General features: G+C 35.8%; 6 protein-coding genes, 1 long non-coding RNA gene and 1 pseudogene across 13 annotated transcripts; 3 read left to right on the top strand and 5 right to left on the bottom strand.

The window, feature by feature from the left end:
• The first annotated feature begins 18,909 nt into the window (after positions 1-18,909).
• On the top strand, positions 18,910-21,512 carry LOC132602057 (uncharacterized). Of its 2 annotated transcripts, none has more exons than XM_060315079.1 (4): positions 18,910-19,471; positions 20,170-20,295; positions 20,857-20,958; positions 21,173-21,512. In XM_060315079.1, the coding sequence occupies exons 1-4, from the start codon at positions 19,190-19,192 to the stop codon at positions 21,185-21,187; spliced, it is 525 nt and encodes a 174-aa protein (XP_060171062.1). In that variant the 5' UTR covers positions 18,910-19,189; the 3' UTR covers positions 21,188-21,512. The 2 variants fall into 2 exon arrangements, with proteins under 2 accessions (XP_060171062.1, XP_060171061.1); XM_060315078.1 differs by having other exon boundaries at positions 18,973-19,471; positions 21,178-21,512.
• A 21,634-nt stretch (positions 21,513-43,146) lies between these two features.
• LOC132602924 (serine carboxypeptidase II-2) lies at positions 43,147-51,467 on the bottom strand. The gene is made up of 10 exons (XM_060315740.1): positions 51,161-51,467; positions 48,781-48,888; positions 48,091-48,186; positions 47,904-47,996; positions 46,518-46,603; positions 45,757-46,020; positions 45,258-45,391; positions 44,457-44,552; positions 43,756-43,861; positions 43,147-43,598 (listed from the first exon to the last, which is right to left on the bottom strand). The coding sequence occupies exons 1-10, from the start codon at positions 51,411-51,413 to the stop codon at positions 43,437-43,439; spliced, it is 1,398 nt and encodes a 465-aa protein (XP_060171723.1). The 5' UTR covers positions 51,414-51,467; the 3' UTR covers positions 43,147-43,436.
• Positions 51,468-56,693: 5,226 nt separating this feature from the next.
• Positions 56,694-62,376, bottom strand: LOC132602923 (uncharacterized). Its single transcript, XM_060315739.1, has 2 exons — positions 62,091-62,376; positions 56,694-59,701 (listed from the first exon to the last, which is right to left on the bottom strand). The coding sequence occupies exons 1-2, from the start codon at positions 62,306-62,308 to the stop codon at positions 58,009-58,011; spliced, it is 1,911 nt and encodes a 636-aa protein (XP_060171722.1). The 5' UTR covers positions 62,309-62,376; the 3' UTR covers positions 56,694-58,008.
• Positions 62,377-86,448: 24,072 nt separating this feature from the next.
• On the bottom strand, positions 86,449-88,509 carry LOC132602056 (uncharacterized). Its single transcript, XR_009567583.1, has 3 exons — positions 88,289-88,509; positions 87,904-87,954; positions 86,449-86,819 (listed from the first exon to the last, which is right to left on the bottom strand). It is a non-coding gene; the product is annotated as an uncharacterized LOC132602056 (long non-coding RNA).
• Positions 88,510-90,541: 2,032 nt separating this feature from the next.
• LOC132602921 (eukaryotic translation initiation factor-like) lies at positions 90,542-95,689 on the top strand. 6 transcript variants are annotated; one of them, XM_060315735.1, is made up of 6 exons: positions 90,543-90,855; positions 91,170-91,221; positions 91,830-93,466; positions 93,566-93,913; positions 94,004-94,246; positions 95,166-95,689. In XM_060315735.1, exons 3-6 carry the CDS (start codon positions 93,398-93,400, stop codon positions 95,172-95,174), a joined length of 669 nt encoding a protein of 222 aa, XP_060171718.1. In that variant the 5' UTR covers positions 90,543-90,855; positions 91,170-91,221; positions 91,830-93,397; the 3' UTR covers positions 95,175-95,689. The 6 variants fall into 6 exon arrangements, with proteins under 6 accessions (XP_060171719.1, XP_060171718.1, XP_060171720.1 ...); XM_060315736.1 differs by having other exon boundaries at positions 90,542-93,119; positions 93,379-93,466; XM_060315737.1 differs by lacking the exon at positions 91,170-91,221.
• A 3,100-nt stretch (positions 95,690-98,789) lies between these two features.
• LOC132602769 (uncharacterized) lies at positions 98,790-100,483 on the bottom strand. The gene is made up of 4 exons (XM_060315540.1): positions 100,400-100,483; positions 99,510-99,857; positions 99,344-99,390; positions 98,790-99,252 (listed from the first exon to the last, which is right to left on the bottom strand). The coding sequence occupies exons 1-4, from the start codon at positions 100,481-100,483 to the stop codon at positions 98,790-98,792; spliced, it is 942 nt and encodes a 313-aa protein (XP_060171523.1).
• A 35-nt stretch (positions 100,484-100,518) lies between these two features.
• Positions 100,519-109,435, top strand: LOC132602768 (protein MULTIPOLAR SPINDLE 1-like; annotated as a pseudogene).
• Positions 109,436-115,309: 5,874 nt separating this feature from the next.
• On the bottom strand, positions 115,310-119,637 carry LOC132602055 (uncharacterized). Its single transcript, XM_060315077.1, has 2 exons — positions 119,397-119,637; positions 115,310-117,387 (listed from the first exon to the last, which is right to left on the bottom strand). Exons 1-2 carry the CDS (start codon positions 119,597-119,599, stop codon positions 115,662-115,664), a joined length of 1,929 nt encoding a protein of 642 aa, XP_060171060.1. The 5' UTR covers positions 119,600-119,637; the 3' UTR covers positions 115,310-115,661.
• Between the last annotated feature and the right edge of the window lie 5,377 nt (positions 119,638-125,014).

The raw sequence follows: 125,014 nt of genomic DNA, 5'->3' as shown, positions 1-125,014 counted from the left end.
TCACGACAGGAGAAAATATTTCATCAAAGTCAATACCTTTTCTTTGACCAAATCCCTTAACAACCAATCTAGCTTTGTATCTGGGCTTCAAGCTGTGTTCTTCGGCTTTAACTTTGAACACCCACTTGTTCTTCAAAGCTCTCATGCCCTTAGGCAATTTCACCAACTCAAAAGTATGAATCTCATGCATAGATTTCATCTCATCTTGCATGGCTTCAATCCATTGATCCTTGTGCTAATCTTCCATGGCCTCCTCACAACATTCAGGTTCTCTCCCATCAGTGAGTATGTAACACCCCGTACTTTTAATGAAAGTTTTGACCACGATCCTAGACTTAGAACATCAGATAAAGAATGTGGGAATTGAAATTTTTCCGTTAAGTTGTGATATGGTGGTTTACGCCCATGAACAGTGGTCGTATTTCAATTTACGACCATGAACAGTGCCCGTAAACTGAAACCAAGAATTTCTGAACATTCTGGAATTTGACATTTTGAGGTCATATGGTTAAATACGGACCGTATTTCACTTTACGGCCCGTATTTCAAAACGTGTTTGGAATTTGGGAAAACTTCCTTGATGAAAGTTGTAGAGCATTGAAATACCTTTCCAACGGATCTTACGGGGGTCAAACGGACATCTGTGCAAAGAGTTATGGCCATTTTACTGAAGAGAGACAGTGCAGTCCATATGGCAGAATACGGACCGTATTGCAGTTTACGGCCCGTAAACTTGAAATACGGCCAGCACAGTGCTGGACGTAAACTGCATTTTCCAAAACATTATATGTTCGTTTATATCAGTTCAAGTCATTATTTTTCATTCCCTCAAACCCTAGAACGACCTCCTACTCTCCTCCAACATCAAGAACACCAAGGTAAGTCCATTCCAATTATTCCAACTCAATTCTAACATATATCCTTGTAATCTAAACAAGAAATAATCATTCCTAATCTAGGGTTTTCAAGAAAACCCATCTCAAGATTCAAGAATCAAGATTTAGGAAATCTTCTTCAAAATTCAAGTCTTTAATTCAAGTTTTGGAACAACTAAGGTATGTAGAACTTCCATCCACATGAGGGAATCTCTATGTTCTTCCCCATGCTTCGTTTCCTTGATATCCATGAAGTTCAAATCTTAGGGCACTAAATCCAACATATTGGTAGCCCGTATTTAAGTATTTATGTACATGAATTTTGTATCTATATTCGTTGTTGTATTCCTAATCTTCCATTACGGTTATTAGGAACCCTAGCTTAATCCATGAATCATGAATTCTTCCTCATGGGTTCTCAATATGTTTACATGAAACTTCATGATTTTATCTAGCAAGTTACAAGCATGTTTTCAAGTCAATTATATATATGATTTCGAAATATTCTTATTACTCATGAATCAAGAACATGTTTGCAAGACTATGACAAGTTATCTTATGAAACTATTTTATAAGTTATTTCATGAAACCATGTTTACAAGATTATTGCATGAAACCATGTTTACAAGTTATTTCGTGAAATCATGATTTCAAGACAAGTACAAGTTAATTCACGAAAGTCATGGGCTTCTTAGCCAACTACGTTATTCTCATGTTCGGGAGTTGTATTAATACCGAGAAGGCTCAAGATAGCCTGAAACTACGTATGCCAACGTAGGATAAGGATCGCTCCGCCCAGATAGGACGATTCCTTCATATTTTCCCCATTGAGGGATTTGGATCCATTTATGTCAGATTCATGTCTCGTGCCCCGACAAGGTACGAGATAGCTTAGCTGATCGGGCAGAGATCAGACTCCACGTTTCTCCCCGTGGTGGTTCATGTCGGTATTACAGTTCATGTCATGTTCATGTCTCGTGCCCTGACAAGGTACGAGATGGCTTAGCTGATCGGGCGGAGATCAGACTCCACGTTTCTCCCCGTGGTGGTTCATGTCATTACTACAGATCATTACAGATTATCTCATGTTTACAGTACTCATGTTTATGTTCAGTTCCAGTACTCAGTTTCAGTTTCAATTTCATGCTTATGTACTCATGCTCATGTTCATGTCCAGGTTTTCAGTTTCAGTTCTTATCATGTTATTCATGTCCTATGTTATTTCTTTCAGTTGCTTTATATACCAGTACATTCAATGTGCTGACGTCCCCTTTTTATTTTCTCGGGGGCCTGTATTTCACGATGCAGGTACGGATTTACAGGACGACGCCTCTGATCATTAGGATTTGCTCGTACCAGCTTATTGGTGAGCCCCATCTCATTCGGGGTTTAATCATTGTACTTCCCTATTTAGTTTTGCATATAAAGCTATGCTGGGGGCCTTGTCCCAGTAATTATGATTTCCAGTCAGACTCATAATAGAGGTTTCATAGACTAGACAAGTCAGTTATACCATGTCAGACATTTGGAGTCGTATAGCCATTTTGGCTCACTCATGTTTAAACAAGTACTTATTTAAGTATTATGACTCATTATGTTTTATAGAGGCTCATCATGCATTCATGTTATATTCCACTTATGTTATGCATCATGATGATTCAGTAAGTCATGTGGTTCGCTCGGTCACATGTAGTCAGGCACCGAGTGCCGTGTTACGTCCAGGCCATGGTTCGGGGCGTGACAAATCTTGGTATCAGAGCCTAGGTTCAAGTGTCTTTAGGGAGTCTATGAAACCGTGTCCAGTGGGGTCACTTTTATATGTGTGAGGGCCCCATACATATAAACAGTTGACCACCAAGACATTCAGGATTGTCTCATTTCTTTCTACTCTAGATCGTGCCATGAAGCTTAGAGCGATAAGTAACTTCTCTTCTTCTCGAATTACGTACGTTTCGAATGCGCAGGCGACAAACAGATAATTCAAGGTCTAAGTAAGGATGTTTACCCATATGGGGTACAATTGTGCAATACTTACTGGTAACGAATGAGACTTCAAGTGCTAATGAAAGTGAATACAATGTAAGTTGCCCGAGAAGGGGTATAGTGGAATGAATAGTATGTTAAATGATAATGATGTTCTTGAGAAAGGAGAATGGGATACCACAGGGAGAGGATATTAGAGAAATTAGAAAAAAAGAGTTAAGTCTTCAAGAAACGTAAATCATGAAGGATCTCAAGGAAGTGGTGGAAGACAGTTTTCTACCTTAGGTCATCAGGACCCACTCGATCTACAGTTAAAGATTGAAAGGGAAAATAAACAGGAAAGTGTAACAGGTACAGTTTGATTTGGACATATGAGATAAGTTCATCATTTTTATATTGTTGTTGAAATTGGGAGCCCTGTGTGGCTACGATATGATATGATATATATGTATATATGTTGGCCTTGTGAGGCATTGTTGGTATTTCCTGCGTGCAGGTTTTTGGGATAGTAAGAAATATAGAGGAAACTCTGCCAAAAATTTTCTAGAAACAGAAGGAGAATGAGATATAAGTTCGTAATATGTCTGGAAAAGCCATGTCAACAGTAATAATAAGATTTGACTAAGTTACGAGTACGACTGACTTTGAGAAATAAGATTTGATTTCCTATTCAGATGAACACCTTGAGTGGGTGACAGTTCGGATACATCCGAATGTGTGTGAGAAAACAAGGGCTTAAGTTAAGTTCAGAGTAGAGTGATTAGTGGAAGAATAAATCATCTAAAGCCGTAAGAGAGCAAACTATAGAAGAATAGCCTTTAAGAGTTGTCAAAAGGGGTTGACCTAAGATTTACAATGTGAGCAGAGTAAAGTCATTAAGATGGAGTATGCCAGTTATGAATACAGTAGCAACCGTTCATGTAAGTAAATTTAGTTTTTCCCCATGAGAAATTGCTCAAATGGGAGTCGAAAGATTCATCAATGTTGTAGAGTACAAAGGAATTAAGAAGATAAGGAATGTTAATTGGATCCCATCAAAAGAGAAGAATTTGTAAGTATAAGATGTTAGCCTTGGTCTAAGGGGGAGATGCATAAATCTCCAGTAAGTTCAGCGAGATAATTGAAGACCCGAATGGTTAGTATGAAGAACCTTAGTTCAGTTAAGTTGGCATAATGAGATAGTCTTCATAAGGAATATGCCTCATCTTAGAGGAAACCCGAATTGAGTAGAATGATCGTCGAACGAATATTGTCAAGTTCAATTACTATCGATTAGGCGATCACAGAAAAGATATAAGATCATGCCCAGTTATGTGTCATAAGGGTAGTGCCATTGCACAAGACTCTAATATTTAAGATGCTAGTCATAGACTTAGCGCACAACGGTACTATGAGTATTTTAGGAAGTATCAAAAAAATCAAGTATGGGAAGTACAGCTCATGATTTAGGCAGACAAGAGAACTAAGGTGAAAGAACTTCACTGCTTATCCAAGCTAGGAATTTGACTTTCAGACTCCGAAATGGGTGGAGTTATTGCCCAGAACATGGCATTCCGGCTTAGTCATTGAAGTTAGAGAGAAGCAGTTTGGTGATTCCTACTTGTTGCAGATGAAAGAGAGGATTCACAAATAGAAAGCCTTAGCTTTTGAGTAGGAGGGAGATAGTGGTACCTTGAGATATCAAGGCAGATTATGCGTTCCAAATGTTGATGGGCTCAGAGAGCGAATCATGTTAGAAGCTCATAACTCTAGGTATTCCATTCACCCAGGTTCCACTAAAATGTATCATGATCTCAAGGAGATTTACTGGTGGAACAATATGAAGAAGAATGTGGCAGATTTTGTAGCTAAGTGCCCGAATTGTCAGCAGGTGAAAGCCGAACACCAGAAGCCTGGTGGCTTGGCTCAGAATATTGATATTCCTGTCTGGAAATGGCAAATGATCAATATGGACTTTGTATCAGGTCTATCTCGTTCAGTTAGGAGGAATGATTTAAATTGGGTGATTGTGGACAGACTTACGAAGTCAGCGCACTTCTTGCCAGTTAAGACCACAGATTGAACAGAAGATTATGCCAAGTCATATGCTAATGAAATTGCCAGATTGTATGGGACCCTTGTCTATTATTTCAGATTATGGTGCTCAGTTCACAGCGAACTTCTGAAAATCCTTTCAGAAACGATTGGGTACCAAGGTGAACCTTAGCACAGCTTGTCATCCTCAGACAAATTGTGAGGCATCCCCTCTGGGTCCTACACATACTCAGGTATTGTCTATGCCAGGGTACAGCCCGTCCGCCTAAGGCCTTCGCCCCAACCCTCATCACGCTGCAGCGCTACGGGGGGTCGAACGCGGAACCTCTGGCTCCTTTACATTCCCCAAAGGGAATCGTCTCTTACCAATTGAGCTGCAGCGTGATGAGGGTTGGGGCGAAGGCCTTGGGCGGACGGGCTGTACCCTGGCATAGACAATACCTGAGTATGTGTAGGACCCAGAGGGGATGCCTCACACAAATGGTCAGACAGATACGCTATTCAGATCTCATGTTATAATATTCATGTTAGTTCAATACTCAGATATTTATGTCAGCTTAGTACTCAGATATCAGTCCAGTACTCACGTATTCATGCTAGTTCAGTATTCAGTTAATCCAGTATTCAGTCAGCTCAGTATTCAGCTAATCCAGTATTTAATTAGCTCAGTATTCAGTCAGCCCAGTCTTCAGTCAGTTCAATAGACATTCAGTTTAGTATCTCAGCAGTTTAGTAATCTTGTATTCATTCAGTTCAGTAACCATGTGTCCTTTATTTCAATGGTAATTGGGATGACCACCTGTCTCTTATGGAGTTTGCAAAAAAAAAAAAAAAAAAAAAAAAAAGGAGAAGAAGATTATCATGCTAGTATTGGTATGGCACCATTTGAAACCCTTTTTGAGCAAAGGTGTAGATCACCAATTGGTTGGTTCGAAGTTGGTAAAGCAGAGTTGCTAGGACCAGATTTTAGTTTATCAGGATATGGAGAAAGTCAAGTTAATACAGGAGCGTTGAAACGGCTCAGAGTCACCAGAAGTCATATACAGATGTAAGGCGAAGGGAACTTAGAATTTTCAGTTGATGATTAGGTGTTCCTTAAAGTCTCACCTATGAAGGGTGTTATGAGATTTGTCAAGAAAGGGAAGCTCAGTCCCAGATATATTGGACCTTACAGAATTCTACGAAAGGTCGGACTAGTAGCTTATGAACTTGAGTTGCCACAAGATTTGGCTGTTGTACAGTGTTTTATGTATCCATGTTGAGGAAGTGTATAGGAGACCCATCGTTGGTTGTTCTTGCTAATGCTATAACAGTTAAGTATGACCTCACCTATGAGGAGATCCCCATAGCCATTCTTGATCGTCAAGTTCGCAAGTTGAGAACTAAGGAAGTAGCCTCAGTAAAAGTCCTGTGGAGGAGTCAGAAAGTTGAGGAAGCTACATAGGAAACCGAGAAGGATGTGAAATCCATGTACCCGTACTTGTTTCAGCCCGCAGAAGATATTTATGATGAAACACCAAGATTTTGAGGTATGCAAGCTTTACTTTCACGCTTTTGGTCGTGTGTGGCCAATTTATAGTGCTATTGTGATGTAGCCCTGTGAGGCAATGATGTTATGGGTTGTTGTGACAGGTTGGTAGTGCCATATTACAGGGGAAACTCTGGCAAAATTTTTGTAGAATCCCGAATGTTTAACATTCGAGGACGAATTCTCCAAAAAAAAAAATGGGGGGGGGGGGGGGGGGGGAAGAATGTTACACCTTGGAAATTTCCCCGTTAGCATACTGCGAATAGACCCACGAAGGGTATGACGTATACGACATGTTGACGAGTAAGAAGTAATGACTCTAAATGAGATTTCAAAGACATTTGTGGTAGGAGACGAAAGTTGTTAAGGAAAGCAAGGTATATGTTGTATGTCGGGCAAGAATTACGAGTATCGAATTAATGATGGCTTAATGACATTTTGGAGAAGGGTTATAATGTCTCTTATGTATTCATACCTCACGTTTCACGTTCAAGTTCATATATTCTCTATTCATGCCTCATGTTTAGGCACTAACGTTTTCATGAAACTATGTCATGTCAATTTCCATGCCCCATGTCATGTTATGTCTCATGTTTCATGCTCATGTCATGTATCCAGCGCTCATGTTTCATGTCTCAAGCTCCAGTATCCATGTTTCCATGTAATCATCCATTCAGTTCTTATGTTCCATGATCATGCCCCCACGTAACCATGTCAAGCTCTTATGTTTTATGTCGTCTTTCATTCATGTTCATGTATTCAAGCCATGTCCAGCCATATCCTTAACCAAGACCCATCATTCGAGGACGAATGATCCCAAGGGGGAGATATTGTAACACCCCGTACTTTTAATGAAAGTTTTGACCACGATCCTAGACTTAGAACATCAGATAAAGAATGTGGGAATTGAAATTTTTCCGTTAAGTTGTGATATGGTGGTTTACGCCCATGAACAGTGGTCGTATTTCAATTTACGACCATGAACAGTGCCCGTAAACTGAAACCAAGAATTTCTGAACATTCCGGAATTTGACATTTTGAGGTCATATGGTTAAATACGGACCGTATTTCACTTTACGGCCCGTATTTCAAAACGTGTTTGGAATTTGGGAAAACTTCCTTGATGAAAGTTGTAGAGCATTGAAATACCTTTCCAACGGATCTTACGGGGGTCAAACGGACATCTGTGCAAAGAGTTATGGCCATTTTACTGAAGAGAGACAGTGCAGTCCATATGGCAGAATACGGACCGTATTGTAGTTTACGGCCCGTAAACTTGAAATACGGCCAGCACAGTGCTGGACGTAAACTGCATTTTCCAAAACATTATATGTTCGTTTATATCAGTTCAAGTCATTATTTTTCATTCCCTCAAACCCTAGAACGACCTCCTACTCTCCTCCAACATCAAGAACACCAAGGTAAGTCCATTCCAATTATTCCAACTCAATTCTAACATATATCCTTGTAATCTAAACAAGAAATAATCATTCCTAATCTAGGGTTTTCAAGAAAACCCATCTCAAGATTCAAGAATCAAGATTTAGGAAATCTTCTTCAAAATTCAAGTCTTTAATTCAAGTTTTGGAACAACTAAGGTATGTAGAACTTCCATCCACATGAGGGAATCTCTATGTTCTTCCCCATGCTTCGTTTCCTTGATATCCATGAAGTTCAAATCTTAGGGCACTAAATCCAACATATTGGTAGCCCGTATTTAAGTATTTATGTACATGAATTTTGTATCTATATTCGTTGTTGTATTCCTAATCTTCCATTACGGTTATTAGGAACCCTAGCTTAATCCATGAATCATGAATTCTTCCTCATGGGTTCTCAATATGTTTACATGAAACTTCATGATTTTATCTAGCAAGTTACAAGCATGTTTTCAAGTCAATTATATATATGATTTCGAAATATTCTTATTACTCATGAATCAAGAACATGTTTGCAAGACTATGACAAGTTATCTTATGAAACTATTTTATAAGTTATTTCATGAAACCATGTTTACAAGATTATTGCATGAAACCATGTTTACAAGTTATTTCGTGAAATCATGATTTCAAGACAAGTACAAGTTAATTCACGAAAGTCATGGGCTTCTTAGCCAACTACGTTATTCTCATGTTCGGGAGTTGTATTAATACCGAGAAGGCTCAAGATAGCCTGAAACTACGTATGCCAACGTAGGATAAGGATCGCTCCGCCCAGATAGGACGATTCCTTCATATTTTCCCCATTGAGGGATTTGGATCCATTTATGTCAGATTCATGTCTCGTGCCCCGACAAGGTACGAGATAGCTTAGCTGATCGGGCAGAGATCAGACTCCACGTTTCTCCCCGTGGTGGTTCATGTCGGTATTACAGTTCATGTCATGTTCATGTCTCGTGCCCTGACAAGGTACGAGATGGCTTAGCTGATCGGGCGGAGATCAGACTCCACGTTTCTCCCCGTGGTGGTTCATGTCATTACTACAGATCATTACAGATTATCTCATGTTTACAGTACTCATGTTTATGTTCAGTTCCAGTACTCAGTTTCAGTTTCAATTTCATGCTTATGTACTCATGCTCATGTTCATGTCCAGGTTTTCAGTTTCAGTTCTTATCATGTTATTCATGTCCTATGTTATTTCTTTCAGTTGCTTTATATACCAGTACATTCAATGTGCTGACGTCCCCTTTTTATTTTCTCGGGGGCCTGTATTTCACGATGCAGGTACGGATTTACAGGACGACGCCTCTGATCATTAGGATTTGCTCGTACCAGCTTATTGGTGAGCCCCATCTCATTCGGGGTTTAATCATTGTACTTCCCTATTTAGTTTTGCATATAAAGCTATGCTGGGGGCCTTGTCCCAGTAATTATGATTTCCAGTCAGACTCATAATAGAGGTTTCATAGACTAGACAAGTCAGTTATGCCATGTCAGACATTTGGAGTCGTATAGCCATTTTGGCTCACTCATGTTTAAACAAGTACTTATTTAAGTATTATGACTCATTATGTTTTATAGAGGCTCATCATGCATTCATGTTATATTCCGCTTATGTTATGCATCATGATGATTCAGTAAGTCATGTGGTTCGCTCGGTCACATGTAGTCAGGCATCGAGTGCCGTGTTACGTCCAGGCCATGGTTCGGGGCGTGACAGAGTAATACATACTCATTAGGTGAATAACGGGAAGAAGGAGCATGCTGTCTAATAGACCTTGTAAGTGGAATATATGACTCATCCACGACTTCATGAGTAGGAGCATCTACCTCATCAATAGTAGCATCGTTATCGTCATTAACATGTTGATCTGGAACATGATTCTGGGCATCACCATTATCATCGAGCCCACCAACGTCATCAACATTTGTATGAGGGACAAACCTTCAGAACTTGAAGATTATATCTTCTCCGCTTTGTTAATATCTTCAATGGTTTGATCCTCCATGAAGATAACATCATGGCTTCTCACGACCTTCTTCTCAATTGGATCATATAGCCTGTAACCAAATTCATCAAGGCCATAACCAATGAAGATGCATTGCCTTGTCTTGGCAGTTAATTTTGACCTCTCATCTTTAGGCAGATGTACAAAAGCTTTGCAACCAAACACTTTCAAGTGGTCATAGGAAACGTCCTTGCAATACCAAACTCTATTTGGAACATCACTTTACAAAGCAATCGCAGGGGATAGATTAATAACATGTGTGGCGGTCAACAAAGCCTCACCCCAAAAGGAATTCAGCAACTTTGCTTCAGAAAGCAAACATCTGACTCTTTCCATCAAGGTCCTGTTCATCCTCTCTGCTAAACCATTAAGTTGAGGAGTCTTAGGAGGAGTCTTCTAGTGTCTGATACCCTGTTGCTTGCAGTATTCATCAAACGGTCCACAATATTCACCACCGTTATCAGTACGAATACACTTCAGCTTCTTTCCAGTTTCTCTTTCAACTGAAGCCTGAAACTGCTTAAAGACACCCAACACTTGGTCTTTAATCTTCAAGACGTAGACCCAAAGTTTCCTTGAGCAATCATCAATAAAAGTAGAAAAGTAAAGTGCACCACCCAAAGTCCTTGTCTTCATTGGACCACATAAATCTGAATGCACCAACTCAAGCAACTCTGTCTTTCTTGAAGGAGGATGAGACTTGAAAGAAACTCTATTTTGTTTGTCAGCCAAGCAGTGCTCACACTTTTCTAATTTAGCACTTTCGAAATTTGACAATAATTTCTTTTTGGCCAGAACATTTAGTCCTTTCTCGCTAATGTGGCTAAGCCTCTTATGCCATAACATTGGAGAGTTATTGCTCTCAACTGCATTCACCACATCAACACAGGTAGAGGCCGTAGTCCAGTAAAGACCATGATGCTTTTTGCCACGAGCCACAATCATGGAACTTTTAGTAAGCTTCCAATTTCCAGCACCATTGGTACTGACATATCCCTCATCATCCAAAACAGCAACAGAGATCAAGTGCAAACGAACATCGAGTGCATGCTTTACATTGTTTAAAACTAGTTTAGTTCCAATACTAGTTTCCAGACAAATCGTTCCAACACCAGCCACCCTAGATACAGTCTCATTACCCATACTCAAAGTTCCAAAGTCACCCGGAGTATAGGATGAGAAAAATTCCTTCCTTGATGTCACATGAGATGCGACACCACTGTCCACAACCCAGCTTGACTCATTACAAGCAATATTTATCAGATCCGCATCAAGGACAGTAACAAGATCTTCTGTAGTGACGGTTCCTACACGATTGGCATCTTCTTTCTTTTCCTCGTTATCTCTATTATCCTTTTTCAAAATCCGGCAGAACTTCTTTGTGTGCCCTTTTTTCCCGCAATGATAGCACTCAATATCTTTAAGTTTGCTTCTGGAATTGCTTCTATTATGTTCTCTATTTTGAGAACCACGATTCTTGCCTCTCCCCCTATTGTCAGTCACCAAGACATCTGATGAGGAGGAACCTTGAGATTTTCTTCTCATCTCTTCATTTAAAAGACTGCTCTTGGCAAGATCCATAGAGATCACACCATCCGGAGCATAATTTGATAATGAAGTTTTAATAATTTCCCAAGAATCAGGTAGGGAGCCAAGTAGAAACAATCCTTGAATTTCTTCATCAAAATTAATGCCCATAGCAGATAACTGGTTCATAATCCCCTGAAAAATATTCAGATGATCTGTCATTGCGGAACCATCGTGGTATTTTAAACCCAACATCTGCTTTATCAAAAACATCTTGTTGTTACCAGTTTTCCGAGCATACAAACTTTCAAGATGCTCCCATAGGGTCCGGGCATATGTCTCCCCAGAAATATGGTTCAACACATTATCGTCAACCAACTATCTAATAAAGCCGCAAACCTGCTGATGCAACAAATTTCACTCTTCATCTGATTTATTATCAGGCTTTTTAGTGGCAAAGACAAGTTGATGAAAATTCTTGACATAGAGCAAATCTTCCATTTTGCCCTTCCAAATGACATAATTTACGCCACTCAAAGTAACCATTCTACTAGTGTTGACTTCTATCGTTTATCACAAATACAAATACTATTAATTAGGAGACCAAAGTAATTCTTTTCTGACGTGAAAGTTCAGACTGTGCTACAACCACAGAGCATACTCAGACAGAATCTTGGCTCTGATACCACTTGTTGGGAATAAAATAGACCCGCAAAAATAATATTCACGGTATTAGTGATAAACACAGAACACTAAGTTATGGTTAAATTAGCAAGAATAAAAATGCAGCAATAATGACACCGAGATTTTTCGTGGAATCCTTCTGAATAAGAAAAAAATCACGGTCAAGAGGAGCAACTGATATCACTATAGTAAGGAATTTTACGCTATGGAGCCACGAGTATAAATACTCCAAAGATCACTACACACTCAAAAGAAATAACACTCTTTTGGTTTTTCCACCTCACTATAATATCTCTCACACTCTATTTTTCTTTACAAACTATTTTCTTACAGTCTATGGAATACCTTGCTCTCTATATATTTTCCTCTCTTTTCTGGTGTGTTTAAAGATGATGGAGAGCTTCCTATTTATAGGGATGAAATGTGCCATTTTTCATCCTTGCATTTAATTTGGCCGGTGCCAAATTCAACCCTTTGCAACTATTTTTGACAAAAGTTGCAATTTGGCTGATGCAACTATCTACTGTTGCTTTGACTCCAAGCACAAAAAAAATACAAAAAGGGATTAATTTCCAGATTCTGCTGATGGATTTACCAACTTTTCAGTTTTTCCAGCTCACATAGGCTTTCTTTATACTCCCAGGCATTACATAGCTCACTACCAGAAATAGAGATTTTTCCCATCAACATTTAGTGGGAAATTTGTGCTACAAAACATGATTTTCCTGCCTCATTCCCACCGAACTAGCTCACTGGAAAAATGCATGGTGGGAAACAGATTCCCATCAAAACGTTGGGGAATTTTCTAATTTTTCTGTGTGAAAACACTACTTTTTAGATTTTTTTCCACCGATATTCAGTGAGAAATAGCCACTGGTCATTTTTCAGTGGGAATTCAATGGGAAAATAGAAATTTTCTAGTAGTGGCTCAGTCCAAAAAGAGACAAAAACATATTTCATAAATCTGCCGTTATTGGGCATTGTAGTAGATGTCTGGTAGTTTCTGCCTTCTACTTGTACATGTAGCATCTCTTGGGTAAGTGAAAAGATTTTCTCATCAAGTTATCCTAGGTTAGGCATGCTTCATAAAATGTTATCCAAACAATAGAAAAGAACTTCCAGCTACAAAAGATAAGCTTTTCTCTGTCAAATATTATTCTATTGCTGTAATTTCATCAAATCTGTTTTAAAAAAAAATAATTCTAAAACCTATTTTAAAGAGATTTTCTAGAACTTAGTTGTAATCTGACTGTTCCGCCGTAGCTGTTACCAAAGGTTAAACCAAAGGTTAACAAGTAGCAAAGGTTAACAAGTAGTTTTTAATTAGTTTTGGAACTTAGCCGTAATCTGACTTAACGAGTAGCTACTTAAGATGAAATGTTCCTAGATTCATTCTCTAAGTGATATTTTTTTGTGTTGTATATCTGGTGTGTTCGAGTTATTGCAACTGCTGATTAGCCAAGATATAAAGTTATCTGCTTGGGGTAAAAAAGGCCAGACTTACTTTGTTTACCTATGCTGTATATGCTGAGCATCGTGGGGCCATTCTTGATTGTTTGGGAAGATTGTAAAAAACAAAAAAAAGAAAGGATGACTGCGCCTTTGTAAAATGCCTAAATCCGTATGAACGATGCTTTGTTTGTGTCTATCCATGGTTATCACATATTTGTACATAAGTTTTTTGATGTAGCTCACTGTTAAGTTTTTTGATGTAGCTCACTGTTTTCATTTGAATTGGCAGGGTATCTTCATTGGTACACAATCTAAAGTGAAATTAAAACTTGTTATTGTATTACCAACTCAAAAGCTAAAACACCTGTGGAAAAACAAACATAACTTGTCTCTTCTTTGGGTTGCTTGGGGAAAAAGAGATATTTTTCTACCTCACTAGGAGCTAAATTTTACTCGGCGCTATCATTCGTGCTTATTGACTCTTTCTTGATAGAGATATCAACTGATACTTTTAAATCTGATGCTTAATTGGCATTACTTTATTTTAATTTCTATAATTGGACATCTGTATGATTTCCTTCTACTCACTGGGGAGAAAAAGGGTGATCTCTTCCACTCAAAAGAGATTTCAACAAAAAAGTGCTACGCAGGTTGACGTAAGTTGCTTTTCGCTATTCCGCATTACAAAAAATGAGTACATTTTTATGCAATCTGCGCTTATGATTTGTCCTATATTCTCAATTGCTAAGACTATCTATGAGTGAATTTTCATATTAATGATAAGGTGCTAGACTACTAAATAGTAGAATTTGATTATTCAAATTGAAGAAATCAGACATCAGAACACATGATTTAGAAAAAAAAGGATGCAATACTCATTTTCAGTATTAAAGGGAATTGAAAGGAACAAAGGGAAGCCTAGACAAGCAAGTTCGAAAAGATTGAGAAAATCAGGTGTTACCATCAATGTGAACTATGATCCTTGAATTCCAGAGAACTAAGTAAATATCTTAGGAATAGGAACTAAAAGCTGAGCTTTTTGCACTCCACTAAACACTAGACAAGGAGTAAGGGAGTTGTATTATAGGATCATTCCAGTTTACTGGCAGCCTTCCTTTATTGGCGTTCTGTCATCCTAATCTTGCATGTAGGACTGTTGATTCCGAATGGAACTCATTTATTTTTTGATTTTTAGGTAATCAAATTAGAAAAGAAAGATACAGTATTGGAAAGACATTGTTTCAAGCATCTACATTCAGTAACAATACTCATTGAATAGTTGAGCAACTTGTTCGTAGTATTCATCCGCGTCATATGAAAATCACCGACACCTGCTAGAGAACATAGCACTTTGTGATGGCACTGCTATTATAACCGGTCGGTCTTCATCTCTTTGTTTAGACGAATGCCACTAACGAGCGTTCATATTTTCTGTATTTCCGTGATTTTGTTTTGTTACTAAAACTTTTTAGTCATTCCTTGTTTTGTTGGTTTTATCTCAAGTAGTTCCATTTTATTGGATGTATTTGAAATGCTGTTTGTACGAAAGTTGGTCCTTTTCTCGCTCTAATCAATGCGACTGAGAAGTGTAATAGTTCTTTTTATGTTCTCTTATTGGTATTTTGTTTTACAAGCTTTCAATATTTACGACGGTCGTGCTCGCCTTGGCCCCGTCCGCGCTCTCCGGGGCCGGTCGGGCTCATGCGACGCCGACGTCTATGAGGAATGCCATTATCGCAATATAATTTCTTCTGCTCAGATTTCTGCTATTATCTGTTATTTCCTGTGCTTTGATTATCTTGTGTTATCTGTGTCGCTTGCATTATTTTATTATTTCATTTCATATCGCTTTGATTCTCTTAACCTTATCTGACTTCTTTTTATGCTTTTATTGAGCCGAGGGTCTTTCGGAAACAGCCGTCCTACCTTGGTAGGAGTAAGGTCTGCGTACACTCTACCCTCCCCAGACCCCACGATGTGGGATTTCACTGGGTTGTTGTTGTTGTTGTTGATACATTTGAGATTGACTGCACTAGATGTAGTTGCATGCCTTGCTTTTCTTTTCCTCACTAAACCCTTGGCTAATCAGAATGTAAGAATAGTCATCCTCAAATTCTTTGATGACCTAGCCTTCTTTTGTGTAGACTTTCCCGATATCATTTCTTCTTATGCTTGTTTTGGTTTTGTGGGGGGAGGGGATCGGGGGCGGATTTAGAGGGTGGCGAAGGTGTTCAACCGAACATTCTTGACAAAAAATTACAGTGTATATATAGGGCAGATTTTTTGTGTTTATGTACATATCCTAACTTTTGAATACCCTGAACAAATGCAAAATGTTAGCTCAAGCGATCCAGAGTGTTCAAAATTGGCTCTAGTGTCCTAGGTTGATTCCCAGGGATAACATTATGCCATCGAACTATTGGAGGTCACGTGTCATATCTGGTATTATAAAAACCAGTGTTAATGAAAAATGGCATGGATGAGTGATTTTGGTAACGGCGATGGCATAAATGAGCAAAACTATTGATGAGTGGCATAAATGAGTCATTTCCGATAGTTCGATGGCATAAATGAGCCAAACTATTGGTGAGTAGCATAAATGAGCCATTTTCGATAGTTCGATGGCATATTTGAGCCTTTTCCCTTTCTTATATTTAACTCTTGTAGTTTTTTTGGAACCCCCTGAGTGAAAATCTTGGATCCGCCGCTGGAGGGGATGGACATTATTTTCCCACCAACTGCCTAAGCACCTAGCTATGACAATCTTGCAATTTTACTATAGAGATATATTGGCCCAATCCAAGCCTTTGGACATATGCTTGATGGCTACAACGTCTGTTTGACAACCACAGATGAAACATAAAGGCAACCTCGATGTCTCCCTTTCTTTTCTCGTTCTAAATATTAGGAAGCTTTTTTCAGGGAACAATCTGTCATGAATGTTCTGTCTACTGCAAGTATAAAAAATTTCATAATATAAGAGGTTATTCCTGAACTCCATAGTTTTAGTTTTCTCTACAACTCATTTACTAACTTATATTCGTGGAACTCTATCTCATTTAGAAAGCCTGATCTCTATCTTTCAGCAACTGAACAGGAAGTGGATTAAGAATAAGAAAGGACTGATGAATAGGATGCGCTCGCCCAATGAGAAAGGCCTTGACCTGCCCACTTTGTGGAGCAGGAAACACATGAAAAATGTGTCTCTGAATGTCATTGTCCAGCACAACACTGCTGCTGAAGAACAAGTTTTCATCACTGATGACAACGAATATTACTTGTATCATCAATCTGGGATTTATTAGTAGTATTTACGACATCTTATTATAAGTTTTTATTATCCAGACACTTTCGTCTTCAAAAAGCAGAGAGTTTAACAAGACTTTTCAATGATTTCATGAAGTTTTGTTTCCACTGCTTCCTATGGTAATGCACCTTGGAAAACATGAAATATGAAAAGGATCTCAGTTCAAGTACGATATGCGTGGTTGGGCGCATGCTTAGCACGGGCGCTTCCCACTAGTAATCATATATGGCTAAATGTATTATGATCATAAAATCATTTCCTTTGGTCGTTTTAAAAAAAACAAAATTCAGGGTAGCAACAGTTTAAAAAACTTTTCATATCCTTTGAGAAACAAATAAAACCTACAACCTCAATTTAGTGTAAAATGAACAATCACTTTAAATATACATCCAGCTTATATTTTTTCATAAAGAGCATTTTACTATCCACCTTCGCCTGTTATAGCTCTGCCCAATATTATTAGACCGTACGAAATGAAAATAAAATGAGGAGGAAACAACAACAACAACAACAATAATTATAATTTCGCCTCAATCCCAAACAAATTGAAAATTTGATTGTACATAAATTTATCTTTATAGAAAATTAAAAAAGAATCACCAAAAAGAATTACTCATACATCACAACTTTGTCTACATATAGGGCAAGTGTTGTTCTCTGATAGCCATTGAAATATGCAACTCCTATGAAATATATGTGAACAAGGTGTAACCACCACAACTGATTTTTCTTCAAAAATCTCAAAGCAAACAGGGCATATATCTCCTAACTCAAAACTCATAACATTCTCCTTTTCCAAATTCACAATCTTCAATCCACTTTTCACTTCCTTAAATTCTTGAATTTTCCCATAAAAAATCTCAACATTATTATTAAATCCTCTTTTGTTGGTCAAGAATTCCAACAGAGTATCCAAGATTTCTTGAATATCGGAATCATCAAAATTATACGCTACTTCAAGTACGGTAATTGTTTGTATATCGATTCTCCTTTTTTTATTAACCTCACCATCAACTTTTAAATAAAATTCGCCGTTTGTGTCCTTGCTATCACCATCATTAACCAACGTCTCCATATTCACATCAACTCTTCTCTTTTTATTAACATCAACAAAAGATTCTTGAACCCCATCAACTTTTAAATAAAATTTTTCTTCTTTGTCCTCGTTCTCACCATCATTCACCAGCGTTTCGTACATATCGGTTAATTGAAAGCTACAAACATCATTAGATCCTTGTGGCCCAATTTCAATTCTTCTACTCTGCATATCCACATCTATAACCACAACAATTTTGTTGAACTCATCATCCATACTCAACAAGTTCAAATTTTTACCAAAACACTCAAAACTACTTGACAAGTAATCATAAATTGTGTTGGCTAAATGAGGAGTTGTGTCTTTAAAGAACAAATTTGATAACGCCAAAGCTAATTCAATGCTTTCAACTAACTCGTCTGGAGATTCAAAAATCTTGAAAGGCTGAACACGTTTCTTGAAAGTTGTCTTTTTTATTTGTCCTCCACGACTCTTGGAACAACAATTTCTTGGTTTTACAATCCTCATTTGGTTTTTTACTCTTAAAACCAAAAACCCAAATTTTGTTAATGACCCTAATTGGTGATGATGATCAAGAACACGATTTTTAATCATGTTTTGAAACCACTTGAACACCCTTATTTTTATACCCTTTATGCTTTCACTTTGCTGTACCATTTTTTTTTTTTTTGAGAACTTTTTGCTGAGATTTTTACGTTCAAGTAAAAGGGCAGAGACAAATTATAAACAAAATAAAGCTTTCAAGGCAAATATATAGAAGTGAGAGATGCGTTATAAGGAAACAAATATTCTGGCCGTGTTTTTGTGGGAATTGGAGATGTGCTATCTGAATCCTATTTAACGTAGGATTCATTATGGGGCTGTTTTTACGTATAACAAAAATGGGAAATATTTAATACTTCACAAAAATTGTAAAAGAGACCCACATAAACTAGAGTAATTTGCGGTTTGCACCCCTAACACATGTGCTCTTTTGTGACTTACACCTTATTCTATCCTTTTTAAATAATTTACACACTGATCTCCTTGGTTCATGAAAAACCAATTATTCATGTAAGTCACAAAGTGAAAAATAGGAAACTACATATTACAAAAACAAAATAATCGTTTAAATTAGAAAAAAAACATAGCTTATCACTACTAAAAAAAAGGGCGTTTTCGACCAAAAAATTTCGACCACATTTTTGGTCAAAAAAAAAAAAAAATTGACCACGCGCGGTCGAAAAATCAAGAATTTAATTTTTATTTTATTTTCAGTAGGATTTCGACCACACTGGGTCGATTTTTTAAAATGAAAATAAAATTTCAACCACGTGTGGTCGAAATTAATTTTTGTATAAATAATAAATGGGAAACGTTTAAATTAAAAAAAAAACCCATGTGGTCGAAAATTGGATCACATTTGTATATACACACTTCTTTGCAGATCTGGTCAGCACCACACTTGATCACATTTTTATTTTTTCTTTCTCTCTCTTTCCTCTCTCCCTCTCCTCTCTCTACCCACACCACCAACCCACCGCCCCACCAGCCCAGACCTCAACCCACCGCCAGTCCACCGTCGGCGGCGCAGGTACGTTTTTGGTTTTTTTTTTCCAATGTCATGAACACTTACCAATGCATAATAATCTCATGTTATTAGCTACATTACCTTCTATATTTAGTAGATTTGATAACTTTATTTAGTGTTCAATATTTGTTTTAGGGTTTATTTTATGTAATTACTTTTTTTGGATTTTGAGTTGAAATTGAATGTTATTTTTTGGGCTGTTTTGATCCCTTTTTTTGGGGCTATTTTGATTCTTTATTTATGTGCTATTTATTTATTTATTTATTTATTTATTTTGGGACTGATTTTGTTAATTTTTTTGGACTGTTTTTTTAGACTGTTTTTGTGGACTGAAATCATCATGTTTTGGTTTTTGTTCTGTCAATAAAAGAAACAGAGATAGACTCCCTTTCTCTGTTCTTGAAGGATATAATTTTCCTATAGGCAGGTAATGGTGTTTCAAGATTTAATCATTAGAAGCTTAACATGTTACTACAAAATATATTTGTGGTCCTATTTTGTTTATCATTGGCATGTTTGCTCTAAACTGTTTTGTAATGTACATAAGCTACACATATATGTTTGGACTTTGGAGCTATATTGCTTGCTATTCATCAAAGTAATATTCCAGCATTTAGAAGTTAGATAACATTATGTAAAACGGCTGTGTCAGTTCATGTCAAGTGTGCCTACTATAAAGCTGCTTATTTGGTTTTTGACAGGGTTTTGCACCATCAGAGGCTTCACCTTCCCGTCCCAGGTATCAAACCTGCACGTCTTTGAGGGCAGCCCTTGGTCGGTGTAAGTCTATTACTGTGACACCAAGGTCTCCAGTTCGACATGTTAAGGTACGCTATTGAAACTTTTTCAAACTCCCTTGATAAGTAAGATTGAATTTTCATTCGTATATTGTAGCACCAAGAAGGCGCTAAATATGCAATGGCATATGGATGGGCAGATTCATCTCCTATCGTTATGTACAACCAATTTTTAAAGAATACTCTTCAAGTAGGAGAGTCTATCATCTGAAAGCTTTGTCACATGTGTTCAATTTTCTTAACTTCATTGTGGGAGAAACTCTGTCTACAAGACGTATAAAAAATGTCGAAAGCTTACACCCATATGATTCCCTACAAAAGACACCCAGTCAATATATACTGATAGGATTGTCATCAATGTTCATCTCATAATTTACTCAAATTTTCTGTAGACTGTTCTGAAATTAATTCACTCAAGAGAAAACTTCTAGTATATTTTGGCATAATTTGTTCGTAAAATCTTGATGACTTCTTTTACCACGCTTAATGTTGATGGTCTGATGGACCCTTTGCCGGTTTTGGAGAGTTTGATTTAAGTATATTGATGTTGAATATTGAAAAATAAGAATCTTATAACATAGTTACATGCAGCTTTTTGGCTTTGCCTATCTTGGACCATTCGGGCATTTTTTTCACTTATTGCTGGACAAACTTTTCAAGGGGAAGAAAGACACAACAACTGTTGCAAAAAAGGTAAACATAAATCCTTCTTCTTTGGATAATTTATAATAAGTATCTGGAAAAGAAGTTCCATATTCATCTTGTAGTCACTTATCACATCCTTTCCTTTTTCCTGTTAATAGATTATTTTCATTCTTGATCAATGATAAAACTCTGCTATATTATTTTCATTCTTGATCAAAATTAAATTGGTCTGGATGCCACCTTACCCGTCGGCCCTTGAAAGCATAGATGTTGCTGATGATGGCGCAGTTGATCCTAAGGAGTATGAAGCATCAAGATGCTCAGCTAACAAGAACACTTAATTCCTCGGAGGCTAGGATGTTGGGTATGCAAGCCCAAATTAATAGTTTATGATGGATATGTTTAAATGGATATGTATATTATCTTTAAGGGTTTGAATGTAGTTTTAGTTCGAATTAGAAGTACTTTTAAGTTTATAATGTTTAAGTGTTTGAATAATGTTTCTGATGTTTAAGTGTTTGAACGTAGTTTATGATGTTTAAGTGTTTGAATGTAGTTTTAATTTTTAGTACTTTGAGGTTGAATTTGATTGTTTATAAGTGTTTGAATGGACAATGTTTAAGTGTTCAAGTGTTTGAACATTGTTTATGGTTGTTGTGTTGCATTGTTGATGAATTGAATGCTGTTTTGGTTGATGAATTTGACTATTTGGAAATTGGCAGGTGGGCTGCCAAAAGTAGGCAAATGCTGGAAAAAATATTCCAGCCAGATATTTCACATATTCGACCACATGAGGTCGAAATTGTACCCAGAAAAATTCAATTTCGACCACATGTGGTCGAAATTTAGCAAGATTCTTGCCAGATTTCGACCACATGTGGTCGAAATTGAATTTTTATTTTCTTTTTATATTTAAATATAAATAATGTTTTCGACCACACGTAGTCGAAAAAGTTAAATATAATTTAATATAAAAATAATTTTTTCGACCACATGTGGTCGAAAATAATTTTTCCCTTAACTTCGGTAGAATGTGATTTCAACCAAGTTGTTATCGACCTACGTGTGTGGTCGAAATATTGGTCGAAATAAAGGCTTTTTCGACCTCGTGTGGTCGAAATTTTTGGTCGAAAATCCCTGTTTTTTTAGTCGAAAATATATTTAGATGGTTGTTACATATCGTTTCATAATGTATTGTATTATACTGTAGCGTGTTGTATTGCATTGTACTCTATTGTTTTGATAAACGAACACATTTCGATAGATTGTTCATTTCCCGTCATTATATAATGCCACATATCAACAATTTGAAGGATAAACCTACAAGAAAAGTAGGGTACGACCGTACGGGATAGAGTTATCATATAAAGATAGGGTAAAGAATAAAAAATGATTATTGGATAATAAGCAAAGACAAAGAGGAAAAAAATAAGGCAACGACATGATCTCACCAAATCAGTCGTTACATAAAATGCTTTTCATGGTTACATAAAGATGAATTTAACGATATGATACGATAAAATTAAATAGTAATCAAAACAAACATTATAACAACGCAATACAATACAACTGGTAACCATCCAAACAAGTTAGGCCACTGAGAGCCTTTCCGTCGTTAATGCCCTAAACGATTTCACAATTTTGGTGAGGGGCTAATTGTGACAATAAAACCAATGAAAAAATCAGTAAGAACTTAGGAATTAATTGATGCAAGTAAGTCCTCTTTCATGCTGAATTATGCAAGTATTTCATTTTGTACAAGAATAAAAAAAAATAACTAAGAACTTGGTGTCCACGTTGCATTATGTCTTTTGTTTTCTGTGTATTCAACAGAAAAGAAAAATTATTCGGCTTTAGAATGTTATTTTATTTAAAACTTCAGAAAAGAGTTCTTTTAATTGCCTTGAGTTATGTGAGATGCATTGTATAATAGAACTAGAACAGGATGGAAAAACCAAGAAGGTTCGGTTGGCCAGGTTAAGGTATCAAGTGGCGATCACAGCTTGATTAGAAATCGTGTCGTAATATGTACTCAGTCAGATTTCACAGGACAATAATTGAGGGCCAAAAATATAATTAATTCTAATAATAATAATAATAATAATAATACAAGGTGAAAAGTTGAACCCAAATCAACTTGGCTACTATGACTACCGTACAATATATATGGTAAAACTTACCCCAAATCAGTGAATGCGTTGAAATATACAGGCTGCCTATCATTTAACCATGGTTACTTAATGTATATTTTCGTTTTATTATATCACTTAACTACACTAAATTGCATTGACTTGATGTAAGTACCTTGTGCGATACTTATACTTACCCAATTATACTCTCCTAACACTCTATAACTACTAGAATTTAGCTCTCATTCTCATCTTCTTATTTAACCCTAGAAATACCATCATAAATTTGTGATCTATCATTTTTTTTTTCTCATTCAATGAAGATTGTCCCAATAGATAGCCAAGTTATGGCTTTAAAGGAAGAAGAAACCACTTATAATACCTCCAATGGACTAAACTATGGTGATGAAAATTCTCAAGGTACATATTTATATCGCCTACGGAATAGAATTCCTGATTTATTAGGACATTTATTCTTTCTTGTTTTCATTTTGGGGATTAATTTATTAGTTTATTGGGCGGTTTCTTTAGCAGAAGCATCTTATGAGGAATCTCAGCCCAGATTCTGTATTGAAGCAATCAAAGCTTCTAATATTAATATTTCTTCATCATTAATGCCTGATTCATCGTCCCTAATTTCTGCTCAAAACTTGACTATCAATTTCGTCATTGAAAACCCTTCTCGTCGTCAAGTTAAGTACAAAAATATAATGGTCTCGATTTTCTATCGGGAAAATGTTATTTGGGTGAATACGTTAGACCTTTATCGTATGCAGAAAGGAGAGCGTACGTTGATTTAAGTGACTTTTGGTAATTCGCCCGTCAAGATAAGGGGCGATGAGGTTATTGATGCCATCACTAAGGAAAATACAACAAGTGGATTTGGACATTTTAAAGTGCAAGTAAAGGGAATTATTTATGGATTTGAATGTGTGCTAGTTTCTTGTGGATATGTGAAGCTCAAGTTTTCGTCATTTACACAAGAGGCAAAATTGCTAAAAAAATGCTACACCGCGATATACGATGCAAAATCTATGTGTGATAATTCATAGAATTTAAGGAGTTGATGAATTTTTAGAGATTTATAATACTCTATTGATTATTTTTAGCTTTATTTTCACCATTCATGCACGTTGTTTCTATTTGAATCTTGTAACATCAAAAGACATATTATCTTTTGAGAATAATGTGAACTGAGATTGCAGTTTGAAATTTAAAAAAAAAAAATCGTGATTTTAAATTAGAGTGCTTATTATCCCCCAGCACTTGCTCTTGTAAAGTCGTTCTTTAATTTCGCTGGCTATTAACTTGAATATATTTTTTGGCATGTGAATAGAATTATAAAGCTAAATAATGTTTCCAACCCGATGGTTGATTAGGATTAATCCGTTTTTTATAAGATGCATCTCGATTATTCTACTGAGTATATGCCTACATCCTCCTATGTGTATTCTTGATGGAACAAGAGATAGGATAAGTTAGGAACTAGCAGATACCCGAGGAAATAATCGAGGCATGTACAAGTGTCCGGGCACCACTAGAATCCTCTTTAATTCCCAAGTGCCTTCATCGATCCCCTATTCTAGTGGTAAAATTTTATTGGTATCCAGTGTTTTACACTAAAACCAGATTATTTTAGCATGATCAAGTTAAAAATTAAGATTAGAATGTGTAACCTATTCTAACTAATTCTCCGAATTAAGGTCAATAATAGCTAATTCGTCAGGATCTTGTTCCAATATTCACTCTATTCAATAAGACTCCTTCTCTACTTTTTTTTTTTTTTTTTTTGTTCAAACGCTAATTATAATTTGTACTTTTTTCTTTTTTTGTTCAAACGCTAATTAATATGCATCGTAATAAAATATAAATTTGTTTCGGACCAAATAATTGTGAAAGGTAGAGTTTTTCCCTAAAACCCTAATACTATCAGAATTCCTCCTAACAAAAATTGTTCCTAATTATCTCCTTCTAAGTCATCCAACGGTATATCTCAACCCTCACTTGGTAACCAGAGTTAACATTATTTTTTCTTAATAAAATAAATCATGTTCTTTACATAAATTAATATAGAGACACGTGTAATGGTGTGAGCTATATATGACGGGACTGGATGAATTGAAGAGGAACCAAGTCCGCTGTTTCTTACTAAAAAGTATACAACATTTCACAAAATAGTAAAATCAGTCCGACAAAGAATCCTACCTTAAATAGGATTCGAATTGAATCTGTCCAATTCCCACCAAAACACGGCCAGAACACTTTCCTTTTAGGTAAATTCCAAATCCCAAGTTTCCTTATAACACATCTTTCACTTCTATATATTTGCCTTTAAATCTTTGTTTTGCATATTTGTTTTTTAACTGAAAATCTCTCTGCAAAAAGAAAAAAAATGGTGTATCTACGTGAAAGTGTAAAGGGAATCAAAATAAGGGTGTTCAAGTGGACGCAAAATATGATAAAAAATCATATTCTTGATCATAATCATCAATTAGAGTCATCATCAAGATTTGGTTTTTTGGTTTTAAGGGGGGAAAACCAAATCAAGATTGTAAAACCCACAAATTGTTGCTCCAAGAATAGTGGAGAACAGACAAAATCGAATTTCAAGAAAAGTGTTCAACCTTTCAAGATTTGTGAATCTTCGGAGGAGTTAATTGAAAGTATTGAGTTAGCTTTTGGGTTATCAGAATTGTTCTTTTGGGACTCAATTCCTCATTTAACCAACACAATTTATGATTATTTGTCAAGTAGCTTTGGTAAAAATTTGAACTTTTTGAGTAATATGGATGATGAGTTCAACAAGATTGTTGTAGCTATAGATGTGAATATGCAGAGGGAAGAATTTGACCCATTATCTAATGATATATATCTTTATAAATTTCAATTAACCAATTTGTACGAAACGTTGGTGAATGATGGTGATACCAAGAACAAAGATGATGGATTTTATTTGCAAGTGCATGGGGTTCATGAATCTTATGCATGTGGGGTAAATGAAAAGAGGAGATTTGATGTTCCAAAAATTCTTGAACTTAAAGTGGAGTATACTTTTAATGATTCTGATATTCAAGAAATATTGTACACTCTTTTAGATTTCTTGACCAAAAAAGGAGGGTTTCTTAATAAAGTTGAGGTTTTTGATGGAGTAATTCAGGAATTTAGGAATGTGAAAAGTGGATTAAAGATTGTGAAATTGGAAAAAGAGAGTGTTGTGAGTTTTGAATTGGGAGATATATGCCCCGTTTGTTTTGAAATTTTAGAAGAAAAATCAGTTGCGGTGGTTACACCTTGTTCACATATGTTCCATAGGAGTTGCATATTCACATGGCTATCACAAAACACCACTTGCCCTATATGTAGAGAAAGTTGTGCTATATGAGTAGTTCTTGAAATTCAGATTTTCGTATTTTTTTTTTCATTTGTAAAGATAAATTTATGTACAATCAAATCCCATTAATTTTTTAGTTTTATGACTTAAGTTACTATATTTTTATTATTATCAAAGGTAACGGTGGAGTGAAATACCCTTAAACTATTGAAGGAGGGTATTTATGAGCCTTTTTCAATAGATTAAGGGTATTTTTGGACCTTTTCCGATAAAAAAAACAAAAAAACATATTCTGTTAGTTTAAAGGGTATATTTGAGCCAAAAACAAACCTTAAGGGTATTTTTAGACCTAAAAGGTGGATGGAAGGGTATTTTTAGACCAAAAGATGGAAGGAGGGTATTTATGAGCCTTTTTCAATAGTTTAAGGGTATTTTTGGACCTTTTCCGTTAATTTTTTCATTTGTAGCTGGAAGTTTCGAGTCCAAGCTTTTGAGTATGAAGTTGTCTTTCCCTCAATCCTTCTCAACAAGTAATTCTCCTCAATCATTTCCCTGTAAGTGCCATAGAACGTTATATCTCAACCCTCGGCACTTGAGATTATAATGTTGTGTTTTGTAACTTGTATCTGTATATTTAGTCTAGTAAAAATTTATTTGTACTTAATGTTTACACCAGACCAAATAGTATAATCTAACAAATGTCTTGTATTAATTTGTTTGGCGTAAATTTTGTATGAATAAGTTTTTATCAATCTCCCTATAGTAGTAGAAGTCTTTTGTTTCTTAAACCTCGTTCTAGTTTATTCTTCAATCTCATAAAACACTCCCGCAAAGTAAATTAAGAAAATCCGCAAAACTATGTTACGTTCTAACATCTCCAAAGAACTAATATGTCGACCATCGTTAATGCCCTAAACGATTTTAATCACAATTTTGGGCAGGAAGATCAGTCATCCAAAGTTAAAAGTTATTTTCTCGGCTAATTGTGACAATAAGACCAATGAAAAAACTAAGAACTTAGGAATTAATTAATGAAAGTAAGTCCTCTTTCATGCTGAATTATGCAAATATTTCATTTTGTCCAAGAATGAAAAAATCACCAAGAACTTGGTGTCCTCATTTCATTATGTTTGTTTTTTCTGTGTATTCAACAGAAAAGAAAGATTATTCGGCTTTAGAATGTTCTTTTAATTGCCTTGAGTTATGTGACCTAGAAGGTTAGTCCAGCCGTGTTAAGGTATCGAGTGACGATCACAGCTCGATCAGAAATTGGGTTGTAAATATGTACTTAGTCAGATTTACAGGACAATAATTGAGGGCCGAAATTTCGATTAATTCCATTAGTAGTAATAATAATAATACAAGGTGAAAAATAGAACCCAAATCAACTTGGCTACTATGACTCCCCGTACAATATATATGGTATAAAAACTACCCCAAACCAATAAATGCATAACATGTGTTGAAATATACATGCCTATCGTTTAACCATGGTTACTTGATTTATATTTTCATTTTTTTATATCGCTTAACCACAGTAAATTGCATTGACTTGGTGTAAGTGCTGTTGGGTTTAATTGATAGGTTGAATGGGAAATGGAGGGAAAAAAAGGTGGAGGGAAAAAAAGGTGGAGGGAAAAATGAGTTGTTCCCTCTTGCTTTATGAAATAAGCATTTGTCCCTAGGAGGTAGTGGAAAAAAAGTTCTCCTACTTAAAAGTAGAAGCACTCTTTCGTGTTGCTAAAAGGTCAAGAAGAGGGTCTCCCCTCGCGCCGTCGTCGTCGCTCGGCTTCGGCTTCGGCTTCGGCTTCGGATTTGATTGATAATCTTTTTGGACCAAATTTCCTTTAATTTTAATTATTTAATTATTTAATTAATTATTATTAATTAATTAATTAATTAAAGATCCTGACCCGCGACCCGACCCGTTTTCTTTCTTTCCCGGATTAATTTAAAACATTTCCCTCCATTTTTCCAACGGAAATTTTCTGAAAGGTTGCAAACTTTTCTGAAAAGTTGCAAACCTTTTCCTAAACAGGCTATATATTTCTGTTGATCCTCAGAATTTTTACTTACGAAATTTTCTGATATTCATCTTTTTCTTTCTCTGCACTTCTTAAAAACTCTCGTATGATATACTACCTTCAAGTGGTTCGTAGTCACATGAATTTGCGGTACCGCTATTTTGGTGAGTAAATCGTTCTATCCTGAGAGGAAAGATTCCAAAACCTCGGGTACATTGAGGGGAATAATTTCCTTAAGGACACACTGTGAATTCAGTGGGCTCGATTTGGTTTTCCATATAATGTTCATATTAGTTTTCAGTTTCTGTTAATTTCGTTTCTACAGTTTTGCACAAACTGGACAGATTCTGTTTTCTGTTTCAGGAATTAGTCTAACTTACTGGTTCAAAGTATTCTTTGCAATACAGATTTAATAACAAGTGCCTGGTGCATACTTACCCAATATATACTCTCCTAAGACTCTATAACTACTATAATTTAGCTCTTATTCTTATCTTCTTATTTAACCCTAGAAATACCATCATAAATTTGTGATCTATCAACTTCTTTAACTTTCTCCTTCAATGAAGATTGTCCCAATTATAGATAGCCAAGTTATGGTATTAAACATTCAACAACGGAGGTTCTTGCAGCAAGGCAATAGTCGCTGCTAAACACATTTTGTAGCGACCTTTGGGGATTTTTTAGCAATATTTGTCGCCACAAAAAGCCAGATTTCTTGTAGTGCAAGGTACATATTTATATCGCTTATGGAATAGAACTCCTGATTTATTAGGACATTTATTCTTTCTTGGTTTCATTTTGGGGAGTATTTTATTAGTTTATTGGTTGGTTTCTTCAGCTGAAGCATCTTATGAGGAATCTAAGCCCAGATCTTCTATTGAAGCAATCACAACTTCTAATATTAATATTTCCTCATCATTTCCTGATTCATTATCCCTAATTTCTGCTCAAAACTTGATTATCAATTTGGTGGTCGAAAATTCTTCTCGTCGTCAAGTTAAGTACAAAAATGTAATGGTCTTGATTTTTATCGGGTTTATCTGGATGAATATGTTAGACCTTTATCGTCTAACAGAAAGGAGAGCGTGCCTCGATACAAGTGATTTTTGGTAATTCGCATGTCAAGATAAGGGGTGATGAGTTGTTAATGGCATTGCTAAGGAAAATACAACAAGTGGATTTGGATATTTTGAAGCCCAAGTAATGGGAATTATCTATGGATTTGAATGTGTGCTAATTTCTTGTGGATATGTGAAACTTAAGTTTTCGTCATTTACACAAGAGACAAAATTGCTACAAAAATGCTAAACCTCGATATACTACGCAAATTAAGGAGTTAATGAATTTTTAGAGATTTATAATTCTATTGATTATTTTTAGCTTTTTGTTCACCATACATTGCACGTTATTTCTATTCAAATCTTGTAAAATCAAAATACATATCATTTGAGAATAATGTGAACTGAGATTGAAGTTTGAAATTAAATATTTTTTTCTCATGATTTTAAATTAGAGTGCACATTATTTTCACAACACTTGCTCTTGTAAAGTCGTTCTTTTAATTTGCTGGCTATTAACTTGCCTATAATTTTTGGCATGTGAATAGAAATATTAAGCTAAATTATGTTTCCCAACCCTATGGTTAATTAGGATTAATCCATTTTTTTATAAGATGCATATCGATTATTCCACTGAGTATATGCCTACATCCTCCTATGTGTATTCTTGATGGAGCAAGAGATGAGATATATATTTTACCTTGATCAAGTTAAAGATTAATATTAGAATGTGTAACCTATTCTAACTAATTCTCCACAATTAAGATCAATAATAGCAAATTAGTAATTAGTTAAGATCTTGTTCCAATATTCACGCTAGTCAATGAGACTCCTCCTCCACTTTTTTTTTTTTTTTTTTGGCTCAAACGCTAATTATAATAACATAGTAATGCATCATAAGGAAATACAGATTTGTGACGGACCAAATAATTGTGAAAAGTAGAGGTTTCCCTAAAACGCTAATTCTATGAGAAATCTGCCTAACAAAAATAGTTCCTTATTATCTCCTTGTAAGAGCCTGTTTGGCCTAGCGGCTAAAAACTGCTTATTTTGAGAAGTACTTTTCAAAAAAGTATTTTTTGTCAGAACCAGTTCGTGTTTGACTAATTTATTTGAAAAGTGTTTTTGACTGCTTTTAATAAGCAAATTGTGTTTAGCTAATCTTCTTAAAAAAGTGCTTTTGAGTGTCAAATTACGAAAAAAGACAATTATCAATGGATGTTTATTATTAAGATTATTTTACAGAGAGATATTATTTTAAATATCTACTATGAAAGATTTGATTAAGTTTTTACTTTTAATTAATTTAAAAGTACATATTAATTTTTTTTAATTAATATAATACATATATGAATCAAAAAAGTAAATTAAATATTGATATAATATCAACATGATGATTTAAATATACTAAAAATCTACCTCCAAAATAAAATTTAAAATTATTCCACAAATTATAAAGTCTATTATATATGTGAAAGCTAACTTTATACTACATAAAATAAAAAATAATTATTAATTAAAAATTAATGGACTAATGCGGACTTGGTAATATGTATTTATGGTAGGGATATTTTTGTCTTGAAAAAAATTACATTCTGCTTTTTTCAAGCTCCCCAACCGCAGAAAAACTGCTTCTGCTTCTACTTAATAGCAGTTTTACTAATTGACCAAACACCTCTAATATTCCAAAAAAGTGTTTTTTCTCCAAAAAAAAAAAAACACTTTTGGCCTTAAAACTGCTACGCCAAACAGGTTCTAAGTGTCATCCAACGGTATGTCTCAACTCTCACTTGGAAACCAGAGTTAATATTATTTAGTTATTTAGTTAACAAAATAAATCATGTTCATTATATACGGTCAATGCAAATAAGTTTTTACATCATCTAATCATCCAAAAGGATATCTACAAATAAACTCTCTTAAAATCTTAAAAATGAGATAAGTTACTTGCTACAACATGTATGTAAATGTGACCCGATAGTGTAAATTATTATACTGATGAGATATATTATATTAACTCACATATAAACAAATGACCAATTATTTGCAGTTGCCGCCAATTTTTCTTTTCCTTTTGTACATATTTTACCTAGAATGTTCTCAGTTAATTCAAATTCATACCACTTATTTTATATTCCACGTTACTAGTAGTTTAACTAACCTAAGCTATAACTTTCCTTTGACCTTCTCCAATACCTTTTAGGACTTTGTTTATTTTTGGACCAAAAGTGTCCTGTTCCTTAACCAAAAACGTTTTAACTTCCTCCAACTGTTCTCTTATTTTTTAGGGTTTTGTTACTTTCCTTGACCTAGTGTAATCTTTCTGTAATTAAGGGAGTCATTAATTATTTTTTGACCACAGGTGACCTATTCCTTTATCAACTTGGACAAGAAACACAGCTCCCCCACGTTATATATTTAATTATGCTCTCTTTAACTCTTCCTAGGAATTATTTTGTGACATAGCCCTACGTTATGGTTTTCAAGGAAGAAAAAACCAATGCCTCTACTGTTATTGGTGTTTCATCCAATGAACAAAACCATGATGCATTATGCAATAGGTGTCCTATACTAGGAGGAGTTGTAATTCTTCTCTTGCTTTTGTTTTTAGTTATTTTTATTGTTATATCAGATGAGAAATCCTTTCCCAAATTTTCCATTGAAGCAGTCACAGCTTCTAATATTAGTTTTTCACCATGGCCTGATTCAACCCTTTCTGCTCAAAAACTTGACTATCAATTTCGTTGTCGAAAATCACGCTAATTATAAGTTGAGTATCAAGACATGCGGGCTTCAATTTCCTACCACGGACATGTTGTTTGGTTGAATAAATTAGACCTTTACCATCAACAGAAAAGAGAGCCTTCATCGATTCAAGTGACTTTTGGTGATTTTCCAGTCAAGATAATGGATGATTATGATGTTTATACCATCACTAAGGAAAATAGGACAAGTGGATTTGGAGTTTTCACGGTGGAAGTAAAGGGCCATTATTATCAATATGGAATTATGAATGTTTCTTGTGGGGATGTGAGGCTCAAGTTTTCGTCAATTACACAAGAGACAGAATTGCTACGAAAATGTTCCACTAAGATTAAAAATTATTGATCTCTTTTGATATTGTTAGCCTTATTTTCACTAGACACTATATGTGATTGTGTTCTATTTAAGTTTATAATAGCAAGAATACATCTTCTTAGAATATCAATTGAGATTGCAGTTGGAAAGTAAATACTTCTTCCCTGGCTTTTGGATGAGAATGCTTATTAGTAGTATTAATTTTCATAGCACTTGCTCTTGTGGAAGTTGTACTTTTGCTCTATGTTGCTCGGGTGCGGCAAGATTTTTCCAGAGTCCGAGAAAACATAGTTTTTGCTTAGTGGCCTACATTGTTTAAAAAAAATTTAAAAAAGAATCGCAAGGTAGAGTTTGGATTCGCAAGGCATAGTTGAATTTTGGCCTTGCATAGGCAAAATTCTATCTTAATCCAAACTCTGCCTTGCGAATCCAAACATCTGTCTTGCAAAAATTTCTTTTTTTTTTACTGAGCTGGGTTCGAACCCAGAACCTCGGGGTATTAGGTGAAGGGCAAAAATTAAAGACCACTAATTTGAAGGGCAAAAATTAAAGACCACCCCAAATGAAGGGCAATCCGCGCAAAAAAAAAAAAATATATGGTTGTGTTTAGTAAATCAAATCGGAGTCAAGTCATTCAATAATGCCCTTTCTATATATATATATATATATATATATATATATATATATATATATATATATATATATATATATATTTCTTTTTCTTTGTTTGCATGGATTGCCCTTCATTAGGGGTGGTCTTTAATTTTTGCCCTTCAAATTGGTGGTCTATAAGTTTTGCCCTTCGCCTAATACCTCAAGGTTGTGGGTTCGAACCCCAGCTCCGTAAAAAAAATGCAAGGCAAAAGTTGCAAAATTTGGCAAATCCGTCCATGTAAATTCTGCCTGTAAGACCCAAATTGGCAAATTCTGCCTTAATACAGAATTTCTACCTGAAGGGCAAAAATTAAAGATCACCGTTTTGAGGGGCAAAAGTCAAAGACCGCCATTTTGAGGGGCAAAAATTAATGATCACCCCCAGCGAAGGGAAATCCTACAAATTGCCCTATATATTTTGTATATATATAGTAGAATTTTCTTGAATTTTCGTGTGTTTACTTTTTCATTTTTGAACCCCTTATTGAAATGAAAAGCTTTCAACACAATAATTAAAGTGATTTTTTCATAAATGTAGCATATAAATCAACTAGCGAAAAAACTTTTGTAGTTGCTGCCCAATATTTCTTTTCCTTTTGTACATATTTTACCTAGAATTTTTCGAAATTTACTGGTCCAATTAATTTCATTCATACCATGTATTTGATATTCCACGTTACTTGCAGTTTAAGTAACCTAAGCTATAACTTTCCTTTGACCTTCTTCAATACGTTTTGTTAATTTTTGCACCAAAACTGACCTATTCCTTTACCTAAAACGTTTTAACTTCCTTCAACTTTTCTCTTATTATGATTTAGGGTTTTGTTATTTTTCTTGACCTACTAAGTGTCCTATTTTTGCAATCTTTCCCTAATTAAAGGAGTAATTAATTAGAATCATTTTCTCACTATAAAAGTATAATTCCGCCCTCCTTAACTCTTAATTATACCCTAGAAATTATTTTGTTACAATAACCCTAGACGTTATGGTTTTGAAGGAAGAAAAAACCAATATCCCCTCTAATGTTTTTGATGTTTCATCCAATGAACAAGACCATGCTGTATGTTGTGCAAACAAAAAGTGCGTTCTCCTATTCAATAGGCATCCTGTACTAGGAATTCTTGTAATCTTACTCCCTATTTTGTCGCTATTTATTTTAATGATCTTTAGTGCTGCTAATTCTTCTAACAAATCTTTTCCCAATTTTTCTATTGAAGCAATCACAGCTTCTAGTATTAATATTTTACCATGGCCTAATTCATCTCTATATGCTCAAAACTTGACTATCGATTTCATCATCGAAAATCGTGCCCCTCGTGAAGTCGAGTACAAAAACGTGGAGGCTTCGATTTCCTACAAGGGAAATATTGTCTGGCTGAATACTTTAGGCCTTCATCGTCAACAAATTGGAGAGCGTTCATCGATACAAGTGACTTTTGGTAATTTTCCAGTCAAGATAATGGATGATTATGCCATCACTAAGGAAAATAGGACAAGTGGATTTGGAATTTTTACTGTGGAGGTAAAGGGCAATTATCAATCTGGATATATGAAAGTTTCTTGTGGAGAAGTGAAGCTTAAATTTTTTTCATTTACAGAAGAGATAGAATTGTTACAAAATTGCTCTACTGCTATGTATCGGTTTGATCCGATCCAATTTCCTTGAGGGGAAAAATTTAAGATTTTTAAAGCTTGTTTAGATGGTTGTTACCTATTGTATTATTTTATGTTGTTAGTTTAAATATATGTTTGTTTTTATTTATATTTTATTGTATTGTATTGTTAAATCTATCATTATGTTACGATGAAAAGTCTGACTTTATGTGACGACTGACTTGGTGAGATGTTCTTTGCTATTATCCAATATAGTCACACCTCTGTATAATTGTCATTCGTTATAACGGCCTGATTTTCTTCGAACCGATTTTTCATGTTATATTTTACTTCTCTACAACAACATTCTACCTATAACAGCAGTGACATTCATTATAGCAATACACTCTTTGTAAAATTATCTCTCTATAACAGTCAAGCTCAAATAAATATATTTTGTAAGAAATATATTGAGTATAAAATAAATATCAAAGTATTCATTAATGTCATGCACATAGTAAATGACAAGGTTCAACTTACGACAAGCAATTAACACTCTTGTAGAACCATGAAATGATGATAAAATCTCTACCATTCTCTATTGTTGGAGAAATACCGTAATTCTACCTACAGATGACAACCCCAATGTTAATAGTGAAAATTTAGAACTTGTTAAGGATGTTGGTAGTGTGTCAACACTTATAGTCCAAATTTCATCCCATATCAACAATCAAGCAATGGATGCTACCAATTATAAGGAGTCTGACACCACACTTTCAATCCTTGAAACTTACACTGATGAAGAGATTATTGCACCAGTGATTGGAGTAGATGAACAAGAGACAGCTGATGCAGAAGGTGATGATGAAAGTGTTGATGAAGAGCCTGGGGTGAGATAAAAGAGACAACTATTAAGCTGTTAGACAATGTTTAAGAGAAAGCTATTGAATTCCCTTTTGTTAAAATTTGGACAAAACTTTTCATGAATTCAAGCGTTATATTATCACTAAGAAACTAGAATTTACGAAACAACCTACAATTGTATAATTCTTACGTAAAACTTGAAATATTTAAATTCTCCATTAATTTTAAATTCATACGTTCCTTAGATTTTAATTCTTTATCGGTATGGTACAACTAGTTATGAATTTATTAATAATTTATTGGTCTTATAAATTTTCAATTAAAAAGATATGAAAATCAATTGAGGTTTTTAAAATTTAACAAGTATATTGTTTTCTCTTTTAACATAAAAAGTACAGAAAAATAATTGTTTGCATACTTTTGTTTATAACAGTTAAATGATATCTACATATCAAATGTCAATATACATATATAACAGCACTTCACTATAGTAGCCATAAAATTTTCGGACAAATGTGGCCATTATAGATATGTTTGACTGTAATCTTATTTTATCCTTTACCCTATCTTCTTATAATGGCTCTACCTTTTCTTATAATGGCTCTACCTTGTACCATACTTTTCTTGTAGGTTTATTTTTCAAATTATTGATGTGTGGTGTTATGTAATGACAGGAAAGGATACAATCTATTCAATTTTTGTCTTCATCAAAATAATACTACAATATAATATGATACATTATGAATTGATAAAACGATAAGCAACAACCATCCAAACAAGGTATAGTGATCTCTTGATATTGTTAGCCTTGTTTTCGGCTGACACTATTTGTGTTCTGTTTAAGTTTATAAAAGCAAGATTACACCTTTTGAGAATATGAATCGCGATTGCACTTGGTAAAAAGATTACATCTCTTGTAAAAGTTGTACTTTCACTTAGTGGCCCATATTGTTTGGTGTTAAGACTCAAACAGAGACAGAGGAAAATCCCAATTAAGGTACCAAGTGCAAGAATGATTCTTGAACATATTATCCAATAGATTGGCCGCGTCATTGGCGAAGCCAATAACCAAAACGTAATAGAGAAGGGGAAAATCTATTTCAATATTCAATTTTCAATATCCCAATTGCAAGCCATAATTCCCCATGTATACCAGAATGTAGCTAATTAAAAAATAGACCTTTGCCCATGTGCAAATTACTTGCTACTTAATTTTGGCTCATAACATTTGGTTTAGGATTAATCTGGCTTTTTTTTAATAGCGCACACACCTTTACTAGACATCTATTTTTCCAATATGCTTGTGTTTTAGGAAATCAAACCGAAGTCAATTCATTCAACAATGCCCCCCTGACCATTCTGTATTGGATTTTGTCAAAACTGTTTGATCTTCCCGTCTTCAATTCATCAATAATGCTCCTTCTGGACATTTTGTATGGAATTTTGTCAAAATTGCTTCACCTTCCTTATTTTCTATTTTGTCTTGCATTTCACCATGGCACAATCATCCTTTCAAACCAGTAAAAAGAAAACCCTTCCTAAGGCATCCACCAGTACTATAGGTATTCCTGATCAATTTTCTGATTATATAGATTATGAGATGTTTTTTTTATACTTTCTGCATTGAGATGGATATATAACTAGTAGTTGAGTGTGATGTGACCTGTTCTATTCTGCTGCTTTAGAGGGTTGTACTTTTGCTTGGGTGGTTGTACATGCTCAAGTGGTTAAGTTAGTTAGCAAGTTATTATGTTTACATTTAGTTCTTCAGTTCACGAAATGCTTTCTCATTCATGGATTCCAACTGATTCTGCTGCTGATTGAAGTTAGCAACTTCAATTACCATACGATCCAACCGATTGAGAACTTCTTTAATTTCACCCGCCATGATTTTACCTACTGAGCAGGAAATTGCTCTGATACCACTGATGTAATTAGTATTGAATTGCAGAAAATAAAGGAATTAAAGTAAGAACAAGAGAAAACTAATTGGTATTTCTTAATTGATAACCTGCTCAATGAGCATGTGAGCTACATATATTCCCCTTCCAGATGGAGCTAGGGACTGACTTTGCAAATAAGAAATAAAGGACTAAAGTGTAATCATAATAACTTGCTAAATAACTTAACCACTTGAGCATGTACAACCACTCAAGCAAACATAACCATCTACTTCGGTTGGGAAAATTCCATGTTCCTTACCCAATTCATCACCAATTCCCAATTTCCAAAACCCCAATTCACAAATTCCTTTTCAGACCCCAAATTTCCAGAATCAGCCTCACACTTCTCAATACTCTACAATGCCTAGTAGAATTTTAACACCCAATGCCCTTCCTGCTTATTCACCATATTCTGGCCAGTATCCAACTCAGAACAACATCCACTTTCCATTTCCATCATCCACTCTCAATTCTAAGACAATACAGAGTTGATTTTCCTAGGTTCAGTGGTATTAACTTTTAGGATTGGTGGTATCAAGCTGAACAGTTCTTTTCCATGGATGAGGTGCCTCATCATCAGAAGGTGAAAGTAGCATCTATGCATTTAGATGACTTAGCTTTACAATGGCACAGTGCCTATATGAGGAGCAGGTCCCATGCTCAACTGCCTCCTCCCAGCTGGGAAGAGTATATATGGGCTTTAACTGCCAGGTTTGGTGCAAAGTTTGATGATCCTATGAGTGAATTGGTGAAGTTGAAACAAACTGCAAGTGTTGCAGAGTTTTAGGAGTCATTTGATAGAGCAATGACTAGACTCAATTTAGACCCTAGTTATGCTATTAGTATTTTCTTGGAAAACTTAAAGCCAGAACTAGGAGACGCTGTAAAACTCCTCAAACCTTAATCCCTCCCTCAAGCATACTACTTAGCTAAACTCCAAGAATCTAACTTCCTAAAACAAGCTAATGACATAAAAAACTCCCTGTCCTTGCCTACTCAGAATGCTAATAAACCTCTAGCTTCTAATTCTTCTTCTAGTAAACCACTGACTAGACCCTTGAACCACTTTCCCAAGGGTATTACCCAACCATCTAATGATAGGCTCAAAAGAAGAAGACTCACTCCTGCTGAACTGAGTGAAAAAAAGACCAAAGGTTTGTGCTACTTATGTGATGAAAAATACTTGCCTGGGCATGTATGCGAAGCTAAAGCTCAGCTGTACCTGTTGGAGTTGGAAGAAGACGAAATTATAGAAGAGGTGGAGGAAGTATTCAATTTGGAGGAAGTAGCTGAATCTTGTGAGATCTCTATTCTTGCTCTCTAAGGTACTAGAGGATACAGAACTTTGAGGTTAATAGGGTATTGTCAGAAAAGACCTTCTAATGTCTTGCTAGATATTGGATCAACCCATAACTTCGTTGATAGGGGGCTAAGTTGGGATGGAGAGTTGACTCATGTGGAGTTCAGGATGCTAGTTTAGCTGATGGAAACTCAATTCCTGTTTCTGGGATGTGTAGAGGAGTTGAATTGCTCTTGCATAGCTCAGTTTTCAGAGCTGATTTTTTGTTGTTACCTTTGGGAACTTGTGATATGGTCCTAGGTGTGCAATGACTAAGTAACTTGGGGGATATTGTTTTTAACTTCAGTCAGCTGACTATGATGTTTTTTTATGAGGGAAGATTATTGTCACTTAAAAGAATTAACCCCAAGATGGCCATGGTAGAATCTTCAGCTTTACAGAAATCTAATGATCAGGTTCAGTTGTTCATGATTAAGGTAACTTTAAGGGATGAAAAGCATACAGGAACACGGGCAGTACATGATGGAACTCCTGAACCAATTGTTGTTCAGAAAGATTTGCAGGAATTTAAGAAGGTGTCTCAGGAGCTTAATGAATTGTTACCTTTTAGAGAGCAGTTTGATCATCATATTCCAATTAAAGAGGGGTCGAATCTAGTCAATGCTAGACCTTACAGATATTCTCCAGTTCAGAAAGATGTAATTGAGAATATAGTGCAAGAACTACATGAGCAAGGACTCATTAAACATAGTTGCAGTCCCTATGCTTCCCCTGTGGTGTTGGTTGGTAAGAAAGATGGAAGTCGGAGATTATGTGTTGATTACAGGGCTTTGAACAAGATCACTATTAAAGATAAGTACCCTATTCCTATCATTGAAGAACTGTTCGATGAGTTGGGAGGGTCAAAGATCTTTTCTAAAATTGATCTTAGGTCAGGCTACCATCAAATTAGAATGGCTTCTAAAGATGTTCATAAGACTGCATTCCGGACTCATTTGGACATTATGAGTATGTAGTGATGCCTTTTGGCCTTACTAATGCTCCTTCCAGTTTTCAAAGCCTTATGAACCATGTATTTAGGGATTATTTAAGGAAATTCATTCTAGTCTTCTTTGATGACATTTTGATATTTAGTAGAAGTCTGGAAGAACATGTTGATCATTACTTTTCAACTGTTGAATAAGCACCAACTGTATGCTAGAAGATCCAAGCGTCAATTTGTTGTTTTATGTGTAGAATATCTGGGGCATTTTATATCTGCTAGGGGTGTCTCTACTGACCCCAAGAAGATTCAATCAGTTCATCAATGGCTAATCCCTTCCACACTCAAACAATTGAGGGGTTTTTTGGGTCTGGCTAGACGATATTATAGGAGGTTCATCAAGGGTTATGGTCAGATAAGTAAGCCTCTTACTGATTTATTGAAGAAAGATAGCTTTAAATGGTATGCAAAGGAAGATGTGGCCTTTCAGAAACTGAAGAATGCTTTGACTAGTGCACCTGTGTTGGCTTTGCTTGACTTTAGCCTCACTTTCACAGTTGAAACTGATGCTTGTGATGTACGTATTGGGGCTGTAATTATGCAACAAGGAAAACCTATTTCTTATCTCAGTAAAGGACTATCAAAACAACACCAAGCTATGTCAGTCTATGATAAGGAACTGTTAGCACTGGTAATGGCAATAATTAGATGGGGACAATATTTGGTGGGCAGACATTTCATTGTTAAAATTGATCAAAAGGCACTTAAGTTTTTGCTGGAACAAAAGTTGCATACTGTTTCCCAACTCAAATGGATAACCAAGCTGATGCAATTTGATTTTGAAATTGAAAACAAGAAAGGCAAGGAGAACAAAACTGCAGATGCTCTTTCTAGAATGCCAGCTGTGGAATTAGCTGCACTTTCTCTATCCTGAGTTAGAACGGATTTATTGTAGGCTATTATGGATAGTTGAAAGGCAGATCCTGCACTTACTAAACTGATTCATAAGATAACTGAACTAAAAGAGGAGGTTAAGGGCTATTCTTTCATTAATCAACAACTTAGAAAGAATGGAAAGTTGCTTATAGGTGCTGATCCATATTTAAGGAAGGAAATATTTTAGATATGGCATTGTTCTGTGATAGGTAGACATTCGGGTATTGACCATTCTTACAGGAAAATCTCTGGCCAATTCTACTGGAAGGGAATAAAAGGTGATGTGGAAGCTTTTGTTAAAAGATGTGATGTGTGCCAGAAAAGCAAGTATGATCATTCTGCTTATCCTGGTCTTATTCAGCCTCTTTAAGTCCCTACTGTGGCTTGGAGCAACATTAGTATGGAATTTATAAAAGGTCTGCTTAAATCAAAGGGAAAAGAGGTTATATAGGTGGTTATGGATAGGCTTACCAAGTATGCCTATTTTATTGCCTTACATCACCCATACTCAGCCATGGATATTGCAAAATTATTCATGGAACATATTTTTAAGTTACATGGAATGACTGTAGACATTGTCAGTGATAAAGATCCAGTTTTCATGAGTAAAGTATGGCAAGAGATGTTTACTATCCAAGGGGTGACATTAAGCACCTCAACTGCATACCATTCTCAATCTGATGGTCAGACTGAGGTAATTAACAAATGTTTAGAGACTTACTTAAGGTGTTATTGTTCAGATTCTGTGACTGATTGGGTTGAATAGTTATCCTTAGCAGTATGGTGGTATAATACCACATTTCACACTTCCATTCAGTCTACCCCGTATGAGGCTTTATATGGTCAGCCCCCGCCATTACATATGCCCTACATTCAAGGGGACTCAAAGAACCTAGAGTTGGACAGAAGTTTGTTAGCTAGAGAATTGAAGGTGCAGTTATTCAAATTTCATTTACTTAGGTCCCAGCAAAGGATGGTTGATCAGGCTAATAAGAAAAGGACAAGCAGACAGTTCCAGGTTGGTGATTGGGTTTATTTGAAAATCCAACCTTACTGACAATTAACTTTGTCCAATAAACATTTCTCAAAGTTGTCCTTCACATACTATGGTCCTTATCAAATACTGCAAAAGATTGGGCAAGTTGCTTATAAATTGTCCCTTCCACCCCACTTACTTCTTCATTCTACATTTCGTGTGTCGCTCTTAAAGTATTGCTATGAGGTTCCTATCAACATCCTCCAGTACTTGATTTGGCTAGTCCCTATTGCCCCTCTCCTGTTAAGGTATTGGATAGAAGGATGATTCAGAAGGGGAACAAAGTTGTGGTTCAATTCCTTGTGCACTGGGATAAACTGAGTGAAGCTCATACTACTTGGGAAGATCCCAATGCTCTCAAAGTGAGGTTTCCTGCATTTATTCCTTGAGGTCAAGGAATATTTTGAGAGGGGAGTACTGATATGACCTGTTCTATTCTGCTGCTTTAGAGGGTTGTACGTTTGCTTGAGTGGTTTTACGTTTGCTTGAGTGGTTAAGTTAGCAAGTTATTATGTTTACACTTTAGTCTTTTATTACTTATTTGCAAAGTCAGTCTCCAGTTCCATCTGGAAGGGGAATATATGTAGCTCACATGCTCATTGAGCCGGTTATCAATTAAGAAATACCAATTAATTTTCTCTTGTTCTTACTTTAATTCCTTTATTTTCTGCAATTCAATACTAATTACATCAGAGTGTCATCTTGATTAGTGGAGACATTAAAATGTTATTGGAATCTAAACTTGTGACCTAACATAACTTTTAAGCTCCCTTTACCACAAAATTAAAGTTTTTTCCTTAAGAGGATTCAATAGTTTGTGCATAATAAGAAAAAAAAATGTGTTGCTCTATTTGCAGCCATATAATTCTTCCACGGAAGGAATTTCAATTGAACCCGTTCCCTCTTACTAGTTTCGCCCCAGACCATGACCCACAACCTCCTAAATTTTAGTGGCGCAACCACATTAATCCAAATATAAAGTTGTGGATTATACCGGTATACTGTTGGGTTCAAAATATAAAGAAATAAATACACGAAGAAGCTAAGGGGATTCAACATTTCTATTTAAGTGGGAAATGACTTTAACCGTTTATATATAGTGTAATTTTTACCGAAAGCGGTTCAATTGAACCCCCTTCCACCTACTTGGCTCCGCCACCGCTAATTCCTTATTTCCCTTTAATACAAAATTTGTTTTTTGGAGTAGAGATCTGAAGTTGAAATCTTTCACTTAAAACTTTTCACTCTTAGCCATCCAGAAATTCTAACTGATTTACAAGTACTGAAACTCATGAAGCACAAACATAGGGATGGCAAGAGAAGTAGAATATAATTCATTCACAAATCATATAAATCCAACATAGATTTGGTTCTATTTCAGCTGCCTTACGGAGTAAAAGGAAGGTATGCTCATGCTTGTTTTAGATAAAAGTTAGTAATAAAATCTTACAACTCAGAAGCGTGGCATCGAGTTTTTATAAAATGTCAAGGCAGGTAGCTGCAGTCGATGTAACAATTGTTTTTGCTCATCTCGGTATAGCTTCCTCCCGCTAAAGATAAACAAGCATAAGCTTGGAAAAGGAAAAAAGGCGGAACTAAGAGTCACTAATTTGTTCCAATTTAGGCATGGATGTTCCTGCTAAAAATGACTTGATGAGAGTGAGAGCTTGCTTCGGTTTATGCAGAGCAACTTCATGGCCAGCACCTCTTACTGTGACAAATGTCAGCCCTTTGTACTCCTGTGTCCATCCTCCAACCTGTTTTACACATTCATACATCATCATAGTATGATAGTAGTTGGACCGGATCAGCATTGGCACTAAATCAAGAAGTACGAGATTGCAAAACTAGAGAGAGATGTACTTCTAGAGGACTAAAAATGGAAAAGGCAACAAGATTGAGCAACGAAAATACCTGTCCATCATCGTACCAAGCGCGCCAGGGACCAACGGTTGGCAGTTTTAGAGCATCTATGCTGTAACGGGTTGATGTAACTGGAATCACAGCATCTGTGTCACCACTGGCATAGAAAAGAAAAAAAGATACTAACGTAAGCAGCATTTTGTCAGAGCTCCCGTTAGTGGGAGAATTTGTCTCTTCCAAAAAAAATGACACATCTTTATTTGGAAACAATTTAACTTTAAACTTCCCATTTTATCCTTAATACTTAATAGCATGCTTTTATAGCCACAAAAATCTAATGTCACGTTTTCACAAATTCCAAAAGTCTAACGTCTTTCTCACTCCCAATCAAATTATATCACATAAATTGAAGGGGAGGGAGTACTTGCTAGAGCAAAGTATCATCAAATATTTGCAACAGAGGCACTCTCACCTCACTCCTACTATTCCCCACAATCATTTTGGTTACTTGTGATTGGGAATCCAATTGCTCTAATTGAAACCCTTCCTTTTCTTACATGTATGGCTCAGAGAGACTGGATTAAGACTCATATTCCCTTTGGCCAATCCAACTATCCAAATTGTGGACCTAGATTTTAACCCATTCAACGCAATCATTGGTTCTTTTTTGCATCCTAAAGTCTCAATGCTTGCAACTTAACAAGTAAACCTGAGAAGAGAAAGAAAAGCTAAGTATTAGGATTAAAGCACACCTGAAAACCCAAATACGAAGGCCTGACTCTATCAGTTCACGATAGACGTCCAGAACTGTTTTGGGACAGTCCTTCCAACCAGTGGATACTTCTTCACTGCAAGTAGGGCAAATGAGTAAATACGTGGCACCACCTAGTATAAGACATTCAGAATTAAAAGACAAAGGAGCTCACTGAGAAGATTAACGTACAGAAAAATGCATTTTGGCTCTTGTTAAACAGTAAAGAAATTGCATTAGATCCCCTTCTACATCTCTTTTGCCCCATGGACTTTAGGGTGTGTTTGGTACGAAGGAATTTGTTTTCCCTATTTCCACTACGGAAGTCATTTTCCTTATTTTTAAAGAACTTGTTTTCCTAGAGAAAATGTTTTCCAACCAAACATTGAAAAATTGGAATACATTTTCTGGAAAATACTTTCCTCCGTACCAAACGCACCCTTAGTTTTTTCTTTCTTTTGGAAGACAAGCGACCCTCAACTTTTGAAACCATTGCAAACCACTTTCCGTGTACACTTCTTATCCTCGTCTAGTTTTTATTTGAAAGAAAGAGGAAAGAAATGAGAGAAAAGTAACAACAAAGTAACTTGCTGCTAAAGAACAGAAGAAATGGCAAGGCTGCTCTCTGATTGCCTTTTCTTAATTCTTTTTCATTGAAATCAAATTGAGAAATCTTTTGTTGTCGTAGCCTGCTAAAATATCGTTCGCTCCAGATACCAACTTTCGGTTAGCTACAAGGTTGCAACTTTGAATTCCCCTAGATCTGGAAGAGATATCCACTAAATGAACAAAACGAAAATACCTGCAAGTTACCCATTTGAACGATGAGTTTCTCTTATGAACATGAAGAGCCTCCTGAACTTCAGGAAGATTGAAGTAGATCTGGGAGTGCTGCTCTGTGCATGGATCATAGCTTCTTCTCAGATGGCCCACCCTCTATTTAAAGGCACAAAATTTGATCGGTTAAGCTTTTTCAACATTTTAATCTCCTGTTCTTTTTTTCTTTTTCTTTTGTGTTTTTTTTTTTTTGATTGGTAACAACATTTTAATATTCTGTTCTTTCACAAGCCTCAAACTGATCTATATAAAGCATTTTGAAGCAGCATGTGTTCTAGAATTACATTTTCAATCAAATCTAAGAGGTCTATACTAAAAAGGTAGCATATTGATAACATCCCAATCATCCTACAGGAAAATGGAAATAAATAGAAGAAAGTATGATGTTAACCATTACCACTACAAAATAACCATGCACACTAAGTGAATAGAGTTAACGCGAGAGTAAAGTTCCGGTCACTTACATTGCTCCTTTTGAGCAAGTGATTTAGTATACTAAACTTGGCTGTGCATGCCGGGGTGAAGATGCTGTAGCTATCAATATGTCCAAGTTCTTCATTAGCCTGATCAAGAATCTTATCACACTGCTCTGAGGGTCTTATAAATGATTGGTAGTCGCACAAAGCATTCGCCTGCTTGAATGTTTGGTCAGAAATCATTCCAGCTGACCACATGAACTGAAATAGTCCTAAGTGATCATTATAGTCATCAGTCAAAGCATTTCCAACCTGCAATGCTCATTACTTAGTACTAAACCACACAAATGCAAATTGTTTTGTCTTTGATAATCTTGTATGTAGAAAATGACAAAAATAGTCCCTTATGTTTGAGGGTAGGTTCAAAATATTCCCTTAAGTATGCACTTACAGTTTTGGTCCTTTAAGTTTTGTCACAAGTTAACACTTTTAGTCTTCATAAACTATTTACCGAACTCTGTGCCCTCAAAAAGTTGCACCAAACTCTAGGAATAAACTAAAAATAGTAGAAACTACAAAATTTGTACCTCTAAATGTGAGTTCCCGCTATTTTCCTTTTTTTTTTTTTTTATAGTTACCAATAAATCTAACAGAATGAATTCAGTAAATATTATGAAGACTGAAAGTGCTAATTTTTGACAAACTTGAAGGACCAAAACTGTTAAGTGCATACTTTAAGGGACTATTTTGAACATACCCTCAAACACAAGGGACCGTTTTGCATTGGGTTGAGAAAGAGGTATGCATACCATGAAACCTTTTAGGTTGATCACTTGCTTCTTTACACCATGATTGTACCTCACAATAGCTTGACTTAGCTGAGGAACATAATGCCCTGGTTCACAATCAGGGATAAGTAAACCACAGTTGTTTCAGTAATTGAATTGAGCTACCCAAGATAACAAACAGAAATGAACTAAAAAATTTCAAGTAAACATTGTCAAACAGAAATGAACTAAAAAATTTCGAGTAAACATAAAGCTTGCATAAAATCCTATCAAATGTTGAGAAGCTAGATATTTTACAAAATAAGTCGAATGTTGAGAGGCTAGATTATCGCTGTCGTCCCAACATCTTTGAATATTGAAAATATCGGCAGAAATAAATCACAGGGAGAAAGATATTTATCAAAAAACAGACAACAATAATAACAATGCCTATATAAAGAAGGAAATTCAATTTCCAAGAAACATACAGTAGAATTCTGCCGAAGAAACACGCACAAAGTAGTACAGCGAAACTGTAGAAATTTTAGTTGTTATCTTCTGTGAAGATTACAACAACAACAATAAATACGCAATCGATCCAAATAGTTAGTATCAACCATATAAATCCTCTATCCATTCCGCTCCATTGGGCATGTTCAACTTGTTAGCATCGCCTATATGGATATTTTGCTTTTATTAAATCTTATTCTTAGTTAAGTCCGCCTAGATTCAAAGGGATTATAGGTCCCAAGTTGTCTCGATTTGTTTTCTAAGTTTATCTCGCCCTTTTTTGAACACTTATTTTGATCAAGAAAAAAGTCTGAATACCAAAAAATAAGTGTCTAGATGTCTACGTAGGATATGACCAAACCATCTCTGGTGCCATATTCTCATTTTGTACATTATATATGCTACTTGCACCTTCTGTCAGATATAACCATTTATAATCTTATCTAATCTTGTATGATTACACATCCATCTTAGCTAAGGCTAAGGCTAAGGCTAAATATCATACTTGTGTGCATTTGAGCACCATAATCCTGTCTAATCTCACCTTTATTTCCTGTTACTATTCTGTTTCACTTCTGCATGTCCTAAAGCCTTACAGTTGAAGGCGCGACGCTTTTGTAACCTCCCTGATAGTTCCGTTAATAGCATAATATTGTTAGCAAATAACATAATGTCAGTTGAAGATTAAATGACTTCCGATTAAGCCTATACTATCTCCTTATTTAAGTTCCGGATCCATTTGGTAGAAATGTAAGATATTTCTAGTGAACACGTTTTCTTGTTCTCTCGCGATTCGGTGTCATAAATTTGGTCACAATCAATTGACCAGGGTATCTAATCATATTGCACTGGATACAGCTAACCAGAAAATGATTGGAAACAGAAATTTCGCATGTAGCTAAAGAAAAATAATTTTACCAGCGTAGCTCTCTCCTGTAATATAAAACTCTCTTCCTTTATATTCTGGAAATCGTTCAAGCCACTCCAGTATAAATGCAAGAGAGTCCGCAGCTGTAATGCAACAATTGAAGGAAATTCAATACATGTTTACAGAAATATATGAACAATAACCAAAGGAAAAACACTCAAAAGGTCAAACTACTACCTGTCCGAGCGTCACCATTGTTGTGATGATCAGATGAAGTGTTTGAGTAGGAATAACCAACTCCAACAGGAGAGTCGAGAAATAACAGGTTTGCAGCTGCAGAAATAGATACTAAGTCAGACTCCATACTTATAAGTTCGTAAAACAGATACAATAAGAGTAAAATCCATGTATCGTTCTTTGTTCACCAACAACAAGACAACTTTATAGACAGCAGTACTAGCTAAAATAAGTTGGAACCTGGTCGCTCCTTTCCCCCAAAAAAATGTTAGTCCTTTCCCTTAAAATTTACAAATATAACCATTGCAAGAATCTCTTTGCTATCACAATCAATCGAGAAGATACCATCAGAAATTTTTTTATGTCTCACTTCATGTAAACGGGCCATCAGTAAGAGGAAGAACAAAACAAACCTTGATTCTCCAACAACGTAATTTAAGCTTCCTCTAATCCGAAAATGAAATTCATACTGAACCATTTAAAACAAGTGAAATCGAAGAACAATCTACAAAGTTTAAGTTTTGAAATTGCTAAAGTTTTCGTATTAATGTTGAAAATGCTGAAGTGAATGGAATGAAGGGGCCTCATGTTACACATCTCATAAAAATGACATTTTTGACGAGCATATAAAATCCCACAACAGTAGCATAAACTTTTTGTAGCAAAAAGGACGGAGTATGTGAAACATACCTAAGTTCCAAGAGTAAGGATTCCAATAAAGGTTCTTCCCATCTTCCTCAATATGAAAAGGCCCAAGTTCCTCAGCTAACCCATAGGCAATCGATGAACATCCGGGCCCTGTAAGAACCCAAAATCATTAACAAACAAATAATTGGCATAACACAATCAACCACATTGAGCAACCAAGAAATATTCTTTCAATAAATCTTTGTCAAGAGTAAGATGATCATTCAACTTCAAGCATATGGGAATTGATGACTCTTCAAAACTGGCGGAGCCAGGAATTTATACAAGGGGATTCAAAAGTAACAACCTTTTAACCCCTTTGCCACTTCACTAGAGTTTTCTCTTACATCAAAGGATTCAACATCTTATATTTAACCGAAACATGAATTCTTTGAGAAAATGACAACAGATGGTCCCTTATGTTTGAGGGTAGGTTCAAAATAGTCCCTTAAATATGCACTGAACAGTTTTTGGTCCTTTAAGTTTGTCAAAAATTAAAACAAAAATTAACAAGTTTAGTCTCCGTCAAATATTTAGCTATTTATGTTCATTAGATTTGACGGAAATAATGGACAAAAAATTTAACCATAAACATCAAGAAAGTACCGTCAAATTCTAAAATATGCAACATAAAAAGCTGCACTAGACACCAAAAAGATATAAAAGAAATAATAGCAGAAATTACACCTCAAAAAGCTACAACCAGACTCTAGAAATAAATTAAAAATAACAAAAACCACAAGAATTGCACCTCTAAATGTGAGTTCCCGCTAATTTCATTTTTCTCAGGGTTTCTGTTAAATTTAACAAATCTCTTCGGTAAATATTTGACGGAGACTAAAAGTGTTAACTTTAGCAAGCTTAAAGGACCAAAACTGTTCAGTGCATATTTAAGAGACTATTTTACACCTACCCTTAAACATAATGAACCACTTTTGTCATTTTTCCCATTCTTTATTGTCCTAGCTCTGCCACTCTTCTTCAATACAACAAAAGAATCAAAACAAAATAACCAAACAAAGTAAAATATAATCAAACAAAAGAAAGGGCAAAACATGGGCAAAATAGTTGGCAAAACATGGGCAAAATAGTTAATGGAGACTAAAGTGTTAACTTTTTGACAAACTTAAAAGATCAAAAATGTTCAATGCATACCTAAGCAACTGTTCTGAAACTACCCTTAAGCATAAAGGACCATTTTTGTCATTTTCTCTCCTATTAGCACAGTATAATTTTTCAAGGAATCCCTCTTTCTTCAACCTACGTTCTTATTTTTTTTTTTGTTATATACAACAAGAGAATCAAATAAAACAACCAAAACAAACCAAAGACAAGCTAAAAGAGAACAAGAAAATGTAATCAAGCAAAGGAAAGGGCAAAGCTTGGTGCTGAGTTATTTGATGGAGAATAAAAGTGTTAACTTTTACAAACTTAAAGGATCAAAAATGTTCAATGCATACTTAAGGGACTATTTTGAAACTACTCTTAAACAACAAACTTAAAGGATCAAAAATGTTCAATGCATACTTAAGGGACTATTTTGAAACTACTCTTAAACATAAAGGACCATTTTTGTCATTTTCTCTCCTATTTGTAAAGTATAATTTTTCAACTAATCCCCTCTTTCTTCAACTTAGCTCCACCACTGCTCTTAAACTTTGTTATGTTATATACAAGAAAAGAATCAAACAAAAAAAACTAAAACTAACCCAAGACAAGCTAAAAGAGAATAAAGAAAATGCAATCAAATTTTAAAGGTTAAATGTGCTTAGTCATATATCACAATGACCAAGTCAGAATATACCAATAATTGAGGGACCAAAAATGCTATTAACCCTTTTTGTTATATACAACAAAAGACAACAACAACATATCCAGTGTCGTCCCACAAGCGGAGTCTGACAAGGATAGAGACTACACATACCTTACCCCTACCTTATAAATAGTGACGGATCCAGAATTTTCACTCAAAGATTAGGAAAAAAACAATAAGAGCTAAATATAAAAAATAACGTTGCTCCTGAAAATCAAGCCTAGGACGTTAGATTTAAGTTTGAACGCCCTGGACCGCTTGAGCTGATCTTTTACGTATGTTCAGGATATTTAAAAGTTAATAGATATATATAAATACAGAAAATCTACCTTATATATACAATGTTATTTTTTATCGCGGGTGAACACCCTCACCACCCTCTCAATCCATCCCTGCTCGTACAGGTAGAGAGACTGTTTCAAGAGATTCTCGGCTCAGAATAAAGCAATAATAAAACAGGATATACAACAAAAGAGTCAAAAAAAAAAAACCAACATAACACAAGCTAAAAGAGAACAAGAAAATATAATCAAACAAAAGAAAGGGCAAAATGGGAATGAGTTATAATACCTCCATTAAGCCAAAGAACAAGGGGCTTTGAAGAAGGATCATCAACAGCTTCAAAGAACCAATAAAAAAGTGCTCTTTCAGATTCTTGATTTACAGTTACATACCCTGAATAATGTTCAAAGTTCACATTAAACCCTTGACCAGGTAGTTTAAAAACTTTGTCTAATCTCTTTTGTGCATTTGGGTCTATAGAAAAACCACCATTAATGAAAAATAATGCAAGAAGAAGAAAACCCCACATGAAATTTGACATTTCTTGGTAGGACTTTAATGAACTAGAAGATATAATGAAAGATAAGGGGCTATATAAAGGTAATTGTTTTTAAAGAAAATGACTAAAGAGGTCCACTTATTGTTGGGTCTGGGTTTAAAATAGTCCCTAAATATTGCTCTGAACAGTGTTGTCCTTTCAATATATCAGAAATGAGTACTTTTTAGGGCCTGTTTGGTCATAATTGTTGTTTTTATTTTTTAAATTAAAAAATGGTACTTATTTGAAAATTGGCGTAGTGTTTGGCCATGAATATAAATTGGAGTTGTTTAATAATTTTTGTGAGTGATTTGGAGTGAAAATAACTTTTTTGTGTTTTTTAAATTTAGGAATTCAAAAGTTGAATTCCGAAATTTTTCTGGCCAAACATGATTTTCAAAATTTAACTCCGTAAAAAAGTAAAATATACTCGTGCCAAATAGCCACTTAGTCTCTGTCAACTATTTTAACAAATTTTATCTTTAGATTTGAGGAGAACTGCGAAAAAAAAAGATTAAATCATAAATATCATGAAATTTGACATTTCTTGGTAGGACTTTAATGAACTAGAAGATACAATGAAAGTAGGCGGCTATAGAAAGGTAATTTTTTAAAGAAAATGCAAAAGAGGTCCACTTATTGTTGGGTCTGGGTTTAAAATAGTCCCTAAAGTATTGCTCTGAACAATGTTGTCCTTTCAATATATCAGAAATGAGTACTTTTTAGGGCCTGTTTGGTCATAATTGTTGTTTTTATTTTTTAAATTAAAAAATGGTACTTATTTGAAAATTGGAGTAGTGTTTGGCCATGAATATAAATTGAAGTTGTTTAATAATTTTTGTGAGTGATTTGGAGTGAAAATAACTCTTTTGTGTTTTTTAAATTTAGGAATTCAAAAGTTGAATTCCGAAATTTTTCTGGCCAAACATGATTTTCAAAATTCAACTCCGTAAAAGAGTAAAATATACTCGTGCCAAAGAGCCACTTAGTCTCTGTCAACTATTTTAACAAATTTTATCTTTAGATTTGAGGAGAACTGTAGAAAAAAATATATTAAATCATAAATATCATGAAAGTCTTCTCAAATTCGAGAAATTATAACATAACTATACTAGAAACGAAAAAATATACCAAACACATCAAATATTACACATAAAAAAGTTGTACCAAGCTCCATAGATATAGCAAAACTTGTAAAATCTATATCTCCAAATATGAGTTCCCGCAAAATCCTTTTTTTTTTCAAAGCTCCCATTAAATCTAACAGATAGAGTTTGGTAAATATTTAACGCAGGCTAAAAATGCTCTTTTTCACAAACTTGAAGGATCGAATTTGTTCAGAACATACTATAAGGAGTATTTTGAACCAGCCTCCAAACATAACGGACCATTTTTGTTATTTTCTCGTACTTTTACACTGTTTTGCTTTGTTTATTCTTGTAACGTTTGGGGAAAGTGAAGCCTATTGGCCAAAAACATGGGTGTCAATTATGATTTGTTAACGTAACGATTAGTGTTGTTTTGTCAGTGTTGTCCACATGATTCATGTTTTTGTTTGTTGTGCTGACAAAAAAAAGATGGGAGCTTTCTTCAAAATTGCAATAATTGTTGCAACCTCCTGTATGATGGTAACGTGTACATCATGCAATTGGTTGGCTAAGATATAAAAGGAAGGTTCAAAGATTCTTGCATCCACTCCAACTTATTCAGTATACTAACAATAGATATTCATTTCTTAATATATTGATGACTTATTATAACTAGAATAACTAGAAGTGATATGATAAAATTATTATTTTATTTATTATTTCTGACAAATAAATATGAACGGAAGGAGAATAGATTAGCCTAGTGTATAACCATAAGGACTTACCGACACCTAATTTAATGATGTGAAAACATGTGTCATATATTTATTGAATTGTTATGAATATCGAATGTAAATAATTTTTCACCCTATATAATTACTATTTCATCTTGAATGTGATTATTGTGACTGAGCAGCAAGTTTAAGAAAGAAATTAAGTATTTTCCAAACTTATGTATCTTAAAGAGGTTATGTGATTTTTGTGACTATAAAATCTCATGAAATGCAAACAATGAGGTCTAAGATATTTTTATAAAATTAAAAGTTAAAAGAAAAAGAAACCTACCTATTTGATTTTTTTCTAGTGTTATGGTGCCTTTTGGCGAGTAAAAAAAAAAGCATTTGAGGATAATAATAATTCGAACTAAATACTTTTAAAAATTAAAATGTAGTAAATTGTAATGCATTTCTACAGTTGACGAACCAAAATAAGATCTTTGTCCATATGTACAATTTTTCATCAGGAAGTCTTAAAGTTATGCAAACATATTTTGTTTTTTTTTTGTTTTTTTTTTTTTTGGTTAACTTCACGGTTTGATAGATAATTTAATAAACTAGAAGTTTATTAGAAAATTTGAGTTAATTAAACAATTTAACATGGAACAATCAGCAAGAAAAAAACTGAAACAAAGTGGACAAAGACGTATTCATCCTATCAGTGGGAAAGTTAGATTAGTGCGTCTAGTTTTACAATTTTTAAAAAGAAAAAGAGAAACAAAACAAAACTTTTAATAATAAATATAAGTAACAAAAGATCAAGGGGATAATATCAAAAGCTCCATGTTTGTCAAGTTGCATGACACCATCAAATGTTTGACGTGAACTAAATTATAGAATGTGACATTTTAGGGGGTTGTTTGGTATGCGGGATTAGGATAATGATTGAGATAAAATGCAGGAATATTTAATCCCACATTTGGTTATAGATATTAATTAGTTCCGAGATTATTCTATCCCATCACGATCCTATGGATTCTATCATAGTTCATTTGATTATTGAATTTGAAATCAATTATTTATATTTATTTGAGTTTAAGTTTTGTGCACTGTCAACGTACAAAGCTTCTTACACCATCAGGTAATTTTAATGGTAATTAATCACAGTAACTTATTAATAAAGTATTACCTTTTCAAAAAAAAAAAAATTACTAATAAAATTCTTAAGACCAGTCGGATCCTAATTCTACTGTAATTAAAATTATTTCCAAGTTGTACTTGTAATTAGAATCATTTTCTTTTCCAACATTATTTAAGTACAATTTCTTCATAGATTTTATTCAAACTCCATCGTCAATATCGGTTAAATCACAGATTTGGAGATTTTGGTGCTAAAGTTCATGGACTTTATTTATCTAATTCAAAAAGTCTACATGCATATTGAATATATACACTAGAGAACTTAATACCATACCCTTTCTCCTTACACTTTTTCCAAATATTTGGTGTTTAGTTTGATACCAATCTTCACAACAAATTTGGCAAAAAGACTACTGTCACATCTGTTATATGGGTACGAGAGGCAAAAAGAGTGAGGAAACGGATGAGTAATTAAATCACTGATTGGTGAAAAAGAAATTAAAATAACAGTGGTTTGAGAGACCAGTTTAATATTACCAGATGGTATAAAAAAAGTGTACATTGACCGTACACAAAACTTAAACTCTATTTATTTTAGTGAATTCAATGATTGTACGTGAAACTAATTGGAGCATGTCAATAGGAGACGCTACTTTTGAAGATCAAACTTCTCCGCAACACCTCATCAAGGCCCCCAACGAGGCCAACACTCCATTTGCTTTTTCTTTTCTTATAGCCAAGAAATTCCCTTGAGTTAGCAGGCGTTTGGCTATGCATTTTCAAACCATGATTTCAAACTAACGTTTGGACATGCATTTTCACTCATGGTTTGAAATCATGATTTCAACTTTTTAAAATATAAAATTTAACCCATAAGCTTATATTTTTATAAAAAAAGACTCATAAGTTGATAGATATTTTTAACAATTACCCCCATCAATCATATTTTGTTAGCAGGCGTTTGGCCATGCATTTTCAAACCATGATTTCAAACTAGCGTTTGGACATGCATTTTCACTCATGGTTTGAAACCATGGTTTCAACTTTTTAAAATATAAAATTTAACCCATAAGCTTATATTTTTATAAAAAAAGACTCATAAGTTGGTAGATATTTTTAACAATTACCCCCATCAATCATTTACCAATCTCATTAACTTTCACCAACCTTTATTTATGTCTACCAACCTTTAATTTATGTGGGAGGATTATATTAAAGAGTTACATTATTGTTCATGTTAAATTTTCATTTTTATTGAACTAAAGTTTGATTAATTGATGTTGTATTTTTTAGAAAAGCCTTCTAGTAGTGTACTAATTTTGTTATGAATTATGACTTGCTCATTTGGAAAGATTGTATAAGAATTGAGAATGTTTTGATAGTTTTCACAATTTTGGGGAGATTTTATGTCTATAAGAGAAAATATAACTTAAAATATTCAAATTGCATGTCTAAATATAATTTGAAACCATGGTTTGAAACATGATTTCAAACCATGTCCAAATGGGGCCTAAGTGGCTCAACATTCAAAACTTGAGTGGATAATGGGCTTGTCCTTCTATTCTTATTCTAGCCTATGACATGCCTCTGACCCACAAATCACGCGACACACACTTCCCGTTAAAACAGCTGTCTTGTGAGAGCTAAGAGACTAATATAATGGAAGTACCATATAGAAAGTGAACCTCCAAATTCCAAATTCCAAACTATCAAACTTGATGAGGAACTCCACTTGTCTTCTTCCATTCAAACCTTGGTGAACAGTGGCAATGAGCTTGCTTGCCATTTAAATTGAATTGTGGTTCGCCGAGAACTCACAACCTTAATGTAGCTGCTGAGTAATCCGCTGGATTTGCTAGCTTGTAGGACGGGCTATAAGAGTTTTTTTTGGTCATGGGTTGAGAACATGAATTGGACTATACAACAAACAACAACATAATTGGACTATATGAGATCGAATCTTCTGTTGTTCCTCAACAACGCAGTGGTAGAGCAATCTGCGGTCCCTAGAGATTTTTGATAGCTAATATTGATGACAAAAGTAAACAACCCCAACCTAATGTGTATTTGGATTAGTAGATAGAAAAGAGGATTCATCGCCATACAACAAAGTAAATATTTTTTCGAGACAAATAGAACAAGCAACACATCTAGAGAGACAATATAATGCTTGCTCGTTGCTCCTACCCAAGGAAAAGAAGCCTGAATGAGTAAAAACACCATATTCCTTCATGACAGTCTATACATAATTACAATAAAGTGTAAGAGAAGTAAACCAGTTTTTTACTTTGATACAAATAATCATGGATTATACAGCAAAGTTACTAAGGGAAGAAAAGTTCAAGAATCAGTTCAATTCTCTGGCATTGAGTTCTTATACATCCAAAATGAAATCTTACATTGCTTTAGAGATCATTGAGAATTCTAATGTCAGCTTAAAATGCAGGCATTACCTTATTAAAACAGAAAAATAGAGACAACACAAAAGGTTACAACTAATTACAACAACAACATACCCAGTGTAATCCCACAAGTGGGGTGTGGGGAGTGTGGTGTTTACGCAGCCTTACTCCTACCTTGTGAAGGTAGAGAGGTTGTTTCCGATAGACCCTCGGCTAAAGTAAAACATATCAAATCAGGTATGAAAAGGAAATGCAGTTGTGAAGAAGCCGTGCTGAAAATAATGGAGAAAAGAACAGTAGCAACGACAAACTATAGGATAACCGAAGCAAGGGAAACAACAGGTAATAATAAAATAAAAGAATGGGATAGTAGAAGAGTAATAATAATAACACTGAAAAATGAAACTAGACAACGTTCGACTACCTACTAACCTTTTACCCTAATCATCATCCTCCATATCCTCCTATCTGAACACAATAAATAGCATTGTCCAGTATAAGGGAAGACAATGTCCAGTATAAAGAAATATAAGCAAATATTACTGGATAACTCTCACCCTAGGTCATAGAACAAGTGTTCTAGCTAGTGCACAAAAGCAGATATAATAGCCTTATGTAACAACCTTTTGCACACAGGGTATGTACAGTCAAAAGTACAACAGATCAAAGTGATAATCTCCACTGCAAATTTAGCAAATAGGCAATTTAGATATCAGATTTAGCAAGGACATTTAGAGGGGAAAGGATGTTAAAACCACATATTATCAAAATAAAGCTCAAATATTGTGCAAGTTCCATCAACCAGCTATAACAAGAGAAATCAGTAAGTCCTCAGAGGAAGATAAATTTTAAAAAACATCTTGTTCTATTGCCTTCAAAACTTCCTTGACATCAATTACAAGAATACAAAAAGTTTGGAGTACGTACGGTTGACATTACTACAGCCTAAAATGGTTAGAACTGAACTATATACTGGACAAAATTGCAGATCAAAAAACTATATAGTGAAATTTCAGAGACAATTATTAGAAGTACCGTAAGAAAATGTAGCTCAAAACTTTATGACTAACTCCGATTGCCTACTCTATTCTGACTTGCTGAATTGGTTCAAGACTTGAATTTTTGCAGAACCCTCACTCCTTCCCCTCATCACCCGGGCCTGAACAGAATTTTCTCTAGTTTGCACGGTTAAGGAGACACTGGAGTGTTTCAATGATGAGAAATATGTGGTCTCAATCATACACTAATCCTATTAACCATTAGGAGAAAGAATAAATGATTCATTACCTTCTTCAGAACTAGAAGCAGCAGACGATCCATTTGAAATTTCCTCTGCATCAGTCGAAAACAAAGAGGATCCCTCCGAATCTGTATCTCCATTCGGAAGAAAAATAGACGATTCATTGCTAGAACTAGACGAGGAGGAGGATTCATTTGAAACACCTTCTCCAGCAGAAGAAAACAAAGAGGATTCATCCGAATCTGTGTCTCCATTTCGAGAGGATTCATCGCTAGAAACAGATGAACCGATTGAGCCTTCTCCTTCAGAACTCGAAAAGCCATTAGACGATTCATCTGAATCGGATTCACTAACCACCCACGAGGCGATAAATTCAAGATGTTGGGACAAAAGCTGTGTATTACCATATGATACAGGGGAAACATTAACACGAAGTTCTTCCCCGTTCCACATCAGCAAGCAATTACCCTTCACGTCCACTGCTGAGCCATCTTCTCTGAACCTTCGAAATGTCATTTCTGCAGAGTAAGAAGCAGAGAAACCAAAGCACCTGACAATTCGATCGTCGTTGCTTAGCACAGAGGATTTATCGAATACAATCGCCATTGAAACATCGTTTTCGTAGCACGTGTCCTTTAATGCACAGATTGCATTCCGGTCCTCAGCATTCTCAATGCTTGTGCAAAGCAATTTCTTGGAGCAACGGGGCCCATCGCCAGCATGGGGAGTTATGGCAACCCAACGCTGATTTCCCCTTTGATCATTCAAATGAGAGACTTTCACAGCAACGTCGATTTCAGAAACCTCTTCTCCTATATTGTAACACTTCGGCTTGCTTTCTGTTCCACTCTCAACAAGCATAGCACCTTTAGGGCTCATTTTTGTTTCTTCAATTGGCCTCGAGGGACTAGTACTCCCCGAGGAGTGGGCAAAGAACTCTATAGGAGAAAATGGCGTGATCGAACTTGTGGTTCCTTCATGACTTTCTTCCAAACTTGTGGTTCCTTCATGACTTTCTTCCGAACTTGTGATTTCTTCATGACTTTCTTCCGAACTTGTGGTTCCTACATGACTTTCTTCTGAACTCGTGGTTCCTTCATGACTTTCTTCTGAACTCGTGGTTCCTTCATGATTTTCTTCAGGGAACGAGGTTCGTGGTGACACATAAGAAACTGGGGCTGGTTGTCGACCCAAATGAGGACGTTGGACTCGAGTTGGACCAGAGTTGGAAGGTGTAGCCCGGTTGGGAGATCTTGTCCGTTGATTGAGCTCAGGACAATTCTTGCGGAAGTGTCCATATCTACCACAATGATAGCATTGCTGTGCTCGAGAATAAGACAATCCCACAAGTGGACCACCGGCTATCTGAAAGTGCAAAGGAAGACCCGAACATGTTGAACCTATCAACAGAAACCAAAATCGAGGAGGTTTACCATTCGAAGTATCAACCATAAAGACCGAGCAATCCAAAGGCTCACAAACAGCCTTGCCAATTTTAAACACCGCGTTGTCTATGCAGTACTCAACAGGAAGCCCTTCCACGCGGGCTTCCACAAAGTCTCCAACAGCAAGAAGTGGCACTTTACCGAATTGGAAATTAGGCTCCCATTTATAAACCTCGATGACATGGTGATCCGAAATCTGCCAGCTACTTCTCTGAATAGCTTGATCATAATCCCCCTGGCTGGAGAACTTGGCAGAGTACCTGCAACATAATACAAATTTATCAATTTGGTTGTTGTCCAATTTTGTTCAATTTATATTTACTAGAACTTCACTACCTAGTTGAAAGAAGTCAAAGAACTAAGTCATGCTCAAATATAAATCTCATATTTCAAAAGAACACGTAGATCTGTGTATGTACAGTTATATACATACTCAGACATTATACAACAATCTCAACTCTGCATATTTGATTCTGTGATCATTTACTTTATATAGCATACAACAAATAAATAATCAAGGACATGGGCTCTTGCAGAAAAATGCTCAAGAGCTCTCTTAATAAAAACTAGAAAAACGCCACTTTCGACACAAGTTTACCGGCCTTACATAAAAATCAGGGGCGGATATACTGTGTTGGTTACGGGTTCACGTGAAACTAATAGTTAGTAATCAAGTTTTCGAGATAATATCTCATATGATCATTCAACTCAGGTTAGTTCACTCAAAAGGTCACTCAACTTTATTTTCCAACGCAAAAGTCACTCAACTAAAGGTAGTTCACTCAGAAAGTCACTCAATTTTGTTTTCTAACCCAAAAATCACTCAACTTTCTGAGTGAACTACCCTTAGTTGAGTGACCACCTGATTAACGGCCTTACATAAAAATCAGGGACTGTGTTGGTTAAGGGTTCACGTGAAACCAATAGTTAGTAATCAAGTTTTCTACATTCTCTTATATTCAAGCTCAAGCTAATAAACTTTGGTATTTTACCTTACAACGATTACATAAGTGGAATATCCTGCTATGATGTATCTAAATATATTTGTGAAAACATTTCTTACCTATGTATCTGCTATTTATGTTTTTTGTTGTCATGCTCTACATTTATTAGTACTAAAAAGGAAACAAGAAAATGACAGAAAATCAATAAAGAGAAGTAGAGGGTCAAATTTGTCCATTTACTTTGAGAAATAGTTTAAATATACCATCTGTTTAAGTTTGTAAATAGCCCTGTCTTAACACATTTGCCCTTCACTCTAACAAAGACTGTAAATAGCCCTGTCGTTAACACATTTGCCCCTGTAAATAGCCCTGTCGTTAACACATTTGCCCCTGTAAATAGCCCTGTCGTTAACACATTTGCCCCTGTAAATAGCCCTGTCGTTAACACATTTGCCCCTCACTCTAACAAAGACTGTAAATAGCCCTGTCGTTAACACATTTGCCCCTCACTCTAACAAAAGATATGGGCTCTGCTTTGATACCATGTAAAGAATGGATTTTGTGCCTAACTCAACCCCAAAAGCTAACTCATGATTGCACAATTCCATATAATGAGACCACCTATCTCATTAATTATCGATGTGGGACTTTTTTCGTTCTTCAACAAGGGCTGTGTAGACCCGATTCATTTAGCCATCCATTAATATGAGTAACAATAATGAGTGATGTGACCCTGTGAATCTCATGTCTCGACCCAGTAAACCCCACAAACATGAAATTATTTACATAGTCAGCAAGATCAATATTACTAACAGATAAACAATGGTTCTTTGGGTTTAAGATTTAGAGTATATATATATATATATATATATATATATATATTAAGGCCCTTTTGACGTTTGAGTTTTTTTCTTTTTTTCCACTCATAAAATTTTAAATCTTTTTCAAGGTAATATGCATATCCAAACACAAATTCAACTTCCAAATACCATTTTCAACTTAATTTTCAAATACTATTTTTTTTTTCAAATATCACTCAATTTATGTTCAAAGCCTAATTAGTATGTTTGCAGATCCATAATATTCAACCCATTAATTGACCAAATCATCACTCTTGATAGCAACACCAACACTACACCCAAAAAAAAACACACACACTCACACATACAGGATCATCGGATCTGAACTGAACCATTAAGTTTAGATCCAAATCCATATGATTTAAGGGTTATAAATAGGATAATAGCTAATCTCTTATCCGAATCTCTTAACCTTATCTAACCCTATCTGACTTCTTTTTATGCTTTTATTGAGCTGGAGGTCTTTCGGAAACAGCCGTCCTACCTTGGTAGGAGTCAGGTCTGCGTACACTCTACCCTCCCCAGACCCTACCATATGAATTTCACTGGATTGTTGTTGTTGTAAATAGGATAATAGCTAGTAAAATAAATTGGATAATTCAAAATCATCAGATCTCAGTTAAAACCATTGGCCCTCCACGTGTCCCTTCTATATTTGTCTAAGGGGCAAATTTGTTTTAATGCATAAAAACATATTTACAACACTATTTCTCAAAGTAGAGACATAATTATGACCCTTTTTCCATTTATAGTTAAACAAAAAGATGATCAATGAAATAATTAAGTAAACTGATCATGATCAAAAATTTGATCAATTTTTTTGATTAATTTTGCAATAAAGTTACCTGCAATGACCATGTTCAGTCACTTCAACACGACCATCAAGTTTAAAGAAGCCATGAAGACAAGAACCAAGCTGATAACATCCCATTTTTCTACCAAACAGTTGAATAAAAACAATAAGCTTAGCACTTTCTTGGATTTGAGCCATATCATCATCACTATATTCAAGAACCAATGGTGGTGGACCATTATAACGAGAATTTGGCAAGTTAAAAGTCATGATTTTAATTTAGAAAGTACAAAGATAGAATGTTTAGTCTTTCTGGTGTGGACTTATATTTATAGAAAAGGAAAAAGTCAGTGAAAGGACATAAATGGTCTAGGTTCAAAATAGTCTTTAAAGGACCAAAATTGTTAAGTGCATACTTAAGGGACTATTTTTAATCAATTCTTATAGTTAAGGGATCATTTTTGTTAACTTGTGAAAAAATTAAAGGATTAAAATCGTTAAGTGCATAATTAAGGGATTATTTTGAGCCTACTCTCATAGTTAAGGGACCTTTTATGTCCTTTTCTCGAAAAAGTCAGATTACTCAAAGGCCCTTTGATTCGAGGTTAAATGGATTATTCCGGATTAAATTTGGAATTAGTTTACTTCCCTCTGGTTCAAAATAAGTATTTACTTAATTTTTTTATTTCGGTTCAAAATAGGTTTAACTTTTTTATCTCGGTTCAAAATAGGTTTCTACTTACATAATCAAGAAGGGGTTAACTTTTCTATATTTGCCCGTATTTACCCAACTCAATAAAATAACGAGTCTTATTAATTAAGGTTAGTTTAGTCAAAATATGAGTTAGTGGTTTCTTAAGAAGTGCAGAAAGGGCTAAGTGGACTCTTATTTTGAACAGGAGGGAGTATACTCCGCCTGTCCCAAATCATCTGTCGTGATTTCTAAAAATAGTTATCTCAAATTACTTATCGTTTTAGAAGTTCAACTTAATTTTCAAACACTATATTTTTCAAATATCACTCAATTTATGTTCAAAGCCTAATTAGTATGTTTGCAGATCCATAATATTCAACCCATTAATTGACCAAATCATCAACGCTTGATAGCAACACTTATAAGAACCGACGATTGAATCTTTCGTGTATAAGCTAAACTCTATACACTAAATCATCTACTATATAAATAAAGGGCACATATACTGGTACATGATCTATTTAATTCTTTATTAAACAGTGAATAAATAATTGTTCTATAATAAATACTATATCCAAACACATGGCTAACAGTATATATCCCAACAATCTCCCACTTAGACTTTTAACCATGACAATTATTAGAATATACCATGTCTAAACGCATGGTTAATGGTATATACCCCAACATAAGTAACTTGCTTTGAACACAATTCTTCTTTTCATGTGCATACAAATTCAGCTGTGTCATCGCAAAGGCTTTGTTACTTGAAATTCAAGAGTTATCTAATTGATTCCCATAGTATAAAAGATCAAAACTAATCCTTTTCAACCAATTCTAAGTTCACCTTGGAAGTTGAGCTCAATGTTTTCCATATTTTTACTTAATTTCACGATGACTACACTTACCATTTTGTAGTTGTCATTTGTTCTGCATGTTTTTCCACTTTCTCTGTCTATCTCTCTCTCTTTGTGCACCCCTTCCCTCCCTTTCCCGGAGAAAAGTGAAAGATAAACACATTAAGAAAATTATACACATTTTATTTAATGATTCTTTATGTCGCTGGTGGGGGTAGCAAGTATCACGTTGAATTAGTTGAAGTGCACGCAAGCTGACCCAAACATCACGGTTATTAAAAAAATATTATTAATAATTCCTTTGAGTCAATAAGTATTTATGTATTTATATAACTTCTCAACTTCGTGAAAGACGGTACACAAAACCTATTTAGTATTGTGAAAAGAGAAAGAAGAGAGAAAAACTCTTCTAAATTGATCATTAACAACATACAACATGATCACCAAGGTTGTACTTGTTCACCGTGTGGTGGAATGGACAGGATCTTGACGTCTACTCATAGGCGAATTCAGGATTTGGAGGTTCCGGGTGCCATACCGTCCAAATAGGGTAAACCGGTCGGTTTGATCAATTTTAGGCTACAGTTCGAGTTATTTATCTTTATCGATTTATATAGACAAATCGATTGAATATGTAGATTTGTTTAGTAATGTTCTCTTTTAGATACTCCTGAGATTAAAGATCTCTAAGCATTTCAATTTTTTTTTAATTTGGAATAAGAGGCCTTATTCTCTAAAACAGGTAGAAAGAAAAAGATTTTCCACGTTAAAAATTACAACCTATATAAATCATCTAATACTGTTACCTCTATATATTCATACTCTATTACCTTTGTGTGTTGTTGCAGATATGTAGTTGAGAAAGAATAAAGAATTGTACCTTTTCAATCCAGTTATTTTCAATTAGCGGAAACGTCGGTAAAAATTCAAAATAACCTTTAAATTTAAAAACACTAACATAATCAATATTCATCATTTTTTAAAACTTCAAAACTTATTTAACTATTTATAATTTGTTATTTAAAAGTTTTATTACTACTTGTGTGATGTTTTAAAATTTTTACTCATTAATATTCGTGTGATGTTTTAAAATTTGGTACTCAAGAATATTTGATATGCATACAACGGGCGTATCAAGAAATTAGTACTTAAAGAAAGAGGAAGAAAAAAATGTCAAGAACTAATTATAGCAAAATAGAGTCAATTTGGATTAATATAAAATAGCAAGTAAAAAAATTTTAGAAGAAGACAAAAAATGAACTCTCGCAGCAAGCCAGCAAAAGATCAAGCAAAAATAAGTGTTGCAGACCAGGTTCGAACTCTCGTCAATTTTGTGGCATGTTATGTCATTTGCCAGTGGCACTATCGCCTAATTTGTTACTCCGGGTGGCAAGATCTTTATATACTCTATTTCTTATACATATACACCTATATATACAAAGTTTCATCCGAAACGTCGGGGTGCCATTGCATCCCCACCTTTTCACATAGATCCGCCCCTGCGTCTACTCTTACTCAGAGTACAACCTTAATGTATCATTGATATGTATATGACCTACACTCAAGCTCATTATTTATTTGTATTAAGCTCAATTAATAGAATATGGAGTAAATAATTTGATTGCCATTCTTTTTGCTTTTCCTCGTTGGCTCCACTTTGGTCGTAGAGTAGAAACCTGGGCCAAAGGATAAAATAGTTTGTGTGCCAAAACTGAACTTAGATACGTTTCGAATCATAATTTTTATTCCAATACAGCTACTATTTGCTAGCATATTTGCCTAAAAGCAGAGGCAATGCAACGGAAGCATCTTACTATACCATTTTTTGACAACACAAGTAGGGGTGTTCATGATTCAGTTTGGATCGGTTATTGATTAAAATCATAACCAAACCAATTTAGTCGGTTTTTAAATGTCTAAAACCATAACCAAACCAAATAAAATAATAACAGCCATGAGACTTATCAGTAAAACATTAAAAAGTTGAAAAAGACATGTTTTTTTTTTGTTCAAACGATAACTTTTATTTATCGTTTAAGGTGAAACATACATCGTAGAAACATTTTCACTATTAGTAATAGTGCCATATTTAAGTTACCCAAAGTTGCTAAACTATTACATATAGAGCTAAAACCTAACTAAGTAGTGGCTGCACCATTTTTGTCATCTTAATACACATACCTGAAAATAAAGTAGAGCATAGGAGCTTTTAGTTGTTGTTATAAACATTCATATTAATTAAACATAAAGACTACCTAAAATTAAAATTAAAATATATGAAATAAAAAAACTTTGTGTAATGATCTCAAACTTTGGGGCAGTACTTGCATTTTGCCCTCAATTCTCCCATTTTATTAAAAGAACTTTGTATAATGATCCAAAACTTCAGATGTTTTCATCATTATCCCAAAGGTCTCAACTACGAGGTGTTGTTTTTTTCTGCTTTTTACGAGGATTACCCACGGAAGAAGTATTAGGGTATTATCATATGCTTGAGTTGCAGCAAATGCTGATGTTACTGAAGTATCTTCTATAGGAACCTCCAAATCTACAACCTCTGTCCTTTTCATATGAAAAATATTAGAAGTTTAGGACTCATTCAGATAAAAAAAAAATTATAAATTCGAAAAAAAAAACAACCTAAAATCAAATGGCTGACAAAGAAAGGCTAAAAATTTAAGTTAAAGACATTAGACTCTAGCGTGAGCTTCTGTTAGTAGGTTGACACTTAACACTTAAAGAGTTAAAAGACTAAAGACATAGGCTTGGACATATTCTTAAAAACATGGGTCTTAAACAATCATGTGAAATAAGTAGATCAAAAATAAAATTAATGATTAAAAGGTATAAAATATATATAATTATTTATGAAAAACTAATATTATACATATAAATAATTATAAAATTTATGTATATAATTTATCGGTTTGGTTCGGTTATTTGATTCGGTTATTTTTTAATATAACCATAACCAAACCAAATATTATCGATTTTTAAAATTTAAAACCAAATCAAACCAAACCAAATATCAATTTTTTTATTCGGTTTGATTTTAATTTTAACCAAAACCGTGAACAACCCTAAACACAAGAGAGAAGTTGTACCATGTATTACAACTTACACGTCAAAAACAACAGCTCTGTCGATGCTTTGAATAAAGCCACCCTTTATCCTAAAGCAAAAAGAAGGATAGATGAACAATGGAAAAACTTTCTTAAAACAGCTCAACATTATATTGTCCTAATAAGCTGCCTCTTTTTTCTCCTTTACTATTTTTCTTTTATTTAGTCGTCCAGCAAGTAGGACTTCACCATATTTCTGCTCTAACATAAACACATTAATGCTTTGTTACTTAAAATTCAAGAGTTATATAATTGATTCCTAGAGTCTAAAAAAACTAATCCTTTTCAACTAAATTCTAAGTTCACCTTTTTTTTTTTTTGATGAAGTAATTGTTATCATTAGCATCAGGCATCAAGAAGATGCAAATTACAGGTAAAGTTAGAGCTACCTAATAGCTTCAAAAAGCAAAAATCACCTTGTTAGCTTTCTTTAGTCAAAACAACTATCTTGAGCTAACAAAGTCCAAAAAGTTTTCATGTGAATCTACAGGGGAGACATTTGCCCAACTAAATAAATACAAAAGACAGTTTGCTTTCAAGGTTGGTGTTGGGGTTGATAATCCATCAAAGCATCTTCTATTCCTCTCCTTCCATATGCTCCAAAAAATTGCAGCAGGTATCATTCTAAGTTCACCTGTTGAGCTCAATGTTTTCCATATTTGTACTGAACTTACACGATGAAAACACTTACCATTTTGGAGTTGTCACTTTGTGCACCCTTCCCTCCCTGTCCTGGAAATAAGTGAAAGATGCTCTTTAAATGTGAAAAGATGAAGCAGTATGTAAAGAGTGAATTTGGACAAAATCTACACGATATTAACACATTATCATGTGCCGGAAGCCAGAATAAAATCCTACCTCTCTTTATCCTGAACCTGATTCCAGGTTGAAATTTGTTCTACCAAATAGTCAGCTTAAGCAAATCTTTGACTTTCCTTGGCATCACTATTTTTCATTACATGCAAATTGCTCAAGTAATTAATATTCCTTTACGTACTAAGTAGTTGAGATCTTCCATAAAGGAGGTTGGATGGTTTGATTTTTGGCTCTTTGTAGTTTAATCTAGACATGTTCTTTTCTCATTTTTTGACTTTGCGTTGTGAAATCAGGGGGTTGGTAATCCGAATCGGATAAGTTAACTTATAAACCAAGAACTCATATTCTAGTATTACCTATCGTCTTTTCCAACTTTAGAGTTGTCCCTGTCCCCACTTGTTTATCTTTCAAAGTACATTTTGAAGTGGGTTATGATGTTTGGGTGATTAAAAAAAAAAAAAGTACATTTTGAAGGGTGATTACAGAGTCCTTAAAACTTTGTTCTCCTTTTATGAAGGATTACTAATACCAAAAAGTACTTTGTTGCTCCCAAACGCGCACGCAAGTATATGTGATCGTACAAGTAATATACACTGTTAAGTCCAGATATCGATCCCACAGAGACTTAGAATCTACTGTTAAGCGAATTCAAATTCGAATGAAACTATTCAAGAAATCGAAAATCAAGATGGTTGTTGTGCTAAACTAAAATTGAAAAGTAAACAATTTGTGATGGGTGTTTTTGTGACTGGGAATATCTTGACAAAGATTGTAAGAGTTATCAGATGAGAGAAAGATCTATAGTCATGACTTTCGACAATCCAGTTGATCTTCAGACAATTCCACCTATTTTATTTCCTGGGCTACTAGTTGACGGGTTAATTATACTTTATGATATTCTCTCGAACTACTCACAAGCCTGTAGATGTTACTATAACGCCTATATCTCTATGGTCATTAGAGGTAACAAGAACGCATTTATTTCTCCGTATTCAACTAAGTAGGGCTAAAAGGTATATCTCTATCCTCAGTAGCGAAACGATTAAATCGAACAAACTCTATTTATTCTTATTACGTACGTGAATTCTCTTTCTCAAGTCCAATTCGCGCACCACAGATAGTGTCTAACTATTAGCCAGATAATCAAACAATTAAGATCAAGAATAAATAAGCAACCCAAAATATGGAAAATCAATAGATAATAATTGTCATCAAACCAACTTTCAAATCTTTCGCCACAACCCTAGAATTAAGAAGTTTAGCTACTCGTGATTCAATCATAGACAAAAGAATTAATGAATAATCTAGAGTTGAAAAAGATGAAAAATAAAATAAACCTAGAGAGAGAAAATAGAACGGTGGCTTTTCTTTGAATAATCCTAGCACACCGTTTTCAGCTAATTAAACGTCTATATATAGTCTAGGGTAAAAATAAAAAAAAAATAAGTAAACCTAATCCTAGTCGAACCGGGAAAGCTTGCGCAGAACCACGCTTTCCTTCCGCAACGCAGAAGGATCGCGCAAAGTACTGAGGCTTCCCGCTTTCCTTTCGCGATGCGGAGGAAAGCCTGATGATAATGCCTGGGCTGGTTTTTGTTCGCTTTCTTCACGCGATGCGGAAGAAAAGCGGATCCATTATTTTCCTTTTAGTTCGTCTTCGGCTCGTCACCTCGTCTACTCGTCATATGCTCCAAAATCAATCACTTTAAGCACAATTTTCCATCGTTTGTCATCATCGTACCTATACACGTGAAATACGACGATTGCATCATGAATTAAGGGATAAAAGTCATAAGAGTAGGATGTAAAATGACACAAAACATGATATTTGTGCCAAATATCACCACCCCCACTTAGACTTTGCTCGCCCTCGAGCAAACTCAAACCAACACCAAACTACACTTCTAGCTCAACTCATTCAAATAGGTCTGCAACGGGATTCGGCTAGTATGACTATCTCAAAAGAAAATTTTCAAAACCAAAACAATGAGCCAAGTTGCGAAAGCCATGCCAAAGATTTAAAACTTTCAATGTTTGGCACCAAGGACCACCTTCCAAAAAAAACACTTCACTTTTAAAACCAATTGACCCAACGACACCACTTTAAAACATGTAAGCAACCTTATGATCAAGAGATCAACACTTCACCACTCTATTGCTAATTATGTGCCCTCACCAAAATAAAGTAGTTCATATCTCTCAAGAATCACATATGTTTACATCAATGGACCTAAAATCAATAAGTACGCTCACTCTCACAAAGAATATCACATGAAAAATACGACATACCATAAGCTTGCCCGTAGTGTAACCACTCTACTAATACAAGTAAGACGAACCTAGAATCAAGTAGGACGTCGAGGGTTGTAATGTAGGCTAAGGGACGGGTAGGAATTATTTGGATAATAGTGACTAACCTCCCTAAGCACTTTAATACATATACTTTTATCATTCTTGCACAATTTCTTCATTAGCACTTATTCAACACCAACCAACCTTTAAATTTCTCCCAATTCACCCATTTTCTTTGTTTAAGCACCACTCTTTTTAAAAGTCACACAAGTTAGAAGGGAAACTTTTTCGCTACATTTTTTTTTCTTTCAATTCCCAACTAACAAGTGAATTAGTTCTGTTCATTCGCTGCTCCCATTGTCTTCCTAGATTACAATTAACAACCACTTCCCCTCTTTATTTCACATCCCAACTCCCATTATATATGTAAATGATTAAAGTGCTCATAGAGTATTTGGATCAAAATCAAGTTTTATAGAACGAAGGGGTAAAGGCTAATTAACTGTTATCAAAGAAAAGGCTAAAGGCTCAAAAGGATTAACTAGGGTGTTATTTGCAAGTTGGTGGGATAACTTTTTAATATTTTTAGTGACTAATCAAAGAAACGCCTCTATCATTTTCTAGGCTCAACCGAACTTCATTTCACTTTGTGAACACACAGGGCAAGTTCTAGACGTCAATACCAAACATGGAATCAAATGCAAAACCTTACTCACACATGACACACAATCAACGCAAGAGGGATCCGGTTGTCCCTCGAATCAAACAACAATGAAACTAAACAATGCTAAGTGGGTCATACGAGTCAAACAAAAACCATTTTCAAGTGCTTTCAAGAAAAATGACACAATTGCACGGCATGTTTTCACAAAAACTTTCGAGATCACTCATATGTCAATACTTCACCTAACCGTGCACCTAGCATTTGAATACACCTATCCTAAGGACTAATTTTCCCTCAAGCAGGTTGTCATCCACCCGTCATCAGGAAAATCCCTTTCTATGACTATAAAAGAAAAATCTACCTACGCCCGGTTCAAAGGCCCCCCTCCCCTCAGGAAAGAACCGAGGCCATAAGAAAACCATAGGGGGTTGATGATGAATGCCTACTAATGAGGGACTTAAGAAGTTATCAAAGAAAATTAAGGAAAATAAAATCTTTTTGAATTTTTTTCAACTTTTTCTATTTTTTTTCTCGACACTAAGATGCAAAACTACTAAAAAAAATAATCCTAAGGCATACTAATCATCATCCACAACCTCAAAACATGTTGATACAAACAGGGATGTATTTTCCCACCACACACTTAAAATTATGCAATGTCCTCAATGCATATATATTTGAAAACAAACAAAGCACAAGCAAGGTAAGAAATACTCCTTGGGGCCCACTAGGGCCTAGTCGTCCTCATCGATGTAGTCCTCATCATCAGCCTCTCCATCATCTAGTTCGGCGTCCTCTACCTCCTCCCCTTCTTCAAATGCAGACATTACTCGATCAACCGAGTTTTCGTCCTCATCGGCAGGTAACTGAGACACCTCACCCACAAGTGCCCGAGAATGTGGAGTGTAGGGGTTCTAAATAAAGACCCTTGAAAGAGCAATGTTAAAATGCTCACTTGCAACCATCATCCCCATGTGGCTAGTACAGTGGACTGGGCGGACCTCTCCTCTGTCGGAGCCAAATGATGTCCGGACGCACTCGCTGGGGCCATGACATTTGAGATGTCGAGTGAGTCAGTGGCCGCCTCATGTACTCTATCAGTAGTAGAGTATGCCAACTCCTCGTCGAGCCTCATTAAGTAGGAAGTGAGAGTGTTTCCATAACTCAGCCTTTTAGACTTGACAGCCCGCACTCTTCGAATTTCCATCATCATCCAATACCCAATGTTTGTTATACCCTATTTTAACCGAAGTCAAAATAGTTTATAACATTCCGGTAATTCCGGGGTTAATTAAAGTACAGGAGTCGCCACCTAATTATTTATGGTGAATTAAGACACCTAAAGTTTATTAAAGTTATTTTAGAGTTAACTCCGTTTTACAGTCTGCGAACCTTGAAATTCTAGGTAAGGGTTCAATTAATCTAAAGGGAAGGTGTTAGACATCCTTTAAGACTCATTAGCAATGGTTAACCGACCAGACTTATGTTAATTAATTAAGGATAAAAATGTAGATGTAATATTAAATATTTAAAAAAATATCTTGTAAGTATTGTTAAAGTTATAGATAGACATACAGTAATGCTATTTAAAATAGGATTTGTAAAAAAAAAAAAATTGCATAAAAAGAGTTTAGTTGTAAATAAACTGAAGAAAGCGCAAGATGGTGCGATGCTTTATAAATATTGGAGAAAATAAGTTACGCTGACTAACAAATTAAAACAGTGTTTGTAAGATTAATTTAATAAACGTTTAAAGGTTTTATAGGAAGAATATTAGTTCAATACAAACTGCTTAAGGGTTGTTAACAAATACTTGTTTCGAATGTTAGGAAGAAACTAAAGTGAAGCAATTATCCACGAAAACTAGTCTGTTTTTCTTATTTCTCAAAACAAGCTAACGTCAATGTGTAACATTTTATGATGCTCTGGGAGCATATCTGTCTTTCTAACTAACAAGTGCCAAACTTACAAGGACAATTAAACTTCGTTTAATTTAAGACCTATATTTGCTAATTAAGATATCCTAATATAAATAGGCTCGATTAAAATAAGCAGTTAAGTATTTATCACAATCACACAGCTAGATAAAATATCAGTCACACCAAACACACAACAAGCATCAAGACAAAAAAAAATGAAAATAAGATGACTAAAGCCACATTTGGCTACCATAAATCAATGTTGTAGCTATTGGAAGATCCTTAAATCGTGAGAGGTAATCAACTCAAACAAAATGACATATCTTGCATATTTTATACCATACAATTAAGTAAATAGGTTGAACTACAATCAACAGTATTTCATACGTGTATACCACTCAATCCATGTAGCAATCAACGATAATAAGTTTCTTGTAGCAAATTCATTATGGGAAAATCATGAACTACCCATGAAATGTGAAGAAACAACGTTAGATAAAACGGCAACTATATGAAAATACTTTATTGAGTTTGAAGACAAATACGTGAAAGATTCAAAGTTCAGATTTCAAAAAGAAAGGGCCTGGGAGTGAGATTTGAAGTAAAATCTCGTTAAGGTCAAAACATCTATGGTTCAACATAGCCATCTCTTTGAGAACAGAAAGAACACTTTTGGACCTTAAAAAAAAACTATTCTAAAATAGCTTTTAGTTTTAAAACATATAACATGCATGAGAAAGAGCTAATTTTAGAAAATAAAAGCAGATTACTACAAAAGGGGTTATTGACTTGAAAAAGGGGAAAATTTAGAGAAGACCAAAGCTATTATTTTGAAATCTGAGTACAAGTTAACAATTGCCTTCTATTTTTTTTTAACTGATTCTGCACCAACACGCTAGGAAATGCAGTTCTCTACTCCTAGTTTAAGCATTTAAAGAATTAGAGAGACTAACATTTCTTATTTTAGACTAGACTGAAACCAAATCTAAGCCACATTAACTTGAAAATAGGAAGAACTCCATAGAACGTTAAACCAAAAGGAAAATTACTAAACTAATGATTGAACCTATCCATTGCCTGGAATGAATTTGAAACACAAGTTGAATTTAAGATGGGAGGGGACAGTGCTAAAGTTAACCATACAGTGAGCTCTACCAACATGGTTTCCCACATCCTTAAAGAGAAACAAGGATACATTATAACTCAACAAAGCATATTTTTTCTTTTCTCAATGATCAATCAAACAGGCAATCAGTTAACTTCGGACCTACTTAACTTTGGTCCTACTGATCCATGACCTCTGTTATTCCAAAGTGCAGATCAAGGCTTCTAAGATCAAATAATTAAGCAACACTAGTAACTGCAGAAACAACCATGACAACAGCTTTGCTAACTATGATTGAATCCAAACAAACAGGAAAGAAGAGGAAAATTACTAAACTAGTAACCTGATTCACTTATAATGAAATAGTTAGCCCCAAACTGATAACTAGACTCTAATGGATAGATGGAAGAGAATACTAAAAGCCGTACATGATTCGTATTTCTCAATTCGCATACCAAAACTGCGTAATACTAAGATGCCCATAAAATCAAATCAAGTCAACCAAACCATGTTGAGATTTAAACAAGTAGCAAACAAAACTAAAAATAATTGAAACTGCCCAGATAGTACAAAACTGGAAACAGACAGGAAATGCAAAACACTACATCCAAATAAGGCTGAACAGCAAGGGAGGAGGGGGAAAATTACTTTTGTTCAAATAACGCATCGTTTGAGAATCCTAAAGGACATGGTCTCTTTTATTACACTCCGACGTGTTCAGCAAAATGGCGTATATTATACATTATTGGTGAAGCAGTTTCCTTATAAAATGCTGACAACATGTTACATACAAAACATATTTCCACAAGTCATAAATATTCTTTAAACAAATAAAGAAAGAACACCAATCTATTAAGCTACTAAACTGGAAATTAAACCCGAATAAAACATGTACCTCTAAATATCCTAACTACTTAACCGAAACTAAACTAACTAAATAAGAACACACATAAGACTACCATGCTACTGAACTGAAAATAAACCAACTGCGACAACAAACATGTATAGACACACAAACACTCGTCAAATTACTAGACTGAAACTAAAACAACTGAAAGGGAGTTATTCACCTTTTTCGAGTGCAGCGAAGTGGGGCTTCGATCTTCGATCTACCCTTGAAAACAGAACGATACTAGGACCCGAAAGTTTTCTCGTGTGAGAAAATGTTTAAGAACAGATAAGGATTTGTCAAATAGTATGAAACTTTAATGTAAGCTACTGATTCCCCAAAAATTTCTCTGAAAAACGTTGAGTAATCCCCGACTATAGTTCACCGGGAAAAGTAAAAATCATGTGTGGAAGAGACTTTTTTTTTCTGGTCCCTTCAACACTGAGTAATCCTTCCCTTTATAGAGTGAGGAGAGAGAGGAGCAGGGGACAGAGGCGTGGGGGACAGAGGGAAGTGGGAGAGAGAGGAGTGTAGGGGAGCGGATGAAAGAGAGAGGTGAGGGAGAGCTGAAGTGGGGGGGGGGGGGGGGGGAGGGGGGGGCGGCTGTGATGAAATAAGGAAAGGAAAGAGATTAGGGTGTAAAAAAAATAAAGGGATTAGGTATTAATTCGTTGGGCCGGGTCGGGTAAGGTGTTGGAGTTGGGCTAGACCGGATAAAATTAAAACATGGGCTGCTCATTTTGAGTTGGGCTGGCCTAATTTATAATGATTTCTCCTTCAATTTAATTCCTTTGGGATTTTAACTTAGATTAGTACAATATATATTATGTGAAGATAACTAATAATTAATATGTAGAAAAAAAATAAGGATTTAACAAAGTGTAGTCTTGTAATTAATTTAACGAGTCCAAACCCGAAAATGAAACGATGACAAACCATTAAAAATTGTAATAAAGTAATGCTTGTAATGTTGATAGTAAAATAGTGAAAATTAATAGTAGTGAAAGTAAAGCGTTCAGCTCGCCAATAAATTTAGAAGCTCCAGGAAATGAATTGAAATAAAGGAGGGACAAAATTGGGTGTCAACAATGTTCACCGGCTACCATGTCATCAAGAAATACACTATGCACACTCTCTCCCTTTGTACCTCTGAGAAGTAATCAAGTGGCATGATTCTAGCATTTAGAAGGCGCAACCAAACTCGGGCCTCTCTACAAAAATTACTCATGCTCATGTTCCGATGCTTCCAAAGAGGCCCTGAGTATCGTGCCCATTGAGCTTTGGAGTTGGCTCCACAAAGAGTTTCCCGGATAGCCCTATAATTGGGCCTTTTGATGAATTCTAGCAATGGTTCAATAGGCACATCCGGGACTCCAATTTCCCCGCACAAAGTCGACGCCGTCAACGACACCCAATTTTTTTGAACGAATACAGACTCTGGATTCCCGCGGCTTGGCATGTTAGCGTAAAGTTCCATGACCCAATCAATGTTCAGTGGCCCCAGTTGTTCAAACACAGACGTCCATCCCATAGCGACTATGCAGTTGTAGATATCCCGAAAATTCTTCTTCAAAGGGACTCGACTGATCCCTCGCTCATGATTGTATCCCTTCGAGGTGTCAAACCCCGCATACCACTCTGGCCCTTCCCCAGAGAGATGGGGTGGGGCGTCCTTTTAGACGCCGGAGGAATGACAACCGCGGGATGCTTTCCTTTTCCGGATGTTTGCCCTTTTGTCGCTTTGGACGGGTTTTGTGCTCTTCCTCTTTTTGTGCCTTGGGAAGAGGTGGCGACAGATTTTCCCTTGGACTTGGCGTGAACCATTTTTCCTGCAAAACAATGCATTACCAAACGAGAGGTACAGGTCAGTAACTAAGGGGGTCGTGGCACAACCCTACACTTACTTCAAACTACATTACGAAAATCAAAATCAAAGAAGTTAACTACTCCTACATGACAAAGCAAGCAAAAACAAAGTAAGCTATTTCATGTTGTAGGGCTTGGGATGGAAACTCACAACTATCCAATTCTCCTTCACAATTCGAAGTTTATGGTGAGAGAAGATGCACAAGGGTTCCTATGCTTGGTTAATGTTCCATTGCTACTCAAGACTTCACAATTTCCACAAAAACTTGGTTTAGGACTTTTATCGAACACCTTGTGGGCCTAAAATCGTCCCTTAACTTTTGACAACAATGGTGGGTTTGGAAACCCTCCCTTGTGCAATAGGAGTCACATTCTATCCATACTCACTCAAACACACAAGCAATACCAATCCCCGCCCAAGATTCGCCCATAGCCATATCCCTACCTTACAACTACAACCATCAATAACACGGGGAAAAGGGGAAAGGAAAAAAAAATGGAAGATGAACCCACTTACCTTGTGAAGTTAATGGGGGATGGATTGGAGCAACTTGAAGTTGTTTTTGTTAGAGAGGGAATGGGGATGGGGATTTTTCGTGTGAGAGGAAATGTTTTTGTGAGGGAATAGGGGTGAAGGGGCGCGGTTATAACATGAGTTGGAGAGAAAAACAAACCCGGGTCGACCCGCGCGATCCTTCCGCTCGCTGGAGGTTGTTGATTTTTCATGCGCGATTAGTCCGCATCGCGGAACCGATGCGCAAATCACTGGACACTTCGTATTTTCTTCTTTCCGCCCAATTCCTGCAACATGAACAAACGTGACCTATATCATACAAAAAGTTGGGTTGCCTCCCAACAAACGCCCTAGTTAAGGTCGTGGCACGACACTTTTTTGTATTTTTCTCTTTTTTTTACACGGGTTGCCTCCCGAGAAGCGCTGATTTAACGTCGCGGCACGATGTAGGCTTTCCTCAAGCCTCTTCTAGATCGATGGAGGATCTCGTGCGGTCAGTGGCCTCCCCGTAGTAATGCTTCACTCTTTGCCCGTTCACCAAGAATGTCTCGTCCGAGTTGGGTTTCTTTAGCTCAACTGCTCCATGTGCAGTCACACGAACTACCTCGAATGGTCCAGATCACTTACTCTTCAACTTTCCACCGAAAATATTCAGCCTAGAGTTATACAGCAAGACTAACTGCCTAGGCTCAAAGTCACGAGATTGGATGCGCCTGTCATGAATTCTCTTAGTTCGCTCCTTATACATTTTCGCGTTTTCATAAGCATGATAGCAAAATTCCTCCAACTCGTGCAGCTGCAACAGTCTCTTTTCTCCAGCTTGAACCATGTCTAGATTCAACTTCTTGATCGCCCAATATGCTCTATGCTTAAGCTCAACTAGTAGACGACATGCCTACCAAAGACAAGCTTATAGGGAGATGTGCCAATCGGAGTTTTGTAAGCTGTTCTGTATGCCCACAGAGCATCATTAAGCTTCAATGACCAATCTTTCCTACTTACGCTCACAGTCTTCTCCAAAATCCTCTTGATTTCTCTGTTCGATACCTCCACTTGACCACTCGTCTGAGGATGATAAGCAGTCGCTATTTTGTGTTTCACCCCATACTTGAGCAGCAATTTATCAAAGAGCCGATTGCAAAAGTGCGTACCTTGATCACTGATGATGGCCCGAGGGGTCCCAAACCTTATAAAAATGTTCTTTTTCAGAAATCGTGCCACCACACTAGCATCATTGGTGGGAAGTGCAATGGCTTCCACCCACTTCGAGACATAGTCTACAACAACCAATCTGTACTTATTCCCCTTGGATGGTATGAAGGGACCTATGAAGTCAATACCCCACACATCAAACAGCTCAATTTCTAAGATGCCCTTCAAAGGCATTTCATAAGGAGATATTTTCGGTTCTATGGCACCTATCACATGCTCGCACAAATTCATGAGCATCCTTGAACAAAGTTGGCCAGTAGAACCCGGACTGAAGTACCTTTGCAGTTGTTCTGTCACTAACATGATGTCCCCCATAGGGTGATGAGTGACATTTCTCGAGAATCGCGGAGACCTCTTCTGTTACATCCCGTATTTTTGAACGTCGGATTAATTGTAAGTTGAGGTGGGACCCACACGTCAAGATTTTTTTTTGGGACATGTGAAAAATTATATGAATCACATATGTGAAGTTAAACACAACTCAAGAAGGACCCTTGGGCCAAATCAAAGTGGAAGTCCTCCAAACGAATATTTTTAAGAAAACGTTTTCGGGTGACCTGACTTTGGGGGGCACAAACTGTATTATAAGTTTGGAATTTGGAAAATAACCAAGAGATAGAAGTTATAGATAATTGAATTAGCTTTCCAACCATAGGTCGTGGGTTCCTAGGTGACGTCGGTACAAGGAGATATGGACGTTTTAAGGTCGAAAGGTCAGTGGGCTATGCCCAACTCGGGACCAACCGAGTTGGCCCAAAAAAAATGAAAAGAAAAATTTAGGCCCAAGGTGAGAGGGTGGCCGGCCATACCTGGTCCAAGCCCACTAAATTAATTAATTTTCATGTGACAAATTAATTATAAAGGGATCATTATCCCTTAGATGATTCAAGAAACTTAGAAGGAGAAAGAACAAACAAAACAAGAGCAAAAAAAAGGGCCATTTCGGGTTTGGCCATAGAAAATTCACCCCTCCAAATCTTCCTCCAAAAATTATTTTCTTGTGGTATTCCTACTAATTTAAGGGTCCTTTACAACTTGGTGTAATTGTTTTGGAAGAAGGAGCACTTATTTCTTCAAGTTGACAACTTGTTCAAGTGAAGGAGTTGTAGAAAAAGGTAAGAATCAATTCCTTTTTCTTATGTTATGAAGGTTTGTTTATGTTGTGGTATGTGGAAATGAGTAGAAATTATGGAAATAAGGAAGTTTGCAAAGTGGGTATGTATATATATATGTAGCCATGAGTGTATATATGTTGTATACGTATATGAGTTGAATTTTATGTTGTATTCTAGTTGTGGTTATGGTGAAAATTATATTGGGAATGAAAGTTGAATGAATTTTGGTTGAAGTTGGAATGTAGAAGATTATGTCACTTTAGAATGATTTTGTGATATTATGGAAATGAAGTTGTTAAGATGTGAATTATGATTATGGTTGATGAAATTGGAAGATGGAAATATGTTATGAATATGTAGGTTGAAGATTTGAAGTTTTGGGTGAATTATGTTTTGGTGAAAAGTTTGTATATTTTGTATATCTTGTGAATATTTCGTAGAAATGATATGAAATATTTCCAAATTATATTGTGATGATCTAGATTAATGATAAATGTGAAACCATTGAGATTAGTTTGGAAATTGAAGTTGAAATGAAGGTTATGACATTATGTTGGAAAGATAGCTAGTTAAGTTATATTGTGTTTATAGTGATTGTTGTTGTTGTTGATGTTGTTGTTGGGTTGTTGTTGATTGTTTTGGCCGAGTTAAATTCTCGGGGATGCTATATGTATAGGGGAGATGCTGCCCAAATTTCTGTAGGCAATTATGAATAAAGATTGAATACTTAAAGATTGGAAATTGAGAATTGGTAAATGTGACCAATTGCAGATTTTGGGCGAAACGGGAATTGAATTTGGAAAGGCGTAAAGAGCATATAAGGTATGTAAGGCTATCCCGATTCTTCTTTTGGCATGTCCTAGGTGTACTAGGATCGGATTTGAGCCTCGGAAAGTATTCTGCTCATCGGAATCTGCATTTGAAAATACCCCTTTTTCATTCAATTGAATTGAACCCTATAAGTATGCTTTATTGAAAGAATTGTGCAAACTTCCGCAAATTGTCTAGAAAATTATGGAATGTCCCTAGAACGTCCGTAGGTGACTTTATAAGCTTAAAATACGTAATTTGAGCCCACCGCTTCGTTTGTCCCGAGGTGGGCCCACTATTTCCGATTTTACCCTTTTGTGTTTATGACTTGTCTTCGAGCATTTTTTTTAAGAAATATTCTAACTACTCTTTTAACTACTAAATAAAAATTGTTTTAATATTTCATTAAGCCTTATGAATTGTTTTGGAACTTGGGAACGATCTCAGAAAGATTATGCTTCCGTAACCCATTTTGACATTCGAATTTCACTTACTATGACTCCGTTCGATTTCATTGATTTGATCTGTCATTCGATATGCTTCATTGAGTCTCTGGAAATATATATGGTGTTTTTATTGCATTTAGTTTCTCATTACTCCATTCGTGGATGCCTCAATGTTTCCCACACTGAGCCCGGGCCAGGATATGTTGTCAAGCGTAATCCACTGCATTGTTCGCCGTGCCTCGATGTGAGGGGGCAGGTATATATGTACATGGGTTGTGGAGTATGCTGTGCCATGTACACACATTCTGATATGATATGATCTGATATGGCCATCTGATATGATATGTTATGTTACGGGGTTATCCCCTATTCTGCTCCTTATATGTGGTGGCACCAGCGTCGGGAGGTGGCCACATTCTGTTTGCCGAGTCCCTTGGCAGGGGCCGGGTATGATATGGTATATGTTTCTGTACACACTCTTCATGTTTTGAAAATATGCATTTGAAATTTCGGATATTACACTCACTTTTCTGTAAGTTCTGTTTCGGTTATGATCTTGTTCCGTAATGGGACCAGGTACGACATATGTTCTCAGCAAGTACTATTTATGCTTTATGATCAGCATTTTGCTAACCTGGATGTTCCGTTCATTTTCTGTATCTTCTGCTTCGATTATGACTTTGTTTACTATGTTCCGTGCTTTACATACTCAGTACATATTTCGTACTGACCCTCTTTCTTCGGGGGCTGCGTTTTCATGCCGCGCAGGTACAGACGACAGGTTCGCTGATCCATCTGTTTAGGATCCCACTTCTGCTATTTTGGGGCGCTCTCTTCTTCAGAGCCCACTTTTTGGTACAGTCTGTCACTGCTATCTGGATATGTACATTGTTCTGGGTATGACGGGGCCCTGTCCCGTCTTATGATTATGTTATGTTCTGTAGAGGTCTGTGGATACATCTGTGTGGGTTCTGTACATATGTTTGGGATATTCTGTTCTGTGATGGCCTTATCGGCCTATGTGTGCCAAGTCTGCTTTTCTGCTAAATTCTGTAGCGACCACTAATATTATTATTATATTATTATTCTGTTCATATGCTAATTTGGGGTATCGGGTACGTATAGGTGCCCAGCTCGGGCACTGGTCGCGGCCCACGGGGTTGGGTCGTGACATCTTCCTCTGGAACACACCTTCTAATCAGCTGATCTGTGCTAACCCGGTAGAGATAGGGCTCATCCCACACATAGAAACGACTGTCATGCAAAATCCGCTTCTTCTTCTCGTGATTAGCACCAGGGGGTAAATCTCACTTACTACAAAGTTCACCATGTCTGCATACCATGGCACCTCAGCTGATTGAAGAGCAAAGAGTTGTTCGTCAGGAAAAGTCTCCTTAATTGCCACTGTTTCATCCACATGTTCCCGATCTTCTAATCTCGATAAGTGATCTGCTACCTGATTTTCTATGCCCTTTCGATCAAGAATCTCGATGTCAAACTCTTGCAGCAGCAACACCCAACGAATAAGCCTCGGCTTTGCATCCTTCTTTGTAAACAAATAACGAACTGCAGTGTGATCAGTACAGACAATCGCCTTCGTGCCCACAAGATATGATCGGAATTTGTCAAAGGCGTAGACAACCGCCAATAACTCTTTCTCTGTGACAGTATAGTTCATCTGGACTGCATCAAGTGTCTTGCTGGAATAGTAAATAGGATGAAAAATCTTGTCCCTTTTCTGACCAAGGATAGCTCCCACAGCAAAATCACTTACATCACACATCAAAATAAACGACAGAGACCAATCGGGTGCGATGATAATAGGAACCGACACTAACCTTCATTTCAGCTCATCAAAAGCCGTCAGACAGGCTTCATTAAACACAAACATCATATCTTTCTCTAAAAGCTTGCACATTGGATTAGAAACTTTAGAGAAGTCTTTGATGAACCGTCGATAGAATCCTGCATGCCCAAGAAAACTGCGCACTCCCCGAACTGAAACGGGTGGTGGCAATCTTTCAATTGCTTCAATATTCGCCTTGTCAACCTCTATTCCCTTGCTCGATATCTTGTGCCCAAGAACTATTCCTTCTCGAACCATAAAATGGCATTTTTCTCAATTAAGTACCAAGTTCGTTTCTTCACAATGAGCGAACACGACATCAAGATGGTTTAAACAGTTATCAAAAGAATCTCAAAAAACTGAGAAGTCATCCATAAATACCTCCACATAATTTTCCACCATGTCGATGAAAATAGCCATCATGTATCGCTGTAAAGTACCTAGAGCATTACACAAACCGAAAGGCATCCTCCGGAAATGCAAACGTGCCATATGGACATGTGAATGTGGTTTTATCTTGATCCTCAGGTGCATTCATGATCTGGTTGTAACTCGAATAACCATCCAAAAAGCAAAAATAATCGTATCCAACCAATCTGTCGAGCATCTGATCCATGAAGGGTAAAGGAAAGTGATATTTTCTGGTGGTGTTGTTCAACTTGCGATAGTCAATACATATCCTCAAACCCGTAACAGTCCGTTAAGGCACCAATTCATTCTTCTCGTTTTCCACCACAGTCATGCCCCCTTTCTTCGGGACACATTGTACAGGAATCACCCAATTGCTGTCAGAGATGGGATAAATAATGTAGCTGTCAAGCCACTTGATTACCTCTTTCTTCACCACCTCCTTCATGATCGGGTTTAGTCGCCTCTGGCACTCAATACTGGGTTTCTGTCTTCCTCCAATAATATTTTGTGCATGCAAAATGAGCTACTAATACCTCGAATATCAGCTATCGACCACCCAAGGGCTCGGACTCGATCTCTTAGCACTCGTAACACACGTTCAACCTGCACATCAGTCAAATAAGCAGAGAGGATTACGGGAAACGTGTCTCCACTACCTATGAAAGCATAGTGAAGGTGAGGAGGTAATGGTTTGAACTTAAGAACGGGAGCCTTTTCAATAGATGGTTTCGGCTTCTTCCATGACTCTGGTCTGTCTAGCTCTTCAACCGGCGTCCTTGCTCGTACATAAGCACATGAAGTGTCAAGAATGCCAAGACACTCTTCCACTTCTGCATCAATTGTCATATGCATATGAAGTGTCAAGAATGCCAAGACACTCTTCCACTTCTGCATCAATTGTCATATCTTCCCCATACACCAAAGTTGTCTCCAACGGAACTCGCGAAGCTAGAAAGTGATCTAACTCGGCATTAGTGAGCTTGGGTTCCACCACGGAAATTATCTTCAACTCCTCATAATGGGCTGGAAGCCTGGTAGCTTTAAACACATCAAAAGTCGTCTCTTGCCCATTAACTGTCATGGACATCTTCCCATCTTTCACTCGGATCACAACATTGACAGTGGCCAAGAATCCTCTCCCCATGATGAGAGGAACACTCTTATCTGCCTCATAATCAAGTATCACAAAATCAACTAGCAGAATTAATGGGCCTACCTTCACAAGAACATCCTCAATAATACCATCAGGATAAGCAAGTGATCGATCAGCCAACTGTAACGTAATAATGGTTGGCCTAGGCTCTCCCAAACCTAACGTTCGGAACACAAAGGTGGGCATCAGATTAATACTAGCACCCAAATCACACAATGCTAGCCCAATTTCAATGTTGCCAATCATAATCGAAATTGTGAAGCTGCTCGGATCTTTCAACTTTGGGGGAATTTTTCTCACTCTAGAACTGCACTCCTCAGTGAGTGCAACAGTCTCAAACTCTGTCTAATGTCGTTTGTTCGCAACCATATCTTTAATATATTTAGCATATTTTGGGACTTCTTGCAAAAGCTCCACCAAAGGTATGTTGATGTGTACCTATTTTAAGAGTTCAAGAAATTTCTTGCAAGCCGAATCTGCTTTCTGTTTCTGAAGTCGCTATGGAAAGAGAGGGGGTGGTCGCACCACTTCCTCTACATGTTGCTCTGCGAGTGTTTGCTTTGGTTCAGCTCGCTTAGCAGGGATAAGTTCTGCCTCTGCTATGTTCTTCTTTTTCGGCGGCACTTCTTCTAGTTCTCTACCATTCCTCAAGACATTCTTTTGGATTCTTTTCAGTATCACTAGGAAGAGCACCCGGAGGTCTGACATTCTGCATAAGAGCCATCTGCCCCATCTGACGCTCAAGCTCGTGAATAGATTTCTGCATCTCACTCTAAATTTTTTTATTTTTCTGCTGCATCACATGATTTTGTGCTATGAGCTGCTTTATCATCTCCTCTAAATTGCTAGCTGGCTGAGCTTGAGGTTGTTGATAATTGTTCGGCTTGTGGAAATCCTGCTTCCCAAATGGAGTGTTGTAATTATTTCCATAATAGTTTCCCCGATTTCCAATACTACGATTCTGCTGTCCCACAAAATAGACGGACTATGGATTCAATGGACAATTGTTATAATCATGAGGTTCACCGCAACTTACACATGCTGCTTGCTGAATATGTTGAACTGGTTGAATCTGCTTAGCTTGAGGAAACACCCTCAACATCATGTTAGTAAGAGTACCTATATCAGCCCGAATAGCTGCAACATCATCAACTTTAAGAACCCCAGTAGCTTTTTGTGGTAACCCCCGGCTAGTCTCGTGATACTCATGATGACCCTCAAACATCATCTCAAGGAGATCTTCCATCTCTTCGTATGTTTTGTTTAAGATCTGCCTTTGAGCTGAAGCATTCAACAGGGCCCTTGATTCATGGTTAAGACCTTCTACGAAATAGTTGCCAATGATCTCCTTTGGCTGCATGTGATGGGGGCAATCTCGCAGATAGCCCTTATAGTTTTCCCAAGCGTGTGGTAGAGATTCAGAATCTCTCTGAGTGAAGTTAGCAATTCTTCCTCGCAGCTCCTTTGTTTTCTTGGGTGAGAAGAACCTGTCGATAAACTTATTTGATAATATCTCCCAAGAAGTGATAGAACCTGCAGGCAGATTCGTCAACCATTCCCTCGCTTCGCCAATCAGTGAGAACGAAAATAAGGACAAATTCACATAATTATCGGGAACATATCTATATTGGAAATTCTCGCTTAACTCCATGAACTGCACCAAGTGCTTATGCGGGTCTTCACTAGACTTACCCATATACTGGCACGTATGTTGCACCAGCCGCACTGTTCCTTCTTTTAGCTCGAAATTTCCATTAATGTCAAGCCTAACAATAGCCTTAGCAATAGTTGCCAGACTAGGCCTAGCATAACTGGATAAAAGAATCCGTTGTTCTTGTGCCCTCGCAGCTGCTCTTTCACCCTGTTCATCGCCGTTTCTGGCTCTATCCCTTTCTGTCTGTTCAAGAGCAAGTCTTGCTGCTTCGTTAGCCATTTTTCTCTGTCGGTGAAAAGTTCTTTCGATTTCGTGATCAAGATCAACTAACGGTTTTCCTGAACTTTTAGTGCTTGGCATAAACCAGAGAATTCTGAAGTGACACAAGTAGAACAACGAAAAAGTAAAGACTTGAATAGAAAAACAAACTCAAATTAGAAAAACAGTAAATTTTTCTAAGTCCCCGGTAACGGCGCCAAAAACTTGTTGCTCCCAAACGCACACGCAAGTATACGTGGTCGTACAAGTAATATAGACTGTTAAGTCTAGATATCGATCCCACGGAGACTTAGATTCTACTGTTAAGCGAATTCAAATTCGAATGAAACTATTCAAGAAAGTGAAAATCAAGATGGTTGTTGTGCTAAATTAAAACTGAAAAGTAAACAATTTGTGATGGGTGTTTTTGTGACTGGGAATATCTTGACAAAGATTGTAAGAATTATCAGATGAGAGAAAGATCTAGGGTCATGGCTTTCGACTATCTAGTTGATCTTCAGACAATTCCACCTATTTTATTTCCTGGGCTACTAGTTGACGGGTTAATTATACTTTATGATATTCTCTCGAACTACTCACAAGCCTGTAGATGTTACTATAACGCCTATATCTCTATGGTCATTAGAGGTAGCAAGAACACATTTATTTTTCCGTATTCAACTAAGTAGGGCTAAATGGTGTATCTCTATCCTCAGTAGCTGTCACGACCCAACCCCGTAGGCCGCGACTAGTGTCCATGTTGGACACCCGTACGTACCCAATAACCCAAACCAGCATATAAGCTGAATATGTAGATATAAAAGTCGAATGGCGTTACTAACTATCACAGATAAACAGAAATAACGTGTGGAAGCCGATAAGGCTATCACTGAACACATCAACCCAAAACATATACACAACCCACATGTATGTCTACAGACCTCTACGAATATCAACAGAACCATAAGACGGGACAGGGCCCCGTCATACCCCTGATTAACATATATATATATATATATATATATATATATATACAATAGAAAGGTCTGTACCAAAATGTAGGCTCTGGACAAGAGAGCACTCCAAGATAGCAGAGTAAAATCCTAAGTGGGTGGATCAGCAAATCGGTCGTTTGTACCTGCGCGGCATGAAACGCAGCCCCCGAAGAAAGGGGGTCAGTACGGAATATGTACTGAATATGTAAAGCCTGGAGTACAGCAATAAAATTATAATCGGAACAGAACGTGCAGAAAATGAGAGTAATATCCAGAATATCAAATACATATTTACAAAACATAAACAGTGTATGCAAAAACATATGCCATATCCGACCCCCGTCAAGGGACTCGGTGAACAGAACGCTGTCGCCACCCCGACACTGGCGCCACAACACATCATACTCCAGAGTAAGGAATAACTCCGTAACATGTCATATCATATCAGATGGCCATATCGTATCATATCATATCATATCATATCAGAATATGTGTACATGGCACATCATACTCCACAACCCATGTACATGTATACCTGCCCCTTCACATCGAGGCACGGCGAACAATGCAGTGGAATACGCTTGATAACATATCCTGGCCCGGGCTCAGTGAGGGAAACATTGAGGCGTCCACGAGTGGAGTAGTGAGAAGCTAAATGCAATGTAAAACACAATACATTTACAAAGACTCGATAGGACATATCGAATGACAAATCGTAATAATAAAATCGGACGATAATCATAGTAGGTGTATTTCGGACGTCATAGTGAGTTACGTAGAAATAATCTTTCTGGGATCGTTTCCATGTTCCAAAATAGTTTATAAGACTCAATGGAATATTTAAAACAATTGTCATTTAGTAATTAGAAGAATAGTTAAAACGTTCCCTTTAATATCGCTCGAAAATAAAACAATAATACAACAGGAGATGAATCGGGAATAGTGGGCCCACCTCGGGTCAACTGAGGTGGCGTACACAATTTACGTACGTTACACTTCATGACGTCACTTGTGAGAGTTTTAAAGTAGTCGGGTCCTATTTGCGCAAGTTCTAGGTGTTTAGACAATTCTTCCAACTATTTATGAAATATTTAATTCAATTCTACTGAATGAAAAAGGGGCAAATTTAGGCACGGATTCCTAAGAGTAGAGTCGTCCCCGAGGCTCGTATCCAAACCTATCACACCTAAGACATGCCAAGAGAAGGAAAGGTAAAACTTTACATACCTTATTCGTTCCTTACGCCTCTCCAAACTCAATTCCCGTTTCTTCCAAAATCTACAATTGGTCATAATTACCAAATATCAATTACAAGCCTTTAGGAATTCAATCTTAACTCGTACTTGTCTACAGAAATTTGGGCAGCATCTCCCCTATACATACAACATCCTCGAGATTTAACTCGGCTCCAATTGTCAACAACCATACCAACAACAATACTAACAATTTCATATCAAACTATAATTAAATTCATTCTTAAATCACTTCCAAAACGGCCCAATATACATTCATATACCAATATTTGTATACACTTCTTTATTTTGTATATGCATAGTATCACGGTAACAAAAATAACAACAATTACAACCTAGCAAATTCTTATTAACAGTACCTTTGTACGTGGCTATAGTGCTACTGAATATTTTGGGTCGAGCCATCATTTACAAGTATCTATTGCAAATCCTTTTTTCATACTTTAAATAAGAAGGGATGGCAGCAACACTGTTAGACACGCTTTGTTTCTTTCCAAAAAATGAGTTTTCTCCCACAGTGAAGAAAAACGCTGTTCCTTGAATTTAATTTTCCACCCCACGTTTCGTCTATGCATAACTCATTACAACTTACTTTTATAGCTTGTACCAAGATGAAGTCATAATTTAATAAGCCAAAACAGAGTTATGTGTTTTAGTGGACAGTGGGATCCACGTACAATCAATTCACAAAAGAATTGTTATTACATAGGAAGCCACCACCTGCATATCAGAAAGCATAGTCACTTAAGTATCTATGCCAAACGTGCCGCGTGGAAGTATTGGACTAACACTTTATCCACCCCTAATTAGTATCTCCACTATACTCCATATTTATCCAATTACACATGTAATTAATTTCGTATTTTTCATCCCATAATTTAGTTATGACTTCAACAAACTTAAATATATCTAGTAGAAAATAGTTCTTATCTTATATGTCAAAAATAATCTTCTTCCACCTTACTTCTCTCGGAAAAAAAAGCCCGAATTTAACAATGTGATAAAATAGAACAAAGTGTGCAAAATCCGTATGATGTCCTTGTAATGAATTATATTTTCATTCTTTGCAATTGCAAGCGACGTACTACAAAATTTACTTGAAAATCATGTTTTTGCTGTGTCCCTATGAAATAAGGTTTCAGCTAGCTATATTCCTTAATGAAAAATTAAGACAAGATATAGGGACTTTAAGTCACCTCTTTAGCTTTACATGTGTCAACTTTTGGCCCACCATACCACTACACCTTTTAATACACATGCAACTTTTCTTGACAATTTCAAATGATGCTGTGTCCCTTCCATGTGAATAAAATAATACACATGCCAAACATTTAGCTTGTACACTAAATCTGAAAATGTAACCAATCCATATTGGGTCCACATCTGGAAATCATGCCCCTAAAATTTCTCCCGTTAATTCTTTTGCCTCCCAACTCACTTAAATATTTACCACTTAATAATCTAATCATAATTAATTAATTCTTAATCTCCATTAATATTTCGAACCTCGACAAAACTTATTTTTTTAGATTTGTTTAACTTCAAATATTTATAACACGTCTGTACCATCACTACAACCACCCATAAGCTTGGGAAGATAACCTCATTTTCGTTACTAGTGTCATTTAACTCGCACGCTTTCCGACGTACAAAAATACGAGATGTAACAGTAGCGAAATGATTAAATCGAACAAACTCTATTTATTCTTATTACGTAAGTGAATTCCCTTTCTCAAGTCCAATTCGCGCACCACAGATAGTGTCTAACTATTGGCTAGATAATCAAACAATTAAGATCAAGAATAAATAAGCAACCCAAAATATGGAAAATCTATAGATAATAATTATCATCAAACCAACTTTCAAGTCTTTCGCCACAACCCTAGAATTAAGAAGTTTAGCTACTCATGATTCGATCATAGACAAAAGAATTCATGAATAATCTAGGGTTGAAAAAGATGAAAAATAAAATAAACCTAGAGAGAGAAAATAGAACGGTGGCTTACAAGTCTTTGAATAATCCCAACACACCGTTTTCAGCTAATAAAATGTCTATATATAGTCTAGGGTAAAAACAAAAAAAAATAAGTAAACCTAATCCTAGTCGAACCGGGAAAGCTTGCGAAGAACCCCGCTTTCCTTCCGCATCGTGGAAGGATCGCGCAATGTGCTGAGGCTTCTCGTTTTCCTTCCGCGATGCGGAAGGAAAGCCTGATGATACTGCCTGGGCTAGTTTTTGTCCGCTTTCTTCATGCGATGCGGAAGAAAAACGAACCCTACAGTCGAATTATTTTCCTTTTAGTTCGTCCTTTGTGGTCTTCGACTCGTCACCTCGTCTACTAGTCATATGCTCCAAAATCAATCACTTTAAGCACAATTTTCCATCGTTTGTCTTCATCTTACCTATACACATGAAATATAACGACATAAGTTCAAATACGACGATTGCATCATGAATTAAGCGATAAACGTCATAAGAGTACGATGTAAAATTACACAAAACATGATATTTGTGCCAAATATCATACGTTATATTTAAAAGATGCAAAAAGGTGTATTGTATTGGATACACTTCTGATTTTTGCTTGATATATATAGTGTCCTTCAGAACGTGCTCCTAGCCTACTTCACTTCTCATCTCTCATATTCTTTATTACATTGTGTGCATCATCTCTCTATATAAAATCTTCCTTAGTAGACATGATTAAACCCAAATCTGTACTGGTTCTCTCATTATTAGCCGCTCTCTTATTGTCCCAATACTACAAAACTTCAGCTTCTAATGACATTTCGCCGTCCACTTCCAAACCTCCAAGCCAAAGTCCGCCACTGGCGAAAGAGGGGCAAGTATGTTGCCCTAAAACTCTAGATACTAACGTCCAGATTAAAAGGAGAGCACGAATCATTCCCGTTACTCCAAATACAGGTGCTCGCCCAACTCCAAGGAGATCATCGGCTATTGCAAACAATATATCTTCATTTCAACTGTGTTTACCTCTGTTTTATCTCCTTTCACTTAGTTTCTTCTTGCTCTAAGCAGCTATGCCAGAGTAGAAATATGGTGAAGGCCAACTTGCCGCACAACCAAATAAATGGAATAAACAAAAAGAGAAGGCGAAAAAATGGCAGTTGGTCCTATCTTATTAGGACGATACAAATGAGTTATTTTTGTCTGTTTAAATTTTCTACAGCGTCTTTGGTAGCTTGAATGGTTGTTCATTTATCCTCCTTTTGCTTTAGGATAAAGTGTGGCTTAATTTTCAAGGCATCGAAGGAGCTGTTGCTTTTTACTGTAAGTTGTAATACATGTTACAAGTCAATTTACAGCTGTGAGAGTTATCTATTGCTATTCTAGTCAGTTCTTTATTGGTAATGCAAAGCCAAAGTTTCTTTGTGGATTCTTTTTCCTTACTTTTTTTTCTCCTATATGAAGTGCAAATGTCCCACATAAGTGGAGGAAAGTCTTTCTTTCCTCCTTATATTGAATTGTATGTTGTTGGGTTAGTAAATGAGTTACAACAAGAGATGGGCCTCGCATTCATGAGAATTGGGTTCCGTAGGCAAAAGTGATGAATTCCACACACTCCACCCCTCGTGGTATACGTGAGGCCCAAATTAAATTAAATTCTGCCTTATCCAGATTCATTCCACAAACTTTATTTTGCAGATTTGTAACCTCTGAATTAAGTGACCCATTATTCAAGAATTAATGTCAATAATTATTTTCCTCCATTATTCAGATTTATTGGCATAATTATTTTCTGAACGTTAACTAACATTTCTGATTCTTGACTCTATTTTCATCTACCTATAAAACAAGGTTCAGAGATTTCTTGGAAATACAACGAAAAATACATCTTCTCTTCTACTTAAAAATTAATCTTTTCTTCTGATTTCTAGGAAACAGTTTATGCAAAATCCATACTTCCAGCCAGTAGTGCAAGTTTTTGAAAGTCGTTGTGGAACTTTGGGGAGCGTATCGGGCTAAACGATTTGCACCGTGGTCGGTCTGCTTCAAGGCAGTGGCTTGCCACGACACAACAGTGATTTGATAAGTTGTTTTCCTCTTTTACGTGTTATTGATCTATATTGTTCCCAATTTTACTAACAATTTGAAAGCGATTTTCTACAATACTGATCAGATGACTATTTCTTCGAACAAAACTCTTCCAGATTTTTCAAAGCTTGAACCTTTGAATGGAAACAATTTTAAATGCTGGTCTCAAACCTTTTGATTTTCTTTGAACAATTAGAAGTTGGCTATGTTTTGTTTGATGAATTGCCTGTTTATGTTCCAAATGTTGTTACTGATGTTTCAAACACCATTGGTAGTTCTGCTACTGTTGTTACTGATGATGCTGTTAAAACGAAATTTGAAAAAGATAACAAAACTGTTAGAGACATATGCTGAACCATATGACTAACCCTCTGTTTGATTTATTTGTTACTAACAAATCTGCTAAGGAAATATGGGACAGTTTGGAAAAGAAATATGGTGTTGATGATGTAGGGAAGAAAAGGTATGTTGTTGGCTAGTGAATTAAGTTCTAGATGGTCGACAATAAGCTAATAATGGAACAGGTTCATGGGTATCAAAAATTGACTGCGACTGTTTCAACTGAGGGCATGAAGATGTGTGAGATATTTCAGGCAAATGTTCTGCTTGAGAAATCCCCACCTTCCTGGAGTGATTACAGAAACCAACTGAAGCATAAGAAGAAGGACTTGACTCTTCAGGAACTAATTAGTCACATGAGAACTTAGGAGGCAAATCTTCTCAAAGATAAGATGGAAGCTCTTTCCCTTAATTCTCCTAAAGCTAACCTTGTGGAAACTTCTGGTACTGTTATGAAAGACAGGTTCAAAGGCAAATATAAGAAAGTCCCAAAAAAGGGAAATGGGAAGAAGAAGAATCACTTCAACAAGCCGAGAGCCAAATTCAGAAGTTCAAAGGACCTTGTTTCGTCTGTGGGAAACTTGGTCACAGGGTTGCTCAGTGCAATCAAAGACAAGGGCAAAACTCTAAGCAGGGAGGACAAGGTGTAATCTTGCTAAGGGGAATGAAGTCATTGTTGCTGTGTTCGTGAGACGAATCTGGTGGCTAACAAGACTGATTGGGTGCTGGACACGGGCGATGGAGCTTTATCCTCGCTGATGGAGCTATCATGTTGATACATTCTTAGTCTGGGTGTTAGTATGAATGAAATCCTGTCTCTCTTTGTGTGTATGTGTGTGATTAAGTAAGGATCATGTAGTTGTTGTTTTCAGAATTTCTATTATTAGAGTAATGGTAATTCTATTACGGCATTAATTGAAGATACTACCGGAAAGAACCACTCTACCTCCTAAGTTAGGGATAAGATCTGCGTACACTCTACCTTCCCTTGACCCGGATTTCACTGGGTATGTTGTTGTTGTATTGAAGCTACTAACTGATTTAGATTTGCAGTATACTCAACCAGCCAACTATGAAGAAATTTGATCTCCTCAAAGGTCAACTGCTAGAATCAGGGATAAATAGTGTAGACACCCTAGAGGTCTGTCCTCCCTTATCAGGGATACATCTCTCTTTGGTATTTTCTTTTTCAAATTTTCCTTGTCCTTGGAGATTTGACGTGCTTTTCTCTTCACTCCAGGCTGTTGTCTCCTTGATATTTGACAAGGCTATTCTGGAACCAACATTTTGCCCGATGTATGCCCAGCTGTGTTCTGATCTCAATGAAAAGCTGCCTCCATTTCCTTGTGATAAACATGGTGGCAAAAAGACGTTCCGGCATATTCTATTGAATAACTGTCAGGAGCTATTTGAAGGTGCTGACAAACTGCGAGAAGAGGCGAGGCGAATGACAGGCCCTGAGCAGGAGTCGGAATGTAGGGACAAAGAATGGCTGATCAAAATTCGCACGCTTGGCAATATTAAGCTTATTGGAGAGCTTTGGAAGCAAAAGATAGTCACTGAAAGGATTGTTCATCTCATTGTTCAGGTTGTTAATTGCTTCCTTTTCCTTAGGTCTTTTTGTTTCTTCAATGCGTTAAACTGTACTAATGATTGTCTTTGCTGGTTTTGTTCACAGGAACTATTAGGACAAGATCCTAAAAGTTGTCCAGAAGAAAAGAATATTGAAGCCGTTTGTCAGTTTTTCAACACCATCGGCAAGCAGCTTGATGAGAATCAAAATACAAGGCGCATCAACGATGTGTACTTTAACCGGTTGAAAGAACTATCAACAAACCCTCAGTTGTATCCACGGCTAAGGTTTATGGTTCGTGATGTGCTTGATTTACGTTCCAATCACTGGGTCCCTAAGGGGGAAGAGGTAACGCATCATTCTAACTTGTATTTGTTGCCTTCTCCTTAACAATATTATTAATAGGGAAAAGGGTAAAAAATATACCTCTATTTTGGAAAAAGAGCTAAAAATATTCTCCGAACTTATTTTGGGTTAAAAATACCCTTCCCATTATGAAACTTTTCAAACATACTCCTCTGTTAATAGAAATATCCCTTCCTCCCCAAAAAAACGTTTTTTGACCCGACCCAAACTTATCCGGACCCAAATAAAATAATAACACCTTAGTCCACCAAACAAGACTTAAACGTTCAAATCCATTTCACCAACATTACAGAGAGAGAGAACATTAGAGAGAGAAAAAAAGTGACGGTTCACATCTTTCTATTAAGGTTCCTCCGATTTGCCCTATTAGAACGCTATAAAGGTATGATTCTTAACTACCCAACTTCTATTATGTGTATTTCTCTTCATTTGTTGTAAGTTTTTGAAGTTTTGATGAGTTAGGGTTTTTCATAAATGGTTCCTAAGTTATTATTCGATTTATTTGCAATTTATCGTCTATTAAATTCAATTGTGTCAAACTACTATTTCTGCACCTTCATCTATTTCTTTTTTATGTTTCTTTACTTGTTCTTCTATTAATTCCGCTATCACTCCACTATTCCATCATCATCTAAGAGAACCTTTAGCAGGGGCACTAGATTTACGAATAGAAAATATAATTTCGGCATTAAAGCTACCCCATAACTTTGCAAAATGTCGCAAAATAGTTGTTCGTCACAAAGAACGTGCAATTGTGGTTTGGTTGCAAAAAAATATGATATCCACCACTCCCGCTAATCCGGGAAGAAGATTTTTCAGATGTCCTCGTCCAGATGTGTGTCAATTTAAAAGTTCCTTTTTTTTGTATTGTTGCTAATCTAATTTTGATTGTTGTCGACAGCATTCCTGATGCAGATATTGGGAATGGGAAGACCAAGCTTTACCGGAGAAAGCTTACATACGAAATTTAGAGGAGTTGTTGAAATATGTCAAGATTGAACGGGAAAATTTGAAGATTGAAAAGGAAAATTTGAAGATTGAAATGATCAATTTGAAGAGTGAACATGACAATTTGAAGAATGAAAGGGATTATTTGTCGGAAGTGGTTGCTACCTTGGAGGCAACGAACAAAGCTAGGACATTTGAGGAGAAGTATTCTATTGTGAAATTCAATCTTATGATTTCATGGATTCTTTTTGTTGGGATTTTGGTCGCATTGATGATAAAGTGAATTCGAGATGTAGTGTGTGTTGTTAGTTTTTGATGAAGCTAATATGTATGTGTAGTAGTTTAAGAACCGATGGTTGTTTTCTCTTGGAGGTGTGGTGAATGTAGTAATTTGGATGTAATGTTTGTAAGGTCCTTGTTTGTAATGTATGGATGTGGAACTCTTTCAATTTTAATGCATATGGTTTCGTTGAACTTTTCTCTTATCCCCCTTTTTTGAACTTTTCAATTTTAATGCATATGGACTCTCTCAATGTCAAGTGCAACTTATGTCTTTTGCCTGAACATTTCCAGTAGCATGCTTGCTTTAACTACCTCGTATGTTTGTAGAACATGGTCGTAGCAAGGTGGTTTAAAACATTTTTAAGCAAATCAGTAGACATATTCACGGAGAGATGAAAGTAAAGCAAGTTTTGGCCAATCCTCATGACAGTCATTCTCACATACCTTGGCCTGAGAACATGAAGACTATCAAAATTGTTCATAACTATGAGATTTTGAAAAGAGAAGCTTGGCATCTAGACTAGAACAAATTATTCCATGAACACTGTCCCTATAAAATACAAAAATAAGATGAAGCCTCTGGTGCTTAGCCAATTTATTAGCAGCATGAACTTCAATATCACATTTTGCATACAAAGTTGACTCATCAATATCACATTAGCTTGAGCTTTCTCACACACATCACACTGAATCTTTTTTTGTGATGACAAAAATAGTCTGTGCTAAGTGATGACAAGAATAGTTTAGGACCAAAAGAAAGATACAACTGAGGTATAGTTCCCACATCTACAAACTGCAACAAGATACGAAAATAAGCAAATGGCCATAAATAAGTTAATAAAATCACTCTGGTAACATTGCAGATTTAATGCATATGGACTCTTGTCCATTTTGTGCAATCAAGATCGAAATGGAACAGTAGTATACTTGAACCAGATCAGCAGCAAAACTGAACCAAACCAGATCACCAACTGAACCAGAATAGGACACTAAACCAAAACAAATCAGTAGTATACTTGAACCAGATCAACAACCAACTGAATCAAACTGAACCAAAATAGAAGGAAAAAGCATTATACTAACAACTTCATATATTAATTGGGCAGCAAATCTAAAAGTTTGTTCATTACATGAGGGATGTCATGTTATAACCCCAAAAAGATGCAACAAAAAGTGATAAAAGGACATCCCATTGCCACAATCAACTACTAAACCATGCAACATAAGTTTGTGCCATCAATGACACTAATTACATCAATGAAAGTTTTAAAGTTTTCACCAAAATACACCAAGTTCCAGTTGGTACATCACTCCTTCACTGATGTGCCTTGCCATTACCCTTCCTTGCCTTAATTTTCTCCACTCTTATCTGCTCCGACTATCTTCCAGTAACAGATACATTACCATTCGATGAGAGACCTTTTGGTGCAGACAACTCACTTGGTTTGCTCAAAACCTCTAGCATCACCAATGAGGTTGATTTGTCTTGATCCAATTAGTATGGGTTGCTTCTGTCTTTGTTGGAGTCTAGACTTCAACTCTGACACACCTCTTGGCCTCAATGGTAGATCTTCTCCAAGTTCAAGTCCAGGATATTCAAAATCATGATCGCTGGGGGATGGATCAAATATGGACAGACTTATTTGAACCCTTGGAGTTGGCATAAACACACCTTGTGTAGCTTGACTTGATGAACTGTTTTGACTAGGTTGTGGAGCTAACGAGGGCAAGTCATCCACTGTTGAGGTCCATCTACAACTTCTTCATCGACTAGTCTCATTTGCCTGTTCATTGGTTGCTTGTCCTTGCTTGGCCTCTTCATTAGTTGTTTGTTCTTGCTTGGTCTCTTTGTTGGCTGCTTGTCCTTCTTACCCGTCAACTGACCACTCTTAGAAGTGCCTTCACCACTCATTTTGTCCAACTGATAAAAGAAGAAAAAAATCAAAAAGTTAAAAAAATAAAATCACATTCTAAAACAATTGACTACTAATTTAAATAGAAAGATTACCTTTCCACAACCCCTAGCATTATGTCCAATAAGTCCACAAGTTGAACATGTCATAACTCTTTCTCTCCTTGGTGCAACCCACCCAATTTGCCTCTTAAGTGCTTCATGTTTGTCTCTTTTACTCTTCTCTCTAGGTCTACCAGCCATGTTTACCAAGGGTGGTGGTTCCATTGCTTCTGCTTGATCTATTTTCCAGAACTTTGGTCCTGGAACTGGTTGTAACTTGTGATGATAAGTCAAGAGATATGCTTCTTTTGAGTATCACCGATGGATCTCCTTCGAGGGATCAAGCTTCTTTTAATGCAGTGCCTTGATTATATGAGGAGATGGGTGTCACGCCCCAAAACCCACCCTAGGCGTAACAGGCATCCGATGCTATGAACAACACCGAAAGCACCTTATAAAATTAATAAATGTCAAGCCCTTTTTCGATAATCTTTCATTATTTTATTAAACAAGTGATAAATAACTAAATAAAATTTAAGATTATATAGATGAATATTTATGAACGTGGCAATGCCTCAAAAAGTCATAGGAGACTTCAACATCTACTCACAATATGACACTTGTCTATGGAGCTTCTAAGAGACATAAATGATATTCTAACTTTGGGACGCAGCCTGGAAACTTAAACCATAAAACTAGATAGATGGGGTGTCCCACGAACAAGAGTGTGGGCTCACCAATAAGTCTGGAAAGCAGCAAGTTCTCCTACTCCGAGCAAGTTCTCCTACTCCGTACGCGTATCACGAACCTGCCCTTCTTCGTTACCTAACATACCATTTAAAACAGCAATGGTATGCCTAAGTACTGGGTACTCAGTAAATGCCTAAGGGGCAATAGTTAACAAAGCAAGATATGATGAATAAAATCAATAAACTGATATCAATGAAAATAACAGTTCAAACCCAAGAATAAAGTAAGTTAGCAACATTAAAGAGTCATCAGAGAATCCAAAAATGAAGAACATATTAACTTAACTCCTTACGATACACCATGTCAAGTTTTTCACTTACGAATTCAATATCACCACAAGCCACACACAGGCAACAAAATATCAATCTTTCAATACTCTGGTTAAGAAGACACTGAGGCTAATCGTCCTCTGGACTAGCACAGCAACAGATGCATTGGACGACATGCCTCGGAGGTCAATCATCCTCTGGACTGGCACAACAATACTTGTATCGGTACGTTAGGATCCACCCGAATGGATTCATATAGCTAATATATCATCTTAATACTAGTTTTTACACATTCACACCTAACTCAGATTTTTATGGGGTGTTACAATGGGATTCTAGTGAGGTCCCACACCCTGCAAGTGCACTTCTTATTAGACGAATTGACAATGTGCTTGTCATTCTCTTCACTCCCCTCAAACCCATAATCACCATTGAAATGTAAAGTACACCTATTAGCAATCTTCTGAAATTCATTGTACATTTCTATAGATTCTGGACTCCATTCAGTAGCCCAAGTCAACACCTCTTCTTCATTGTTGCTCACCATCTCCATCACCTTTATTCTTATTTCCTCAAGCATCCCAATGATACCTTTGTGTCTAGGTACCAATATCCAGGAGTTAGAATGATTCAACCAAATTATTTTCCACTTTCTGGTTCTTGCAACTGTGTCAAAGAAAGTCCTACACCAAGTTTCTATTTGGTAGTCCAACAAGTGGTCTTTGGCTTCTTCTGACAAATCACCCAATGTCTTCAGATGACCATCCAACTCCTCTTTATAGGTGCTCCATGCACACCACCAAAGAACCTTAGTCATTTTTTTTGGTTTTCTTCCCTTTCTTTCTCCAATTAGCTTCTATGTGTTTCACACAAAACCTGTGCAAAGCAGCAGGTAGAGCTTGTTGGATTGCTTCAATTAGTCCCTGATTAAGAATCACAATTGAAAAAAATTAAGTCATATATAAAATAAAACAGTGAATGAAACAGTGCACTGTTTCAGTCATTAATATGTAAAAAAAAAAAAAGTAAAATAAATATTTACCTTTTGCATGTCTGAGATTAATGTTATCCCTTCTCCATTGTTGAGGTTCAGAGATTTCTCGAGCAATTCCAAGAACCAAAGCCAAGTAGCTTTGGTTTCTTTGTCCACAACAGCCCAAGCAATGGGATAAAAGTGGTTCATTGAGTCTTGAGCAACAACAGTTAACATTTTACCTTTGGCTTTACCTTTCAAAAAGGTCCCATCCAAGTCAATAAAGGGTCTCAGTCCTGCCCTAAACCCCTTCTTCAGAGCATCAAAACAAATGTACATCCTCAAAAATCTTCTTTTGCCTTCCGCAAGTGTAGCTTTTGAAACCTTGAGGATGATATCACTTCCAGGATTACTCTCCTTCAAGGCATTTACATATCCAACAAGCTTTTGTAATCATCAACGAAAATACCTTCCAAATCTTCCAAAATCATTCTTTTGGCTTTCTTAGCCTTACCAAAGGAAGCATTAATGTTAAGTGGTCGTTTGGTTTGAGGTATAAAATGGGTTATGCCAGTACTAATTTTTATACCACGTTTGGTATAAGGTATAGATTTATCCCGGGATTATTTTATACCTTGTACCAAACGTGGTATAAAAATTAGTGCTGGAATAACTCAACTTATACATTCTTAACCCACTTATACTGGGATTATTTTATACCATCTATACCATCTTTCAGATGGTATAAAATAATACCAACTGATGGGATAAATTAGTCCCGGGATTGTAATCCCGGGACTATTTTGACTAGCAACCAAACGACCACTTAAAGTTTTAAGATCAGCTCTCATATCTTTAATCTTATATTTGGGGTTACCATGCACCTTTTCCTTGAAGTAGTATACAATTGTTGTTGCCTTAGCACTATGGTTTTCAAAGGAGGTAACATATCATTCTACCTTGTATTTGTTGCCTTCTGTTTGATTGTTTTCCAGCAACATTTGTTTGTTTATTAACACCCTATTTGGATGGTCGTTCCCCATGGAAGTCGAGCATTAGATTTTCTCCATGTTTGCTGATGGGAGAGGTTTTTAATTTGGAGTGGGATCCGACGGTTTATGGGACGGGCACGGGTATTTTTATGTTGGGTTGGTTCTTCCTCTCAGATGATGCCATGTGGCGTCTCTGTCAAACTAAGGGTATATTTAGAACTTTACCGAACGGTAAGGGTATGTATGGCGAAAAAGTATAACAGGGGATTAAGTTCCACAATAAAATAAAGCAGAGGGGCATATTTGACCCTTTTCCGTATAAATTTTACAATCATATTATTTATCTCATATTATTGTACTAGGATTGTTTATGCTGTGGATAATTATGAAGTTGTAATACAAAAAATATTATGCGTAGATTTCGTATTTTAGTAAAACTTTTATATTTGTATTGTCAATACACGTTTTATTTCGCATCTACAAAAGTTTCTTTATAACTTAATAGTAGTATTCATTTAATACATCTACAAAGATTTCATGGAATTGCCATACGGAGGTTATCGTTTCTTATATGGTCAACCAAGGGCAACATTACTTATACCAATACGAGGATATTTACTTTAAGATCACTCCTATCAAACACCAAGAGGTTATTTGGTTAAGCTTATAAATTAGTCAAATTAGCTTCTACATCTTCCGTCCCAATTCATGTGACATTCTTTTTTTTTTTCGGTCAATCTAAAAAAAAAATGAAATCTTTCTATGTTACTTAACAATTTTACTTTAAATAGGTTATTATTAATAAGATGATATATATATATATATATAGACCACAAATTTTATAAATCTTTTTTATTTCTTTAATTTTGTACTCAAGACAGAGGGAGTAATACTTTTTGACTTATTTCCGTGTTTGATAATCTCAAAATTACTTATAACTAGTAAGTTGATCACCTTCTACTTCAACACCTAAATGTATTTTTTATACTTATCCGCTAATTTTAATCAGCTAATTCAAACTTGCTGTACATTAATTATTGGTGAAGTGATTAAATGACCCTCTATAAATTAATTTTGTAAAGACCCCTTTTAACTAATTTCTTTTTATTTTACACCTCATTTTTTTTTTGGTTTGGGGGGGGGGGGGGGGGGGGGGGCGCTTTGCGCGTTTCTTCTCTATTTATAAGCAAGCTACTCCCGCCAATTCCCAATAGAGTAATGGAGATAGTGAGATCAGAGCAACTCAGATGAAATGCATGTCCAACCGCTGGTTTCATGTTATGTGCTGCATATCCCAACGCCTAGTAAAGTGCCAATAGCCCATTTCATAAACAAGCTACTCCCGCCAATTCCCAATAGAGAAATGGAGAGAGTGAGATCAGAGCAAGCAAAGAGAAACTCAGATGAATCCCTTAAACTCGCTGTCGCAATGGCGATCGTCCAATCAAAACTCCTCCATAAACCTCCACTGCCACCTCAGCCTTCTTACTCCGATGATGCTCTTAAATATAAACGAAAAGTTCGATATCACTTTCCTTTGGTTTGATACATATTTAATGGAAACAAATCAGCTTTCATATAATGAATGATGATTGGTTTGTTATACTCCGATCTTCCCATTTTATGCAACACTATTGGATTGGGTTTGAGTTTCAGATGTTAATTTGACTTGAACGAATTTGAATTCTTAAAGCAGTGCCAAATTGTTAAGTGAATTTGAGTTCTTGAAAGTTGTATAAAAGATGCTATTGGTAGAACGGTGTCGAACGTTTTTGGACATTTCAAAATAAGTGGAGTATCATAAATTTGGACCGAGGGGAGTAATATTTGCCATTAAACTATCTGCTTAGTGTAGAAAGACACCTTGATTTTTTTCTCCAGCAGAGCCTAAAAAATGGTTGTTCTCACACGGCATAGATTATGTAAAATGCTTCTAATTATTTTGGATGGATGCTGAACGATATTTGTAAATAAATTATTTATCTTAGATGGAATCAACTTTTGTTAAGATGATTTCAAAGAGCTTCATTGAATCTAATTCTTATTAGTTCAAAATAATATGTATGGCATTGAATAGTTAGAAGCAAAGACCATTGAAGTCACAAGAGGGACAGACCCTTATGGCCTTCTTATCATTGGACTGATAGTTTAGTTGGATCATGAGCTTGAAGTTCAGAGCAATTAAAAGTGATTTTTGCTCTTCGACAGCATTATTTTTAATATTAAATTCCTCGATGTAACTTACTTGTATTTCCTTCTACATAGCTTCTTAACTCTTGATTCCATAATGCATATGTGTCAGAAAATCATCACTTTGACACTGCTGTCTAGTTCCATATTCAACACCTGATTCATAAGATCGGAAATGAGGCTTTTGTCGGCCTGCGTCTAATATTTGCGGTTTCTCAAAGAATTTCTGTAGTGGCAGAAAGTTTGCTCTTCATGGATCCATTTGATGAAGCCTTTCCTGTTGGGTCCATCCCCTAATTTTAGGGAAGAAAACACTTTCCTTGTTTTGAGGAAGAAAACACTTTCCTTGTTTTGCGGAAGAAAACATTTTTCTTGTCTTTGGCAAATTGTCAAGTGCTTGCTTGAGTCACTAATGACATCAATAGGTTCATCTCATACCTATAAATAGGGAAGCTTTCTCATTTGCTAGATACACCAAAAATTGAAGAAGACAACACATCCCAAAGAGAGAAAAATCTAAGAGAAATACTCTTAGTGAAAGACCTAAGTAAGAAAAGGTCTTTGAGAGAATTTTTAGTAAAAATTCTTGAGTGTAATTGGGATTGGGGTTGTGAGGTTGAGTGTTGTAAACACTTGTAATATTTCTTCTTTAATAAGATCTGCAGCAGCAACGTGGACGTAACTCTCACATTGAGGGTGAACCACTATAAATCTGTGCGTGTTATTTATTCTTCGCTTACATCACGGCGTAAGTAGGTTCTGTCTAAGGAGGTTGGTATTTAAGCGGTTCAGTTGTGACCCTCCAATCTTTCCTGGGAACCTGCTTACAAAGGTCGGATTTGGGATTCAAATCCTAACAACTGGTATCAGAGCAACAGGTTGTGTTGTGATTTAGAAACGATGGGAGGCGAAGATGGTACAACACACGGCATCGGTAAATTCGATGGTACAGATTTTGCGTTCTGGAGAATGCAAATTGAAGATTATTTATATAGCAGAAAGCTTCATGAACCTCTGAGTCCGAAACCAGAGGAGATGAAGCAAGCAGATTGGAATCTCCTCGACAGACAAGTTCTAGGAGTCATTCGGCTGACGCTGTCAAAGAACGTTGCTCACAACATGGCAAAAGAGAAGACCACCGCAGATATGATGAAGGTATTGTCTGACATGTATGAGAAACCTTCGGCAAATAATAAGGTATTTCTCATGAAGAAACTATTTCATCTAAAGATGATGGAAAATGCTCATGTTGCTGCACACGTAAATGAATTCAATACCATTGTAAATCAATTGTCATCGGTAAAAATTGATTTCGATGATGAAGTGCAAGCTCTAATTTTGTTGGCATCCCTACCAAATAGTTGGGAGCCAATGAGAGCAGCGGTTAGTAATTCTGTCGGCAGTGGCAAACTAAAGTTCAACGATGTTAGGGATCGTATCCTTGCTGAGGAGGTGCGCAAGACAGATTCTGGAGAGGCATCGACGAGTTCTGCTTTTAATGTTGAAAACAGAAGCAGAAATTATGACAGAAACTACAACCGAAATAGGGGCAGATCGAAGTCAAGGAATGGCAGGGGTCAATCCAGACCAGGACGAACACTTGAGTGTTGGAACTGTGGAAAACCAGGCCACCTCAAGAAGAACTGCAGGGCGCCAAAGAAGGAGGACAACAAGAGGGCTGGAATCAACGCCGCTACGGAAGACATTGGCGATGTGTTGTTGCTATCGGTTGACAGCCCGATAGACTCTTGGGTGCTTGACTCAGGAGCGTCCTTTCATACTACCTCACATCATGATATAATGACAAACTACGTGGCTGGGAATCTCGGCAAAGTTTATTTAGCCGATGGAGAGCCGCTAGACGTTGTTGGCACGGGAGACATTAATTTGAAGATGTCAAATGGATCCTCGTGGAAGATTACAAAAGTTAGACATGTTCCAAAGCTGATGCGAAACCTGATCTCAGTAGGTCAGCTTGATGATGAAGGATATGATCTCAACTTTGGTAATGGGTCTTGGAAGGTGGCGAAAGGTGCTATGGTAGTTGGTCGAGGAAAGAAGATTGACACTCTCTACATGACGACTAGCTGTCGTGATACTGTTGCTGTGGTTGACAACACAAAGAAGACAGATTTGTGGCATTGTCGGCTGGGGCATATCAGCCAGAAGGGAATGAAGCTGCTGGTGACAAATGGCTTAATTCCGGAGCTGAAGACGGTGGACCTTCATACGTGTGAGAGCTGCATTCTCGGAAAACAAAAGAGAGTAAGCTTCTCAAATGCAGGCAGGAAGTTGAACGTTGAGAAGCTGGAATTGGTGCACACAGACGTGTGGGGACCTACCACTGTCCCCTCTCTTGGAGGATCACACTACTACGTGACCTTCATTGATGATTCAACCAGGAAGGTATGGGTTTATTTTATGAAAAATAAATCCGATGTGTTTAGTGTATTCAAAAGATGGAAAGCCATGGTCGAGAATGAAACAAACCTCAAGTTGAAGTGTTTGAGGTCCGACAACGGCGGAGAATACACCGATGGTGATTTCAAACGGTATTGTGCCGATAATGGGATCAAGATGATGAAGACTATTCCTGGAACGCCGCAACAAAATGGAATAGCTGAAAGAATGAACCGAATGTTGAACGAGCGTGCTCGGAGTATGAGAATACACTCTGGACTGCCCAAGACATTCTGGGCAGATGCAGTCAATACCGCGACCTTCTTAATTAACCGAGGACCGTCAGTTCCCATGGATTTCAGAATTCCAGAAGAAGTCTGGAGTGGTAAGAAGGTAAATCTTTCATTTCTGAAAGTGTTCGGCTGCTTATCATATGCTCATAATGATGATACGGCTAGAAGCAAACTTGATCCAAAATCAAAGAAGTGTTACTTTATTGGTTATGGTGACACCGAGCTTGGGTACCGATTTTGGGATGAACAAAATAGGAAGATCATCCGAAGCAGGAATGTTGTCTTCAACGAAGAGGTACTATACAAAGACAAGCTGCAAAATAATTCAGAATGTCAGGACAAGGAATCGGAAATAGTCGATTTGAGGGACTTCCCGACACCTGAGCCGTAGCCAGGTACAACCGAGGCAGAGGAACAAACAATCCGAGAAGGTGCTGATGAAAGTGCTGATTTTGAAACAAATGAACAGACGCCAATCACAGAGTTGCGTAGATCATCCAGGATCAGGAAGCCGCTTCACAGATACTCTCCATCCCTCAACTACATTCTACTCACTGATAGAGGGGAGCCGGAATGTTATGAAGAAGCAATGCAAGTCGATGAATCGACCAAGTGGGAGCAGGCAATGAAAGATAAGATGGATTCACTATCGGCAAATCATACATGGGAGTTAGCCGAGTTGCCAAAGGATAAGAAGGCATTGCAAAACAAATGGGTTTATCGGATAAAGGAAGAACCCAATGGAAGCAAGCGTTATAAAGCAAGGCTGGTTGCAAAAGGGATTTCAACAAAAAGAAGGCATCGACTATACGGAGATCTTCTCTCCCGTAGTCAAGATGGTGACTATCAGAACTGTTCTTGGACTGGTAGCAAAGGAAAATCTACATCTGCAACAACAGATGGACGTGAAAACTGCATTTCTTCACTGTGATCTAGACGAGGAAATTTACATGCGACAGCCGGAGGGATTCAAAGTCAAAGGAAAGGAGAATTTGGTGTGCAAGCTTCAAAAGAGTCTGTACGGACTAAAACAGGCTCCAAGACAGTGGTATTTAAAGTTTGACAGCTTTATGAAGAAAGCTAATTTTTCAAGGTGCGAGGCAGATCACTGTTGTTACTTCAAGAAATTTGAAGACTCGTACATAATACTGCTACTCTATGTCGACGACATGCTAATCGTAGGAGCGAACCTACAAGAGATTGATCGGTTGAAAAAAGGGTTATCGGAAGAGTTTGCAATGAAGGATTTGGGAGCTGCAAAGCAAATCCTTGGGATGAGAATCGACTGAAGCAAGGAGGGCATCAAACTCTCACAAGAAGAATATGTGAGGAAAGTTATCAAAAGGTTCAACATGCATGATGCCAAGCCAGTCAGCACTCCCTTGGCTGAACACTTTCGGTTGTCAAAGGATCAGTCGCCGACAACCGAGGATGAGAAGAAGCAGATGGACAAGATACCTTATGCATCTGCAATCGGTAGTCTTATGTATGCAATGATATGTACAAGGCCAGACATTGCACATGCAGTGGGAGTTGTCAGCCGATTTATGAGCAATCCGGGAAAGCAACACTGGGAGGCTGTGAAGTGGATATTCAGATATCTGAAAGGCAGCTCGAGTTCAGCTCTGTATTTCCGAAAATCAGAAACAGGATTGCAAGGGTATGTTGATGCTGACAACGGTGGCGATGTTGATAGCAGAAAGAGCACATCCGGGTATGTTTACACCTTCGGAGGTACTGCAATCTCTTGGGTTTCCAAGTTGCAAAAGATAGTAGCTCTCTCTAGTTGTGAGGCTGAGTACGTTGCTGTGACAGAGGCCACAAAGGAAATGATATGGCTACAATCTTTTCTGCGGGAATTGGATCAGGACCACGAGGGAAGTGTGCTATATTGTGATAGCCAAAGTGCCATTCATTTGGCAAAGAACCCGGTCTATCATGCTCGAACGAAGCACATACAACTCTGGTACCATTTCATTAGATCAGCTTTGGAAGATGGAGCGTTAGTGCTTGAGAAGATCGCAGGGAGTCAGAATCCAGCAGACATGCTGACAAAGGCAGTGACGATAGACAAACTGAAGCTATGTTCAGCTTCAGTTGGTCTGCACGAAGTATGAAACTAGGAAAGAGCTGCTGCATCGATCAAAGTGTGAAGACAAATTAAAATTAGCCTTCAAGTGGGAGATTTGTTGGGTCCATCCCCTTATTTTAGGGAAGAAAACACTTCCCTTGTTTTGAGGAAGAAAACACTTCCTTTGTTTTGAGGAAGAAAACATCTTCCTTGTCTTTGGCAAATTGTCAAGTGCTTGCTTGAGTCACTAATGACATCAATAGGTTCATCTCATACCTATAAATAGGGAAGCTTTCTCATTTGCTAGATACACCAAAAATTGAAGAAGACAACACATCCCAAAGAGAGAAAAATCTAAGAGAAATACTCTTAGTGAAAGACCTAAGTAAGAAAAGGTCTTTGAGAGAATTTTTAATAAAAATTCTTGAGTGTAATTGGGATTGGGGTTGTGAGGTTGAGTGTTGTAAACACTTGTAATATTTCTTCTTTAATAAGATCTGCAGCAGCAACGTGGACGTAGCTCTCACATTGAGGGTGAACCACTATAAATCTGTGTGTGCTATTTATTCTTCGCTTACATCACGGCGTAAGTAGGTTCTGTCTAAGGAGGTTGGTATTTAAGCGGTCCAGCTGTGACCCTCCAATCTTTCCTGGGAACCTGTTTACAAAGGTCGGATTTGGAATTCAAATCCTAACATTTCCAAGTATGCATAACTGTATGTACATAATGTAAGTCCCACGAGCTTGTATATAGTCTATAAACTCGTGTTTATCTGGCTCAATTGTTCTTTTATGCTTTTGTTTTGTTTTTGTTTTTAACTTTTTTAGCACATAATAGACGGCCGCAGAAGGGGACGGGAAGGGAGAAGGGGCAGGAGAGTCAAACTCACACCTATTCTGTGGGAGATTCCCACTGGTACCTCTAGGCTATAAGCCTTGAGTGTGTGCGTCATGTTTGTTAAATGTCGTTTTCCTTCACTCCTTGAAATTTATTTCTTTGTTGGTGATAATGGATGTACATTATTTTGGTCCTTACTCTTGACGAAATTTCTTTTCCTCTGTTTTCATCCACTTGTCCCTCCAGACTTTCCTGATTTGAAGGTGCTTTTAGGCTGAGGAGTTGGAATTTGTTCCTTTAGATTTGGAGTTTCTACAGGGAGTTTGACATTTACTTTTGAGTTATTTATTTCATTCTTTCTTTTGTCAGTTCAGCTAATATAAAGTTTAAAATGATTGAATCTGTATGCGGTATAATCATATTTCCTTCTAGTATCCTCTAGTGGAGTGATTGCTACTGTATTTTGAGGTCGTCTTGGCAATCTTATTTATTGTAAATGGTGGTTTAGCTGCAGGATTACTTGGCGCGTGCCCCCTAGTATTTGCTTGTTACTGCATCCAGATTTTGCTTTCTTTTTATTTTTCATTTGTTTTTGTATATTAGTTTTCACGAATTTTCATGAAACTGCAACATTAAAAGGAAATAAAAATACTTTTTACTTAATATATGTTCTCAATTGCAGGATTCAGCTTATCGAATTTCTGGTTTCAGATTATTTGCTAACCTGGTCAAACGCTGGAGATTTTGACATAAGTGAGCTTGTTTTAATCACTTGAATACTATAACACATTTGCTCTCCTTATAACCTATTTCCTCTCCTTCCATCGGGTCCGAGGCAGTTCTGCCTCCTGCTGAGGGAATTTCAAATTGATAGGCAATTGGTCCTAAACATATTGCATGTGAGATATATGCCCACAAGAATAATTAGCAGGCTTCCACAAATGACCTATCTGGTGAAGGATCTTTTTCACACTGTTAATGACGGAAATGGACCTAACTTACCCATACGTTTGGTTTACTCTGTAGGGCTTTTTGAAGAATGGGTTGGATCAATTCTCCACAGAAGAAAAGCGCTGGAACTACTGGAGAACAGGAATTCTCTTTATGTACTGTACATAGATCGTGTGATGGGAGTTGTGGCCAAACAAGTGGGACAGTTGCCATTTCTGCAGAAGCTAAACCCACATATTCTTGAGAACTTGTTTAGCTAAGCACTGACGTGCAGCTTTTCCTTTGTGAAGTGTAAGTCGTTGGAATACAGGCGTAAGCAGCGGAAGCAAATAGCCAGGATCGAACTTGCATGTAATATAGACAACACATAATCAAGATATTAATCAAACATAAAATTGATACTTATCTCTTGAAGCGTGACCGCGACCAAGAATCGAATCTTCAACCACAAGCACACACCATCCAGTTGATCGTCATATTTCAGTTCCACAGTCTTCTCCTGTGTAACCCGAATAATACCAGAATTTGTGAAATTCGTGTGGGCGAATTTCTATGGAAAAAGAGTAGAAACTTGTAAAACCTTAGCCTCCTTATGGAATAAGACCCCTATTTTATAACTACAGGTTTAGGGTTTTCCCCTTTTCCAAAACCTATTGGGTCTTTATTTTTCACCAAAAAATAATATTCCATTTAATTCTTTATTATTCGGGCACAGCAGGGACCACAAAATTTAATTAACGAGACTCCCTATTATGGAATTAATTCAAGAAATCTGAATTAATCCTACCATAATAAATTACGAATTATTCTACTAAACAATCGTAACTGCACTCCTTAATTCAATTTCGAAATCATACATTAAAACTTATTTAACTCCCCATGTTAAGAGTACAGATACCAATCAATTAAATTAAATTACTGACAATTTAATTCATTGACTAATTGAATCTTTTATATTTCTGCTTAACTTACATCATGTGACGGATACAAAATCCACCTGCAGGGTTTTCACATGAGACTTATAAGCATCCATAAAGGGGTATCATCAATCTCAAAGTCAAGACATGGATTCTATCAACTAATTATTATTTCACAAATGTAATTTGTCATTATCCAATTCACCAGGAATACATAGACCCGCAATTGAGTCGTACTTTTTAATAAATCAAAATAATGAACAAATCACATTGATCATAATAATTATATCATGATTAAGAGTATAAGTACATTTAATGAACTAGAGAATTTATTTTATATATTCAGTATAAAAACACTTATCTCTACTTGATCCGTTCAATACATACAAAATGTACTAGCACAAGAAGACGAAACTATACCGTTCCCATAATGAAGATACATTATATTAATCGTGGGCTACAATCATACCGATGGTTTTGTCCAATTTTCATCTTAGATTGTGAACATAAATTTTATAGCTACAACCAAAAAAAAAAAAAAAAAAGACATAAATGGTCCCTTAACTATGAGAGTAGGTTCAAAATAGTCCCGTAATTATGCACTTAAAAGATCAAAACTGTTAAATGCATACTTAAGGAATTATTTTTAATCGACCCTCATAATTAAGGGACCATTATTTGTTAACTTGTGGAAAACTTAAATGACCAAAATTTAAATTTAATTTCATAAAATATGAAAATTCTATATTCGAATTCGGAATCAAAAATTTCGAAATTTGAACTACAACCACGTAAATTGAGACGACATTAATCTTTTTGAATAAATTCGAACTTTCGAAGTTGGTGAAATGAAGCACTTCTATAAAATAAAAAGCATTTCCTTCTTAAACAAAAAGCTGTTAAGCATTTTGTATCATATATATTTTCTTGGATTCTTTTTTGTTTAATCATTAATATATGCATTTATTTTACACCTACATTTGTGTTTGGAGCTTATTATATGTGACCAATAGAATCTTCTCGAAGGTTAACCTTCTTATTATCCTTTCCATTTCCAAAACAAAAAGGTTAAGAAAATAGATTGACACTTGGAGCCTATTTTTTGTTTATTCCCCCATAGTTTTTTAATACTTCAAAAATATTCGTGAAATGTGTAGAATAACATGTACAAAAATTCCATTAAAAAAATTAAAAACCTAGAGAAAACAATTGAATTCAAAAACCAAGAGGAAACAAATGAATGTAGAGGATCTCTCAACTTCAATATCTATTTCAGTCTGAACCCCATATACATGTTTATACACTTAATATGCAGTATATAATTGCTGCATATTATGTATAATCAGTGTGTATATATTGTACACTGTATTATACACAAATTATACTCAGTATGCACCAGAAAAAGGAAGAAAAGCAATAAGAAAATTGATCGGTGTGTATTTGATGTGTATACCTTATATAAATTATACACTAAATAACACTAGGTATTTCACACCTTGCCAAAACTTTTTTACACCAAAGCATGCAGGAGACATGCACATCTCTATTGTGTCTTCGTCTTTTTCCCTACCATTAGCACCTACCAAGAAACAGATTGACGCCTCAATACCAAGCACCAAGTAGATGAAGACAATAATTCAGAAAGACTCATGAATGATGAATTTGAGAGAAAGTAATTTTAGACCTTTGCTAATGAAGAACCAATGGTGGTGGACCATTATAAGGAGAATTTAGCAAGTTAACTGCCATGATTAATTTAGAAAGTAGAAATATAGAAAGATTAGGCTTTCTGGTGTGGGCTTTTATAGAAGAAAAGAAGTAAAACTCATTTTCTTGTGGAACAAATCAACTCTTAATCCCTCACTTATTGATTATTTCATTAAGTATATTTAGGACCCTCTCTTCCCACTTATCAGTCTCATTACTATTGTGTTAGTAATATGGTATTCCTTTATTTTACTATGCTGTTTTCTTTTTACTTTGGTTATCTCTACTGTTTTTTGTTGTCAATTTTACTTTTCCTAATTTAGTAAAATATTAACAACAAAAAATAGTATAGATAACCAAGAGGAGCTTTGAAGTAACCGATAAAGTTGTCTCCATGTGATCAGAAAGTCACGGGTTCAAGTCATGAAAACAGTCTTTGGCAGAAATGCAGGATAAGGCTGAGTAAAATAGACCCTTGTGGTCTGGACCTTTCCCGGACCCCATGCATAACGGAAGCTTAATGCATCGGGTTACCCTTTTTATTATCATACTGTTCTTCAATTTTTATTAATATAGCTTTTCACTCTTGTATTTTTCAAACTTGTTTGTGAAATGTTTTTCTTGAGCTGACGGTCATATAAAAAACAATCTCTCTACCTTACTCAATGTAGAGATAAAGTCTGTGTACACTCTACCCTCCTCAAGTCTCATTTATGAAATCATACTAGGTATGTTGCTGTTGTTGTAATTTATTTAGGACCCAATTGTCCATGTAAATTTCACTTCTTCCCAAAGCAAACTTAAAACAGGTTATACATTGGACTAACTTTTTGAAATAACTATTGACGATGAGTTATAAATTTATAAAAGTGGTTTGACCTTCTTTTTTTTCAAGTTACTTTTTGTTTCACTCACAAAATTTTCATTTTTTTTAAGTTAAATGCAGGTTCAAATACAATTATATTTTAAAATATCCTTTTCAACTTTTTTCTTTTTCAAATATCACCTTTTATGAATAAATGCCTACTTAATCTCGAACTGATCTAATGCATGTTTTTTATCTTCTACATAGGATAGTATTGCATATTTAAATTATTCTTGGAACTATATTACTTTCAAGTACGGAGTATGATGCAAACTTAATCCAACTAATATTTTACTAAGCATATTAATCTCGAACTAATTAAGTAGGTATTTTTACATTTTGAGTGATATTTGCAAACAAGTACTATTTGAAGGTAACTTGAAAAAGGGTGTTTGAAAGTTGAAGTTCTATCTAAACATACATTTAATCACTTTAAAAAATGTTGAAGATTGTGAGGATTTTTTTTTTTCCAAGTTTTGGTTGAAAATGCACATAATGTATAATCATTTTCGGAAAAATAAAAACTTGAAAAAGCAAAAAAAATTACATGTCCATACAGACCCTTAATTCATGTGCATTTTGTCACTTCACATAGGTAATATGTTATATTTAAATTATTCTTGGAACTATAAATGGTTTTGTAGCTCTTTACAAACTTTTTTAGTTTTATGATGTTTTTAAAGATATTTTCATTTTTTAATACATAAGAGATCTGGGGGGAAAAAATATAAGAAATCTGAAAATGTCAATTTCTTCTATCCAAATTGTAAGAGGGCAAGAGATCTCATTTCCTCGTATTATTATCAAGTATGAAATAGAAACTTAATATAACACATAGGTAATTGAGTATTTTAACAGTCGCTCATTTGTTAAAATTTATGAAGATTCACAAGATAAAGGGCCAAAAGTACATATTTAAATTAATTCGTTGTTAAATATGTTTAATTAGATATCATAAGAATTTGTTGGGGATTAAAGTGCAAATTTCACCCCTAAAAAATATAATGTAATGACGCGGTGTGTGCGCGTGTGTGAGAATGGAGCGTTCTAAAATTAATGTACTAATTTAATTTGTTGTCTCTAAATTACCGATCTATTTTATTTTGGGTTTTTGGGAAAAAACGAGCGTGATCTGTCAAATCAAAATAATTATTCGTCTATACCTTCATTACTTTCGTATTCTCAGGAAAAATCAAAATTATTTACCCGAGATGCTCCCAAAATTATGATACCACCATGGCATATAAATATACTGGGATGGTATAATGAAAGACTGCTTCAGTCCTTCTCTTAGTCCTCCATGATATCATCATATAGTATTTAAATATACTAAGATGTTATTATAGATGATCATGTTCATTTATTCAAAAAGACACACTTTTTTCGAAAAATCTCTACGATACCAATGTCTTATATACATATATTGTGATGGTATCACGGAGGACTGCTTCAGTCCTTCAATGAGACACTCCCTCATGATCATGGTACCATCGTGGTATATAAATATATTGAGATGGTATCATGGAGGGTTGTTTTCAGTCCTTCTGATCTTGGTCCTCTGTGATACTATCATGATATATAAATATATTGCGATAGTATCATGAAGGAAGGAGTTTGGGCGAGGGGATATGTCGGGTAAATATTTTCAGTCGACTGGGGTAGAAGCGAAATTATTTTAGGAGGGGCATGAGGCGGGTAAATATTTTATATTTTAGGGATATTTGGTGTTGTTTTCCCTTTTATTTTTCCTTAAGAGTTACTTAAATTTATCTTTTTAAGTGATTTGATTATGTAATTTTTATACGGTTAATGTTCTGCCATGAATATATTATTTGACGGGAGCATTTGTTTTAGTTTCTAAACGTTACATTTCCCTTCTTCTTCTTTTTTTCTAATTACCCTTGTGGTCCGGCCCTTCCCAGGCCCCGCGCATTGCGGGAGCTTAGTGCACCGGGCTGCCCCTATTTTTATGGATGCATTAGATCTTTCAATTTCAACTTATACGATGTTTTTTTAAGTGAGTACAGAATTTGAGATATTGATCTAGCATATTACATTAGTAGTGTACGTAGTTGTATAGTGAAATACCGAACAGTTGTTCTTCTGAAGAATATTAGAACGTTCGACTATTTACTAACCTTCTACCCTAATCATCACCCTCCATATCCTCCTATCTGAACACAATAAATAGCATTGTCCAGTATAAGGGAAGACAATGTCCAGTATAAAGGAAGACAAGTAAATATTACTGGATAACTTTCATAGAACAAGTGTTCTAGCTAGTGCACAACAGCAATAGCTTATGTGACAACCTTTTGCACACAGGGTATGCACAGTCAACAGTACAAAAGATCAAAGTGGTAATCTCCACTGCAAATAGTTGCATTAACTGGAACTGGTCCCTAACAACTATTGAAAAACAAGAGAAATTGATAATGTCGACGTACAATGTCAAATTTAGCAAATAGGCAATGTAGATATCAGATTTAGCAAGGACATTTAAAGGGGAAAAGATGTTAAATCAGATGTTATCCAAATAAAGCTCAAATATTGTCCAAGTTCCATCACCAACTATAACAAGAGAATCAATAAGTCATAAGAGGGAGATAATTTTTAAAAAATATCTTGTCCTATTGCCTTCAAAATTTCCTTGACATCAATTACAAGTACACAAAAAGTATGGAGTATGTACAATTGACATTACTACAGCCTAAAATGGTTAGAACTGAACTATATACTGGACAAAATTGCAGATCAAAAACTACGTAGTGAAATTTCAGAGACGATTGTACCATAAGAAAATGTAGCTCAAAATTTTATAACTAACTCCTATTGCCTTCTCTATTCGGACTTGCTGAATTGGATCGGGGCTTGAATTTTTGCAGAACCTTGACTCCTCTCCGGAGTCTCAATAAAATTTGCTCTATTTTGCATGGTTAAGGAGACGTTGGAGTGTTTCAATCATGAGAAATATGTGGTCTCAATCATACACTTACCCTATTCACCATTAGGAGAAAGAATAAATGAATCACTTCCTTCTTCAGAACTAGAAGGAGCAGATGATCCGTTGGAAATTTCCTCAGCATCAGTCGAAAACAAAGAGGATCCCTCCGAATCTGTAGCTCCATTTGGAAGAAAAATAGACGATTCATTGCTAGAACTAAACGAGGTGGAAGATTCATTTGAAACTCCTTCTCCAGCAGAAGAAAACAAAGAGGATTCATCTGAATCTGTGTCTCCATTTCGAGAGTATTCATCGCTAGAAACAGATGAACCGATTGAGCCTTCTCCTTCAGAACTCGAAAAACCATTGGATGATTCATCTGAATCGGATTCACTAACCACCCACGAGGCATTAAATTCGAGATGTTGGGACAACAGTGGTGTATTACCATACGATACAGGGGAAACATTAACACGAAGTTCTTCCGCGTTCCACATCAGCAAGCAATTACCCTTCACGTCCACTGCTGAGCCATCTTCTCTGAACCTTCGAAATGTCATTTCTGCACAATAAGAAGCAGAGAAACCAAAGCACCTGACAATTCGATCATCGTTGCTTAGCACAGAGGATTTATCGAATACAATCGCCATTGAAACATCATTTTCATAGCACGTGTCCTTTATTGCACGGATTGCATTCCGGTCCTCAGCATTCTCAATGCTTATGCAAAGCAATTTCTTGGAGCAACGGGGCCCATCGCCAGCACGGGGAGTTATGGAAACCCAGCGCTGATTTCCCCTTTGATAATTCAAATGAGAGACTCTCACAGCAACGTCGATTCCAGAAACCTCTTCTCCCATATTGTAACACTTCGGCTTACTTTCCATTCCATTCTCAACAAGCATAGCACCCTTAGGACTCATTTTCATTTCTTCAATTGGCCTCGAGGGACTAGTGCTACCCGAGGAGCTGGCGAAGAACTCTATAGGAGAAAATGGCGTGATCGAACTTGTGGTTCCTTCATGACTTTCTTCCGAACTTGTGATTTCTTCATGACTTCCTTCCGAACTTGTGGTTTCTTCATGACTTCCTTCCGAACTTGTGGTTTCTTCATGACTTTCTTCTGAACTTGTGGTTCCTTCATGAGTTTCTCCCGCACTTGTGGTTCCTTCATGACTTTCTTCTGGACTTGTGGTTCCTTCATGAGTTTCTGCAGGGTACGAGGTTCGTGGTGACACATAAGAAACTGGGGCTGGTTGTCGACCCAAATGAGGACGTTGGACTCGAGTTGGACCAGAGTTGGAAGGTGTAGCCCAGTTGGGAGATCTTGTCCGTTGATTGAGCTCAGGACAAGTCTTGCGGAAGTGTCCATATCTACCACAATGATAGCATTGCTGTGCCCGAGAATAAGACAATCCCACAAGTGGACCACTGGCTATCTGAACGTGCAAAGGAAGATCCAAACATGTTGAACCTATCAATGGAAACCAAAATCGAGGAGTTTTACCATTCGAAGTATCAACCATATAGACCGGGCAACCCAAAGGCTCGCAAACAGCATTGCCAATTTTAAAGACAGCGTTGTCTATGCAGTATTCAACAGGAAGCCCTTCCACGCGGGCTTCCACAAAGTCTCCAACAGCAAGAAGTGGCACTTTACCGAATTGGAAATTAGGCTTCCATTTATAAACCTCGATGACATGGTGATCTGAAATCCGCCAGCTACTTCTCTGAATAGCTCGATCATAATCCCCCTGGCTGGAGAACTTGGCAGAGTACCTGCAACATAATACAAAATTTATCGATTTGGTTGTTGTCTGATTTGTTCAATTTATATTTAGTAGAACTTCATTACCTAGTTGAAGGAAGTGAAAGGACTAAGTCGTGCTCAAATATAACAATCTCATATTTCAAAAGAACATGTAGATTTGTATGTGTACAGTTATATATATATATATATATATATATATATATATATATATATATACTCAGACATTTTATTTTATTTTTGAAATGGTAACAGGCTTATATGCTCAGACATTATATAATAATCTCAATTCTGTGTATTTGATTCTGTGATTCATTTACTTTATATAGCATACAGCAAATAAGTGATCAAGGACAAAGACGCTTGCACAAAAATGCTCAAAGAGCTCTCTTAATAAAAACTAGACAAACGTCACTTTAGACACAAGTTTACCTGCTTTACATAAAAATCAAGGGCGAATTTAGAGTGTTGGTTAAGGGTATCAAGAAATGAATCTTGGCCTAACTCACACTCCAAAAGTCAGTTCAAAGGGAGGAGAATTGCCCAAGTCTTATAAGGAGCCCAAGGATCTCATCCGTCCGTGGTGGTATATTCTCTTCACTCCCCTCACGCCCAAATCCGAATGCCTAATTTGACAAACTGTTCACGTGAAACCAATAGTAAGTAATCAAGTTTTCTACATTCTCTTATATTCAAGCTCAAGCTAATAAACTTTAGTATTTTACCTTACAATGATTACATTAGCTGAATATAAACTTTGGTAGTTTACCTTACAATGATTACATTAGTGGAATATCCTGCTATGATGTATCTAAATATATTTGTGAAAACATTTCTTACCTATGCATTTGCTATTTATGTCTTTTGTTGTCATACTCTGCATTTATTAGTACTAAAAAGGAAACAAGAAAATGACAGAAAATCAATAAAGAAAAGTCGAGGGTCTGTTTAAGTTTTCGACAGTAAATAGCCCTGTCGTTAACAAACTTGCCCCTCATTCTAATAAAAGATATGGGTCCTGCGTGTAAAGAATGGATCTTGGACCTAACTCAACCCCAAAAGTTAACTCATAATGAGAGGATTATACAATTCCATATAAAGAAACTATCATCTCATTAATCACCAAGTAGAACTTTTTTCGTTCCGGCCATACAAAATTGTGTAGACCCGATTCATTTAGCCATCCATTGCTATGAGTAACAATAATATGAGTGACGGGACCCTGTGAATCTCATGCCTCGAACCATAAAACCCCACAAACATGAAATCATTTACATATTCAGTAAGATCAACATTAGCTGATAAAAACGTTTCCTTGGGCTTACGATTAGAGTATGACACAAATATATTAAGGGCCCGTTTGACATGACTTTTTTTCCACCCACAAAATCTCAAATCCTTTTCAAAGTAATATGCAACTTTCAAATACCATTTTCAACTTAACTTCAAATACTATTTTTCTTTTTTCAAATATCACTCAATTTATCAACTTGACTTCAAACACTGTTTTTTTTCAAATATCACTCAATTTATATCCATACGCCTAATTAGTATATTTGTAGATCCAGAATATTCAACTTACTAATTGACCAATATCACCACACCTTATATCAACACCAACAGATCTGAGGTGAAATCATTGACTTTAGATCTAAACCTACATGATTTAAGGTTAATGAATTAGATCTACACACAATTTGTGTGTGTGGTCCTCCACGCGTCCCTTCTACGCAAGGGGCAAATTTGTTCATATGCATAACATATTTAAACTATTTCTCAAACTAGAGAGGCAAATATGACCCTTTTTCCATCTATAGTTAAACAAAAAATGATCAACACCAATATATTCAAGATCATTAGATCTGACCTAAAACCACTGAATTTAGATCCTCCACGTGTCCTTTCTGTTTGGCTGAGAGTCATATATATTCATATACAAACTACTTCTTGAATTATAAGTGTAAATATAACTTTTTTTCTGTTTACAGTTAAACTGATCAATTTTGAATAGAGTTTTTACCTGCAATGACCATGTTCAGTCACTTCAACACGTCCATCAAGTTTGAAAAAGCCATGAAGACAAGAACCAAGCTGATAACATCCCATTTTTCTACCAAACAGTTGAATAAAAACAGTAAGCTTAACATTTGCATGGATCTGAGCCATATCATCATCATTATAGTTAATGATCAAAGGTGGAGAAATAACATAATCAAAGGCCATGATTTTGGAAAGTAGAAAGCTTAAAGGTTAATGTTTCTAAGTGTGGATGGTGGACTTTTATATATCAAGAAAGAAGTGAAACTCTTGTTAAAAGTCAACATTTAATCCTTAATCATTTCTTAATCTTAATTCTGATCCTACTGATGTGTCATTAAGCATATTCAGGCCTCATTAATTTGTATTAGGCTTAATACACATGTTTCACCTTAAAATAATATGGTATTCCATTTAGACACTCGAACTATAAGTCTTGTTACATATTTTATGTTGTTAACTTAACTATCTAATACAAGAATGAAAAAACATGCAAAAAAAAAAAAATAATAATAAAATATGAACCGTACGTAAGTGTCTAACTGAAACACTGTATTAAGAGTTGAAGTATTCAATTGGAACAAGACTTAGTTCGAATGTCTAAATAAAATATTCTAACTGAAACACTGTATTAAGAGTTTAAGCCTTTGTATTAAGATTAAAACGTTTGAATCATGTGTTTTTATCAGATTGAAACCTTCATTAAGTGCAACTAAATAAAGGCCTTAACCTCAAACCACAAATGTGTTTTTGTCATTTTTTTATGTAGAAAATATGCTCTCTTTTTTTTTAATTCTTGGAACAATATTACTCTTAATTGTGGAATAACATCCAATTTAATCCTAGTTTTGGTCCTAATGATGTTTCACTAGGCATATTTAATCTCGAACTAATTAAATACTCATTTTTTGTATCCTTTCATAGACAAAATAGTACTATGTAATTACATTAGATTATTCTTGCAACTATACTCTCAAGTATGGCGTAGCAGTGCGCATTTATTCCTTTGTCCTACTAATATTTCATTAATCATATTTAGTCTCTCAAAACTAATTAAATTTTATTTTTTTTATATAGAAAATAGTGTATGTTATTATTAGACTATAATATTATTCTTAAGTATGGAATAGCAGAGCTTATTTAATCCGATTCTGATCCTGTTGATATTTCACTAAGCAAATTTACTATTCGAACTATTTAAGTATGTGTTTGTTATTTTCTTTACATAAAAAATAAGTTATATCTAATTATTTTGAATCTATACAACTCTCAATTTTGAAGCAGCAGTGCGAATTTAACATAACAGACGGGTAATTGAATGGTTTAATAATCAATTATTTGTTAAAATTTGTGAAGATTGACTGATCAAAAATGTTGCTTTTGAAATAAACATATAATTAGATATGCTTAATAAGATACTACAAGAATCAAAATCAATCTCCCGATATTTTAGGGATTAAAGTGCGACTGGAACGTTCTAGAAACATAACTTTGAATTTGAGCATTTTAGGGTACAAGAGTTAAGCTCAAAGTTATTTTAGCCATTGAAGAACTTGAATTGACAGTAAAATTCTTCTAAATCTCCTCCCTATTTCCAAGTCTCTTATTAATGTAATTAAAACCACTTAGTGAAATAAGCTCACCCAGATTTTGAGTAAAGTTTTAATATTTCAATAGAGATTTCGAGAGTTAATTAAATTTTTCTTTAAGCATAAGTTTTCATATGACTTTTAATATCTTAAATTATTAATTATAATGACTTATAATATTTTATATAATTTCTATTCAAGAAACATAAAACTTCTATTTCTGGATACACAATTACTCCCTCCGTTCAATATTAATTGTCCACATTACTAAAAATAATATTCGTCAATTTACAAAACTAAGATAGAATTAATTAAATATTTTCCATTTCGTTCTTAACATTAACTGTTTTCTAAAGTAACCAATATTGATTAAAGTGCAAATTATTTGAAGAAAGAATAGGGTAGTGAAATAAGAATACACTTTTATTATGATTTCTTAATGAACATGTACAGAAAAAATGACCACGTAATATGAAACTGAGGAAGTAAAAAGTTTAAATTTTAATATTCGAAACTTGAGACGGAATTAATCTTTTTGACTAAATTCAAAGTTGGCGAAATGAACTAGGGTGTATGTGCCGTGTTTGGCGTCATGGGTGTGATGTGATGATGACCAATAGAATCTACAGGAAGGTTAACCTTCTTATCCTTTCCATTTCCTAAAACAAAAAAAGGTTTAAGGAAAATAAATTAGAAACTTGGAGCCTAAGAAACAAGTGGTGACTCAACACCATGGTTTCTTGTCCTTTGAGATTTTTTCTCAGGCAATTTGCAGGATTGGCCTTCGCTGGGGTGATTTTTAATTTTTGGCCCTAAAAATAATGGTCTTTAACTTTTGCTCTGACAAATTTTGCGAATGTGGGCCTTAAAGGCAGACTTTACAGATGGATAGAATTTATAAAATTCTGCAAGGCTCAGATTTGCAAAATTCTGCCTTAAGATTTATAAAATTCTGCCTTGCAAACCCATAAACTCGAGGTATTAAGCGAAAGATAAAACTTAAAGACCACCAATTTAAAGGGAAAAAATAAAGACCACCCCAAATGAAGGCTAATCCGCGCAAAAAAAAGGAGAATTTTTATCTTGTTAAGTGATTGGGCCTTGGTTCACCAGTAACTAATATTGGGCTGTAGTCCAATTGAAATAAATTTAACTTAAAGATAATTGAGGTCCTAAACACTTCAGTCAACTAGTTTACAATATTTAGTCCAATTGTTAATTTATTACGTATCGTCCCATTTTTAGACAAAGCTTAGTCTCCACTTCATATTTTCCTCTACCATGTGTTTCTTTCATGTCCCCTATTACTTTGTCATTATCTTCCCTCTCTTATTAGCAAGCTATTTTTTCTAATTCCAATCATAGTCTGCAGTCTGCACAATGAATGTATGAAAATCTTCATTCATCCTAGTTTATTTCTTTTCTTTCTCTGTGCTACCAAGTATGTGTTGCACACATATAATATGTTCATGATTTTTTTTTTTTTAAACCTTCTTTCACTCTCAAATATTTCAGGAAATATTCATTTTTATTTTGAATTCCTAAATTTTAAACTAAGTTTTGACAGGGCCGTCTCAACAAGATTGGAGGCCTAAAGCTAAACTTCAGATAAAGGCCCTAATTTTTTTTTTCCCTTTTCAAGAGAAAGGTAATCATATATATTTTTATTTAAAGTCTACTTTTTTAATTTTTTTTATATGTGAGGTCATTAATTACTATTTTATAATCGTCAAGAACAATGCAAAGTTGTTAACAATTTTTTCAAAGCAATTTATTCAAAAAATAAAATCAAATCAACTGACAATATAGCTAATTAATCGTGCGACTAAAAATTTTCTTCTCTTTTTTTTTTTTATAAATATTGTGCACTCCCTCTGTCTCAATTTATGTGACACAATTTGAATTTCAAGAGTCCAACTTTTTTATTTTTATCGTGAATGCAGACATACAATCTTTAAGTTTTTTGAAAAATAATTTACATATTTAGAAACTACATAAAAGTTTCATAAGTTATAATAATTTTTCAAACAAATTAGCATAAAATTTAAATAGAAAATGGGAGAAAGGACATACAATGGCCAACAGGCCAAAGTAATCTCACATTTGGGCCTAATACCATAAGCTGGCCGGCCCAAACTATTCCCAAGCGCTGGCCGGCCCAGTAGCCCAAACGCCTTTTAAAAAAAAAAACAGAGACTTTCTGTAGCGACTTTGTTGCCACTAAAGATCAACTTTTTTTTTTGTGGAAATTCAAAAAGTCTCCACTAAAGGTTAAAATTCATATTGAGCTTTCAATAAATGTTTTAAAATATGTATAATATGTGTATACTTATATAGTGATTGAACTTTCAAAAAATATTCCAAAACAAGTATAATATGTGTATTTTTGTACGTTAATTGAGCCTTCAAGAAATATCTCCTTTAAAGGCTCGCTGCAAACTTTCGTTTATTATTCTAATCTTCTGCTAGGGATTAAAAAAGAAGAACTAAATAAATAAACTAAAGTAACCATCATTGAAAACTTAACAAACTAAAATATATCAACTACAAACTAATAAAATTAGTAAGTATACATTTATTAAACATAAATTATAAGTTAATTATACATAAATTATACGTTAATTATAAATTTATTATACACATATTATACAATAATGATACAGTTTATATACATATGCTGGAATTATATATACACTTTCTATACAAGAATGATGCAATTTATATACAATACAAGAATGATACAGTTTATATACACTTTCTATGCAAGAATGATACAGTTTATATACATATGCTGGAATTATATATACACTTTCTATACAAGAATGATATTGTTTATATACACTTTCTATACAAAAATGATACAATTTATACATAAATTATACAACAATGATACATTTTCGATACTTATGTATGAAATATGTATAATATGTGAATCATTAGTATATAATCAATGTATAACTAATGTATAATATATGTATGATTAGTGAGTATACGTTGATGATACATTTATTATACACAAATTACACAACAATGATACATTTTCTATAGATATACATTTTCGATACATATGTGAATCATTAGTGTCTAATCAATGTATAATGTACATACTAATGTAAAATATATGTATGATTAGTGATTATACGTTGATGATACATATTATGTATGGAATATGTATAATATGTGAATCATTAGTGTATAATCAATGTATAATGTACATACTAATGCATAATATGTGTATGATTAGTTAGTATACATTGATGATACATTTATTATACACAAATTACATAACAATTATAAAAACCTATGATACATTTTCTATACATATACAGTAGAGATACATATTTTATACAACAATGATACATTTTCTATACATAGTTTATCTTTAGTGGCTTTTACCAAAAAACAAAAAAAAATGATCTTTAGTGGCGATTAAAGCCGCCACAAATAGTACTTTTTTTTTTGCAGCGGACTTTTAGTGGCGACTAAAGTCGCCACAAAAGGTCGCGCTGGCTACACTTTGGATTTGGAGAAACATGGGCGATCTGGTGAGAATAATTTAGGCCGGACGGCCCTTTATGTCCTTTTCCCTAAAAAATGGGGTCCCAAATCCATTGCCTTAGTGGCTTTGGCCTCGGACCGGCCCGAGTTTTGATTTAGTCATTGTTATCTTTCTAACAGCCAAATTTATTAAGTAGACTGACAATTTGAAGATTCTTCTACTTGTCCCAAATTAATATTAGGATTAATGGCCATTTTGTACTTCTTCGTTTGTTTTTGTTTTTCTCTTTTTCTTTCGACTTGTTTGTCTCCTAGCTTCTGGGAAATGTCAACTATTTTATTAATGCTGCTCTTGTATAACTGTATGAAAACCTGTTTATATATGGTTATACACGTAGATACATTACTTATACAAAGCAACGACATTATTTATACACTGTATATATACATATTTATACAAAGCAGCAATGTTATCTATAAATTGTATATATAATATATAATAGTATATAAGGAT

This window comes from Lycium barbarum, chromosome 7 (genome assembly GCF_019175385.1).
Source record: "Lycium barbarum isolate Lr01 chromosome 7, ASM1917538v2, whole genome shotgun sequence".
In the NCBI taxonomy this organism is placed as follows: Eukaryota; Viridiplantae; Streptophyta; class Magnoliopsida; order Solanales; family Solanaceae; genus Lycium; species Lycium barbarum.
The sequence above is the reverse complement of the archived record's forward strand: the minus strand, read 5'-3'. Positions and strand labels throughout refer to the sequence as shown.

Coding starts and splice junctions, on each gene's coding strand:
- LOC132602057 (XM_060315078.1), top strand. CDS start 19,190: ATGAAAATAAAATTTCAACCACGTGTGGTCGAAATTAATTTTTGTATA. Junction 20,296..20,856: donor CTCCAGTTCGACATGTTAAG/GTACGCTATTGA, acceptor AGTTACATGCAG/CTTTTTGGCTTTGCCTATCT. Junction 20,959..21,177: donor CAACAACTGTTGCAAAAAAG/GTAAACATAAAT, acceptor TTGAAAGCATAG/ATGTTGCTGATGATGGCGCA.
- LOC132602924 (XM_060315740.1), bottom strand. CDS start 51,413: ATGTCAAATTTCATGTGGGGTTTTCTTCTTCTTGCATTATTTTTCATT. Junction 48,187..48,780: donor TCCTTACTCTTGGAACTTAG/GTATGTTTCACA, acceptor CTATTTCTGCAG/CTGCAAACCTGTTATTTCTC. Junction 47,997..48,090: donor CAATGGTGACGCTCGGACAG/GTAGTAGTTTGA, acceptor GTTGCATTACAG/CTGCGGACTCTCTTGCATTT.
- LOC132602923 (XM_060315739.1), bottom strand. CDS start 62,308: ATGACTTTTAACTTGCCAAATTCTCGTTATAATGGTCCACCACCATTG. Junction 59,702..62,090: donor ACTGAACATGGTCATTGCAG/GTAACTTTATTG, acceptor ATTATGTTGCAG/GTACTCTGCCAAGTTCTCCA.
- LOC132602921 (XM_060315736.1), top strand. CDS start 93,398: ATGAAGAAATTTGATCTCCTCAAAGGTCAACTGCTAGAATCAGGGATA. Junction 93,467..93,565: donor ATAGTGTAGACACCCTAGAG/GTCTGTCCTCCC, acceptor TCTTCACTCCAG/GCTGTTGTCTCCTTGATATT. Junction 93,914..94,003: donor TTGTTCATCTCATTGTTCAG/GTTGTTAATTGC, acceptor TTTTGTTCACAG/GAACTATTAGGACAAGATCC.
- LOC132602769 (XM_060315540.1), bottom strand. CDS start 100,483: ATGGGGAACGACCATCCAAATAGGGTGTTAATAAACAAACAAATGTTG. Junction 99,858..100,399: donor CAGAAGGCAACAAATACAAG/GTAGAATGATAT, acceptor AATGCCTTGAAG/GAGAGTAATCCTGGAAGTGA. Junction 99,253..99,343: donor CTACCTGCTGCTTTGCACAG/GTTTTGTGTGAA, acceptor GTGTGCATGGAG/CACCTATAAAGAGGAGTTGG.
- LOC132602055 (XM_060315077.1), bottom strand. CDS start 119,599: ATGGCCTTTGATTATGTTATTTCTCCACCTTTGATCATTAACTATAAT. Junction 117,388..119,396: donor ACTGAACATGGTCATTGCAG/GTAAAAACTCTA, acceptor ATTATGTTGCAG/GTACTCTGCCAAGTTCTCCA.